The 144,179-nt window shown below is 34.9% G+C and overlaps 8 protein-coding genes, 2 long non-coding RNA genes and 1 pseudogene across 12 annotated transcripts; 5 read left to right on the forward strand and 6 right to left on the reverse strand.

Moving 5' to 3' along the window:
• Positions 1–1,272: 1,272 nt before the first annotated feature.
• LOC108995605 (auxin-responsive protein IAA29-like) lies at positions 1,273–3,154 on the reverse strand. Its single transcript, XM_018971194.2, has 4 exons — positions 2,691–3,154; positions 2,335–2,591; positions 2,132–2,228; positions 1,273–1,576 (listed from the first exon to the last, which is right to left on the reverse strand). The coding sequence occupies exons 1-4, from the start codon at positions 2,984–2,986 to the stop codon at positions 1,525–1,527; spliced, it is 702 nt and encodes a 233-aa protein (XP_018826739.1). The 5' UTR covers positions 2,987–3,154; the 3' UTR covers positions 1,273–1,524.
• Positions 3,155–16,086: 12,932 nt separating this feature from the next.
• On the forward strand, positions 16,087–17,696 carry LOC108995584 (transcription factor TT2-like). The gene is made up of 3 exons (XM_018971174.2): positions 16,087–16,411; positions 16,514–16,643; positions 16,939–17,696. The coding sequence occupies exons 1-3, from the start codon at positions 16,285–16,287 to the stop codon at positions 17,435–17,437; spliced, it is 756 nt and encodes a 251-aa protein (XP_018826719.1). The 5' UTR covers positions 16,087–16,284; the 3' UTR covers positions 17,438–17,696.
• A 971-nt stretch (positions 17,697–18,667) lies between these two features.
• LOC108995647 (TBC1 domain family member 17-like) lies at positions 18,668–46,906 on the reverse strand. Of its 2 annotated transcripts, XM_018971236.2 has the most exons (16): positions 46,728–46,902; positions 46,342–46,515; positions 46,195–46,246; positions 45,998–46,105; positions 43,622–43,706; positions 42,798–42,852; positions 41,998–42,399; positions 32,453–32,533; positions 30,857–30,916; positions 30,520–30,618; positions 30,323–30,433; positions 29,795–29,866; positions 29,582–29,698; positions 22,196–22,345; positions 19,878–19,978; positions 18,668–19,173 (listed from the first exon to the last, which is right to left on the reverse strand). In XM_018971236.2, the coding sequence occupies exons 1-16, from the start codon at positions 46,788–46,790 to the stop codon at positions 18,849–18,851; spliced, it is 2,055 nt and encodes a 684-aa protein (XP_018826781.1). In that variant the 5' UTR covers positions 46,791–46,902; the 3' UTR covers positions 18,668–18,848. The 2 variants fall into 2 exon arrangements, with proteins under 2 accessions (XP_018826781.1, XP_018826782.1); XM_018971237.2 differs by lacking the exon at positions 32,453–32,533 and having other exon boundaries at positions 46,728–46,906.
• Positions 46,907–48,408: 1,502 nt separating this feature from the next.
• On the reverse strand, positions 48,409–49,885 carry LOC108995611. The gene is made up of 2 exons (XR_001996889.1): positions 49,606–49,885; positions 48,409–48,754 (listed from the first exon to the last, which is right to left on the reverse strand). It is a non-coding gene; the product is annotated as an uncharacterized LOC108995611 (long non-coding RNA).
• A 7,745-nt stretch (positions 49,886–57,630) lies between these two features.
• LOC108995592 lies at positions 57,631–61,143 on the forward strand (annotated as a pseudogene).
• A 10,321-nt stretch (positions 61,144–71,464) lies between these two features.
• LOC108995593 (protein FAR1-RELATED SEQUENCE 5-like) lies at positions 71,465–74,274 on the reverse strand. Its single transcript, XM_035691371.1, has 4 exons — positions 74,125–74,274; positions 71,996–73,272; positions 71,578–71,863; positions 71,465–71,491 (listed from the first exon to the last, which is right to left on the reverse strand). The coding sequence occupies exons 1-4, from the start codon at positions 74,272–74,274 to the stop codon at positions 71,465–71,467; spliced, it is 1,740 nt and encodes a 579-aa protein (XP_035547264.1).
• Positions 74,275–80,760: 6,486 nt separating this feature from the next.
• On the forward strand, positions 80,761–83,265 carry LOC108995617 (U11/U12 small nuclear ribonucleoprotein 25 kDa protein-like). Its single transcript, XM_035683801.1, has 4 exons — positions 80,761–81,224; positions 81,463–81,565; positions 81,721–81,820; positions 82,369–83,265. Exons 1-4 carry the CDS (start codon positions 81,083–81,085, stop codon positions 82,420–82,422), a joined length of 399 nt encoding a protein of 132 aa, XP_035539694.1. The 5' UTR covers positions 80,761–81,082; the 3' UTR covers positions 82,423–83,265.
• Positions 83,266–85,759: 2,494 nt separating this feature from the next.
• LOC108995654 (receptor-like serine/threonine-protein kinase At3g01300) lies at positions 85,760–89,796 on the reverse strand. Of its 2 annotated transcripts, none has more exons than XM_018971247.2 (6): positions 89,383–89,796; positions 88,237–88,556; positions 87,998–88,133; positions 87,413–87,546; positions 87,208–87,331; positions 85,760–86,548 (listed from the first exon to the last, which is right to left on the reverse strand). In XM_018971247.2, exons 1-6 carry the CDS (start codon positions 89,513–89,515, stop codon positions 86,103–86,105), a joined length of 1,293 nt encoding a protein of 430 aa, XP_018826792.1. In that variant the 5' UTR covers positions 89,516–89,796; the 3' UTR covers positions 85,760–86,102. The 2 variants fall into 2 exon arrangements, with proteins under 2 accessions (XP_018826792.1, XP_018826793.1); XM_018971248.2 differs by having other exon boundaries at positions 89,395–89,794.
• A 6,776-nt stretch (positions 89,797–96,572) lies between these two features.
• LOC108995657 lies at positions 96,573–100,295 on the forward strand. Its single transcript, XM_018971254.2, has 5 exons — positions 96,573–97,164; positions 97,608–97,758; positions 98,961–99,187; positions 99,433–99,606; positions 99,875–100,295. Exons 1-5 carry the CDS (start codon positions 96,940–96,942, stop codon positions 99,959–99,961), a joined length of 864 nt encoding a protein of 287 aa, XP_018826799.1. The 5' UTR covers positions 96,573–96,939; the 3' UTR covers positions 99,962–100,295.
• A 1,029-nt stretch (positions 100,296–101,324) lies between these two features.
• Positions 101,325–102,880, reverse strand: LOC108995663 (calmodulin-like protein 3). The gene has a single exon (XM_035691709.1). It carries the CDS (start codon positions 102,692–102,694, stop codon positions 102,005–102,007), a length of 690 nt encoding a protein of 229 aa, XP_035547602.1. The 5' UTR covers positions 102,695–102,880; the 3' UTR covers positions 101,325–102,004.
• Positions 102,881–129,995: 27,115 nt separating this feature from the next.
• On the forward strand, positions 129,996–130,890 carry LOC108995579. The gene is made up of 2 exons (XR_001996888.2): positions 129,996–130,206; positions 130,317–130,890. It is a non-coding gene; the product is annotated as an uncharacterized LOC108995579 (long non-coding RNA).
• The last annotated feature ends 13,289 nt before the right edge of the window (positions 130,891–144,179 follow it).

Below are 144,179 nucleotides of genomic sequence, written 5' to 3' on the forward strand. Positions count from 1 at the left end.
CCTCTCTGGAGGAGGAGGTGTCTTTCTCTTTCTCTTGGTCATGGTCATTTTTTACTATACCTGTCACAACTTCTACCATTTCGATTAGGGAATGGTAGTGAACTACCACAATTCCTTAGTCTTCTTAGGTTCCTTTTGCCCCTTGATTCATCTAGAAGGTTTATAGCAAGTTGACAAGTGGCAATTCCTCTAGGGTAGGCGTGCAAGCCACTCTTGGTGCTTTTCTACACCTCTCTCTCCCCCTTGACTTACTATCAAGACTAGATTCAAAGTGTAACATTATCATGACACATGATACTAGTGACTTAAGATTTGGGTCATGGGCCTGAGTTTCTAAATAGGGCAGGAAATTACAAAGTAATCTGAGGTCACTCTCCTCTTGGGCTCAAGTTACTAAATCAAAGACTCTAAGATCTTTTAAAGTAACTAAGGCTCCTAAAATGCCATGGCAACCTAGAACGAATTCTAAGTGCCAAGTCTAGACAAACTCAGGTCATCACACAAGCCCTGAGAACTCATAAGGTCTGGGTGATGAGATGATTTCAAATGATCCGTGAGTTGATATGTAAATATGAATAATAAGTTAAGATGTTTTGAGTAAATTTTTTGAATCTGTTGAAATGTGTTTGAATATATAAAATAGATTGAAATATGTTTTAAAAAATTAAAAAAATAGTAAATTTCATTAATGATTGACTTGAGATAGTCTGAGATGATCAACACACCCAAACATACCCTAAATATCCACTGCCAAAATATTTGATGCACGATGTCGGGTCACCAATACATGATACATATTTAGAGGAATTATATAGAGTGGTGCACTCACACGGAAAAATGGGTACTGAATAAAGTAATTTTTTTTTTCTTTTTTCTTTAAATATTTTTTAAATCATTTAATTTTTTTAAAAATATTAAAATTTACAAACTTATTAAAAAAATACTTCATTAAAGTAAAAATTAAAATTAAAAAATAAAATAAAATTTGGTAGATAAATTCGACAAGCGTAGTGTTTCTCATTATATAAACCAAGATCGATGTCAATAATCAAGTAAGAAGAATAAATTAGTTCAAATAAGTAAATTTAAATGAAACTATTATATTCTTAAGTCAGTGTGGAGTGCACAATCCACATAATTTAAATAGTAATATTTGATTTGTAAAATTTAAATTAATTTTAAAATTTATCTTTTAAATCAAATTATATTACGTAAATAGTGTGTAGTACTGTAGATACCTTAGAATAGCATACACTGCTGATCAAGTAGTTATAAAATTATGTATATATATTTCATTTAGGGGCAAACGGTTAATGGGTTATCCATATATATAGGATATACAACGAGTTAGGTTGTTCATGATCTACTGCATGCATAAACCATATATTAATTACATACTCATACTAAATTCATGCAAATGAAACTGCATTGATCAGTCTACTAATTAAGGTAATTAATTAATTTATATAGAGCTAAACTCGGAGGAATGCAAAGCGTGCTACAGCTAGCTAGCTAGCTCAATGATCAACGGCTACTCTTCAGTAATTTGATACGTTGCACCGAACGACTGAAAGTTCTGCAAAACCATACATATATTCCATCATGAGTTACGACAACAAAAAGTTGCATACCTCGAACAATTTAATACGATTCTTAATTTTTTTCTTTTATTTTTTTAAAAAATTATTTAACATATTTAAATTGGAGAAAAGAATGAACAAAATGATTGAGGGCTATATTCGTATTTTACATTTGTATCGACCTAGTTTGTTTTTGCAATGAGATGAGATAAGTTGAAATTAAAATTAAAAATTAAATAAAATATTATTAGAATATATATTTTTAATATTATTTTTATGTTGAGATTTGAAAAAGTTAAATTATTTATTCTCATCATTTACGTGAGAATTTAAAAAAATTATTGTGATTAGATGAGACGAGTTGTAAGGATTAGGCCTTAGGGAATTAGATTGCCTATGAAATCAAAGGCTACCAAATTACTTGAACTAAATTGGTCATCTTGGCTACCTGTTTATGCAATCAAATCAACACTTAAATCCAAACATTTTTAGGACGTTTTTCCTTTTTATGAGCTCAAATAGCAGTTGATAATTAAATTCATACACATTACCTCCAAGATACGTCATCAGTAAATAGCCAGTCTCCTTCCCTGTCCTGGTAAGCAAGCTTATACTGGTTTGAATCCTTCTGACCCGTTTCCAACCACCCTTGAAACAAAACAAAAAAAGGAAAACATGTCAATCCCCTGCTTCGCTAGCTGTTCCTCGTTGAACAATATATTCCAATACAAAAACTTTCATAAATTGTACTTACATTGCCCGAACATGTCCATTAAGGTCTCTGTGAGCGTTTGGAAAGAATGATGGAGGCTTAAGTCGATCTTTCTTGCTATTGGAACTCCTTCCATCTTCACCTTCACGTACGTTGAGCTTGATCCTCTGATTCCACAAGCAAATCCATTCTCCAGCCCTACTGCCCGATTGTTCTCGTGGCAAAGCCTCTTATTCCTAGTCCACCGTGACCTAATGGGTGGCCACCCCACCAGACCATCTCCATTATCGCCATCTTTTCTATATTTCAATTCAATCAAACAACTTCAATCATTCTGTTACTTATCCAAAAAAAAGCCCCAAAATTTACAGAATATAAAAGGGAGAGAGAGAACTTACTTGTTGTTAAAGGTGACTAAAGAATGATTCTCGAGGTCTTTGGGGTCGTCTTCCTCGTTTGGATGGAGGTTCCAAAGCAGCAAAGGAAGCGTTCGAGGCACGGTGCTATCCGTAGCATTCTCAAAGGTTTGGTCGAAACTACGTTTTTTGTTGTTGTCGTTAATATCTGTGCAGCTAGACGCAACATTGAACGATCTGTTCGAGATGGCTATCTCCTTAGGCTCAGAAGCAAAGTAATTCAAATCGAACCCTTTGGAAGGATTGCTTGGAAGAGCGAGACCCAGTTGAAGTTCCATGTGTAATCAATCCAACAACAACAAAACAAAAAGAAAACCCAAATAAAATAAGAACCAAGAACGGATTTTGTGAATGTGAAAGCAAAGGACAAGTGAACGACTTCGTGTGGCGTCTAGGAAATCTGGGATTCTTCCACCTAGTAGGGGTTTTAATGGCGCGCGCGCGGGGGAGAGAGAGAGAGCGAGAGACAGCAGTAAATGGGGGATAGCCCGGTGTGGGCGGGAGTGGGGACCGGGTGTTGGGAAACAAAGAGGAAAGGGGTCCATGTCAGTGCTCCACTTTAGGGCGACCCAGTTGCAGTGCTGTTCCTTTGCTCATTGTTTTCTGAACTTTAGTCCCCACCCCCCAACAACACTACCCTCTTTTTAAAGCTACTCACGCGCATCCCATTACTTATCCGTACTTGGGGGTGGGGGGCACACACACTTGACACTGCTCATGTGCTGGCTCCTCTTCCTTGGAATTTGTTCTTTCTCATCATGTACGTGTAATTACACAATGACATCTATGGATTCTTTTGGTCTCCATCCCACGACCAAATAAATCACGATTAAAATCCAAGATTCGTTGAAATCGAGGGCTCATCTATTTACTGCATATATATATATAGTATTTTTTAATAAATAATATTATTTATGATATGATATTAAGTAATTAAAATTATATTTTATTTTTAAACTCATCACCTAATTTCACATTAAAAGATGATGAAAAAATAGATAATAAATATGTTTATTCTTTTTTAATTATTTATTCAATAAATTAGTAAAAGATTCTCTTGTATTTTTCCACAAATTTTAGGTGGATCAGAAAAAAGCTAGTAAATTTAAACTATTTAAGTGAATGTAAGCCTTAAGGTGTTGTTATTGCGGACGTTGTGTCCACGATCCCAATATGGTGGCCCTCCATGAGCTGAACTGAAGGATCTTTCGTGACCAAGACTGTAGATTCGATTTAATTCCCTTTCTTTTTTTTTTTTTTTCCTAATGGTTCTGAATTAATTTCCTAATTAAGTACTGAGCTAGTGTCAGGAGAGTCAAACCGTGGGACGAGGGTGGTGGGCCCTGCACACTTTAACATTCTTCTACTCGAAGTGTTGGACATGTTCCTTTCCTGTGTGGTTGGGTTCGGTACTACACATTTCTTTGTTTTTCTGCTTGATGAGTACTCCTGACTTTTCGAACTACGCGGCCTTATTATTAACTTTTCTTCTTGATTAATTATCGACCGTATTAATAGTTGCATTCCAAGTCATCATGGTAGTGCGAATTTTTATTTATCTTTTCTTTTCTGAATTTATTATGATTTATATGAAAATTAAACACGAACATTAGACTCTATATATATAGTGTATAGTAAGACTCATAAATATATGATTGATGGCTTAATTAAGTTTGAGAATGAAGAGGATAAAACTTTTCCATTCAAACTTAAGTGGACAAACACACCGCCCTGTTTAATGCATAAGTAAGCATGCATCGAGCCAAACTTAATTAAACACAGTGATCGAGATAGAGATTTATGATAATGAATAATGTTAAATATAGTTATAGATTATGTTAGCGCAATTCGTTTATTTTGAAAAAGATTGAGATCTATTATTTAAAAATTAATTTTTTTTATGTGCATATCATATAATTTATTCATTTTTTTAAAAAATATATAATATTTACACATTTTATAACTGTAAATATCCTATTTGATAATATACTGATAAATAAAAAATAAAATATTTCATTATGAGATTTTGACTAAGGCCTTTATAATTATCATTACGGCGAAGTTAGTGACACGTGGATTGTGGACTACTATCTATAGACAAAGACTTGCAAAAACAATAAATAATTAAGAGATCAGTAGTACTGATCATGTGTTGGCCGGTTTATAGTTGTTTAGAAAGTGTCATCGATCGTGTTTGTGCGAGACAGATGTATATAATATATATAAGATATTGATGTTACAAAACTAGCTAGCCGCATGCAAACACACGTGGTACGTACGTGCTTAATTGTTTTTGTTATGTTTGATGCTCGGCTGTTACTAATACAATCCAACACAATATTATAGTACTTGTTGTGTGTATATATGGTCCCTCGTTCACCAACGTACGAACAAGAAAACATAGTTCCCAGAGTTTTAACTTTTGCCCCCCTCCAACCAAATTGCATCATATACACATGATATACAAATATATATATATATATATATATATATATATAAAATATGGGTTCCTGTCAAGTGTAGCTCGATCGAGGAGGACTTGTAATGAATACAGATTGAAAGACAATTAACCACACGGCCGGGGATGATTTCACGTGATCATGATCATCACCGGCAAGCCCACGAGATCCCTGCGCGCATCATCGCGACGTTGAAGAACCCGCACGAAGCATGCAGTGCTATGTGGTGGCATGCATGCATGCACCAATGACTCATATTAATAAAACAAGTCCCATATTTTATATGTTTAACCTAAATGAAATCATGGTGAGATCATATATATATATATATATAAATCCAGCTAGCACTGGTCCAATTTCATATATAGGAAAGGACCACACCCACATGATGGTTCATAACATTTCCAATTATATTCCTCTGTCGGTCAGTTTACATGAGTTGAATATATGACCTGATGCTTTCCCCATTTCAATGGGTGAAGGATGAGTTCTTGACCCTGTAAGTCTCTTGTTATATGTAGTCCACTTGCTTTGTTGAAAAAAAAAAGGGTGGCTCTTGTGTGTACGTTGAGCTAGCTAGCTGGTTTCAACACATTAAAGCTAGAATTACTAATACGAAATGATCACGTACGTAAGAATTACTAATTCTTTCATGTGTAGAAAAATAAATATTTATGACTGATTATTTGTAATAAAAATAATTATTATTTTAAAAAATAACTGACAATAAATAAGTAATATTGTAATAAGAAAAATGAAACTAGTTCACGTATCAAATCGCACATTAATATTAATATGTAAGACATCCGTTTAATAAACTGACGATATAAATTAAAGATAATAATGATTTTTATAAAATAGATTACCTTATTCTTCTCTCAAAATTTTCTTTTTCATTTTTTTTAATAAAAAAATTAAGTAAATATTAATACACGATTTAGCATGCCAATTAAGGCTCTTGTAATAAATGGAGGGACCGGCTCCCGGTCATGCACGCCTGCTGGTAGGTATAACATTTCAAACAGCTCATCTTTGATAAGTTAGGTCCCCCGGCACCATTTGGGTCCACCAAATTAGATTTATTTTCTATATGCTCATGCTTTAGCCGGAAATTAACTACTCTTGTCCATGTGTGATGAAAAGCATTTATTCCAAAGCTAGCTATCATGCATGAGTACTACTAACTAGAGAGCTAATTAATTAAAAATATTAAAATTGGAGCTATATATAGCTCACTTTATAAATATTATTATATATAAAGGATAAAAACTTCTCCAAAGAAATTAAAAACTAATTTGATTTTGACTTGATTAATGTATTTTTTAAAGTAGTCGTGTACGTACGTGTTAATTAAATTCAGAAATTGACCTTTCATTAGTACTATAAATGGCGTGAAGGTCGGAAAATGCATGTTTTCCTGAACTAGATATTGTTGGTTGGTGATGTTTTGACTTAGTGGCCTGATTGTCGGTTTAGGGATCTCTTTTTTTCCACATTTGCCTTGAAGATAAGCAAGTGATAGATACCTCATCCATGCTGTTTGGTTTTGAATTAAAGGACGGATGGGATCAGCTAGACAGAATGGAATCGTGCCATTTGTGTTCATCATGGGGGACCATTTGACGCCTAATCATGCATGTTCCAAATTCCATCTTCTCATCATCATTCACTGATCCCTCCCTTAATGATTTTGCTAAAAAAGAGAATCTACTTTTGCCATACATACCGGCCTGTTCCGCCTACGTATATATAATTAATTTTTGATCTCTTGGTAACACAATTTCTAGCTTTAGTGCTTTTAGTGGTAAGAGTTGTTTAGAGTTGCATTAGGATCAGTATTTAAATTGTCTTAAAAGTTTTTTAATAGAAAAATTAGATTGTTGGGGTGTTACATATTAAATTACTTTTTAATCTCAAATAAGTTAAAAAATACGTGTAAAGAAAATCATCATTTTGATAATATTTTTAAAATACCATACATACAACTTTAAGAAAATTATAATTTTTAAACTTTTAAAAATATAACCATGATCATTAAAAAATCAAATCAACGTCATTTTTACTTCAGAAATCACTTTTTAAATTTATTTCTAAACATATGTAACATGTTTGAAAGTGTTTTAAACATATAGTTATAACCAAATGGTATATAACTTTTAATTGTAGAACTTTTTACTAAAGCTATAAACCTTAAAACTATAAACTATATTTTCTACCGCAATCCCAAATATGCATTAAGTAATGCTTTACTATTAAAAAGTTATTTATTTTTTATTAATTATATGTGTAAAACACTTTCAAACATATTATATTTATTTGAAAATAATTTTAAAAAATACTTTTTGAGATAGAAATGACATAAAATGCCATTTGAGATAGTGTCGTACCAGTGATAAGATCAGATGAAAAATTTATAATTATTTAAAAAATACTTAAAAAATACTGTTCCTTAAATATGCATTTTAACTTTTTTGAGAATAAAAAATACTTTAATATATGACAACCAATCATCTTAATTTTATCATTAAAAATCATTTGAGATTATTTAAATACTTTTTACTACCTCTAATACAAAGACCAAACAAGCCCATAGAACTTGGACCCATACGGCCAGCCTGTTCCTAATTAAATATCACATCTATAAACCTGTGTCAAATATTTACTTAAAGAGGACATTAACATCCACTACATTTTATCATTTATTTTCAATATATTGACAATAATTTAATTCTTATCATGAATTAAAATAGAAAATAATATATAAATTTAAATAAATGATGTGACAATCTTAATTATGTTGATGCACATGCATTGGAATTTTTTATAAGATTAAAAAGTAGATATACCTTGTCATCATTCTCATGTTGGATCGAAACCAGAAGTAATAATCTTTTTACATATATAGATCAGCAATTCCCAGTGTCGGCCACTCATTAATTTCCTCTTTAATTCTGTGTATTAGGGGTCTTTGCCTTGTTTTTGCTTTCTTCCATTCGACAAGTAGACGCGGGAGCTGGACTATACATTAATTAGAAAAGAGTAATGTTAAATACAGTTATATATTGTATAAATATCGCGTATTTCTATTAAAAAATAATAGAATTCAATATTAAAAAATTATTTTTTTCACGTAAATCCTATATTTATTCATTTTTTTAAAAATGAGTAAACATCACTTACTCATTCTATGAATGCAAATATCATTTATTATCAGAGAAAGCCACTTGCTTTGGATAGTCTGTCCATAAAAAGTAATATAATTTTACTCATCATCCCTACATGACCACACACCACACATAATTTTTTACCATTTTATTTTTTTTTAACAAGTATGTGGTATAAGGATGATGAGTATAATAACTTAATTAGTTTAGTAGGAATATGACAAAAAAAAAAAAAAAAAAAAAAATTAAAAAACCTGTGGTGTGTGGGATGATGAGTAGCAAAACTTTTTCTCAATATATTATAGGGTATGCTCCTCAAGCCCCAACTTGCCCCCTCAAGTGTACTGTTAGTATATTTTTTTTCTTAATAAGTATGCAGTATAAGAATGATGAGTAAAATAACTTAATTAGTTTAGTAAGAATAAAATAAAAAAGAAAATTAAAAAAATATATGGTGTGTGAGATGATGAGTAGCAAAACTCTTTCTTAATATATAATAGGGTGATGCTCCTCAATCCCTCAACTTGCCCCCTCAAGTGTACCGTTAGTATATATTTTTTTAAATGTTAAAAAATACATAAATGACTAGTAGTAACTTTTTAAACATTAAAAAAATATAAATACATTAGCAGTACACTTGAAGGGACAAGTTGAGAGAACAACCTAACATTTTCCTAGATATAATAACCTTATAACGCACAAAGGATTGAACCATGCATAAACGTATGTTGTGGATGTTGGTGCAAAGGGGCTGCAAAACAAAAAATAGTGAGAAACAAGTTTGTTTCAAGGCGCGTTACAATGTCGCTTTCTTTAAGACAATATTTGATCCCATCAATAATGTTATGCACTCGGGTTACAAACGAATTTGCTTCCAAGATACAATAAAGTCTAAAATAAATTTGTTTGTCTAACTGCATTATGCACACACAAAATTAAACCTCGAATACCCTCATATTTTGCTATTCAACTAAGAGATTAGAAATATGTTCTCTACAAGATTAACAGATCCTAATAATAAGTTTTGAATAAATAAAAACTTTTGGGAGAGAGAGAATTTCCAAATTGGCCCATAGAACTAGGACCAGAGTCCTGTAATTTCTTTTTAAGAAAACAACATTATCTTTTGTAATGACCTTGTTTGCAACAATGGAAGCAACTTACTCCTAGATTATTTTGATTTTCATTTTGAAAGTGACTTTATTTTCTTTCAAAATTATTCTTTCTCTTCTGATTTTCATATGATTCATTGGGTTGTATGGTTTGGTGGGTCTTTCCTCTCTCTACCACATGCATGTTGGAATTAATCAAAGAGTTACGCTTTTTATTACTGTCTCTAACCCTAATCTCTTCTTTTATACGAAGGTGTTGGCCTAATTCTTCTAGAGATATTTCATCTCTTCTATGTTTCAAACTTCTTTTTATAATTTTTTCATGATTGAGGAAGTTTATCAATAATATATGAAACTGATATGGATTCATCAATTTTCATCTCATATTAAGAGAATTGATTAAGAATATGCATAATCTCATTGAATTGTTTAACAACAGGCCTAAATCTACCATGGTATAATTAAAAAATTTTGTAGCCATAAATTTCTTACTTGTAGCATCTTCAAAAAGATACTTAACTTCAAGTGCATCCCAAAGATCTTTGGCAATTGCTTTGTTTTAGTAAGCGTCAAACAATGTGTCAGACATAGTATTACAAATATGTCCCTTCTAAATATAGTCATCTTGTTCCCATTTGATCATTGCCCGACTTTGAGCGATTGTCTCGTCTTCATTTGCAGACGGCCTATGAGTGGTTAAAACATACACCACTTTGAGACTGGTAAGGAGGAAGTTCATCTTCTTTTTCCAGTGTCGAAAATTGGCTCCATCAAAGCATTTGAGTTTTACAAAATCTGAAGCAAACTCTCTCAAACTATGCACCATTAATAATCAAATATTGTCTTAAGATTGTTGGTGCAAAATGGCTGCAAAACAAAAAATAGTAAGAGAAAAGTTTACTTTAAAACGCGTTACAATATCGCTTTTCTTAAGACAATATTTACCCCCACCAATAACGGTATGCACACGGGTTATAAACGAAATTGTCTCTAAGATACAATGAAATCCAGAACAAGTTTGTTTGTCTAACTGCGTTATGCACACACGAAATTAGATTTCGAATACCCTTAAATTTTTTATTCAACCAAAAGACTAGAAATCTGTTCTCTGTAAAATAAACATATCCTAATAACAAGTTTTGAAGAAATGAAAACTTTTGGGAGAGAGGGAATTTCGAAATTTCATTCTTCATTTTGTGATTCTACAATTCGTAGGCCAATGAGTCGTTTTATAGATAACCAAACGATGTGAATGAAAAGTTGCAACTTTTCATTTTTCTGAAATATAATACGAACATATATATTTATTGTGCCTGTTACAAATTAACACAATTGAGTCCAACGGTCACTTTGCTTTCTTCAACGGGCTTGCCCAAGTTCAAGTCTCAACGGGCGCGATTTGGGACTTTTATTTTTCCCATGCATTGCAGTGCCTCGCGCTTGTGCCCTTTGATGCGTTGCAGCGCTTTGCGCATGAGCGCCTTGGTGCTGGGAAGCACGCCATGGTCAGTGTGGAGAAGGCTCTACATAAATCAATGAAAACCCCTCTTATCATGGGGTGATTGGAACCCTAGCCATCTGGGTAAACCAATACATATATGAACCCAAAATAGTATAATAAACTTTCCATAACTTCTCTTTTTTCAAAATAGTTCATAACTTTCAAAAATAAATTTTTAAAATATTATTAATAATAAATATAATATATATTATTTTGAAAATATTTTCAACAGTGGATGGGCCCATAAATAATTTATTTGTAGGACCTGGGATTACTACTATTCCCCTCCTGATCAGAAAACGCCCAAGTTCATAGTTTTACCACTTTATCGCTAGTCATGACCGTTTGATTTTTTTAGAGCACAAAAACGAAACATAATTTAGTTTAGTTTATTACATTTATTTTTATATTAGTTTGGAATTTCAAGAGTTCGTTTCTTATTTATCTGTATATATATGTATAGATTATTATCATGTTATTATGCATGAATTAATTATCCTCACTATTTTTTTTTTTGCAGGAAATTACTTGGAAAGAAAATAACAAAAGCTTTCCATTTAGTGAAAATTTGAAAAAAAAGGCCAACTAGGAGTAAACCAGTTCTAGACTTTAAGCCCACATACTTGGCGAAGTCTAATGCCCAAGCTAGGGTCCAGCCCAAACTAGTTAGCTAGATGGGCCATGGCTAATCCTATATATAAAAGACAAAAAAAAAAAAAAAAGACAAAAAAAAAAAAAAAATCTTGGCTTCTTCGAATTGCCAAATTACTTGTACCAAATTAAGCCATATATATATATATATATATATGAAAAGTATATTCTAAGATCTGTGTTAAAGTCTTGTATTCATCGAGTCTACGTACTATTTTCTTTAACTCTCTTGATTATTATATTTTTAATTTACTTAAGATATTATTTTCAATATAACCATAAGATGATCTGATCAATATATATGAACATATATATATATATATATAATGGTCTTTCAATCCGAATATAAAATATAAAAATTGAATCCAAAATTTCAAAACAATTAAGGTACTCATGTAAAATTGCATTGACTCCTCCGTGAGTACTGGAAAAAAGGATTAATGTACGTAGTTCATCATGATCGAGGAATTAGAAAAAGGCCGCCACTAATTCGCGTACTCTTTTCTAACTCCACGTTCATAATTTTCTTTTTAACCCGATCAGAATTGGTAGATAGATAAAGACATGCATCATTTCAAGAAGACACAGCTACATCTACATGAACTTACTGAAAAAAAAAATGTAAATAAAAAACTTCTGATATCCATGTGATCAAGCCTTGTTAGCTAGTGAAGTAATTAAACACATAGACGTACGTATATATATCATCATCATCATGATCATCATTTTTTTAGATTATTTTTTGGGAACAACATATATCTATCAATTGAAATGCATTTTTTCTTTCTTCGGGATCGGAAGCTGCAAGGAAGAGATGATCAGAACTATATATGCATGCGTGGGGCATGCAGTAACTGAGAGTAGGTTGCAGGCCAAAACAAGACAATTTTAATTTGCTTGAAACAGGAGGGAGGGAGGGATGGATCGGAGGAGGCTCGGCGAGAATGATTGAGGGTGCATGGTAGGGTACTTTTGCTTTCACTTTGGTGAAGGAAGATTCATGTGATTTGCAGATGAAAAAGAAAAAGTTTGAATATCATTTTGGAAAGGATGGGAAAGTGAAAGGAATCGTAATCTAAAGCCCACGACATGCAAGCCAGCTTAAAAGTGATCCCCAAAACGTACGTGACTCACTTCGTAGTGTGTGCGTGATTGTGAAACATCATGAATAGTACGTACTTTCCTAATTACGTGTACTTAAAAAATCATGCATATATAAATATAATTAATTAATTTCCTAATTAAGTACTCTACATTGAATGGATTGATCTTTTGAGACCAGGTACAACATCGATGCATATATATATATATATATATAATAATCTTATGCCATGCATTTTAAATTAGTCGATCGGGTCGACATGATCATTAGATTGACCTATCCAAATTCAATTCATTTGGAGCTGATCTCTAGCTAGAATTATATATTAAAGGATCAAATTCAATTTCTAATGCAAATTCGATTTCAATGAGCAAGTTGATCTTCATCCTCTGATCTCCAAAACTACCATACGTACATCATCTTTGAAACCTAGATCTCTATATAAGTACTACTTCCAAAACGGAATTAACATTAAGGTTAATTCCGGAAATGGTAAAATTTATTAAAGCCATAAATTTCGCCACTAAACTGAAAAATATATATATATATATGGAAATTATCTCCATGAATGTTCTGGAATTAACCCAACAGTAGGATGAAATAATGTAGTCGGCACAAACTTGTCATTTTCTTCTGCTGATCATTCCAAGCATCGCTCTCTTAATTTACTGTAAAATGACATATATATATATATATATATATATTATATGGCGCAGTAGGAGTTAGGATGTATCTAGATAGTGGAGAACTTTACAAAGGCGATAGTGGCTGAAAAAGAAAAAAAGTTGGTAGAGAATAATTCAGCAGTAGTACTACTAGTTCTGCCAAATCTCAAGGACCGAATTCCAACGTTCAAACACGATTTAGTTGAATTATTCTTATTATGAACCGCTTTTTCTGCTGCATGCATGCCAGTATGTATATATATAAGCCAATTTTAACCAGTCCTATCATGTCTAGATCGATCTTACTCTCTTTTTTCCCTGTCTGGCCCCAGCTTCTTTTTAATTTCTTCAGTTGTTTCATTTCTTGCTTGCCATAAAACATCATGCTGTGTGACATATATATATATATATATATATAATAATCTTAGAGTTAGAGATAGATAGCTAGGTTCAGCTAGAATTGCTCCTAATTATAGACAAGCAATATCTGATCATGAACAGCAACCAGCTTTACTGTATATATTTGCATCTTGATGATCACACGATCCAGATAGATCAAATTGCTTAAATATTATGCGATCCCCCGGCCATTTCAAATCCTCGTGCATAATGTATTATTATTCTCTGCTCGATCTGGGCTTCTGGGTATGGGAGGGCCGGGGTTGGGGTTTAGTGACATGCTTTTGAGTACTGTTGATCTGGTGCACCACTAAGTTACTAACGTCTAGATTTTTGGAAAAACGTCTGAGCCCCATTACTAAGTGCTTTCCCACACTGATAAAGAAGATTTATTCTCTCTTTTGTTTGAACAGCTGTATTCGGAGACAAATTTGCTGAATGCAAGGTACTGAAAAGGGAGAAATTATAGCCTCATCAAAAACTAAAAAGCTTATCATTTTCCTATCCAAAATATCGAAATGACAGCTAGCTAGCAGGAAGCTGGAGAGAGAGTGAGATTCTTGCTTGTATTTTTCTGTGTCGTGGCTTGTCTTGTTTCAAATATCATTTGAACAGACATCATGTCTTTCCCTCTCAACTATGACCCAATGATTTATTCCAATCAGCAATTGGTACATGCAAAAGCGATCAAGAAAATATGCCACCAGCTCCACAAATGCATGCCCGGCCATGTACTACTCATGGTGGGACAGCTTACACAAAAAGCTGCATTTTCTTTCCGCTTGATCAAATGGCATGGCCGCGCCATTCATCACTTCGTACGCGCATATATAAATAAATATAACAAGCATATATAGGCCATCTCGATCGATCGGTCTGGCCTGCTAAATACTAAAAGTTAAGCTCACTACTTTATATATATTTCTATTATCATTCTCTCTTATTCTGGTTTGTTAAAAGCTGGATCAATCTCTTGGAACCAAAAATTTCTTAATATTTCATGAATTATATGTGGTAAACAATTTTATAATACGATTGTACAAAAATTATTATCCACTCCATTTGGCACGGGATGAGGCATGCATACACATTATGAGACTATAATTAATGATATGATCATAATTTCTCAAAATGAATTAAAAGGTCTGTAACTTATAACTTTGATCGGAAATTAGAGAAATATTTAGTAAGTTCATAAAAGTAAATTCATAAACTGACGTAATGTTTGATATGGTACATCAACTTATAAAATTACTTTTATTCTAACTTAAATCTTATGTATCACGTAAAATTATGTTAATTTATAAATTTATTATTTTAAAATCTCTTTATAAATATGTGCCGTATGGAAAGGTGAGGCTAGGAGTTTTGGAGGATTTAGAGCATCCAAAAATGTCTATTATAAAAAGTAAGGAATTATGGAGGGGTTGGGTAGTAGCATTAAAGGTGAGCTAGCTAGCAAGGATTAAAGATGGCAATAATTAAGGCCTAATTAAAATCTAACTTGAGAAGAAAGAAATAGTTAAAGGACCTATTTTTATGGTCTGATACTTTTTGTGATGTGCAGCCACCAAAAGGGATACACTGTAACACTAGTCGATGACTCGATATCTTGCAAATTAGCGATAAAAATACCAATTAAATTGCTTTATTATGATGATCATTTGCAACGCTTGCTAGCTAGCTGTATCGATCATTTCCAAATTATCATTCTTGCCCTCTTGTTTTTTTGAGCAATCCTTGCATAAATGATGATCAAGTGCAGAAAAGACAAGATCAGAAACACACTCATCCCAAAAACCAAGAAAACCAATCCGTCTACATGAGCTTGCACTCGTGCGTCTCAAAAAAAGGAACGGCTAGCCTGAAAATTGTATGTCAAGTCTAATATCCTTTCTGAGTGAATAGTGGCGGGCATTAACTAGGAGTTATGTGCCCTTATATTAATTCTACTTTTTAATGCTATGACGTGTTTCATGATATATAAGTACTCCATTTAAGATGATCAACTCCCGAATTAAGTTATAACAAGAAATCCTTTTAAATTCATAACAATTTTACACTTAAAAAACTTACAACTAATTCTAATAGGCCACTTATTTTTACATGTCAAGGTGAGGGAAGATCTCTGTCTCTCTCTGTGTATACATAAATATGTCATATCTGAGATGAAAACAAATGATCTATATATTGTACATTATATATATATATATATATAGGTGTACTGTGTGTATATAAACATACAGTGTGAGTGAGAGAGAGAATTGTGTTCAAAGTGGAAGGCAGATTTGCTTTTATATACAAGGAGATAATTCCAAGGAAAGCAAAAGGGGAAGCAAAACGGGTCCCTCAGTGAAATCTTCTAGCACCATAATGTGGTGTAATCTGCTTCATGCACGTACGAGCTAGTGACTGGAATAAGCTACCATCTCCACCACTACTCTTCTATATATAACCCAGTCGCATTGACTGACCCATTTACAACGCATTAATCAAATCTCTGTGAAAAAGAGGCCAGGGGTCATGGAAGTTAAAAGAGTGAAGCCACAGCTTAAGAAAAACTTGTGGAAGCCAGAGGAGGACTTGATTTTGAAAAATTATGTGGAAACTCATGGTGAAGGCAACTGGGCTACTGTGTCTAAGAGATCAGGTAAAAGTTTTCTGAATCATCACTTCCCTTTGTAATCTACAGGAATTTCTCTCATCTCTCTCTCTCTCTCTCTCTCTCTCTCACACACACACACACACACAGGTCTGATGAGGGGAGGAAAGAGTTGCAGGCTAAGATGGAAGAACTACCTGAGACCTAACATTAAACGTGGTGAGATGTCCAAAGAGGAAGAAGACCTTATCGTTCGAATGCATAAGCTTCTAGGCAACAGGTAAGTGTACTTGCTTATATATATTACTAACTTACCTAAAAAACCTACTCCAAATTGTTTGGAAATCTTAGATATTACCAATATGCATGATTCATACTCCTTTTCTTTACGTACGTAGCTGAAATAAAGAAATGTTCCACTGTCACAAAGCTTTGACGACCTATATATTTTCGAGTACTGGAATTTATTCCAGCAAAAGTTGTATTGAAAGAAGCTTCACAAAACTTAAATTTTATTATCTCACTCTTATTCATCTTTCTTTCCTTTTTCTTTTTCTTCTATTTTTGTGACGCAGGTGGTCACTGATTGCCGGTCGGCTTCCTGGTCGGACAGACAATGAAGTGAAGAACTACTGGAATACCCATTTGAACAAGAAAAGCCTAATTATAGGCAAAAGAAAAACAACCGAACCAGACCACAAACAACGGGAAGACAAAGACGAGAACATGAACAGGGAGAAGAAAATTCGTCCATGGTGTACTGATCATTCCGAGCCCAGTGGAAGTGCAATATGTTTGACAAGAACCAGATCACAATCTGATCTAGGTCTGGATGAAAGGAACATGATTAATAAAGAAGAGAAAGATCAGGCCGAAAGCACGTTCACAAATCCCTGGATTAATATCGATGATCCAAACAGCTTCAACTGTGAAATAGAGTACCCAATGTTGATCACTGGAAATAGCAATAATAATGCAAGACTCGTCTTTGACGATGAGCCTCTCATTGCTTACTTGGATTCTTTCATCTTATTCGAAGCATTTGGATGCGATGGTGAAAGGGTAGGTAAGTGAACCCCTCACCCCCGGCCAGCAGTAAACGATCCCACCTGACAAAAAGAGCATTTAATGGTGGGTGGTGGATACTTGGGGGTTTGGGTAGGAGATCAGTGGGTGCCAGCAACTTCATGATCAAGAGTTGCAGTGCCATGTGCCATCCCCTGCACTGTACTGTTGTACTTGGGAGGCCAGTGGGTGCAGTTCATTACAGAATGGTGTATTATTGTATGCATATAATTGCCCACATCTACTTCGTACATTTGTACTTTTCAAAGCGCTCTCTCTCTCTCGATCGAAGAGTTAAAAATAAGTGGGAAAAGTAACAAAACATACTAAAACTAAACTAATGAAAAGTGGAAAAGGTAAATTAAGGAGCTTGCCCATGTGGCACTGGCAGTATCACAATATATACGAATGCAGTACTAGCAGTCGAGACCTCCTCGCGCGTCCTGGTTTGGTATCTGAAGACATGGTAACCAATCATCTCAATGGAGCCATAAAAGAGAGAGAAAGAACCGTCGACAAGCAAAGCTGAGAAAGCCCAGCTCCATTACAACCACTTCAACAATCAATGCATATTGCAAACTTGCAATTAGGTTTGCTTGCTGTGAAATGATAATATTATAAAATGAAGATATTTTTGTAAAATGATATTATTTTTATAAGATATTTTATAAAAATATTTTTCATTTAAAATATCATTATGTAAAATATTGTGTCTAAATCATTTTCTTGCTCAAACTCCGAACACAACCAAAATATCAGTCAATAGCGTACCGATGAATGATAATCAATGACCTTCAGCGTCAGTAATTACGTTGATAAAAGTAAAACTGAGCGTGCCCTAATAAATTTCATCAAAGAAGCCAACTCTACCCAGTTACTGAAATCCCCACCACCTATATACGCTTAAGAAGTTGGAAAAAAAAAGAAGACAAATGTTAGCTTACATTGGTGTTCCTATGTTCTCCCCTACGAGGGCAACCAGCCTCTCTACTTAATTGTTTGCAAAAGACGAAAATATTGGAGAGAACTTCGGCAACAAGAAAAGATTAAAGAGCAGGAGACGTGAAGCAAAATCAAGTCCTTCCCACTTCAACCGACTCTCTTTATTTTTCCTTCCCCTCTCCCAAAAGAAGAAAAGAAGAAGAACAAAAAAGGAATTGAAAATACACGATCGATCTCGATTCTTAACTGGGGATGTCACGCGCGCACCCCAGGTTACAACAATCCTTTCTCATCAAATCAGAGCAAAACATAAGAAGAATCATTTCATAATGGACTTTGGTGCTATTTGATAGTAAACTGATTTGCTGAAAAAATAAAAAAATCAGAAAATAACTCAATTACATGAGGGAAATAAAGCAGTGAATGTGTTTCTACAGATTTGACAGTACAAGGCTGATGAATAGAATAGGGGCCATGATTACAATACGTCATCTTGTTGAGTGTATAATAAGCCATCGTCAACAGGCAACGAGGGTGGGGTTCCGGGAGGAATGCAAGCCGCACCATTCTCACCAGCACATATGCACAAAGCCTCTGCATCTCTGAGGACCGAATCCAGGTCAATGTGACCACTCAGCTCGTTGATGAATTTCAAGAGCGTGTCAAAGTCCATCTGCTCCCCCATTATCCTATTACGATATCGCTTCAAGATTGCAACACATACGTACAGGTGGAAGTGCTCAGACAAATAATGCGTCCACAATACCTCCCATAAACGCATTGTTTTCTCGTATTCAAACTCCCTAGAAAAAGTGACAATATCATCATACCTCCCGATAAATGCATTTCAGGTGATTGTTATATATAAGGCTACATGTCCAAATTTTGTCATAAAGTGGAATAAGAGTACAGTTCAAAGGTACGTTGTGCGGTAACTTTAGGCATCAAAAGTTCGAAACATGTTACTCCAAACTTGTAAAAAGAACAAGAAAAAGAAAAAAGAAGAAGAAGCGGGATTTAAGAATAAAAAAACAAAAACAAAATAAGTTGGTCAATGAGTTATTTAGTCCCAACACAATAACTCTGTTTAGTTGTGAAGATATCATGGAGAAAAGAGAACCGCATTATCATTAAAAAACAAAACACCAACACAAAACTGCTCCACAAAATTTTCTTTGTTGCTCCCGTGTTTTTCCAACCATCCAACTAGATACGTCAAAGAGGTTCCTCTGCGTGCGTGTGGGGTGTGTGTGTGTGTGTGTCTGCATCGTGTGTCTGTGTAGTTGCCAACATATGATCCAAATTTCCTTGAGCTTTTTAGTACAAATCGCAATTGGAGGACAACATTGATTGTTCAAAGCAAATTCTCTTTCACAGGAGAAGAGGAAGGATGCAACCCACACCATACATTCAATTTCACTAAGCACATCAATGCCAATATAAAGGATTAGCAAAAACAAAAGAGCTGAAATCTTTAAAGAGCTAACAAATAAATTAAAGAGCTGACCTTTTTAATTGTATTAGAATCCAGCGAAAACAAAAGAAATAATTAAGGCAGTCGTTCTGCTCAAAATAGTTGTGCAATGGGCTGTCTAACAACTCCACTAACTGCAACAAAAATAGTGAGAATTCATTAGAACTGGCCTGGTTTGTTTTCATTTAATCATTGTAACTTTCCCAAACTTCCAAACAAAATGCAAAAAACAATTCAACTTTTTCAAATCTCAAAACAAAAATAACATTAAAAAATAATATTCTAACAATATTTTAATCAATTTTCATCTCATTTGATCTGTGTAACCAAACGAGGATTGATCAACTTTCATCTCATCTCATCTCCAAACCAACTGTTTTGCTACTTTTTTTTTTTTTAGGTAAACCAACTGTTCTCATCCAAAATCTGATCAACATCTTCAAACATGGTATTGAAATTTGATTCCAAATGTACATGTATATATTCACAGATTGTTTTTCCTTTTTACAGGCATGCACATTCACAGATTGTTATGTTGCCTCGTTTTCAATGACCACATGTATAACGATTCAAAATAACTAGAATGATGCTTTACAGAATATATGAGCACGCATTTACTGATTAACAAAAAAGAGTTTCATCTTATGCCTGTTTTAGGTAATTATTGTCAAATTAAACAAAGATTCCATTTATTAAGTTGATAATATTGAAGGAAGAGACTCACTACAGTAGGAGATCCTCAATGCCGTATTGGAGGTCTAAATTCCACCACAGGACCACATCCAACCATACCAATATTCATGAAGAAGAAACTGAAATATGTACATAAGCGAAAAACAAAATGCACGGAAGGAAAAGGGTTTTTTTTTTTTTTTTGGGGGGGGGGGGGTGGTGACTAATCAATATTATAATAATTAAATATTTTTTATTATATTTCAAATACAAAACATCTTATCAACATATTTTTCAATTAAAGACGTGAGTGTGCATGTATAAGGGCTGGTTTGGATAGTGAGATGAGATGAGAGATGAGTTGAATAAAATATTATTAGAATTTTATTTTTTAATATTATTATTGTTTTGGGATTTGAAAAAGTTGAATTGTTTATTATATTTTGTGTAAGAATTTGAGAAATTTGTAATGATGTGATGAGATGAAACCATCTCTATATCCAAACAGGGCCCAAGTGAAATGTCATAAATTCCAAATAGTGATTTTCCATCTTCAATCTAAAAAACATTGTTCACCTTAAAAGGTGCTGTTGCGGAAAAGAGAGAGAGCATATAAAATCAAGGAAATGAATTTGGAAATGATGGGTTGAATGGAGAAAACTAACATGTCATCATTTAAAAGAAATTACATCTTTTTGGAATCAAATCTTGAGTTAAAAATATCATATATTAGAAAAAAGAGAAAGATTTGAGCTAAATTTTGAGTTTTAGCAAACATTCATATAGTTTTTAGATTTTTTGGGGGAGACTATGGTTTTTCCTATTTTAAGGTTGATGGGCAGTTTTTTTTTTTTTTGATAAGTAAAGGTTGATGGGCAGTTTTCAATTTGTTTTAGGGCCAAAAAATTTTTAGACCTTTTTTGTGGTTTTGCTAGATTTTGGGGGGGGTTATTCAAAATTCTCGGAGGGAGGATAAAGAATTCTTTTTGAATTTTTTTAGGGGATAGGGCCATGGGTATGGGTTTTTATTAGATATTTGGAGGTAAATGATTATTTTTAGGGGGAAAGGGGTTTTAAGGTTTTTTTTGGGAGGCAGGGGGATGTCCCAGCCTAGCAACCCTACCTCTCCCCAGTGAGTCATAAAAGGCAATTAAAAACCACGTGTTACGAATGACAGCCAGCTCAGCCCAATTCAGTCTGCTAGATGCTGTACTAGAATCCTTTATTCTCAATAACACTGGAAGATGAAGACCCATTGACTTTCTTGCTTTGTTTTTTTTTATCAGTTTTTTTTAATAATGAGATCACTAAACAAAATCCTCAAAATCACTTGGCATAACAAAAAAACCACTGCAACTAGAGTGAAATTTTATCCTATTAAGTTTCATGCAAGCATCAGCTGTTCCACCGTCATGAGTTGCAATGAACAAACTCCAAATGGGAGAGAAAATAAAAAATAAACATTTAATGGAACAGATAAATAAATAATGCCAACTCCAAATAAGTCCAACTGTTCAAAAGCAAAACATCAGCTTAAAACAATCTTATACTCATTTGGCCAGGGAAGCAAAAACAAGTTGAAACATAAATAAAAGAATATGTTTATATTTGACATTGCTACTTGCACAGCAATCTGAATCAACTGATTTTGTTTTTCACCCCACAGAGAGAGAGAGTACCTTGGACAATGCAAAAAGTTGAGAGTGCATGCCGTTTTGGTCACGATTGAAATTGGGTCCAAGGCGTTCCATCAGGGCAACAAAACACCAAAATGATTCTGACTCATCCTCCATTACGAACAATATTGGGGACAGGAGATCACTCATACCCTGTAAGACAGCACAAAAATCTATGATGTGCAACAATAATATCCATCTAGGAGATTGGGCCCAAGCGTGTTCTATTTCTGAAGGCGGTTTGGGAATTAGAAGATTGATTACATTCAATATAGCCTTTTCGGGGGAAATGGCTTGGTGCTATGCCAATGAAAGAGATAGTATATAGAGAGTAGAGATAGATATGAAGTATGGTAGTTTGTGGGTAGCTAGAGCTCTAATGAGGTGAATGAGAGTTATGCATTCAGGATATGGAAGAACTGTAACATACGGGTCCTAAATTAGGGCTTAGAATTATTATTTCTAGAAATATTCTTCTCATCAGCCACTATTCACCACCTCACACCCCACACCCCACACCCTATGAAAAAGCTATAGGTGTGGGGTGTGGGAGTGAATAGTGGCTAATGCATAGCATTCCTCTTATTTTTAAGCCCAAGTGTTGAAGGCCTTGGTCTTGAGATATCACTCCCTTCAAGATTCAACACCTCATGGGTGCAAACAATCATTTGAGACTACACTCCCTAGTGAAAAGCCAACGATTTAACCAGTTTCGTGTAGGGAAACTTCCGAGAGTGTGGTGTACGGGACCGGAGTTTACACTGTAGAGATGGGTCCGAAGGGCCCTGCCTTGGAGAGGTTCCCCGACATAAAAAAAAAAAAAAAAAAAAAGAATTATTATTTTTATAATTATTATTATTATTTTAGTAAATATTTTATCAGATCAGTTTTAAAATAGTGATTTTAGTTGATTGAGTTTCTTCCACAATCTTCACTCCGTACATCCCTCCGTTTGATTTCCTAGTTTGAATAGTTTCCTAATTGGAAACCAACTATCACCTAAAAAACCCTCCCATAAATCCCCTCTTTTTCCTAATGCTTTTTCCTCCATCAAACCAGCAGCTCCCTTGCAGCCAAAACCTTCCCATTAGCCACTACCCATACTCACGGCCAAACTCATTCTCACAGCAAGCCCCACATCGAAAGCAGAAGCCACCGTAGCACTTTCTCTTCATACCAGACCGCCACCTCACCGAGAACTACGACAAAAGACGCCGCTGCCACGGTCAACCACAGAGGATGTCGGAGCACCACCCACGCTGCCCAGAAACTGCCAGACAGCCAAACTCCGTCGACTCCCCACTATTCCAGTAAGCCCACTACTGTCCGCCACCCTCCTCCTCTCTCTCTCTATTGCTTTCGGTTGACAGTTTCTCTCTCTCTCTCTCTCTACTCTCTCTCTCTATGCCGCACCATCTTGTTCAGAGGGACCCTCCAGTTGCACCACTGTGACCCTCGGCCAGCCACCCAGACCCACTGTCACAGTGGTTCTTCTCTCTCTCTCGGTGAGCATCTCACAACCCTCCTCTCCCATAAGCACGTGTTTCTCTTTTTATTTCTTTTGTTTCAGCCTTTCCCAGAAAGCCCATGCATTAATATTGTAATTACATTTATGCCCTTTTAACCCTTGTTGTGTAACCTCCCGTAAACACTTTGAAAAATCTTTGGTTAAATTACATCTCTGCCCTTAAGTGTCTATGTCAGATTTGTGTCTTAACTTGTTCTGTACGTGGGCTGACTTCTCACATGGGCCTTGGGCCTTCCTATTTTCTAAGGGTGTTGATTTCATAAACTAGTGTATTGTTTTAAATGGGCTGACTTCATGTGGAGCTTAATGTTTAAATTGGCTTGTTGTATTTACAGAATATATTCAAGGGATTTAAAGTATATTTTAAAGTATACTATTGAGCCAATTATTTTAGTTAATATTCCCATTGTCTATTTAGTTGGATTTTAATAAAACTATTATGTTATACTTTAAATAGAAAATCAAGGAATATGTTATGAGTTTTAAATAACATTACTATCTATTAATCTTAGTATAGCTGAATATTTATTGAATTATCTCTATGGTATGATTTTAAGTAATTAGAATGCTAAGACACGTTTTTCTAGAAAAGTTAGCGACAATTAGTGCCTCGTATAGGTCACGAGCTAAGACGAGAGATTGTGGAAGCAGCGCTAAGGGGTAAGTAGCATGATCATAATTATATGTGTGCTGTAATTATTTTGATTGTGAATGAAAAATGTGATGTTTACTTACGGTACGCTATGAGCCAATACAAGGTTAGCCCTTTTCACGAACCTTGATGAATTATGATGATATGTTTGCAAATGAGACTATGTATGCTATGTTGATATGATTGTTGTTAGATGGATGAGATGTTACGAAAATCAAATGTACGCCACATAATGTTTAGATCACGTTATGCCATGCCTATGTTATGCTATGTGGTGTAAGACTCATATTAATATGCCATGTATAATGTTGTGCCATGCACAAGAGTATGCCATGTCATGTAAATTCATGAAGTCAAACATGTTCTCATGCATTGTGAAAGTTAATAAGAAAACACATGAATGACAAGTAAGCTTTAAGACTGGCCTTAATTTTTAGGTAGATGTGCAAGCCACAGACTCAAGTGTGGTCCACCACATGCAAGCTAATATGTTTTGAGGTGACACGGATCCAAGCGTATTTCACCAAAGGTTATGATATAAGGTGCCACGAACTCAAGCGTGGTTTACCATATGCTATGAGGTGACACAGACCCAAACGTGTTTCACCACAGGTTATGATATGTTATGTGGTGCCACGGACTCAAGCATGGTTCACCATATGATATGTAATAACACGGACTCAAGCTTGTTTTACTACATGTTATGATATGTTAGACGGTGCCACAGACTCAAACGTGATTTAACACATGCTATGTGATAACACAAACCCAAGCATGTTTCACTACATATTGTGATATGTTAGACGATGCCACGGACCCAAGCGTGGTTTACCCTATGTTATGATATGTTATATACGGTCAATGACAATTGGACCAATGCACACATGTTATGATGGCTACTAAGTAAGCAAAAGACAAGATGAATAGGTTATGTACGAATGATAGGAATTGCATGGAGTTAGTCATTCATGGATCTACGTTACATGTATTGCCATGATTATGTTTGATTCTGCTTATGTTACTAATGAATGATCTATATGCTATGTATATGTGAGACGATGTATGTAAGTTTTCAAAATTAAGTCTAATGTTAAACTAAGTTGCGTTTACAATATGATGTGCTATTACTGAGTCTTGGACTCATTTGTTTGTTTCTTTGTTTTTATGTTTTGCTGTCCTAGATGATGATTTCATTAATACAAAGCAGGAATGCCAGGGGTAGAATAAATGTCCAGAGACTTAGTGTATGATTTAGACATTTAAGCAATGTTGGTATCACCTAGAACTAGCTTATGTCATATCTTTATTTTTCAGCTTTTATGTTATGAAAGACTGTCATGCTAGTCAAGTTTTATGATCCAATAGATGAGGTATTTTATGAGAGTGAATCTCTTTACCGGACATCATGTTATGAATGTACGTAACATTCTTGACCTACGGGAAGGGGTGTTCCAAGAACATCCTATAACATACGGGTCCAAATTTAGGGCTTAAAATTAGTATTCTTCTTATTAATTTAGTTTAGTTTATTTTATTATTTTAGGAAATATGCTATCAGATAAATTAAAACAGTGATTATTTCCCTGTCAAAATCTTCGTATAATCATCCATTACGTTCCCATATTGAAATAGGTTTCTAGTTTGAAACTAAACCCCAACTCAAGCTCTTCAAAAATCCTCTTAGTGTTCGTATTCTCGTAGGAATAATTTCCTAAGTGTAGCCAACTTCAAACACTAGCATATCTCCTAAGGACTCACGCCATTTCCCTCCCCATCATCTATAAAATCCCACGAAACCCTGATTTAAACACACAAAAAATACCTGGAGGAAGAACCCACTTTCGCATAAGCTTCCACCCTAGGACATCAGAGCACCACCCACGGTGCTAGAAACTGCCGGCCAACCTAGTCCCGTTGCACCCACTCCCTCAGGTAAGCCCCTGCCGTCGCACTCACCCTTCCTCCCTCTCGGTTATTTGAGTTTTCAATTCCATCTCTCTAAAACTCTCTTTCTCCCTCTCTCGGTGTCCCACCACCATAGGGACCTCCCAGTTGCACCGCCATTGCGTCCAGCCACCAAGGGCTTCTGTCGCACTCAGCCCCTCTCTCGGTAAGTTATCGCGCGACTCCCTCCCACATTCACGAGCTCTTTGTGTTAGCTTTGTGCTTTCCAGAGAGAAGCTTTCTTTTTAATCTGGAATGGGCCCGTGGGCCTTAAGTCCATTCGGCCAAATACCCCTTTAATTTCTAAGTGGACTGATCCTACACATGGGATGGGTTTTATTGTAGTTAGCAACTACTATAATTAGAGTGGGCTGAATCAATGTGGGCCTGATATTATTTTGGACTCGTTGTAGTTCACAGAAAAATCCTCATGTCTGCTCTACGATGGTCTTGGGCTTATTCCAGCAATAGTTAGCCAAAAACCTTAACAGGATATATTTAAAGGCTTTAGTATATATTAGAAGTATTCATTAATTTTGCATGGAAACAAGATAACTACTATGTTAAATTCCAATTGTGTATTTAATCACATAAAGAACCACGACACGTTTATCTAGAAAATTAGTAACGTCCAATACCTCGTATAGGTAACGCGCTACAAGTTGGAAACCAAGAAGCAGCGCTAAGAGGCAAATAGTATGATCATATAAATGCTTGCGTACTGTGAATATTATTGTTATGTATGAAAATATGATGTGCTTATGATGGTTATCTACGCTACACTAAGAGACAAGTCAAAGTTAGATTCCTTTCACGATCTTTGATGAAATATGAGATTATGCTTGAATGAATGAATTTTTTGTTTGATGGATTGAATGTTACTAAAATCATATGTAAACCATGAGATGTGCATGTAGTAATTCAAGCCAAGTATGCCATGTAATATTATATAAGCCCTGCTCATGTAATACTTCGATCATGTATGTCATGTTCATGTAGTACTTAGATCATGTATGCCATGGAATGTCATAAAATATTCGTTTTCATGTCATGTCATGTTATGCTATGCCATTTACAAGACAATGTCATGTTATGCGATGCCACGTACAAGAATATGTCATGTAATTATATGTCATGAACAAAAATATGCCATGTTAGAAAAGTTCATGAAGCCTAATAAATTCTCATGCATTAAGAAAGATAAGAAGTTTTAAGATAGTGCCACGGATCCAAGCATGGTTAACCACAAATTATAACAAGTTATGCAAGTTAGGTGAAACACGGACTCAAGTGTATTTCACTTCATGTTAAGACAAGATAAACAAGTTATTATGCATTCATGTTACATGGTTGCCATGATTATGTATGTTTCCGCTCATGTTAATGATGAATCGATATGCTATGTGAATCTATGACAATATATGTATGTATGAAAAGTTTTTCAGAAAGTTATGTTACGTGTATGATTGTGAATCCATGATGCTGTATGTATGTTGTGAAGAGTCTTCAGAAAGTAAGTCTATGCTAGGCTAAATTATATTTTACGGTATGATGTGCTATACTGAGTATTCGACTCAATTTTGTTTGTCTTCCTGTTTTCTTCTGTCTAATTCTCACAGATGGTGATTATGATTACGCAGAGTTGGATGACCAAGAGTAGATCTAGTACAAAGACTTAGGAAGGAATAAGTGATATTCACACAAGAACTAGATTTCTTTTATGTCATTCATAGGATTAGTTTACGTTATTTTACTTTACGTTCAGTTTTCGAAACAATTATGTTCAATTCAGTTTTAACATTTTGAAGCTTTTCAATAAATGAGGTATTACGAATATCTTTACCGAGCATTATGTGATGTATGTTTTGTAATATTCCTAACTTACGGGAAGGGGTGTTACACATCCGTACTCCCAGGTACATCCGAGATGAGGCAAGTGATGGACCCAAGTTAAAGTTCTAGTATGATATATGGTGCAAAGGTCAGCACCTTAAAAGAGCTTTCCCGAACCTATTAAATATATCCACGGCCAAGGAAGCATCGGTGGTAAACAATTATTTGTGTTAAATGGCTATTCCTGTTGAGAAAGGGAATTTATTTGTGATAGACTGGGAGGTGGACCATTTTACCTCTTTAATGCTTGGCTGTATTCTTTTAGATTAAGACAAGGTGATGAAGACAAGATGCGTTTAAAGTAAATCATTATACAAGGCACTAATCCCCCACATCAACGTCACTTTTCCATGAAAGACTATTTGGAGTGGTGCTTGCTCGAGAGCGGATTTCTTTGTATGGATGACCACACTAGGGAAGATAATAACCTTGGATAACCTACGGAAGAAACATGTAATCTTGATCGAGTGATGTTGTACGTGCAAGTAGAATGAGGAATCAGTAGATCTTTTAGTCCACTGTGAGGTAGTTAGCTTGTTATGGCAAGCTTTTCTTACTCTTTTTGGGTTAAGTTGGGTGATTCCTAGACAGGTAGTTGATTTGTCAGCATGCTGGAAAGGCTAGTTTGATAATCATCACAGTGAACTTATGGAAAATGATCCTGATTTTTCTGATGTGCATTTGGAGGGGAAAAAGAGACCAAAGTTTAAAGATAGCACACGATTGTGGAAAAAACCTCAGGGCTTTCTTTTTCAGTTCTCTTTAGCATTGGATAGAAGCCCACTGATATCTTTCTAGCTTTAGCTTCCATGATTAGCTTCCATGATGATGTTTCTCTCTTTTCTTTCCCTCATTAAGTGTATGGTGTGTACTTCTTTTTTTTATAGGTAAGATAAAGTTTTATTGAATCAAGTAAATAGGCATAGCCTAAGTAGACAGGAAGTAAAAGGGGAGATAAGTGTATGATGTATACTGTATACCTCGATAATGCCTTTGTATCATTTTCTTGACGATCTTACTTATCAAAAATAGATTAAAGACTTTTATTTGGGATGTTTCCATACAACTTAACCAACCAAAACAATCATTGAAGGATCTATGCAAAATTAATATCAAAGAAAAAAAGTTTCTTCTTCCATACTTTATTTCTTTGGGCATCCTCTTGTGTACTTAATGGAGCTTGCTTCAATAATTTTCTCGTTTCTCTTTCTAGCTCCTTTTTAGGTAACGATGTGTATGCTGTTTGTATACCTCCTGTATACTTGGGCCATGCCTATTTACTACTGTTGATAAATTGTTGTCTTACTTATAAAAAAAAATACCAAACAAAAAAAAGTTCTGGCAAAATTCACTTTTCACAATAAAACATTACCTGACAGTAACCAAGATCGAAGTTATAGAACGAGTATGTTAGTAGAATATCACGTAACAGATTCACATTTGCATTATCTTCCCCGTCATAGAAGGAGAGCGATCTGTCAGTCCTTACCTTTAAAACAGATAAAAAACAGTAACTTAAAAATTTGTCCTTATATGTTTGAACTCGATTTGTAAGTTCAGAAAAACCGTGCTAGTTTAGGCCTACCACATCTTTTTCAATAAGGCCTTTTCTCTCCCTAAATTTTGTAAATCTTTTTGCCTGTTCTGAGGAGATACTCTGCACAGGAAGATATGGATACATATAAGGCCATATATAAATCATAATCAGGAGAAATAAGAGAACTTTCCAAAAAAATCACAGGAGCTTGATTTAAAAAGAGGCAAAAGAATTTTCCATCCATATCTTTTTATGGATATAAAAAAAAAAGAATTTACATTTTTTTAATATAAATGTATTTAAAATATAGGTTTTACTAACTTTCTTCCACACCCTTAAAAAATAATTTTCCTGTTTACAGTCTTAGCTTTGTTGCTTACCTATGATGCACTTTATAGGCAATCTTGCAAAGGAATGGTGAAAAAGGACTAGAAACAAAACTCAATGGGATAGGAATTGAAAATAGGAAATATAATTACATGTGTGCTTGAGAGAGCGTGCACATGGAAATATGCACATACATGAAAATAAATCCAAGACAGCAAGAAGAACAGGAGACTAGTATTCATTACACACCTGCCACTGCCTCTTTATGGTCTCATACTCTGACTTTTTAATCAACCTAAGATATTGCCTCTCGGCATATGTTGAATCAAAGAGATGGTATCCCAACACGAACGCCCATGCCTATATTCATTTTGAGATTTCAAAGAACACGCTGCATATTCAGTTAAGAAAAATCACTTGCCTTAAAAATACTATTATGTACATACCTCTTTCCGCAATCCATGTTCGAGTCCCCCATAGAATATTCTCTTCCTTAAAGCTTTTGAATCCATGACTCTCCCTTCAGAATCCAAGAAGGTGAACCACTGCAACAAGAAGTAGAACTTCAATAAAGCAAATATGATTGCACTCCATATGTCTAGAATTACTTTTTTTCAAAAGAACAGAAATGAGATAGAAGCTACTCTTCGGTTTAGCGATGGAGCAATTGTAAAATGTTTGAATAAAGAAGAATTCAAATTTTATGAAATGACAGACATCTACTTGGTAGAAATACGTTGCAATTTTCAATAGAACTTATCCTCAACAAAGCCCAGCTCTTACCTCTTCAGGCCCCAAAGGTGGCTGCCGTGGTTTTCCCCAAACTAGTGTCAATTTATCAACCTGCCAGAAAAAAATTTGACTTGAGATGCCGAGAAGGAAAGAATCTTGTGTCATCAGGTTAAAAATTGCATCTTAAAATTTTGTTTAAACTCCTAAATCTTAACAAGAAAAGTGTATCAAAATTAGCAATCATAGGTCCTCTCGCAACCCCACCATTATGCTCTTTATAACTAGGCGTGGCATGAAGTGAGACATGTCAAGGATCCAAGCAGAGGCACTCATGGTACAAATAAAAATGGTAGTTGTTTTCTGTAGGTAAACTGATAGTGAATTATTATTATTATTATTATTATTATTTTGATCGGTATTTTATTATTTTTTTTATAAGTAAAATGATAGTGGATTATAACCCTTGCTAAATTTATTCCCAATCTCTGGTATCATTTGGCTTACTTTTACTTTATGCACTCAGAAGTATTGGAAGGCAAGAACAAAAACTACATTCAAACAAGTTTTTTTTTTTTTATAAGTGATATGTTAAAAAACTACATTCAAACAAGTTGGCAAGGTCCTGCATCAGAAACGGCATAGAGACACAACACACCCTATAGTTCAACTCAACCTCTAGCATTTAATAAGGGAGTCCATACGCCTAAATAGGTGTTAACATTTCAATGTCCTTGATCTTCATGATTTTCTTGTTTCCATTTCTTCTTCCTAAATAGGTGTTACCTCTTGTATACCCTCTTGTATACTTGGGCTATGCCTATTCTTATTAATACAATCATTTACTTGTAAAAAAAAGGGAGTCCATATATGCTATTCCACTAAGGTGAGAAGGAAATTCAGAAACTCATTCAGAATACCACATTTTCATACAAGGAAAGAAAACCAAGGAAAGTATAAGTAGTTAATAAATCAACAATGGAAACAACTTTTTGTCAATTGAACTCCAAATAGATTTTAAACAGCTCCTAACCACCATCCTTCATCAGGGCAGCAGAGATAATTACCAGCCTATATATGATTATCTATTTTACAAAACACAAACAGACACCAGTAGCAACAAGTGTATCTTTTAGCGAAAGCTAGGGAGCAGGAAGTTTTCAACTTACCAATATTCAGCACTGGGTTTGGAATTTGTGAGCATATTGAAGTTACAAGAACGCACAAACGTGTTTACACATTGTAACCCATTAGAAATACATCCAAGTATGGTAATGAATGCAACTGTTGCAAGCATAACTAATGCTTGTCACTTCAACCAGTAAAACTCCCATCCTCATTGGATATTCCAACTTGATGGATAAAGAATCAAGGTTGATAATCACTCTAATAACTAATTTTCATATGTGATACAGTACTCTTAAGTAGAGAAGAGAGCGAGCCCAGGAAAACAATTGTGCAAATAAATAACCAGGTCATACCATGTGTCATCCAACAAAATTTAGACTGCAAACAACCACAACATAACAAAAAACTTACAGAGCATATGTTTGCCACGAAACAATCTACAAGTCCTTGTGGACTAATTACCATAACCGAAATAAAAGAACCCCAGATATTAAAATTTAACAGAAGGGTTCCTTTCAATACCTCCTTACAATTGACTAGCTCAAAAGTTCCCAAATTGGTGGCAGCTTCTTCAACAAGATTGTGTTTCATATAAGAAATTTTCTGTTTAACAGGTATAGATGTCTGTATTAGACACTCCTGGAATAGAGTTTCAAATTCCTCCAACTAAAATAATATGAGCTTTAAGTGAAACCAAGAGAATAAAGCTCTGATCTGAACCATATATTCATTCACGAAAAATTTGCAAAGCTTGGGAGATTCAGGAAAGATTTGTTTTTTTTGTAAGTTATGTAATCTCATTAAAAAACGCATACAAGTTATCTGGTAACCTGACAAGAGAAAACATATTCAATAGGAAAAAATTAACAGCAGTTCAATAATTCTTCTCAAAAATTTGAAAATTTAATTACCGAGATTCATTATTAAAAAAAAAAAGTTTCACAAGCTATCTTGTATCCTCACAAACACATCTCAAGCACTATTCTCCCTTTCGCCTTCCTTGTCCGCTAGCTGGTTCCATGCATGTTATACCTCATCAAAAGCACATAAACGAAAAGCACTCTAATATGTCCAAAAGGACTGATAAATAACTAATATTAAACACAGACTAGAAGACCTAACTTATTAGTCTGTACAGTTTCCACTTCCAGACAGTGTCTAGATAATGACTAGTGGTTGTTTGACCACAGAAAACTAAATCCCAGCAGTTAAAGAGACTACCGATTTCTTTTAATCATCCAAACATGGAGGGTGAAAAAATAAAGTAGAAAGATGAGGATAGTGAAAACACACACACACACACTCACTCGCAATAAACAAGAGGATGAGAAATAGAAAAAGGATGCCACAATTCACTTTTAAAGTTATAACTACAATAGAAAAAAAATTATAAATTTGGTAGGATAAAACAATAATGCACCTAAATTGGGAGATTAATTATAACACCCCAATCCCACATAGGGCGAAGGAATAACTCACATAGGGTGACTAAGTTATAGAGGTAGTCATGAGTGCTAGGTCCCATATTGGTTACTTACTAGGTAAAATTGGGCTTTACAAATGATTCTAGGAAAGCTTTTTGACTAGTATATTCTTTGGGGTTATAGCGCAAGATGTGCTAACACTTGCCCAGATTTTTATAGTAAGACTAGATTATCTAGAAAGGTTTCCACTTCAAATATGAATACTAAGCATAGCACTAAAAAAGAATACAAATCTCTACACACAATTTCTCTCAGTACAATTTCTCTTGACAATGGAAAAAAACACTTGTTCTCTCCGCTGAGTTTGGGTGGTCCGTGATGGCGTTATACGACTGAGCTCTAGGGTGTTGGTGTGCTTAGGATGGGTTTTTCAAAGGACATTGCGATAGAATCAAAAAAAATTTCACTTGTGAAGGAGGGGGGTCTCTTGGTTATTACAAAGAGAAGCTGGAGGGTGGTGACAAAGCTGGTACTGGGACATTCAACGGTGCAATGGTTGGCAAAGGCCTTGGAGAATTGCATGAAGGAAGAAAAGAAAGATTGCTTCACCACAGTCAGGGAAGGCAGTCCCAGTTTTATTTTTTATTTTTGATAAGTAAGAAAACTTTATTGAATCAAATGAAACTAGGCAATGCCCATATACACAAGAAGTATACAAGATGAGACACCTAATTTAGGTGGATTGGCTAATACGGTGCGTTGAACTTAAAACTGATAGGGGGTGGGCTTGGAAAGAGGTGGACCTTGTGTGGGCTTGGGCAAGGGAGATAGGCAGCGTAACAAGGATTTAGGCCAGTTAGTTGATGGCCCTAGTCAGTTAAGAGGCGCTGTAAGGGGGGGCCAGACAAAACAAGATGGGCCAAATGGGGGGAAAAGGGGGGGCACATGACTGGGCCTCAGCCCGTGGGGAAAAAAGGGGGGAGAGCCTCAACCCGTCCAGACCCTTCCTGTGTGGAGAATTCGAAAGGGGGGTGACCGTTGGCCCACCATTGACAGAAACCTTGCAACCCTGCCAGGAAAAGCATTGGGTGCACTTGACCAGCTGTGGGACCATCAACAGAGGTCCAAAAGGCACTGACGATGGTGGTGGAACTGACGGCAATGATGCGAAATGGGGAAAAAGAGGATCCTGCCACCAAGTGTCGCAAACATGGCTTATTGTGGCCAGAAAAAGCCGACAAACGCTTTGAAAGCATCACCTACCCAGGCAGAGGCTCCGCAACAACCTGAGGAGCACCTCGAGATGTTGTCAGAAAGAGATGGTGAGGAGAGGCTGGAATTCGCTAGGGATGTTGTCAAGGATGTTGCAGAGAGGCTATCTCAGATGCTCAATCCTATCGATGGTAGTGACGAGGGGATGGTTCTTGAAACACAAATGATAACTCCACTCTCTGGAAATGATATGGGTACTGTGGTCGAATGGGAGGGCAGAAATTTGTTTGGGAAGGAGGAGAGGGGGACGTCATCGAATTTGCGTGGGTTTCTAGAGAAGGGGAGTTCATCCCTCTGAATTGTATGTTACCAAACGAGTCCAAATTGAGTGCTCCGCAAGGTAAAAGAAATTCAACATTGTGTGGAAATGGAGTGTGTGGGTTTTGAGAAATAGTTTATGGCTCTTCTCACTGTCATAAAGGTGGGTCACTTTCACCTTAAGAAATCTGGAACCAAGAAACAGCGAGAGCTTAAGAGACTCAAATAGTCATTATGAGGGCAGCTCAAGCCGTGATAGATCCAAAAGAAAAGGGATTGTATCTCCTTTATGAAGCCGAAAATTGTCTTGAAATGTCCGCGGTTGAATGAGGCAAATAAGCATCTTCGTATAAAAAATTTGCTTCGGGAATGGAGGGCGGACTTAGTATGTTTACAAGAAACCAAGCTGAAATTTGTTTCCAGGAAAATAGTGCGAAGTGTTTGGAGTTATCCTTATGCAGATTGGGTCTATCTTGCATCGAATGAGCCTTCGGGTGGAATTTTAGTGATGTGGAGAAAATGAAGGATTTTGTAGGGGAGTATATTGTGACCAGCTCCTTTAAAAGTGTGGTAGATAATTTTTTGTGATCTTTTGCAGGTATATATATGGCCGAATGTAGACAATATCAGAAGACTATTATGGGAAGAACTTGCTGAAATACATAGCTGGTGAGACCTTCCATGGTTCATAGGTGGAGATTTTAATGTCATAAGGTTCCCCAGTGAATGATACAGAGATAGCAGGATGCGCCCAACAATGATAGAATTTTCAGAATGTATTTTTGACTTAAATCTGGTGGATATTTCTCTCATGGAGGGCTCCTTTACTTGGTACAATAATCAGATGTGATCTCGGCTAGACAGATTCCTAATCTCATCGGATTGGGAAATGCATTACTCAAAGGTGTGTCCAAAGAGGTTGTCTTGTCTTTGCTCGGATTATTTTCCCATCTTGTTGGATTGTGGTGGTATCCAATGTAGGTGCCAATATTTTAAATTTGAAAACACGTGGCTTAAAAGTGAAGGCTTTGTGGATAGGGTAAGGCAATGGTGGTCATCTTATCAATTTCATAGTACCCCCTCCTACATAATTGCAGGCAAACTAAAGGCTTTGAAGAATGATCTAAAACTTTGGAACTCTCAATCCCTCGGAGACATAGGGGAGTGAAAGAAAACCATGGTGGAGGAGCTACAGGAGTTAGAGAAGATACTTGAGGATAGTCATTTTCCCAGAAGAATTATCGCAGAAGGCAGAGATAGCTTCAGAGTTGGAGAGATTAATTTCTCTAGAGGAGATCTCTTGCCGTCAGAAGTCAAGAAACATTGTGATTGAAAAAAGGGGACCGAAGCACACAGTTCTTCCACAAAGTAGTTAATTCTCATAGGAGAAATAATACCATTAAAATGTTGAATATCAATGGTATAGACTACATGGAGGCTCCTGTGATTTGGAATCATGTGGTGGATTTCTTTGAACAGCTGCTTACATAACGAGAGGGGTGGAGGCCAAAGCTTGATAGACTCGATTTTGACTCTATTGAGCCACATACAGTGTCTTGGTTGGAGAGACCTTTTGAGGATGCGGAGGTCTATGATGTAGTTAGAATAATGATTAAAGACAAAGCACCGGGTCCAGACGGCTTTTCGATGGATTTTTTCCAAACATATTGGGAGATAGTGAAAGAGGACATAATGAATGTATTTCAAGAATTGTTCGTGGCTGGGAAGTTCGAGAAAAGCCTAAATGCTACTTTTATTGCGTTGATCCCGAAGAAGATCGGAGCATCAGAGGTGAAGGATTATAGGCCCATTAGTCTCGTTAATGGGGTGTAAAAAATTATCTCTAAGGTGCTTGCAAACATATTAGGGGAGGCCTTGGCTAAGATAATTAGGAAGCCACAATGCATTTGTAAGGGGTCGACAAATCCTGGATTCAGTCCTTATAGCCAATGAATGCCTAGATAGCAGATTAAAGTCTGGTATCGTAGGGATTATATGTAAGCTAGATATGGAGAAGGCATACGATCTGAAAACTTGGAGTTCCTTCTATATTTGTTGGGGAGATGTGGTTTTGGGGAGAGATGGTGTACGTGGATCAGATGGTTCATCTCAATGGCAAGGCTCTCAGTTTTGATTAATGGCAGCCCAGTTGGTTTCTTCAGCAGTTCTCTTGGCCTAAGACAAGGAGATTCATTGTTCCCACTTCTTTTTGTTATCATCATGGAGGCCCTTAGTAGGATGCTATCGGCCGTGGTTATGAACAGTTTTGTGGCTGGATTTTCGGTTGGTAATTATAATCAGGGCCTTATTACTATGCTTTGCACTAAATGTTGGCTCACCCGATTAAGCTCTTGGCTAAAAAAGATTTGAAGACACTCCTCAGGCTACTACTGAATTGCACTTTCCATAGCATTTGTGTGAGCTATCGCTTACTCAACCTGCACAAAGCTACTTCAGTAGCTTTACCTTTGCTATAATTTCCTGCGAAACTTGATCAGATAGAGATAGGTAAAGCCTTAAGACCAAAAACCCTACGACTTTTTTTTTAGTATCTGCCATAGCTAGTTGGAGGAGTGAGACCCATGACACCCATCCTACAATATCCGATTTATCTCATTTATTATTTGCAGATGACACTAATATTTTGCGAACAGATTAGGGGTGGTCATTGGTAAGATAATCTCAAAGCCACAAAATGCTTTTGTAAGGGGTTGCCAAATCCTGGATTCTGTCCTAATAGCCAATGAATGTCTTAATAGTAGATTAAAGTCTGGTATTGCAGGGATTATCTATAAGCTAGACATGGCAAAGGCATACGATCATGTAAACTGGGACTTCCACCTTTATTTATTGAAGATATGTGGCTTTGGGGAGAAATGGTGTATGTGGATCAGATGGTGCATTTCAATGGCAAGATTTTCAACTAATATTCTGCGAACAGATTAGGGGTGGTCATTGGTAAGATAATCTCAAAGTCACAAAATGCTTTTGTAAGGGGTCGCCAAATTCTAGATTCTGTCCTAATAGCCAATGAATGTCTTGATAGTGGATTAAAGTCTGGTATTGCAGGGATTATCTGTAAGCTAGACATGACAAAGGCATACGATCATGGAAACTGGGACTCCCTCCTTTATTTATTGAAGAGATGTGGCTTTGGGGAGAAATGGTGTATGTGGATCAAATGGTGCATTTCAACGGCAAGATTTTCAGTTCTGATCAATGGCAACCCAGAGGGTTTCTTTAACAGCTCTCGAGGCCTAAGATAGGGAGATCCTTTGTCCCCTCTCCTCTTTGTTGTCATCATGGAGGCACTGAGTAGGATGTTATCCCCTGTGGTTAGTAACAGTTTTATGACTGGTTTTTCAGTGGCTGATCCAAATAGGGGCAGTATCTCAGTTTCACATTTACTATTTGCAGATGACACACTCATTTTCTGCGAGGTAGAACAAGACCAACTTAGGGCACTGAAGGCGCTTCTTCTTTGCTTCGAAGCAGCATTAGGTTTGAGAGTAAACTTCAATAAATCAGAATTAGTGCCAGTTGGGAACGTCAGTACTGCTCGGCAATTGGCTAGTACACTTGGGTGTAAGGTCGCTTCTCTTCCTATAACATATTTGGGATTACCATTGAGGGCTACATCACGGGTCTTATCTAGTTGGGATACAGTTATTGAGAAAATAGAACGAAAATTGGCAGGGTGGAAGAAATTATATTTGTCGAAAGGAAGCCGGGTGACTCTTATCAAAAGTACCCTCTCTAACTTATCAACTTCTTGTCTGTTTTTCCAATTCCAGCTTGCGTGTCGGCACAGATTGAAAAACTACATCGTGATTTCTTATGGAGTGAGATGGGGGATGAATTCAAGTTTCACTTAGTAAGCTGGGACAATATGTGCAGACCAATTCTGTCAGGTGGGTTGGGGATAAAGAACTTAAGAACGTTTAATCGGGCACTTCTTAGGAAATGGCTTTGGAAATACAATAGGGAACCATAAACTCTCTGGAAATTAGTGGTAGATTGCAAACATGGCAATTTATGGGGGGGTTGGTGTACTAGAGAGGGGAATGGGTCCTATGGTGTAGGGGTTTGGAAGCAAATAAGACGAGGGTGGAGGGTTTTCACTCACCTTACTAAGTTTATGGTGGGGAGGGTACTCATATACGATTTTGAATGGACATTTGGTGTGGCGAGGAAGCTCTAAAGGATTCATTCCCATCCGTTTTCCGTGTGGCATGTGACCAAGAAGCTTCGGTGACAGACCTCTTGGTTCGTTCAGGGGACCAATGGAATGTCACATTTAGTAGAGCAGCCCAAGATTGGAAAATAAACAGTTTTGAGGCCTTCTAGTGTATTCTATGAAGCTAAACGGATTGGGGGACGATAAAATATGGTGGACTCCTGTAGGTGAGGGTACTTTCTCGGTTCCCTCCTTTTATAAGTCTCTTACACTTATACCAACTACTCAGTTCCCATGGAAAAAATTGTGGAGGAATAAGGCGCCTCCTAAACCACTCTTCTTCTCTTGGACTGCGGCCCTAGATAAGATTTTGACTACTGATAATCAGCAGAAGCGTCGATAGTTATCTCAGATTGGTGTTATATGTGTAAGAAAACTGGAGAGACAGTGGATCATCTCTTGCTACATTGTGAGACAGCGATAGCCGTGTGGAGCAAAGTGTTCAGTCGAATAGGGTTGAGTTGGGTGATGCTTGCCACGGTGGTTGAGTTATCGGCCAGTTGGGTGATGCCGAGTGGTGCTCCACAAATCAAAACTGTGTGGAAGATGGTCCCTACCTGCATTATGTGGTGCATATGGCGAGAGCGTAACGAGCAGACATTTGAAGACAAGGAGCGGACACTAGAGGAGTTTCAAGCTTTATTTTTTCGCAACTTATTTCTTTGGGCTATAGCTGTAGATTTTAATAGCCTAAATGTACATGATTTTCTTTCTTCTATAACGACCTAGATAGGTCTTATCTCTTGTATATATTCTTGTGTACTTGGGCTATACCTATCCTTATTAATACTACCGTTTACTTATCAAAAAAAATATTCTGCAAGGCAGACCAAAACCAGCTAAGAGCACTGAAGGAACTTTTACTATGCTTCGAAGCAGCATCAAGCTTGAAAGTGAACTTCGATAAATCAGAGTTAGTGCCAGTTGGAAAAGTCAGCAACACTCTGCAATTGGCCAGCACACTTGGAGTGTAAGGTCACCTCTCTTCTCATGAAATATTTGGGACTGCCGTTGGGGGCTGCCTCAAGGGCTTTATCAATTAGGGATGCAGTTATCGAGAAGATAGAACGAAGATTAGAAGAGTGAAAAAGATTGTACTTGTCTAAAGGTGGCCCGGATGACTCCAATTAAGGGTGAGTTTGGATCCCAAACTCATCTCAACTCATCATTACAACTTTTTCAAATCCCAACACAAAATATAATAAACAATTCAACTTTTTAAAATCCCAAAATAATAATAATATTAAAAAATAATATTCTAACAATATTTTATCATCTCAACTCAACTCAACTCAACTCACTTCAACATCCAAACACACCCTAAGAGAACTCTCTCTAACTTACCAACATGTTTTCTGTCATTATTTCCAATTCCAGGCTTCCAGCTAGTGTGGCGGCACAGATTGAAAAACTCCACCGTGATTTCTTATGGAGCGAGGTGGGGGATGAATTCAAATTCCATCTAATTAGTTAGGACAAGATGTGCAGGCCAATCTCTTCAGGTGGGTTGGGTATAAAAAATACGAGAACATTCAATCGGACCCTACTTGAAAAATGGCTATGGAGATATAATATGGAACGAAAAGCCCTATGGAAATTGGTGGTTGATTGCAAATATAGAAGCTTGTGGGGTGGTTAGTGTACTAGAGAGGTGAATGGGGCCTATGGAGTGGGGGTTTGGAAGCATATTAAACGAAAGTGGGGGGTGTTTACTCACCATACTAAATTAGTGCTGGGTGTGGGTTCTCAAATAAAATTTTGGAGGGACATATGGTGCGGGGATGAGGCTCTAAAGGATTCTTTTCCATCCATTTTTCAGGTGGCATGTGATCAAGAAGCTTCAGTGGCGGATCTCAAGGTTCGATCGGGGGACCAAGTCTAGTGGAACATCACTTTCAGTAGAGCGGCCCAAGATTGGGAAGTAGACAACTTTGAGGCTTTCTTCAGCCTATTGTATTCCGTGAAGCCGAATGGACAATGAGCCAATATGTTGTGGTGGACACCTGCAGATAAGGATGCATTCTCGGTTCAATCCTTCTATAAGTCCCTCACACAACTACCAAATATTCAATTCCCATGGAGAAGAATTTGGAGGAATAAGGCGCCCCCCAAAGCGATCTTCTTCACTTAGACAGCTGCCTTGGGCAAGATTTTGACAACCGATAATCTGAGGAAGCGTCGAGTCGTTATTCTAGATTGGTGTTGTATATGTAAGAAATCCGACAAGATAGTGGATCATCTCTTGTTACATTGCAAGACAGCTAGAGCCTTGTGGATTGAAGTGTTTGGCCGAGTAGAGTTAACTTGGGTAATGTCTGCCACAGTGGTTGAGTTATTGGCCAGCTGGAGACTTCCGGGAGGTGTTCCACAAATCAAAGTCGTGCGGAAGATGGTCCCTATCTACATTATGTGGTGCATATGACAAAGCATAATGATCGGACATTCAATGATAAGGAGCGGACACTAGAGGAACTTTGATGTTTAATTTTCCGTACTTTATTCCTATGGGTCATAGTTGTAGACTTTAATGACCTAAATTTTCATGATTTTCTTGTTTCCACTACTGTGACCTAGATAGGTCTTATCTCTTGAATACCATATTGTGTACTTGGGCTATGCCTATCTTTTTTAATAATATCTTTTACTTCTAAAAAAAATTATTTAAGATATGGTATGATAATGTCTTCACATTTTGCACTAAACTTTATCAACATTTAACGAGTATATGCCATGACAGATAATCCAATTGTATTCATCCAAAAGCTCAACTTTTATAGCACCAATTTTCCTGAAATTTCTATTCCTATTTACTTAAAAAATATCCTGAAATCACCATTTTGTTTTAATTAGAAGATGCAAAGGGAAGAAAAAGATACCTCCAAAGGATCTGATGCAACGGGGATGGTATCAGGAACTTTTTCAGCAATATTGGATGCCTTCTGAGCAGAATCAAGGGCAGAATGATTATGGCTTCTCCTCTCAATCGCACCAAACCCATTACCATGACTTTCACGGAAGATTTGTGAAGTTGTTTCACGGGCAAATTTGGTCACAAGAGAGAATTTTTCCAAGACTTGAATTGAGAGATCTCGAGCAGGATCATGACCCTTTTGCCTTTGCTTTACATTGTATTGAGAAACACTTGAAGTTTCACTGTGAACCCCAGCATCAGTTCTCTCCTGGTTATCATTTAAAGGGGACTCACCAATAGAAACGGACATAGATGGCTCGCTAACAACAGAAACAGCCCTAGGCAGCTCCAAAGAAGACAAAGTTTTCTGTGTAAAAGCAATAAACATGATAAAATGTATCCGGTTGCCATTGGACAGTCTATAATTACATATTCAACACATCAAGAAAAAGCCACAAAGATTTAAAAAATATAGGTCGATTAAGGGAATAAGAGCATAAGGCCAACTTTCAAACTTCATATATTTTGCATTGTTGAAAACATATGTCCATGGAAAATGAGAGAGCAAAGCAAGGGAATGCATGTTTGTTAATCCTCCACTTGATCTAAAGCAAGAAACATATAGCAAGAAACAGAAAGACTTATTTTCTTATGGTAAAACTAAGACAGAATCTATTATCCTCATGTGCCAGTATCATTGGCAGAGAAGAACATTATGAATTTATTAATCAACCAACGAAAAAAGTAAATCAGTAAAATGCGCACCTGGAGAGGATTTTGAAAATCATTCACTAGAAATACATTTGCATCCTCTGCAGACCTAGGTATTGACAAAAAAGAAACTTAGAACAATGGTAGAATGTAAAAATATTTTTTTTTTTTACAAGGGCAGGTTTGGGGCACAAGACAAAACATCTCATATCATCTCATCATTACACCTTTTTCAAAACCCCATACAAAATATAATAAACAATTCAACTTTTTCAAATCCCAATACACATTTTTCAAATCCCAAAACAATAATAATATTAAAACATAATATTTTAAACTTTAAAACAAAACACAAAATTCTCATCTTACCCTCCAAACCTAGCCTAAGTATAACTTGATAAGTATGTTTTTCACAGAGCTTAGCTTGTAATTAGGTTCATCTCCTGTATACTTCATGTGTACTTGGGCATTGCCTAATTATGTGGATTAATAAATTCTTCTTACTTATAAAAAAAAAAAAATATTTATATGTATGTACTAAAGCACCACAAGCACAAAATGGACATAATAATCAATGAAATTATGATCATAAATTCTGTTTACCTCCGATTAATGATTTTCTGTTCTTAGTAAATAGCTTGGTCACTGCAGTAACCTTCTTCTGTTTTGGTAATTCCGTAGCATATTGATAAAAAATCCCTCGTCAATGTAAATATCTTTTTCATCCTCATTTTTATTCTTAAAGGCAATGAAGACATAAAACTAGAAACTTCTTCATATATTGCATTACTGACCAGCATTTTGGACCAGATTGGTTCCACAGTTTTATTCTTGACAAAAAAAGAAAAAAAGAAGCAACATATGTAACAATAACCAACCTCACAATAAAAACATGTTGCTTTATACTACCGAGAAACTCTTTGACTCCTCCATTGTAGAAATAAAGAGGAGGATAAGCAAGTCCTGCAGAAAACTTCCATTCACAAATTATAGACATACATGGCAATGAATCGATTTGGTCATGCAGCATAGAAGATCACAGAAGCTTCAAATTACAAAAGGATAAAATGATACAGGAACTCATGATAGAAAAAAGTAGAACTGCTAAAAAAGTATTATACTTATATGAAAATTCACTCGTAAACAAATTCTAGATTCACTTAATTGCAAATTAAGTTTTGGATGGATGACTCAAATCTAGAGAACCTGGGTTACTTTGCAAATTAGACATGGAAAAAGCCTATGAACACGTCAACTGGAAATTCTTACTTTATTTACTTGCATGATGTGGCTTTGGAGAGAAATGGTGTAATTGGACAGAGTTTTGCATCTCTACAGTTCACTTCTTTATCTTGCACTCATGGGTTTCTTTAATTCCTCTTGTGGTTTGAGATAGGGGGACCTGCCCTCTCTCCTACAATTTAAACTCGTCATGGAAGTTCTCAGCATGATAATTGTGGGCCTTGTGGAATGTGATTTTTCTCTATGGTTTCCCGGTGTGGAATGGTGATTATGGCTCTATTGATATTTCTCACCTTTTTTTTACGGACAATACTCTCATCTTTTTTGGGGCAAATCTTAGGCATATACAATCTTTGAGGACTCTATTTCTTTGTTTCGAAGCCGTCTCGAGGTTGAGAGTCAATCTCTCAAAGTTTGAATTGGTGCCAGTGGGGGCTGTCCCAGAAGTGGTGAATCTAGCCTCTTTCTTGGAATGTAAGGTTTATCTTCCCTACCCTTGAATTATATTGGCTTACCACTAGGTGCATCCTTTAAATCAAAGAGGATTTGGAATGATGTTGCTGAAAAGGTGGAGCGCAGATAGGCTCACTCTGATTAAAAATACTCTTTCTAACCTACCCACCTATTCCTAATTCCTATCTTTGAACCCGCTCCCCACAAAGGTTGCCAACCGTATTGAAAAGTTATAATGTGACTGCTTGTGGAGTGGGATGGGGAAAGAGTTCAAATTTCATCTGGTAAATTGCTCAATTGTTTGTATTCCAATTTCTAAGGGTGGATTGGGGATTCGTAATTTGATGAAGTTCAACCAAGCTCTACTAGGTAAATGGTTGTGGTGGTACCAACACGAAAGGGGGGCCCTATGAAAGTCTGTTATAGATTTAAAGTTTGGGAAGGCTTGTGGAGGATGGTGCTCAAATGAGGTATGTGGTCCATATGGGGTGGGTTTGTGGAAATATATTAGAAAAGGCTGGCAAATCTTCTAAAGACATGCACATATTTTGGTGGGCGACGGTTCTCATGTCAGATTTTGGTACGACAAATGGTGTGGTGAACAAAGTCTCCAAGACACCTTCCCTACTATTTTTGAGCTCGCACGAGTGAAGGATGCAGTGATAGCTAACCTCTTGGTCTTCTCTAGTGGCTCCCCTTAATAGAATTGAGATTTCATTAGGACAGCCTAAGATTGTAAGTTGGAGGCTATCACAAAGTTCTATGCAGCATTGTATTCCATAAGCAAGACTGAGGGTACCATAGATAAGATGAACTGAAGCCCCTCCAAGAAAGGAAGATTCATTTTCAAATTGTTTCCCCAAGTTTTAACGAGTCTTGGAATGACCACATTTCCATAGAAGAGTCTATGGCAGACGAATGCTCATTCAAAAGTAGTTTTTTTATTTTTATTTGGAAAACATCATTGGATAAGATTCTTACCATAGATAATTTGAGCAAACATTGGGTAATGGTGTTGGACTGGTGTTCCATGTGTAAGAAGAATGGGGAATCAGTTGATCATCTGCTTTTCCATGAGGTGGTCAGGATTATGTGTGATGATTTTTTTGTGGGAATTGGATTATCATGAGTCATGTCTCTTAGGCCGGTGGATTTCCTAGCACGCTGGAAAGGCCTCCAAGGTAATCCACAAGTGGCAGCAATCTGGAGAACAGTTCCTATATGCATGTGTTGGTGCATTTAGCGGCAGATAAATGATAGAAGCTTCGAGGACCGCGAGAGAACGATGGATGAGCTTAAAGTTTTCTTTTTTAAAAAATTGTTCTTATGGGCAGGGACCATTGTTTTTAATGGGCTAAATGTACATGATTTTCTACTTTCGGTTATAAACTCTAGTTAGGTACTTCTCATGTATACATAAGAGAAGGTCCATCTAAGAAGTCTAGCATGATCATAACCAATAATGCTTGTATGTTTAACATAAATGACGGAACTTCAAAAACATTGTAGCCAGCATCGTAAATATTTTACCCCTACAAAATAATGCCCGACTGTTTTACCTGAAGACAAAACAACGATAATGTACTGCCACCCAAGTGCTGGTGTGTGCCTCCGAATGGACCGCACCTCTGTAAAAGGCACTGCTCTTATGGTATAAAGATTCCTATCTACATAACAACCCACACAGCAATAAATTCAGAAATTATATCACTCTCACAGACAGTAATTTTTAAATTAGATATCTAAAGCCAACAACCTTTCTCGGACAGCTTCGCATTCGAGCTTTGGCCTTTGTATGGAATCCACGTCTATCAATTACATACACACACACACAAAAGATGAAAAAAAAAATGAATAAACCCAGGCATATAACAAAAACAAACAGAAAACTAGTAGAAATTACCATAAAGAGAGTATGGCCTTGCTTAATCAGCTTTAATCGCCCACTGATCCTCTCGGAAGCGAACTGCGTCGGATGAATTGTCACATTATCCTTCAAATAGACAATCTCTGCACCGTCGGGCTCGCTGGACGAGCTCTGTGTACGACTATCGCCTCCCATCATGCTTGCCGACCCCTAAAACCGAATTTCACAAACAAAAACCTCAATCAAACTCACAGATTACGCATTAATTGTCATTCGATCAATATGCTAGCGTTCAGGAACCAGTTCTTGCAAAAACTGAAATAGGAATTCCGAATTAAATTTGATTTCGATTTAAACGAAATCTTGCAAAAAATAATCGATGTGTTTGGGTTGCAGATCGGATACGGATGGAAAACGCTTACTTGGAGCTGTGACGCAGCGTAGTCGGCGTCGTCAGACAAATCGTGTAGGTCGGTTTCTTGCATGACTAGGGATTGAGCGGAAGAGAGAGAGAGAGAAGTTTTTCTTCGTTAGGAAGGCAGGGGGGCAACCGGTTTGGGAGGGAGAAAGATGAAGAGAGAGAGTGGGGGGTGCAATGGTGGGACCGAGTAGGAAAGATGTGTTGGGACAGTTTTTATTTAAAAAAATCTTCACAACTTTTTAATATTTCACATTCTACTTTTTTTTTTAATTTTTTTATTAAATATTTTTGTATAAATAATGAATAAAAAATTAAAAATAATTTTTAAAAAAATATTAAAAAATTAAAAAAAAAATGAAATGTAGAGTTTTAAAAAGTTGTGTAGTAAAATTCGTTTTTATTACAGCCCGTTGGGTCTTGCTAGGTACGGTCCATTTTGTGCACGAAATTGTGTACAAAGCTGATGTGGCAGATGTAAATCTATTTACAAAAGAAAAAAGTTATTTTATCTTTTTTATTTGACTGTTCAAGTTTACCGTTAGTCAAAAAATTTTTTTTTTACTTAATAATTAAGAAAATAATTTTAAATATATTAGTATATATTTTTTATTTTTTATAAATATTTAAATGTATTAAAAAAATATAAAAAAAATACTAGACTATACATCTAAGAGTATTGGCATTGGATTAGCCAAATGCCTTTTTATCTTCAAATTTAGCAAACATCATCCATATTTGCTCCACATTGAATTAGCTAAATTGTTTTCATCCAAACTATAAGCAACAGTAAATCTATTTTTCTTTTCAAATATGAAAAGAACTATAGCAAGTCTAAAAGTATTTTTTAAGATTATTATATTATAGATATGAGATTTTTATTCATATGAGATTTTACTATCTATATACATATGAGATTATTATATTATAGATTGTTAGATTGTGAAAATAAAAATAAATATGATTTGTTGGAGGTTATTAAAGATTATGAAAATAAAATAAAAATTAATAAAAAAATATAAATAATAAAAAATAATAATATTTTATTATTATAAAGAGTGTGATGACTAATCCAATATAGACTTCAAGTTTTGAATGATTAGCTAAAGGTGAAAAAGTTACATATTAGTCAAAATTTAAAGAATAGGATAACCAATCCAATGCTAATGCTCTAACTATAAGAATGAAGCGGCATAATAGTTCCACTCTTTACAAAAAAGAGAGAAAAAAAAAATAAGACGACATCACCTGCAAGGCTGCAAATCTTTTCTCACAAGGAATTCTGACTCCTAGCATTAGTTTTTTTTATATGTATCTTTAAAATTACATTTTTTAAAAATTAATTTTACATATAAAAAAAAATCTTTACATTAGATTATGTATTTTTGAATTAAATAATAATAAAATATTATTATTTTTAATTTTTTTCTTAAAATTATTATTATTTTATATATTTTACAATTAGCACCATGTGCTAAAAAATATAAATTTTATATATTTAAATATTATCAATTTCATATATTAAAATGACCAATTTTATCAATAAATATTAATATGTACTAAAAAACATTTTGTATAATTAATTTAATATTTCATATATCAAAATCATCTTTATACAAATTTTACAAAATTTATTTTAATGGGTAAAAGAGTGAAAAAACATTAAAAATAATGTTTGGAGAGTGAATGAAGCACTATTCATAATTATATAAAAATTTAGAGATGCATAAGTTAATGTAGATGAATTTAGAAACATTATACAAATGTGAAGATGAAGATAAAGATAAACATGAATAAGTCATTTAAACATTTGCATCCCTGAAGCTCATATCCGCATCCAACCGTATCTTCAAGAGTGCCAAAGTTTCCTGTCATGGCCACCGGTTTCCACAGTAATTACTTCGGTCATCCTTATCTTCTTCACTGGAGTTTGATCTAACGTCGTTAGCCTCGGCGCCTGCTTGAGTTGTCACGGCCGCTGCCATGGTCGCAACCACATCGTCAGAGCTCTCCAACACCCAGCATAGGACTCTACAAGTTTTTTTATTTTTATTTTTCCGAAGCAATCTCTACAAGCTATTTCAATATAGCTAAAAGAAACATTCCAAATATTTTCCACGACTCTACAAGCTATTACAGGAAAACTTTACAAGCTTCTTGTGAAACACTAGAATTTCCAAATAGAATTTCCAAATATTCCAAGATAGATAGGTGTATGGTGAATATGCTAATTTATTATGGTGGGGATCTGCTTGTCAATCTCAATAACTTTTGTTGGTTTCGTTGTCAATCTCAAGAACTTTCGTTGGTTTCCTTTCTAATTGATGGTTTTGTTCATTGTTTCCTTGACTCAATATCAGGATTTTGCTTAGTTTCGAAGTTTTGCAATCAGATAAGATATTGAGAAATTGATTGCACTTTCTACCATTTTTTTTTTGCAAATGAACAGAGGTAGGACATAGCTTCAAAAAGAAAAACACCCAAAAGAAACGAAATAATATTCAAACGATATTTTCTCTTTCATTTTGTTTCATCTCCCGCATGTCTCCAATACCCACGCTGCACGCCAAAACGTCCCATTTCATTTTTGGAAAACTCTAAAGCCATGAACAGAGCTAATGGAATCACAGGCTAAAAACCAGCAATTGCAGATTCAACAATAGCCTATGAGGTATGAAGATCAGCAACACTAAGCATCAAATCCTATAATAGAGATGCCCTTAACAAAATCAGTAATGGATTCCGTAATAGCAGGAATAGGGGAGAAAGGAAGGGGTGGGGGAGGGAAACCCATTTACCATTTCAATAACTACAAATTCATTTCAAGTGAGCACTTCAATATCACATTTCTCAAAAAACACTAGAGAGAGCGAGAGAGATACCCAGTGGTGTGGTGGAGGGGTTCTGGCGCTCCAAGTGCAGAAGGTCTCTACTTGTCTGCCTGATTTCTTTTTTACAGTTGGAGCCGAGGAGAACGATAGAGAAGGGAATGGCAGAAGACGTCGTCTTTGGCTAGAGGACGGGTTCTGATGCAAGAGAATATAAGAGAAGAGAAGAGAAGGGAATGGCAGAGGAGGATCTCGTTTTGGTTAAGTCTGAGACGATACGCACCACTTCATAAGTTAAGATTTTTCTCCCTCGACGTGTCGTTTCATTTATTACCGTGGCTTGTCAGATCATTTCAATGCGCAAGGGTTCGCGAAAACGCCTGGCTATAGAGTTTTCCATTGCTATTTCTCAACTTTACGAGATACTCTTCTTTTATGGTGTGGATCGTCGTAGATTCGAAGTTACATATGATAAAGATGAATTCAAACATTTATAAATATTAATGAAATAATTTATGAATAGTAATAAATAATTTAAATTAAATCTTTTATTGAATTTTAAAAAATAAAAATAAAAAGTTGAATAAAAAAATTATATAGCTAAAGAGGGTTAGAATATAATTTTGTACTATTATTTTTGTTTTGAGATTTGAAAAAGTTGAATTACTTTTTATATTTTATTTGGAGATTTGAAAATATTGTAATGATTAGATGAAAATGTTAAAAATTTAAATTTAAAAAATATTTATGCCTAAATTATTTATTTATTTATTTATTTTGAAAAATGTCTAAATGATATTTGAATGTTGAGATGGGATGGCTTGCCTAATCCTCCCACCTGACGTCATTAGAATGCATAAAGAAAATAAAAAACCTCAATTAAGGGGTTGTTTGGAATATATTTCATATCATACTATCTCATCTTATTTACAAACATCACTTAAATACAAATATTTTTTAATTTAAAAGATTTAACTTTTTCATCAAATCATTATCTATTTATTACAACTTTCTCAACCTTACAAATAAAATACAAAAAATAATTCAACATTTCAAAGCACAAAACAAGTATACTATTAAAAAATTATATTATAGCAATATTTGATCTTTATAATATTTTATTCAAATATTTCTTTTTCATTCTCTAAAGCCTTATAAACATCATAATTCAAATTATTTCAATATTATTCCCAAACTATTTCACTATTATTAAAGTATTTTTATCTCATTATATTTTCAAAGTTAGGGGTGACAAATCGTGCTTACGTGTCGTGTAAAGTTATGAACATTTGACTATATAAGTAAACCTGAACACAACCCCGTTAAGTTAAACGTGTCGAACTCCCAAACCTTAACTCAACTCATTTAGATAACAGGTTGTGTTGTGTCACCCGTTTTGACCTGTTTAATAATTAATTAGAAATATGTTAATACAGCACGACTTATTTAAACCGTTTGTTTCATGTAAATAGGTTGAACTAAAACGCATAATTCATTTGACCTGATTAACATAATTTCACATAAAGGTTCAAATCTATATTATTAATAAGCACAATATCTTAATATATATATATATATCAATATTTTTTAAATTTTAACATATAATAAAACTAATATTACAAATTATACAATAACAAATATGAGTATAGATCTAAAATTATAATCTCAACAATAAAAACAATAAATATATAGGCATACTAAGAAATATTAAGAGTACAACTTAACAATAGGGGTGACAATATGTGACACGACCTGTTAACCCAACACAAACACGACACGATAATAATAGGTTTGAGTTTAGTCTTAACAGGTTTGGGTCAAAACGGGTTGACCCGTTAAGATGCGATTGTTTAACAGGTTGATAACAGGTCAACCCGTTTTGACCCGTTAAGAAAGTTAAAATTACAATTATACCCTTATATCTAAAAGTAAAATTATTGAAATTTTAATTTTGATATTTTTCTTATTTGGATTGTTATTTTGGACTTATAGTTAATTATATATATATTTTTATAGATATTGTGATTTTAATATTTATATAAAATTATGTTAAACTTAATAAGGTCAAACGGGTTAATTTCGAGTTTGTTCAAACCATTTACATAAATGGGTCGGGTCGTGTTAACATATTTTGTAATATTCACTAATGGGTCAAAATGGGTAGACACGATATGACCCGTTATGTTAATAGATCATGTCAGGGTTTGAGATTTTGATATGATAAATTTAACAGGTCGTGTTCAGATTGACCCATATAGTATAATATACATGTATTGACACCACACGAACATGACTCGTTAATACGATTTGACACTCATACTTAAACAATAATAAAATTTTAATTTTGAAATAAATTATAAACGGATCAAAACGGGTTGATTTCGTGTTAAGCAGATTGACCCGTTAATAAGTCATGTCTTAACAATTCGTTTTGACCCGAATATGTTAGCATCAAACCTAAACTCATTAATTATGTGTGTTGAATTCACGAGTCGTGTATATTGACACCCCTACAGTCAAAGCATCCCTTAAGAAGTAGAAAATCATTTAGAAAAATTCTTTTCATCAACCAATATTAACCACTCTACACCCCTACATCCTATGAAAAATATCCACATATTTTATGAAAAACACATCACATTTTATGAAAAACTATAGGTGTGGAGTTTGAGAATAAATAGTAACTGATGCACAGTAAATCCCAATCTTTTTGGAGATTTGCCTGGGACTTTGGCTATGGTTTTGGAGAAGAATCAGAAACTGTCGGGTGACCAGAAAAGAAGCCTCCGCTGCCATCTCCTACATGGCTTCAACAGGTTCATTTTTCCCTTCCCATCTTTTTCCTTTCTGATGGTTTGTTTGTGTACTACTTTTTATTGGATATGCTCTACTTGGTTGCTAAGAAAATGCAATAGACGTTAGTTATGATGACTTCAAAATTTGTTTGGAGGTGTGTATTTGGTTAATCAAAATTGTTTGACGAATCAAGGCTGTGCTTGCATGTGTCTTTTGCTCATCAATAAAACTTATCTTACTTATAAGAAGCTGGAAGATTAAATTTAGAAACAATGAGTTAAAACGACGACAATGAAATGGATATGTGGAGATTAAAAGAGGGAAGAAGAAGAAAAATGGAGGCATTTGTTGAAACAAATGGTGCATTGATATGGAAAAAATAATGGGAACATTGATTAGATGGTTCACCATAAACCAAAACAATAAATGAATTCCACCCTGTGGAGGATAACTTGTTTTCTGTTTGGGTGTTTTCAAAGCAAAAGGAAGGCTAAATACTTTGGTTGAATAATGAGGGCACTGAGTTAAATTTAGATTTGGGATTCAATCTTTGGTTGGCCTTTGTCCTGATGTCATAGTGCTGGCGACGGAAAGGGAAAACCTAGATCTAAAATGTAAAGATGAACTGAAGTGGACTTACGGAAGTTAAGTGTTGAAGTAAGAATCGAAGTGTTGAAGAGTTTTTGGTTTGTAGTGGGTTGTTGTTGAAGAGACGGCGTCGTGTGAGTTAAATGGATATGTTGCCGTTTGAAATTGAGAGGAATAAAAAATGCTGGTGTTTATTTTAGTTGAAGCTGTGCGTTTTTGGTTTGGTCTGTCATTTGAATATTGTTACTTTCATTGTCATTTTATCTTTATTTCTACTTTTTGTTATGAGAGATGCTGTCAGTACAAAAGGAGAGCAGAGAGAATGTTGAGGAATAATCTGGAACTTTTGGCTAAATAGAATCTGTAGTGTTTTCTTGTAAGGAGGTTGATTCTCCCTCGAAGCAGAATCGTTATCAATACAAATGGTGTGGCTAAGGCTTTCATCAAACAGGTTAAGTGCACTTGAATTCATCTTATATCTGCATGCGTCTTCATAATTTCTTCTTGCACAACCTGCGTACAACAACCAGCAAAGGAGATTATTAGTAGCATTCTTAACATTGGTATCAAGAGACTATTGGTCCTACCATCCAAACCCAACTCTAGCCAAACAGATCCATCCCATTACCCATAAACAGTCCCAAACAAAACCATACAGAACCATCACTACCATGGCTGAGAATACTAGATCCAAACACCAACACCTAGAAACCTTACAAACTCAATTAGAACAACACCACCAGGAATTTATTACAGTAAAAGCTTATATCAGGGAGCTCAAAACTGATGTACAGAAAATGAAAGATATGTTACGTACCCTGGTTAAAGCCAACAAAGGGGTCAAGCTTGACTTCCCTCATTTCCAAGGAGTTAATCCAGCTGCATGGCTTTTTAAAGCCAATCACTACTTCGAGTTCTACCAAAAACCACTGCCTCAACGATTATTGATGGCTTCTTACCATATGGAAGGAGATGCCCTAGTATGGTTCCAAAATGTTGTAGATGGAGGGTTATGCCGTGACTGAGAAGCTTTTTCCAGATCATTACTGCTACGTTTTGGACCCACGGCCTATGACGATCCAATGGAGGCGTTGACGAGGCTGAAACAAACCAGTACCGTGACATCTTACATGAACCAATTTGAGGCGTTGGCCAATTGCCTACGAGGTCTTTCTGATGCTCACAAACTGAGCTGCTTCCTTAGCGGCTTAAAAGATGAGATCCACATCCCAGTTCGTATGTTATACCCTGTGAATTTAAATGTAGCATATGAGTTAGCAAAGATGCAAGAGGAATACCTTCCAAGTATAAGAAAAGTTGCTAAATCGATGGGGGAAAGGACCACTTCCATGGGAGGGAGAAATTATTCTATTGTTTCCTATTCTAGTGACTACTCCAAAAAATGGAAGAAACCTATGGGGTGCTAAACCAATTTCTTCCGAGCAAATGAATGAAAAGCGACACAAAGGCTAATGTTTTAATTGCGATGAGAAGTGGAACCCTCTACACACTTGTAAAACTCCTCGTATTTATCTATTGGATGTGAATCAGGAGTTGTGTGATGAAGAAGAAGAGCTGCCAGTTGTAGAAAAAGAGGAAAAACCAGCGCTGGAAACACCAACTAGTAGTAAAGACAAGCTGGAAATTTCATTGGCTGCTATAGCGGGCACCTCCTCGGTGAGAACGATGCGCTTACTGGGAATTCTTGGTGGTGAGCAGGTGGTGATTTTAGTGGACTCAGGAAGCTCCCACAACTTCATAGACTCAACCTTGGCAGCAAAATTGCAGCTGCCTGTTGATTATTCAGTGAACTTAAAAGTTAGAGTGGCAAATGGCCAAAACCTTAGCAGTTAGGGAATCTGCAGGACAGCCCAGTAAAAGGTGCAAGGTAACTTGTTAAACCCTCCTCTTCATTTATTGGATTTGGCTGGCTATGACATTGTGCTTGGAGTCTAATGGCTAGAGACCTTGGGCCCCATAACTTGGGATTTTAGAAATTCCTAATGATCTTTGTGTGCGAAGGTAAAACCATTGAGTTCAAGGGATTGAAGTTGAATTCCTTAGTTGTCGAGGATGGCCAAAAGTTATTGAATGCAACTTTGGCTAAAGGGAAGGGCATTCTTTTACAGATTGTATGTGAAAGAGAAGTTAATGGAAATTATGAATTGGTGGAAGGGCAATTTTCTGAACTGTTAGAGGAGTTTAAGACATTATTTGATGAACCCCAAGGGTTGCCACCACCTCATACTTATGACCATCAAATTGTCCTTAGAGAGGGAAATCAACCCATAACAAATAGACCCTATCGATACCCTTATTACCAGAAAACTGAAATTGAGAAGATTGTGGCTGAGTTATTGAGATCAGGAGTGATTAGACCCAGTTCTAGCCCTTTTTCCTCCCCTGTTTTGCTGGTTCATAAAGTCGATGGAAGTTGGAGACTTTGCATGGACTATAGGGCACTTAATAAGGAAACGATAAATGCAAAGTTTTTTATTCCCATTATCGATGAGTTACTAGATGAACTCTTTGACTCGGTGATTTTTTCCAAACTCGATTTAAGATCAGGCTACCATCAAGTAAGAGTAGTGCCTAGTGATATTCCTAAAATAGCTTTCCATACCCGTGATGGACATTACGAGTTCTTGGTGATGCTTTTTTGTCTCACCAACGCTCCATCCACATTTCAAGGGTTAATGAATAATGTTTTCAAACATTTTTTGAGAAAATTTGTGTTTGTATTCTTTGACGACATTTTGGTATACAGTAAATCTTGGAAGGAGCATGTGGGTCACCTAAAAGAAGTGTTAAACATGCTGAAACAACATTGCTTGTATGCAAAAAAATCTAAGTGTCGGTTTGCAGTTGATGAAGTTGACTATTTGGGCCATATTATTAATGATAAAGTGGTAATGGCTGATCCTTCTAATATTGTTTCTATGGTAGAGTGGCCCGAGCCCAAGAATGTGAAGGCCTTACCAGGATTCCTAGGGCTCACGGGATACTACCGGAAATTCATCCAGAATTATGGTCTTATCGCATCTCCACTCACCTCATTACTCAAGAAAAATTCTTTTTCTTGGAACATGGAGGCCAGCAAGGCTTTTACAGCCTTAAAGCAAGCTATTTCCCACCCACCGGTCCTAAAACTTTCTGATTTCAGCAAGCCATTTGTGATTGAGTGTGATGCAAGTGGGAAGGGGATAGAGGCAGTGTTAATGCATTCCGAGTAGCCTATTTACTTTTTAAGCTAGGCTCTTAAGGGCAAGATCTTGCTATTATCAATGTATGAAATGAAATTATTAGCTCTTATGATGGCTGTACAAAAGTGGAGGCCGTACCTTCTTGGGCAGCCTTTTATCATTAAAACTGACCAACAAGCACTGAAGTTCTTGTTAGAACAACGGGTGGGAACCGATGCCGAACAAAAGTGGATCACCAAGCTAATGGGGTATGATTTTGTTATTGAGTATAAAAAGGGCAAATAAAATAAAGTGGCTGATGCCCTTTCAAGGAGGGAAGGGGAATTACAAGAGGCTGGTTGCTCGGCTATAATCTCATTTCCTACACTCCTTTGGATTGAAGAATTAAAACAAAGTTACCAAGAGTCTCTCGAGATGGTTGAGTTGCTAAAGGGTGTATCTTAGACTTCAATCCTACCAACAGAAAACTCTAGCATTAAGGCACAACATGAAATTAGTCCCAAGATTTTATGGGCCTTTTCTAATAGAAGAGAAAATTGGTAAGGTGGCTTACCGTTTGAAGCTATCGGAGTTCTCTCTGATTCATCCAACTATTCATGTGTCGTGCCTGAAGAAACATTTGGGAGTACATGTACAAGTTTTGCCTACGCTTTTTCCGACAGATTCCATGGGAGAAGTGCAACTCGAACCAAAGGAAATTATTGAAAGGCGCCTGAAGAAACAAGGGGATAGAGCTGTGACTGAGGTCTTAGTGAAATGGATGGGTTTACCAAAGGAAGAAAGTAGTTGGGAACTTCTGTGGAGGCTTCAAGCTCTTTACCCATACCTTGTGGGCAAGGCGTTTTTAAGGAATGGGGGTTGTCATGGTGCCGGCGATGAAAAGGGAAAACCTAGATCTAAAATGTGAAGATGAACTGAAGTGGACTTACGGAAGTGAAGTGTTGAAGTAAGAATCGACGTGTTGAAATGTTTTTGGTTCGTAGTGGGCTGCTGTTGAAGAGACGATGGCATGTGAGTTAAAGGGATATGTTGCCGTTTGAAGCTGAGAGGAATAAAAAATGCTGGTGTTTATTTTAGTTGAAGTTGTGCATTTTTGGTTTGGTCTGTCATTTGAATATTGTTGCTTTCATTGTTATTTTATCTTTATTTCTACTTTCTGTTATGAGAGATGCTGTCAGTACAAAAGGAGAGTGGAGAGAATGTTGAGGAACAATCTGGAACTTTTGGCTAAATAGAATCTGTAGTGCTTTCTTGTAAGGAGGTTGATTTTCCCTCGAAGCAAAATCGTTATCAATACAAATGGTGTGGCTAAGGCCTTTCATCAAACAGGTTAGCTGCACTTGATTTCATCTTGTATATGCATGCGTCTTCATAATTCCTTCTTGCACAACCTGTGTACAACAACCAGCAAAGGAGATTATTAGTAGCATCCTTAACACCTGAGTTGTACGAGCCAGACTCTCATTTGATTTCTAGGCCCACATCAGCAGTTATGGCTCTCCTCATGGTGAGCCATTGCCCAAATGTGGATTTGGCACTGGATAAGAAAGTAGGAAGCTGCTGAAATTTTATTTAGTCATATGTTCTTTTACATGATATTCACTGAAAAGGATATATGCCATTGTCGATAATATTATTACTACGGATTTCTGGCTTTGTTCTGGTTATTTTGTTAGCAGTTTTTAGTTATATTGAGGGTTAAATCTATTTCTATGGCTCATGTTTCAATCCTTTTTAGTTTTTTTCCATGAGTGTGATCATCATTATTGGGCCTTTTCTTTAGGAACTTCGTTTTTTTAAAAATTTTTTATTCTGTATTTGATGATTGTTTTCATTGAATGTGCTTTTATATCTTGCAATCTTGGAACAAATCAAGAAAGTATGTATAATTTTCTACACTTGCTTAACCAAGCAAAGTTTTTTCTGCAAAAATGCAGTTGATGCAATTTATCTTGCGTACACCCTTCTCAATTTAATAAATCCAAGTATTTAATCAGTGTGGGGATAATTATACTTGGTTTATTTGTTGCGGGAGCTTAGGACTTGTCATTTGATGTCTATGCCTATGTTGTTGTTTTCATGGCAAACATCTGTATAGCAATATATCTTGCTTCTATTGTTCGAATCGGTAATATTTTCAATCTTATGCTTCTTATGTCTCATTTATGGGATGGTTAGGAATTTCATTTTATTAGTTTTCTATATCCTCCATTCTTGCAGGTAAATCCAGTGGCCTAAATACCTTTGGTCTTATGTGGTGTAATGGTAAGATGTTTTAACAAACTTGCATGATCTTTAGTTAATTTTATGTGAAAGAAGCAAATTGAAGTCACATGTACTCAGTGTGAGAATCCAATTACTTATGATGGTACGAATAACATGTGGACCAATATTGCTATTCTTGACATCAATCAGAGGGGACCTACAAGTGACTAAACTTTCCTCATATAATTCTCCTCTGGCTTTCAGGTGTTGTTCATATACGAATTGTTGTGCATAGAAGTTTTCAGGTGCATGCCTGAAAAAAATGCCAAGGCTGAAGTTCCCTCATGTTCTTTCGTATTTCTGCTGGTGGATATGATTTGCTTTTCTTTAATTATGTTATTCAATCGGCAAGCGCTTCTTTTCTTAATTTTCTCAAGTCTTCTGTCCTACCTAATAATGCTCCCTGTTAAGTTCTTCAGCAACAAAAGTATTATTATAACAACTACCACTCAAACAACTACCGACCTGAGAGTTTAATGTAACCAATTGGTTACCAATGACAATAGCACTGTTAGAGTCCTATATGCTTCACCACATAGTATTGTACACCACTCCCCCTCCCCCTCCCCCAAGTTCCCAACCCCCTAGTACTTATGTATACTTTTGATATCCTCATCTTGAAATGAATAGATATTCTTAGTACATAAATTAGTAACATATTGACAATCGTGAACCAGATTTTGGGGATGCATACTTCAATTTGAAGTTTGTCAAATAATAGTGTTCTAATATTAACAACGTTTCATACTTATAAAAAAAATAACAGCATTCCTTGGAATTTCTCTCTTGGTAAGAACACATCACTATCTTGTTAGATAGCATTTCTAAGTTCCTCCAAATGACTCTGTCAAGTCTATGAGTCCAAATCATAAATTCATATTGGTTTTGTGAAGACCTAATTTCTTATCTTTTATATTATGTTTTAGTTCCTTTCACACTTAAATTAGATACCTGAAGGCTTTATAACCCCATAGTACTCCAAATGAGTGTCACAGTATTGGTGAACGATATGACTGGACTAATTTTAAAATGGGTGATGCTACAGCCCCCGCTGGGGCTCCCGCTGGGGGTGTAGTGTTATTTTACATGTGTTTTGTTTAAATAATTTTTTATATAGATATTTTATTATTTTAAAATATTTTAAAAAAATAAAATAAATTTAAAACATCATTCAGAAAATATTTTCTTAATCAGAAAGTAAAAAAATATATATTAAAAAATACTTTCTTAATCATGAAGTAAAATAAAAAATATTTTTAAAAAAATAAAATAAATTTAGAACATCATTAAAAATACTTCCTTAATTAGAAAGTAAAAAAAAATTCATTAAAATATACTTTCTTAATCACGAAGTAAAATAAAAAAATATTTTTTTATAATTTTTTATTTTACTTCGTAATTAAGAAAGTATTTTTTAATAATATTTTGAATTTTTTTATTTTTTAAAAATATTTAAAATTATTAAAAAATCTATATAAAAAATAATTAAAAAAAAACACATAAAAAATACACTAATCTCCAGCGGGAGCTCCAAGCGGGAGCTCCCAGCGGGAGATATAGCATTTCCCTTTTAAAATTGCTGCATTGGAATCTTTTGCAGGCAATGATGGTTCTTTCCTGTATTATGGCTTTCTCAATAAACTATTGCATGTTTTTTTAATAAAACTCTCAATTTAGCTCTCACTCAGACAATTTGTGGTGATTTGATGGTACACAGTATATGTTTCCAACTTCATGATACCCTACAAAAAAAAAAAAAAAAGAGACATGAAGCTGTTTAAATCTTGATGTGAATATGTGAATATTACCATTATTTTCTTGAAAATTGGTGGCCTTCATGCAATTGTTTCACCTTAAACTAGATTATTTAGCTACTTTTTAGTCAATGTAAATTTCTAGACTGTAATTACTATGATGAATATCTAGATAGTTTTTCCAGTCCATATCCTCTTGGCTAGTAAAGGGATTCGAGGTCATGGGTCCCGACTCTCAATTGCCATAGACTACTAATCTGTTAGTTGGACCATCTGAACCAATTACTTCTTAAACAAGCTTAATATATTCGGCTAACATTAGATTAGATGTGTCTTTAAAGTCATATTTTGGTTACCAGAACTTCCAATCGCTACATCAAAGTTCATGCATTTTTTACCATATTGCAGTGAAAAATACTATATCTCTACCATAATTTACATAAACATTCTATAGTCTTAGCAAGACGGGAAATCAAAAGGCCTCTGCCTTGCCCTCCCTTGGATGGACAAATCGCCAGCAGGTTGGTTGATATTCTCTTGATGCTGTTGGTTCAGTTTGTTTCTAAAAAAGGCAGACTGACTTGGTGAAATTGATATAATTGTTATGTTTATTTAGTTTAATGAGACATTAGGATTGGCTACAAACTAAATTTCTGGTTTTGTGCACTAATGGTAATTTGTGAGCATAGTCCTTGGGCATGCAAACCCCTGGTTTGTACCATATATATACTCAATTTTCTGCCCTCCAACAGCTCTTCTCAATAGTTTTATTCTTGACCCCCAATTCTGTTGTAGGGTCTTCTTACAATTGGGCTTGGTTGGCTACTGTTTGGTGGGCTTCCTTTTCATTTGGTGAGCATGAAATGCTACTGATCTTATTTTTCTGCAAAGCTCTTGACATTGCCATTTGATCTTATTTTCTTGGCCAATACCTTGGTTTTATTGGATTCTGTTTATATCCATATTATAAACTCCAAGGAAAATAAGCACGTTAAGTTGTTGCATGAAAGCTTTCCTTTTCACTGGAGGTAACACAACCAAGTTTTGATCTAGTGATTAACTTGTGTTTGGTTGTTGAACCGAACTAACTCTTCCCAACTCATCTCAAACCAATCACTGATGAGACCTATTACTTTTTCAACTTTCCATAAAAAAGTTAAACTCATCTCAACCTATTTTATACATTTTAACCTAAAAAGTTAAACTTATTTCAATCTAAAAATGTTAAACCCATCTCAATGGGACCCACAAAATACTATTATTCACAACTCAACTCATTTCAATATGTTTTTGTGAAGCATATTGAAACATATAGAAATTTCCTTTGCAGTATAGGGTGTTCTTGCTTGAAATTAAAAGAGGAGGAGGCCTTTTATAGTATTCTCCCATAGCAGGGGATTTTCAAATTAGAATGACATGATATCAATTTCTCTTTCCCTGATGTGATTAATTGAGTCTCATGGTAAAAGTTAAAAAAGTAAGTGACAACTTTCAGGTTTTAGTCAAATTGGAGATCAAATTATAGATGGAAAATCTTGATATCACTGAAATTTATAATTCTATTTTCCATTCAGCGATCTTGCCGTCTTTTGTGATCAACCTGTTCACCTCAATGTATTGACTTTGTGTATTTTGGTCTACCGGATTTTACCCCTGATCTCACGCCTCCACTTTGAAATTACACTGCCTTCCAGACATATATGTACAACTGCAACACTATGCCACAACGTCTTTAATGAGTTTGCTTTTGGTTAGATCTGGACCTCTGTTGGCACTCTTGCTTCATATTTCACATGTTGGATTCCTCGCTCTCCATTAGGGTAATATGAAGCGATTGCATCATAAGATAAAATGCTAATTATACTTTCACCCCTTGATTATCACCCGTCATTTACTTTATACTTAAATTATCAAGACTTTGAGAATCCAATTTGTACTCTAAATAACAAAACATAAAAATAATTTAATTTTTTTCAAATTTCAAAACAAAATAATATTAAAAAGAAAAATGCTACTTGTACCCGGGAGGGGTTGGTAGGACCACATGTTTTGTGGCCCATGACCAAGCCACTAGCCATGTCGAGAGAAGGCTGGATAGCCCCACAGCAACCCCACGGGCATGCCATGGGCCCAGCCTTGACATGCCCAGTAAGGCTGGTGACTAGACCAGCACACTTAGCCTGGCCAGCGCGCCCATGCCCAGAGCTCACGCAGCACGCCCAGCCTGGACCGCACGCACGCAGCGTGCAGTAGACCAGCCCTCAAGTCCCGCGCGCAGCCCAGCGCCCCACGCGCACGCGCAATCCAGCACGCCTAGCGCCCAGGCACCCTGCCTGGGCCATGTCAGCCACATGCCAGCAACCTTGCTAACAATGTTAGCCATGCCCATGGCCCATACTATGGGCCAACCTAGCCCACCCATGGGCTCATGTATGCCATGGGTCAACTTGGCCCATGCCAACTATGTTATTGCTTATTGTTTATTTTAATTTAATTATTTATTTTTCAAGGGACCTATTGGAATCTTTCAAGTTATAATTCTTATAAATAGATCTCTTAGTCTTTGCATTTACATCTTTTGGAGATTCTTTAGAGGATGATTATTTTGTTTAGGAGATCAACAATCGGTGCTAGACATTTCATGAATCCAAGTTGTTGTTATCTCAAAGAGAGGATCGCACATTGCAATTTGTGAATAGGTGTGATTCATTTATTTTGTTCTTGCAACTTGATGCAATTCGTGAATCCAAGTTGTTGTTATCTTTGTTTTTATCAAGTTATCAATTCATGAGGTTTATTTCAACTATTGTGCAATCTGTGAATCATTAGTTGATTTGTTATCTTTTGTTCATTCAAGTTCTTAAGTATTTTACTTTGTTTTTTAGTGTTCATCATTTTGTTCTTGGTGTTTATTCTTCGATTGCTCATTTGATCCTTCCATACTCTCATTCTCGACCACTAAAGTGTTTGCCACTTTCCATAAATTCTTCCCATCATCCAACTTGGCCTAGCCTAAGTCCACTTCTCATACTTGTCTTCCATCTATATTCGACCACCATAATATTTCCTCATTCCATTTTGCCTTAGTTGTGAGTCTCACTTACCATAAATGGTTTGCCCATAAATCTTTCCATATCCACAATACCCTAGCCATATACAACACTTATCATATTTGGCCACATCATAAGACTTCCCTCCACAAAACCCTAGCCGCCCACCTCAAGTCCCTATAAGGTAATTCATTCCTTTTAGGAATCTTGACTTCCTCAAATTCAAATTCAAATTCCATTTCAAATCTCTTAATTTAAGGAATTGTAACTTTTCTTCAATTCCTTAAATCACTCTTCCTAAAATCTCTCTAGTCAACCATTGACTTGCCATCCTAGCCAAACCTTAATCACTCATCCCTTAAATCTCTCAACTCCTTCCATAGACCTAGTCAACCAAAGATTCCATCTCTTGCCATATCCAAATCTTATCTTGACATATTCAAATCCAATCCTCCACCTCCAAATCCCTAAAGTCAAGGAGGAACCCTAGACTCATTCAAACACCTTCCAAACTCTAGTCTTACTCTTCCACCTCATTCCCAAACCCTAGCATCATCCTAAACTTTAACTCTAAGCCAATTCTTCCCAATCTCGAAATCAACCATAGCCACCTCACAAAACCCTAGCTACACTTCATTATATCAACCCTAATTACCATCCAAGTGGCTCAAACATCAAGGGCACCCTTCAAGCAGTCCACATTGCATCAAAAACTTATAATCATCACTTAGATCATCCAAAACCCTAACCTCACCTCACTCATCCAACCCTAGCCCATCATCTTGGCGCCACACTCAAGGAAAAGTCCCTAGGACTCCATGTGACAAGGCTGGATAGCCTCACAACAGCCCCACGGGCATGCCATGGGCCATACTTTGACATGCCCAGTGAGGCTGGTGACCAGGCTAGCACGCTCAACCTGGCCAGCACGCATGCCCAGCTCTCGTGCAGCGTGCAGCAGCCCAGCGCGCAGCAATTCCGAGAGCACACCCAGTGCCCATGTAGCCCAACGCCCCACGTGCACGCCTAGCGCAGGCGCAGCCCAGCACGCCCAACGCCCCCAGGGCCCAGGCACCATGCCTGGGTCATGCTAGCACTGGCCAGTGCCTAGGCCATGTCTAGGCCATGTCAGCCACATGCCAGTAGCCTTGCTAGCAATGTCAGCCATACCCATTGCTCATGCCATGGGCTAGCCTAACCCATCCATAGGCTCATGCATGTCATAGGTCAACTTGGCTCATACCAACTATGTTATTGTTTATTTTAATTTAATTATTTATTTTCCAAGAGACCTATTGGGGGTTTTCAAGTTGTAATCCTTATAAATATGACCCTTAGTCTTTGCATTTTCATCTTTTGGAAAATTCCTTAGAAGATGATTATTTTATTTAGGAGATCAACAATCGGTGCTAGGCACTTGGGCTTTTTGGGTGCAATTCGTGAATCTGAAAGAGATGATCACACCTTGCAATTTGTGAATATGTGTGATTTATTTTTCTTGTTCTTACAACTTGGTGCAATTTGTGAATCCAAGTTATTGTTATCCTTGTTTTTATCAAGTTATCAATTCATGAGGTTTATTTCAACTATTGTGCAATTTGTGAATCATTAGTTGATTTGTTACATTTTGTTCATTCACGTTCTTAAGTATTTTACTTTGTTCTTGAGTGTTCATCATTTTGTTCTTGGTGTTCATTCTTTCATTGCTCATTTGATCATTCCATACTCTCATTCTCGACCACTAAAGTGTTTGCCGCTTTCCATAAATTCTTCCCATCATCCAACTTGCCCTAGTCAAAGTCCACTTCCCATACTTGGCTTCCATCTATATTCGGCCACCATAATATTTCCTCATTCCATTTTGCCTTAGTTGTGAGTCTCACTTACCATAAATGGCTTGTCCATAAATATTTCCATATCCACAAAAGCATAGCCATATACAACACTTACCATATTCGGCCACATCATAAGCCTTCCCTCCACAAAACCCTAGCCACCCACCTCAAGCCCCTATAAGGTAACTCATTTTTTTAAGGAGTCTTGACTTCCTCAAATTCAAATTCAAATCTCATTTCAAATCCCTTAATTTAAGAAATTACAACTAGTCAACCATTGACTTGCCATCCTAGCCAAACTCCAATGACTCATCCCTTAAATCTCTCAACTCCTTCCATAGACCTAGTCAACAAAAAACTCCATCTCTTGCCATATCCAAATCCTATCTTGACATATTCAAATCCAATCCTCCACCTCCAAATCCCTAAAGTCAAGGAGCAACCTTAGATTAATTCAAATACCTTCCAAACCCTAGCCTTACTCTTCCACCTCATTCACAAACCCTAGCATCATCCTAAACTTCAACCCTAAGTCAACTCTTCCCAATCTCGAAATCAACCCTAGCCACCTCACAAGACCCTAGCTATACTTCACTATATCAACCCTAATTATCATCCAAGTGGCTCAAACATCAAGGGCACCCTTCAAGCCGTCCACATTGCATCAAACACTCATAATCATCACTTAGATCATCCAAAACCCTAACCTCATCTCACTCATCCAACCCTAGCCCATTGTCTTGGTGCCACACTCAAGGACAAGTCCCTAGCCCCCCATATTGATTTGCCATCCCTAAACACTTAACCTACCCAAGTTCATCATCATCTTCATCATTCTATCACCTAAACACCAACCCTCTGTGGAAGGCCAAGCAAGTTGGAAAGGTCACTCGGTCATCATCCTCATCAAGGCAAGCTCGTGGTCCTTAGTATTAGGGACAAGACCGGGGGTCCCTAACAGGGTACCCCCCGCGTACTCGTTGTTATTCCACATGAGATTATTAAAACGGTGCGCTTTCGGCATTTTGAAACTCGAATACCCTTTCATCTTTTGGCCTCCCTAAAACTCGAATACCCATTTCATTTTCTTTTGATTCTGCAGTTCTTAAACTTCAACTGCACCACTCGTTTTCACCTCACACTCGAATACCCATTTCATTTCCTTTTGATTCTGCAATTCTTAAACTCAAACTGCACCACTTGTTTTCATCTCACCTCAGTTTCCTCTCACCAGTATAACATCTGCATCCTTTTACTTAGCTCTCTGCAGATTATTATAACCATAAACTCTCTGCAGATCACTCCAATCTCCCACAATATTATATGCATCTTTTTACTTAGCTCAAAAGCACTAGCTTGTATGTGCAAAACATCACAAATAAAGTGGCTCTCACTTTTACTTTACTAACTAAAAAAATTGTTTGTCCCCTTTCACTTTAATATTTAGTAGAAAGATTTTTGTTTGCAAGTTATATTCCTTTTAAAACCCACGGCCAAAAGGGGGAAAAAGGAAATTATGTAAAGAAATGTAGTGGTGAAAACAACAAAAAATAGAAAATACAATAAAAATTCACTCTACCCATTGTTCAAATAATCAAAGATATAGAAAAATATAAGCAAAAACAGCATCAAACAGAGGCAAATAGAAGAGAAACTGCATCAAACAAAGGCACATTATTGCAAAAACTGCATAAAACAAAGGCATAAACCCAGGTCTACCCACAACGGCACGATGACACTTTCTCTAACACAGAAATTGACCACCGGCGTAGATGAGGGTTCGACGGCACGATGGGGTTCGACGGTGTAGCGACGAAGCTTCTTCTAGGATGGGTTGGACACAACGATGGGGGATGGGTTCGACTGGATGAATGGAAAATACGAATTTGGCGCTGAGAGCATTTTGATTTGTTTGTCCGAAATCGAGTTTTTTGTTTGTGTGTGTGTTTTTTTTTTAATAATATCGGCTTAATGTCACGTCAGCCGCCAATTATGCAAATGGTACCTAGGCCGTGTATCTGTAGCAGTATTGTATTAAAAAATAATATTATAATAATATTTTAACTTTATAATATTTTTATTTAACTTTTATTTTTCATTTTTCATTTTCCAAAACCCAATAAAACATATTAACTTAAACCATTTTGCTACTATTCACAAATTTTTTTACTACTATTAACATAATTCTCATTTCATCTCCCAAGCATTCCCATAGTTGAGCTAAATGGTTAGATCTTGACAGAGGGTGCAAATTAAAAAAATACAGGTAATTTTGGGTACAAATTGAAACTTTTACAGTTTGGAGTGTAAAGTTTAAGGAAAACTCTGGAGGCAAGCATTTATGCGCACCGAAGCGCTGACATGTCACCTAGTTTTAATGAACAGCTCGAAACGACCGTTTGGGAAGGGAGACAAGTTTCATGGCTGACTTCGTTTGAGCGGGACTACGAATTAAATCAGAATAATTGTTCAAAACGCACAGTTTTGAACCAAGTGAAGGAAACGAGACTAGGTTCTTCTCTGGTTTGAAGTGAAGGAGACGAGCCCCTCTTTTGCCCCGAAGCACACTTCTCTTCAAGCCGTCGAAAGCTCCCATTTCTCTTGCCTAATCTCTTCTCTTCAAGCCGTCGAGCGCCTCTTCCCTGCGAACACAGCTGCGGCCACCGGTTCTCTCTCTCTCTCTCTCTCTCTCTGTGTAATAGATAAATGCATTTGATTAATTTTGTGTTGTGTATATTTGTTGATTTTGTGGTTTTTTAAAGTTAGGTTTCGAATTTAGGTTTTGAAATTTAGGTTTGAAACATGGCCATTCGCATCCTATTTGTCAATGTGGTTTAGATGAGATTAAATTAAGAGAAATTTGTCATGGTAAGAAGCTTGTGGGCATATGAAGAACTACAGAATCATCATGTTTTTTGGCTCTATTACCCACTTTACATGCGAGCCTTCAGTATTTGCATCGGACATGAACTGCTAACTTTTGAATGGGCTGTGAAATAAACATTTAATGAGCTTGGCCTTAATCTTCCAAATTGTGTTGAACTAATCTTCCAATTTAGTGCGGAATTTTGAATGTGATGCAAAATACACAATAAAAGTCATGGCAGAGGTAATCAAGAATTTTATTCAAAAGAAAATGAAGCATAGCCCAAGTATACAGGAAGTATACATGAGAAGTACCCAACTAGGGTTTAGAACTAAAAGTAGAAAATCATGGACATTTAGTCCATTAAACCAATGACCCCTGCACATAAGAACGCAATAGAAGTCATAAGATTTATTTATGCTTGTTTTTGTCTTAGAGTGTCTAATACAGTGTTTTGTTGATAGTCAATGAATTTGAACTAATTATATGTTGGATTGGTGGCGAAATTAGAGAAATCATGACATATTTATCATAAAAATGGTGACTTGGAGACAAGCGGATGAGTTTAAAACCTATATATTGGAGACAATCATGACATTTTTGGAAATTGTTTCTTATGAGAAGTGATACTATTATTGGAATTGTTTTTTTCCCCACAATTTTCTTCTGATGAGGTTGAATATATTGAAAATCAGCATTCTGGGTTGCTTTGGCAAGTAATTCAAGTCAAGAAGAGAGGCCACATGATCTGCATACTGTCACACATATATTTCTTGCAGTAGTAGAACTTCCAGGAAGCTGGTGGCCTGTAGAAGTTGAAGTTTAGTTGGAGTAATTTATAACATGCTGAGTGCTGCTGAGCTTTTGACATATCTCCATATGCATGCCATTTCCATTAACTATTGTGTGTAGAAATCAAAGATTCTAAAGTACTACTTATTGGGTCATACACCCACGTGAGAAGATAACATATATATTTTGACCATGCATGAATTCCGAGGAAGAACATCATATCATGCATGTGGAATAATTTCATGAAATTTGTTGAATGTTTCTATATACCCAAGAAGAATAGATCATGACTAAACTTTCAAAGTGAATTTAATATTAATGCAAATATCTTTAAGATTGAGCTAACTTAAGTTTTCTCAATTCAATTTCTATAAACAACTTCAAACATCTTGTTCAATTAGAACTAAAGAAACAATAAACACTCAAAAGCTAAAATAAAGAAATAAAAATAAACTAATAGCTGAAAGGGTCAGCTATTGCAGTGTTTGGAGACCTAAACAATTTCATTGTTTCAGTTGAAAGGGTCAGCTGGTTCACAACCATCCACATCGCACATTAAGAGGCTTTTTGGAGACCTCATCATTGGATGTATATAGAACTAAGCTATTTTTGCTTTGTTGCAAAGTTTTGATAATTTGCAAAGTGATTGTAATATAGAACTGAGCTAATATTTAAAGTTTTGTAAATTTTTTGTAATTTGCAAAGTTTTGGTAATATGCGAAGTAATATTCAAAGTTTGTTGGGAACATGTTTGTGGAAGCCCGCTTTTTCATTAGGATGTCATCGTCAGCTTCTTCATGGATTTCGGCGAACAACCCAATGTGCACCTGTGGGAAGCTCACAAAACTTAGAACATCGAATACGCTAAGAAATCCGAGCCGATCATTTTTTGGTTGTCCAAATTACAATACAGAGGTAAATCGCAAGTTTAATATTTTACATTTGTTTCTTTATAATCAGGGATTACCACACTGCAACTATTTCAAATGGGTAAATCGCAATGAGGAAAGAGAAAAAGATCTTATGAAGATAGAAATTGAGTTGTTAAGGAATGAAGAAGAGCTTCGAAGAAGAGATGAAGAGATTTGAAGTATAAGTTGGGAATCCACAACGACCAACTTGATATTCAAAGGCAACAAGCAGAGATCCGACGTGAACGCACACTACTTAAAATCTCATGGATTATTTTTATATTAATTTCATTGTATTGCATCTGTAAACAATGAAACCATATTACTCGAGGGAAATTTGTATATACTTTTGTGGCTTTTGTTGTGTATAACCTTAAGTAACTAGTTGAGAAATTGAGTTGTAAATGATGCATGTGCATCAATAGTCTTGTATATAATTTCAATGTATGAAGCTTGAAATGTGATTTTTATGAGACAATTTATTATTTATACCTTGGTCATGAGTGTCATAAATTGATTATTCTGACATGAAAAATAATGAAACAGGCATTATTTGTCCTCATGAAAGTACTTTAAACAGTTAAACAGATCATGGCAAATTGTTGGCAAAAAGAAACCATCCACAAATTACATGGAAAATTCTACAAAACAGTAACATAACTTCAAGTCTCTGATTTCACTTTAACAAAATATAACTTCATTAGTGTCCCTGATTTCACTCAACAAAATATAATTTCATTATATACAAGATTCTATTGCATATACCAATAGCATACTCCCTACTTCACAAGTATGACTTAACACTTACAACTCAAAATCCTAACCTCCCATCATTACACCAATCGAGTCATAACATAAACAAGTCATAACACAAAATTAGAAAGAGATGAAAGTATTTTAACATCTTCATCCTTGCACATGTCCATGATCTTCAGTCCCATCTAGAGCTTCATATGTGTCATCCCCAAGTTGGGTTTCACCAAAGTCCAACACTTTAGTAGTGTTTTGAAAATGCTAAAAATAGATACAAAAGTGTATGGGTTAGAATCATATTGTGAACTTCAAAACAATAAAAAAAAGTTAGAATAAAAAAGTAAGACAATAGAATCATGAACTACCTCAAAGACAACACTCTCTTGTGTCCCAACATTTGTTTGCCCAAATAAATTTATGCACGTGTCAACCCTGTCGATATCTCTTCCATGTGGCTACAGATCAATAAAAAACCAAATGAAGTCTAACAAACAAATATTGAAGAGATAAAAATATCAAATATTCATAATGAAACACTGAGTTGACCTGTTTACGTTTTTCCTTTTGAGTAGCCTTCTTGGTTGTGGGTTTGACTCTCTCAATCATTGATTTTTTCCTGAGGCATGGCTGTCTCCCTTTGCCTCTAACTACAAGGGGACTCAGGACTTTCTTTGAATTCCCAGCTGTAGGTGCATCGACAGTTGTATCTGCAACATGTTCCAAGGGTCGTTGGGGCGACTTCTTCGTGCGATAGACGATGTTCATTGCATGTAACTTATCTATCATATCATTAGCATGCTCATCACATGACGCTGCATTTGTGGCAACGTCATAGCATACCTTTAATATTTTTTTTATAAGTTCAGAAGAAAAAAAGAATGTCAAAATCCCACCACGTAACAAACCACGACCAACAAAATCAACGTGAATGTCACAAAGTGAAAAGAAGAAAATGACATACCTTCAATATACGTGAATACCTGCTCACTTCTGGCCTTGCATCAACTGAGTCATAAGTACTTCGTATAAAAGTGTATGTCCTTTTAATGTCCTTCCTCCATCGATCTAATATATACTTTTCTGGCACCTTTTTCACTTTGTTAACTCTCATAATGGCTAATGCATGTCTACACAATATCCCTCTCATTTTGAACAGTGCACATGAACACTTCACATCAACTTCAGCCTCATTAAAATACACCGTTTGGGTTACCTCCTTGATGAAATCATCAACACAAACTTCATCTTCTACATGGTACGTTGCAATTACACCATCCTTCCGGTGTAGAGTTGGAAGAACACCAATCATTCCTATTACTTCTTTTGGAACTTCTCTAAATTTAGAGTTGATGTATGTGGCTTGAAATATCTTCTCAAGTGGAGAAATAGAGACTGCAGGAATTGTGACGTTGAATGAGTGAAAATCAGTCGCATTTTCATTTTCAATCTTCTTCCTCAATGCATTATCGAATTGATCAACAAATTCTTTTAAGTTTGTCCTTGCATGAACATACCCGTCAAAGAATGCATTCATGCTCTCACTTCGTTGGATTGTACTCATTCCAGCCCAAAAAACTTCTTTCAAAAATATCGGTGCCCAATAGGTACGCTCAGCATATAAACTCTGCAACCAAGCATTCTCCTGCAAGTTGTATGTTGTAATCATCACTTCCCAACATTTCTCAAACTCCTCTATTGTTTGAGAGTCATACACACACTTAAGCAACTGACTTTTCAACCCATCTTTGTATGCACCATGTGAACCGAGTTTTTTAGGTACTTTCTTCAGTATGTGCCATAAACAAAATCGATGTCGGGTATTCGGAAAGACAAGTGCAATTGCATTTTTCATGGCTCTATCTTGATCTGTGATAATAGCATTTGAAGCTTCACCATCCATACAGTTCAACCAACTCTGAAACAACCATGTGAACGTTTCTGTATCCTCATTAGAAATCAATCCTGCCCCCAAAAGGATTGACTGTCCATGGTGGTTTACACCAACAAATGGTGCAAACGGCATCCCATACCTATTTGTCAAATAGGTGGTGTCAAACGTGACAATTTCACCAAAATATTTGTATGATGCCCTACTCCGTGCATCTGCCCAGAATATATTTTTCAACCTCCCATTATCATCTATATCCAGTAGTGAAAAGAATCCATTATTCTTGTATTGCATCCTAGCAAAATATTCATGGAGGGCTCCAGCACCACCTTTCCCAAGTCGAATGTGGCATGCCTTGTCAATGTAGTTACGACAATTTTTTTCATTGAATGACAAGTTCTCAAACCCACCTGCTTCTTGCACAAGAGCGGCGAAGCTCTTGTTCATTCTGATACCAGCTTGATCCTTTGTATCTAACATTCTCTTAACAGACAAACTCACTTCTCTATTGCAGCGGAAGAACCTCGATTTTTGTGGACTTAGTCCGTGATTGTGGGTATTGTGAACAGTCAAAAACTTCAACACACCTTCAAAAAACGTAGCATTTATCCTTGCATTACAGCCTATCTTTGATGTCGGATGTGGTCGAGCGACATTTGTGGTCCGATTCTGTGCCTTCCCACCACGAGCACAACCCAATGTGATATATCTGAGCCTCCCATTCTCAAACCTATGACTCCTTTGTGTCATTATCTCAAAATCGCATTGTTTCCCATAGCTTTTATAGTAAGAAATTAACTCTTCTTCAGAGTTAAACACCATTCCCAATTTCGGCTCCTCAATGATATCGGCCCCCCCTTCAGTATGCACTGCAATTTCTGTCTCGGTCTCATTGTCATCTTTGGATTCAGAGGGCGTAGACAAAGTTTCAACCTCCCTCGAGTCAGGTGTTGGCTCTTGAATTTCTTCCACATGGCTTGAGCTTGCAGTGTTTAAACCAATCGGAGAGGAGGTTGATGACTGAAATCCCAAAAAAAAATTACATTCAGCTGACAACAATATTTTGGATTATTTAAGCATTTTGAAAAATACGTACGCTACTTAAAAATTTAACTCATCACCTGACAAGTCTATGGAATTGGGTTGGCACTAGGACGAGGTAAGAATGGTGGGAACTAAGCATGTGGCATTGGTTTATGGCCCTCATGCATATAGCTTGAGAAATCTGGATAAAAAGACATTGGTATCACCTAACATGTAGATCAATAATGACAATTAACCAAAAATGTAGTAATAAATATAGACATTAATATAAAACAAGTTATGTATACATTAATTCAATCACCTAATGCGCGCGATCGACCGATCGATCCTTACAAAACATGATATATATATAGGTAATAATTAATTATAATCAAATAAAATTAAAAATCTATTTCATTAGCTAAGATTCTCTTAATGATTGTTCATATATATTATAAGCAGTACAAGCAGTACCTACCACTACTACTTTCATATATATATATATATATATATATACACACGTACTAGTTCAACCAATTATATAAATATATATATATATATATATATAATATAAGGCATCTAATTATATACACGTACTAGTTCAACCAATTACAAGCAGTACCTACCACTACTACTTTCATATATATACACACGTACTAGTTCAACCAATTACAAGCAGTACCTACCACTACTACTTTCTTGTCTCAAAAAGAAAGCATCTAATGTTATTTTTCCAATTAATTCATATCTATATATATAACAATTCAAACTAAAATGGTCTAAAGATAGATCAAAATCAAAATTAAATCTATTGGCTGGCCTGCTCAAAATTTTTTAAATTCATAATACCTCAGTTGCAGGATTGATAGATGTATCTATGCAAGGAGGTGTTGAAAAATATGTATAAAATGGTCTTGGTATCATCTGATTTGATGAATTTGTTGATGGATTTGTGGTAGGAGGTGTGATAGGAGATGCGTGCTCTTTCCCTTTCTCCATTAGAATACTTTGTTGGAAGAGGAGCCACTATAGACTTATTAATTTTGTTGATCAGTGCTTGAATGTCCTGCACAAGAATAAGAGTGTAAACTGGAAATTAATCCAATACAATCACTAAATAGACAGGACAAAGCTTTTAACATACTTGGGATTCCAAATCCAAGCAATGGAAAAAAGAACTTCAAATATTTGAAACTTCTTAAAAATCTCAAACTAAGTTCATAACAAGTTGATATTCTAAATTCTAGAAATGCTAAACATAGATAGAACTTTAAACAACTAATTTTTCATTGACAGCTCTACTTCCCCTTTCCCACCAGTCATGTGATGTTTTTATGTTCTTCAATCGTTTTAACCCTTCAATCAAGATATATTGTGGAAAACGTTGCCATAATATGATTTCCAACTCAATTATGAGATCCATAATGAAATGAAAGTTCATTAGTAAGGAGGTATTGAGGAATCAAGACTCTTATAGAAGTGATTTTCCCAATAGCCTATAGCACAATTAAAAGGCATATCAAAGTGAGATTTTGAGGAATCAGGACTCTTCTAGAAGTGATTTTCCCAATAGCCTATAGCACAATTAAAAGGCATATCAAAGTGAGATTATGGGCAATAATAAGCATTATTCTCTCATTCAAGGAAATCCTTTACCTAATTTAAGCTTGATGTAATCTTCTCTCTAGAAGAAACATTGGCAGTGAGTAGCCCATAGCTGGGAAACAAAACAGGATATTCAAAGAAGCATGAGGCATGGCAGAGAAAATATGAAACATTATTCAAAGAAGCAAAAGGCATGACATCCATAAGCATGCGGGCATAACAAGTGCGCATCACATAGAAAAATATGAATTCACCAGCCCATCTAACACATACTAGTTCATTCCACGGTGGGCAACTCTTTTAGAGGAAAAGCTCCTCTCTTTTTCACTCATCATGGCTTATATTTAACCCATTTTTACGAGGGTTTTAACACTGAATCATGCTATTTTTTTTGTACATTCAGATAGTTCACATTTTTCCCTCTAAAAAATTTTTGTTGCAAAAATATAATAAATAAATGTGTTTTTGTACACTTACTTCAAATCAATCTCACCATCGCGTGCAGATGAAGAGATTTGGGGAAGGCTTCGTTGAGAAAGAGATTTGGAGAGACAGAGGGGAGCGACTATATGAAGTGGGAAGGGAGGGAAGTGAGCTGGGAAGGGAGATGCGGGCTGGGAGGGAAACAGAGGGAGACGAGACTGGGTTTTCCTTTTCTTTTTATTTTCTAAATTTACTTAAATGCCCCTGCTTCTGCCATGTCATCTCTCGGTGCACAAGTGGTACGCAGAATGGCTTGTACCTAGCAGAATTGAAAGTTTAAATGGAAAAATAGGTAAATTGTGGGTAAAAAATATAATTTTTCTAAAATAAATTTAGGAAGTCTATCTTACTCGAGAATATTTTGGGGGTCTTATTCGAGGGCTCTAGCTACGCTCTAGCAAAAGAAAAAGAGCCATTTGGAGGGCTGGGGGGATGGGTGATGGTGAGTTGAACAAAAGCTTTGCCAGCTCCTCTACATTGGTGAATAGGATTTGAAAAACCTGCATCTTGTTTGTTCCTTTTAGTTGTTATTATTGAATATTGAGTAGACATTTTATACATACTTTACACAGAAATAGAAAAGAAAAGAAAAATCCTCAGATGCATGAAATTAATGAATAAATATGCATGATTAGGCTGTTCTTTTGCATTACAGCTTTGGCCAAGAAAATATTCGGCTTAATTGTGTTGTCATTTAACTTCCATCCAAATGCGATGGTAATCAAAGTGTTTAGACTCTCTCTCTCTCTCTCTCTCTCTCTCTCTCTCTCTCTCTCTCTCTCTCTCTCATTTTTTCAGTTCTTTTTAAGAGTCATTTTGCCTGGACCTCCAGGCATCATGATATTTGTCTGCGCGGACAAGTTTACAGGAAATTAGTCTTTTGGTTAGTTAGTGTTATGTCAAGTCAGATGGGTTGGTTCCGGTGAATTTATGTCCCAAAAATGGGTGAACCATTTATGACCTTGTGGATTATTTCGGCCTTTATTATTTCAACCTTTTAGAAAGTGAAAAAAGCATTTTCCATTCACTTGTTGCTGAGAAAATTTATTTGGGAGGTTCGAGGAGGTAAGCATTAAGCATCCTGCATCAGCATATGTGAACAGAGGAGCATCATATTTACAGTGACAGTAGGGCATAATGGTACTATGAGAGAGAGAGAGAGAGAGGGCACAACAACTGGAGCTTGTGAAGAAAGACGTGTTCTTGTCTCCACAAGCTGACAAGTGACTTTGGCCAAATTGCCATGCAGGATTGAAACATTACCCATCACCCCCAGTCTTCCCCCACATTGCAATAAATTTATATATCTTTGCATTTCCTCAACCCTGATTTCATGGCAAAATGTCTGTGAGAGATATTACATCTCCAACGACCAATTTCTCCGAGAGATCCGCCAAGAGAACGGTCAAGAAAGTTCAAATGACCACTTCAAACATGCAGAAGAAAAAAGAAATAGTTGCAAGAAACAAAAAAACTCTAGCTCTAGACTGCATGACAACAACATATTCGAACAAATTAAACAAAATAAGACCAATAAATAAAAAGAGCAAATTCGTAAAGTGAATCAAATACAGTAGTGATACATACGAAAGTGCATGTTCTCTATTAAAAGGGGGCTAGGCCAATATGGCCCGCTGAGCTTTAAGAAAATCTCACTTATGATCGGTAGAACGTGGGTGTCTTTTTGTCCCTCTTTAATGAAGAGTTTCAAAGATAACCACAATGCATAATTCTGCTGCAAACGACACACATGGGACTGAAAATACAATATTTATTAAAGTTCATTTAGAAAGCTATAGAAGAAGAGCCAGCTTTTGACCTCAGTCTACAGTCCTAAGAAGGAGAGACCAAGACTTGAGTGAAAGGGAGTCCTAGGATCTGGTGAAGAAAGAAGAAGGAAAAATGCAATGGCTTAAGGCGTGGGGGAATCTGTTTGGGTGGTGGCACGCGAACTTATCGCCTCAAATCATGAGTGTGTAAGAAAGAGAGGGAATAGAGTGTTTTTTTTATTAAAAAAAAAAAGCCCTTTTAATAAAAGAGTCTTTTGCACTTCCCAAAAATCTTTGAAGGAGAATAAGAAAGTGGACCTTTTTGAATAAAAGAAAGAGTGGGGGTGGTGAAGAGAAAAGGGCAAGCAAAACCCAAGGGCAATGTCTCCTAATGCAGGCCCAAGGCAGGGCTTTTTTAGCGCCGGTGTCCCCGCTTTGGGTTGTTGCCTATTTCGCCCCTTTGCTTTGTGCTAAAATGTGTCTGTGAAAGCTAGCAACTTTGTGCGTAAACCCTTCCATTCCCGAACTTCTTTCCAGACAAATCCCCTTCGCTGACATTCTGCACTCCTGTTCCCAAGATTCACTCTCTCTCTCTCTCTCTCTCCAAACGAAAAGGCAAAGACAAACACGTACTTTGACCATCTTTTGCTTCTACATATAGTGATATAGATTGTTAATAGCTATTTCGGAACCTAATACTACGTTGTACGTACATCCTACCTCGGATGGTATAATCTCGGTGCTTTAGTTTAGACGAGGGATACTATTTATAAAAAGCTAATAACCCTGGCCTTTTTTATACCTGAATAGCTTCACTTCTAGTTAAATTTGAATGTCTGATCACTTACAAACTGGGCATGGTACGATAAATTATTTTCCATTTTCACATACAAATTCATTTTTGTATTCGAGTGGATGGGGTTTGTTGGAAAAACTGTTTTTAGAGGTTACAAATAAAGCCAACCATCTTATTCTCTGCAGTATATAAATAATTCAGATACAAGCATGATACAAAAAGGTGAGGGTTAGAATAACAATGGAAAAAGATAGCAGTACAATGAAAAGGAGTTGTTTGGGTTTTCAGGTGGAGAATATTTCAGGTGCATGCGCAAGAAGGTGGAGTTTGATTTCATTGAGTACAAATTAAGCATGGCAAACCCTAAAGTAAGTTGTGCTCCCCCATGACATCATTCCACTCACCTTCTTCACCTTCCCATCCCGAGGCAGAACCTACCAGTATACATTCTCTACCTTTCCACCCTTTGCTCTTCAGTACTCCATTCCTCTCTCTCTCTCTCATGGCGATGGTCATTCTTAGTTATACTTTCCCTCCCTCTCATATTGATCTCCTCAATGTAGATCAGTTAATGTTTCTGTGGCTTAAAATGTGTGGACCATGGTCATTATATCTCTTTGGATCATAGTACTTAATTCTAAGCAAATGCCTGTTCTAGCTTCATATTTAAGCATTTCTTTTTTGAAACCCGCTTTCATACTTTGGTTGTTTTCTGTTATTACTGTTTCATACATACATATATGTATATATTGATGACATGCACACATTCATACATATATACATACATACATATGTTGGAAGTGTCTTGCATGTGTCACTATTTTAGGAGCTACATATATATATGTGTGTGTGTGTGTGTGTGTGTAACCCGTATCATGTCATGCATCAGAGCCTTGATCTATAGAAATACAATAATGATTCGAAGACCCACTACTGGGGTTAATATATATTGAACAGTATTAGAACTTTATATGCACTTTTCCTTCTTGTTTTCTTTCTGATCATCAGCATCGATCCTTCTTATAGCTAGCGAAAGGACATAATCACAACAAATGCATGCATTGAAAATGACACGATTTGCTTGCACAATATAAATCATGATTTGGAGATCCCACTTCACCATTAATTACACATTATCCTTCAACCACTTCTGACTTCCTCCACCAGGCAGCGACTTCCCTACCATGGGTATAAACAAAATTATCTCTTTAGGCTGAAAATGGGACCATATATATCTGGTACGTACTATTCTTTAGTGAAGTGCTTTTTTTCCTTTCTGGTTGCTAACCTGCTACCAGGCTGGCCAGCGAGCATGAAAAGCCCACAAGACCTCTGCAAACTCTTTAGTCCACATGGCTTGATCAGAAGATCGGCATGCATTCATGGAGGAAGCTAGAACTTTTGCTTTGTGCTGTGCTCTCTTTTCTATAAGAGAGAGGACGTTGGTGTGGATGCTTGGGGAGCAAAGAAAGCGATGTTGGTGAGGTTCAATCCGATGACTACTTTACGAGTGCAAGTCGTAAGAGACATTTCAGATTGAGCCGCGCCAATATCACTTTCAATAATATGATCAGTTCCTCGATCAATTGCTTTCCCTCTCGATCCCAGCCTGATCGGTTTCTCTTCAGACCTTGCATGGTTTAGCTGCTCTCATATTCGATCAATTTTACATTTTTGCATACTATGGCAATTTTTATTTTTTTTTGTCTTAATGATCATGAGACCAGAATTAGTTTTCCATATTCTTTGGAAGTAATTAAATATTATATGTGTATTTTTTTAAAATGTGTGTATGCTATTGTATGTTAATTGCATTATTAGCAGTTATTTCAGTTGTAGAAACCCATATTCCGTCGAAATGATATCTTGATCAACAAGTGATGATCTTCAAGATATTTCACTTTGGAAGTGTTACACCATGTGAAAGATATCTTATAAAAGTAAATCCACAAATTGACATGACTTCATATGATATATATGTTAGATCTAGTACGTATTTTATAATAAAAGTAATTTTATATATATTACATCAAATCTCGTCAGTTTATAAATTTACTTATATGAAATCTCTTTGTATCTAAAACATTTGATCTATTTCACTTTTTAATAATTTCTGTTATAAAGAAATGTACATAGTCGTGTTATAACTCTGAACGTATACTGCATGCAGTTTCTAAAGTAGAAATCTCTCTCTCTCTCTCTCTCTCTGCTCTAATTTATCTATAAAACAATGGCTTTTTAATTTGTTGAATGGTAATTAATTAGGATCATTGAATTTTAGTGTGCATAAGTATTGAACTAATTAAGAGGAATTTTATTCATATTTTTTAACCATGTACCATGATCATTTCGTCGTTTCTTGATCATCACCTGTTATCAAAGGATTAAAAAAGAAAATAAATAATATTTTCTTGAGCTAAAGTCTCATTCCTTTTCAACTAAAAATTAAGCAAAATTAAAAAATAGAAGTAGTTTCACGGATCTGGGGGGCCGGCCAAAGATTTTTTCCTAGCCTATCGAATCTATTCATGCATGCATGCCCCATGTATATATCTTATGTCTAATTTATTCTTAACGTCTAGCTTCGATCTGTCCATAATTAATTAAGTTAATTTAAAATTAATTTTGTAACACGATAACATGTTCTGATTGGTCATCGTGGTCATAGTACTATTTTTTGTCAAATACATGAATATATAGCTATAATATTATAGTCTAAACACTTTCGTAAAGAAAGAGAAGAGGAAAAAAAAAGAAGTTAAACAAAGAAAATGTACGTCTAGAACTTTAATATTGTCCCCCTATTGGACATATAACCGTACGTCTCCGTCTTCAAAGCCTGGCCAACCAACAAAGAAAGAAAATACAAAGTCTCTCTGACTCTTTGACCTCTTCTGAATTCCTCACAGTCATAGAATGTGTAAAGCGGCCAAGATCACGACCCAAACCCTAACCCTTGCCAGCTAAAGAAAAAAATGGTTTTGTCCATCAATTAATTAATTCGGGCTCTGATCAGGAAAAAGATAAAATATATTATATATGGCTCTAAAATGAAAAATCAGAAAATCTTCTTTGGAATGGTATATCAAAGCTAGCTGCAGGTAGGAATCGGATTTTTTGGCGTAATATATACTTACGTACTGATCAGGGCATCATGAGGCCGGAAGGACTCTCCGGAGGCACAGGAAGGTGGCGTTTCATCTCTTCACTGAGTGTTTGGAAGATTTTCTCATACCAAAGCCTGCCTCAACAGCCGCTCAAACTCTCTGTTCTCAAATTGGATGGCTCCTGTTTTGGTAAAGATTTTTTTTTCCCCTCATGATTGTATATATATTCATGAAATATTATCATGTATACAATGATCATGCCATCATGCATGCATGCATGTAGCTGGGACGGACCTGTGTATGCAGTTTAATGCATGCGTGTATGTTTGAGTACAGAATATGCATGTATTTATATATCATGTACGTATAAGATTGTTAATTTTGAATGTAATTACAATTTAGAAAAATTTTAATGCATGTCAAGCAGAATTGCTAGTTGAAAGGACGGCGACAGTAGCAGAACTGAAAGAGGCAGTGGAGGAGGTTTTCAGTCGTTCACCAGATGATCATGGAGAAATTCAGATTTCATGGTATATATATATATATATATGGTTGTCATTGATCTTGTTTGTGTGTGTGTGTGTTATCCATGTAATTAATACTCTGGAACAACGTCATGGTAAATTAATACTCTCAACTTTAAATTTTTAAAACTTCTAAAAACAGCATTAATATTTGTGTACAGGACTCATGTATGGACTCATTTTTGCTTATGCTACCAAGGTCAGAAGCTAGTAGATGATAAAGCATATATCCGACTGTATGGAATCAAGGATGAGGATCAGGTGCAGGCTTATATATTTTTCACCTAGCTAGCTTCCTGCTGGTACTGGGAGTTTAAGAATATATATTAGCTAGCCACTTAATTATATAAGGATATTTTATGGTTTCTTGAAACGTACTCTCTGATGCTAATTCCTTTCTAAGCTGCAAATAGAAAAATATTTCTATACATATTGTTTAGAATGTTGATTACTTATATATATATATATATATATATTAATTTTGAGTAAAACTAGATAAAATTTTAAGGTGTACAAGTCTCAATACAGTTCATGACGTACTCTCTTGAAAAAAATGGGACCCAATATTATAAATTAAAAAATAAATTTTTTTTATGCGAATCTTAGATTTGTCCAATTTTTTTGAATGGAGTGCACGGATTGATCGAGCTTGTATCACAATAATTTACTCATGTGAATGCATATGGGATCATATTAGATCAATTGCTGATTAGATATTTTCCTACCCTTTTTGGCCTATGATATGCTTGCTTTTTATAATTGGCTAATATTTTTATCTTTATTTTTATTTTTTTTTCTGGAACAAACAGATTTATTTTGTCCGGCATCTTTCAATTAACTATGGCCAGGAAAAAGGCTCGTAGGGGTAGGATGAATCTGGCAGAATGATCACTTCATATATATATGCACAGCTTTTTTGAAGTCTTCTCTACAAGATCCACATCATGAATTAGTCGGCCTCTACTAGTTCATATCATGTGTGTACTGTGGAAATTAAAGCATGCAGCTTCTAGGCCATTCTCTATCATCATGAGTTGGCACGAGTACGTACGGAAATGGAAAAATGGATGAAAGATGATCGATCATGATTCTCTAGAGGTTGAGTTTAGGGTCCAGATGAAGAGAGAAATAAGTTCAAAGGTGAATCGTAAGGAGAATACTGTTCATGAAGATCATCACAAATGCTACTTCAAATCGCCAATTTTTATGAAATCTATGGCAGGGGCTAATTCAGATCAGGATCTGGAATTCAAGTGATTGAAAATTGGCAAACTTCTTCAAGGCTGCATGTTCTTCATGCTCCAAATTGCGCGCGGTGCGAGGAAGAAGTGATCAGATCACGAAGATGCTGCATGCAACTAGCTAGCCTAGCTAGCTGGATTCACTACAACGGAAATATGCTTTTATGGACATAGATTTTTGGTACGTAGTAAAAAAACCAATACATTGTCGTAGTGACTGGTCCTTTCGGAGGGCTTTGTACACGACCACGAGGGTCGATCGATCGGGTCGCCATTAATGATGATCATATCCTCAGCTGAGTATATGAGCTGCGCGCACGGGAGATCGAAGTACTGCTGGGGCGAAACTACGTACACGTACGTACGTTTTAAGAGCAATAAACATGTTTGGAAGACCCTTTATCGCTAGGCTTACAAAATGGTTCTGGCATCCACCAAATACTTCATTGACTACAATTTTCTACTACTTTTTTTAGGCTTACTACTGCTAAGTGCTTGGTACGTTCGAGCACTAGCTAGCTAGTCAAAGATTATATATATTTAATTTGATTCGGAAATAGAAGCAAGTCGATTAAATTACTATTCGCGAAGGCATTTATAGTATTTCAAACACTTGATCTTTAATTACTTCTTTTGGTCATCGACTCATGAACAGCATAATTTGCTTAAAATTTTCATTGATCATAAAGCAATAATCATCATAGATCATCACATCTTTAAGACTACTTATTCATCAAGATGATCGAGAAGTACTTCTGCTGCATAAAATTATGAGAATCATTCTCAACATAGTATATAATAACAATACTCCTTATAATCTCCCTGATCTCAAAGTGCTTCATTGTTGTTCTCCTAGTTTGGATCTGCGCGCTCTCGTGCGTGAGGAGGCCCTCATGCCCATAAATTGCCCAAGTCGATATTTTTATGCAAAAATAAATAAATGAATGCATTGAAACCATCAATTCAAGGGGGCCGGCTTTGTTGTTTTCAAGAGATCAGAGCATCGCATCGGCCTTAATTTATCTTAGCATCCGTTAGGACCATTGCCATCTAATTTCTTGCTAATCAAAACAACCCCCTGCCAGATGAAGTCTTCATGAGCTAGGTAGGACTCTAAGAATAATCTACATAGAAATATATATATTATGGGCTGGTGGAGCGGTGAGCAATTTCTAAAAGGAATCAGGATAAGGTTCTCTGATCAAGATGGAGTTACTTTGCTCGGTACATCCGTACCATAGAAGTTGCTGGATTAGGAGATATATGAATATATATATTTATATATTCTCCAATTGAAACTAATAATTAGCTTGTTGGACTCTCACTGGATTACGCCTTAATTCTCCAACTTATTTCGTAGACTCACAGCTTGAAGAAAATTGCTTGAAATTTCCATGATCAACAAGCTGGAGGCCAGGTAGGGCACCGATCGAGCTGTATTAATGTTGCCTGCTTCCGATGTTTTAATTTTGAATATGGTCATGATTACACCTGCATCGAGCTGGATGTTTATTAATATCATGAAATTAATGACGTCAGGGTAGCAATTGAAATGATGGCTAATGGTCACGTAATAGCACGATATTAGGTGACTTATATCATATATATATATATAGTTCTTACTGATCTTCTTGCAATAGCAGATCGATCATTATGATGATCTGTACGTACCCTATGAGAGAAAAAAAAAAGGGAAAAAAAGTAGATCATGCAAGGGTCGACATGTCTAACCATTTTCACCAAAAGAAAACACACAAAATCCGACAATCATGCAAAAGGGAGGCAATTAAACATACTTTAATTAGTTTTGAAAGATCGATACAATTCGGACTGTTCAACCAGACTATACTCGATCGACATTTCTTCATTTGAAAGGCACATCTTTGACCTACGTACCAGGACTTGCACAATAAAGGCATGCAGCATGCTAGCAGCTTGTCTCAATTTATAATTTCCCAGCTGGGGGAATATTCACCAAAGTGCATGCTAATTTCTTTCTTTCAACTTATTCTTTTTCCTTTTTTATTTTTTTGTAACGAGGTAATTAAGGAGATCGAGACCCTTTATTGTTTCCTTGCGTGAAAACATTACAAAGAAGACGTCGACACTCTCAAGTACTGGGGAATTGCTTGGCAAGGGTATAATTGATGTTGTTCACCAGCTGATAGCAATAAAGGAAGCTAAGCTAAAGAGTGATACGTCCCACAAAAAGTAATCCTGGTTAAGCCTTGAAGTAACATATTGAAGAAGAATTCCAGTTGGTATAATTAAACTGAATTTAATATCTAAATATCCAACTCTCAAATCACTAAACTCATTTAAACTTAAAACTTCTTTATACATGGAACCCACAACCTTTTTCAATTCAACACCTCTTTACATGCGAGACCTATAACATTTTTCAACTTCTCATAAATACATCTAAACTTATCTTAACATTCAAACACATATAAACTTATCTTAAGTTGGCTCCACAAAATCCACTTCACCATTTCAACTCATTACTATTCATAAGAACTCAATTTATCTCAACTCAATTCAACATCCAAACGGGATAAGAAGACTAAAATTAACTAAAAGAGATCCCAGTGCTCTTATATATAGCACAGCTAAAAGATACAAAGGCTGGACGTTTTCCTCGTTGCTGGAGAAAAGAATTTAAGGCTAATTTGACATTTTAAAAAAAACATGCTAAGGAAAAATAAATGCCACATGCCACATATATTTATGCTGTGCTTTCTTTTATGAATGAGATATTTATGCTATATTTGGTAAATTTCTGGAACGGTATGAAATTATAATGCGAGTTCTGACTTGAATGACACTTCTTATGCCATGAGATCAATTGAATCAGGGCAAGGTTCTCTGATCAAGATCCACTAGAAACAAGAGTTGCCTACCAATAAGAAAACGAAGGCGTATATAATACCTTAACTAACATCTTATAGAAGAATGCAAGTCCCAGAAATCAAAGCAATTGGAAAAATCAGGTGGTTGCAAAGAACAACTTGGAAATGATAAGTTTTATCTAATTACAGTATATAGCTCAATTACAACACAGGCAAATCGCGACGAATGTTCTAAATTGATGGTTAGCACTCTAATGTAAGGGCCTAGGAAAAGGAAAACTGATGTACCTTTCCTCTCCCGTTGTCCCTGCTGCTCTGGCAAGTTTCAAACACCCAAAAATTATACAAGCTTGAAATATGTTCGTGACAATTACCCAGTTGAAAGAGATGGCACGCGGCGAGCCTTTGTTTTATCAAATAGTACTTGAGCCAATCAGGAGAATTGGCTGCCCATCATCTACAATGCTGCTTGCCAATGTTCAGTGGAGAGTCTCTGATGTTCTTGGATTGGTTGTAGGTGAGCTGTGGGGTTCCATCTTTTTTCTTGCGTCTCCCTTGTTGGGATAGACGAGAATGGTTGATAGCAAGATCGTTAAGATCTTGCAATGGAGTCAGAACTTTAACAACTTCATCCATTGTAGGGCGGGATTTTGAGTCCTTACTGAGGCAGTTGAAAGCCAACTGAGAGACTTTTTGCACCCCTTTAAGAGAGTAACTCATTTCCAAGCGAGGATCCACTATTTGATGAAGCTTTCGCTTGTCAGCTAGATGTGGCCGAGCCCATACAACGAGATTTTGTTCTCCACTAGGGCGTTTCTTGTCCATTGATCTTCTGCCCGTTAAAATCTCGAGTAGCACGACACCAAAACTGTAAACGTCACTCTTAGATGTCAAGTGTCCTGGAAAAAAAAGACATAAAATTGGATAATTTGTTAGATCTCAAACTTCTTATGGTACAAGAAAAACACACACACACACACAAGGGATGACTTGCTTGTGAGCTAAGGACCTGAAACATCAGTTTCCACCATTTGAACTGCATCAAACTAATATTTCTAAAAGATTTCTGGTGTTGCAGGATTAACCAATTAAATTCATGGTAGATAACAATATCATGATCAGATTGATATGAAACATCTCATTTTATGAATTTAGCAAAATACCTTCACATGGCTGTTGAAGGATGACATGGTATTCATGAGCTACTTATGATCATACAAGGTCAGATAAGAAAACAAAATGGCTTAGAGGTCTAAATACTCCAGCTTTGTAGTATTTCTGAACTATGTGCTGTGTGCCCATGCACTGATGCAAGCACATTCAAAAGGAATATATGCTTTTCAAATTCTTAAGTTCTTAAGTTAGAAATCAGGCCAAGTGGAAGCCATTCATCCTCGTTAATGAATATCTTGTTGACTATAGAGATGACAGAGGCTTATCACCAACTTCAGTGCATGAAGTCGTCACATTTGTTGTTATACCAGTCGCTCACTATATCCTGTTATTAAGCTCTGGCCATTAATAATTAACTTCATCAAAACCAGTGCATACATATTACCTGTCATTACATACTCCGGAGCAGCATATCCATAAGTTCCAACAACCCTGGTGGAAACATGTGTTTTGTCTCCTTGAGGCCCAGCTTTGGCTAGACCAAAATCTGAAAGCTTTGCATTATACTCCTATGGAAAACAATCCATATTAACAGCTCAATCCAACAAAAATCTGAACTTCATCATTTGCAAATACCATTACTGACATACCGAATCAAGCAATATATTGGATGTCTTGAAGTCTCTATATATGACTGGTTCAGGGCCATTATGGAGGAACGCCAGTCCCCTTGCTGCGCCAAGTGCAATCTTAATCCTACTGGACCATGGAAGAGGTATGGTCCCTTCAAAGTTTTTGAAAAAATCAGCATTTCTTTAACAGTATTCAGTTCGGCATTTTAAATATGAATTCACTGAAAGCAGTTATATTTGCTCAATAAACTGAAGGCATTATGCTTAATTTAATAATCCATCAATCTTTTATCCAGTAGAATTGCAGTAAGAACTCAGAAAATAACAATAGAGGTCCATACTCTTAAAAGGGAAAAAAAAAAAAAACAATTTTAAACATGAGAACCTTTCAGATGACATGCTCAGCTATAAGAATTAGGAAGAGAAACTAGATACAGAAGGGTGGAAGACAAATATTTGAAAAAGATCACTTACATACCGAATCAGACCCCTCTAATTAAATTTTAGAAAACCGGGATGCCAGAAAAATTCTCATGGCCGTTTTTTTTTTAATAAACACCACAACGTAAAAGTTTTAGCAAGATGAGTTGCAACTAGACTCACTTCTAAAAAGATGGTTTTCAAGACTTCCACGGGTCATAAATTCATAAACAAGCAGCCGTTGATCATCTTCACTGCAGTACCCAATAAGTTTAACAAGATTAGGATGGTGGAGCTGTCCAAGGAAGTCGACCTCAGCCTGCATTAAGCAAGTGTCACGGTTATACTCCCAATTTCCATCTTCTCATTAAAAATCTCTTTTTGACATCAATCTACTAACCCAAAGCAGATATTCTACTAACCAGCCATTCTCTATGGCCCTGAAGACCGTCTGGCTTCAAGCTTTTGACTGCAACTGTAATTCCCGACCCAGGCTTCGCTGGTGCTGTCCCATTTTCCTCAATCCATCCTTTAAACACGTATCCAAATCCACCCTCCCCAAGAATACTATCAGGTCTGAAATTCCCAGTTGCAGCTTTTAGTTCCTGAAAAGAAAACTGAAGCAGCTGGCAAGGAGTTTTGCTTTCTGATGATGGCGGAACAGGATTCTCTGAAGATAGCTGAGCTTCACCTGGAGGACAGAGTTCTCTGTTGCTGGCATTTAGATAACGCGTTTCAGTAGCTGCATTGACAGAATGAGTGTCAAAAATTCTGATTCATATACAAGCCCTTCATACATAAAATACATGACACCTCAAATTTGCTTGTTTTGAACTTTGAAGTCAAACATCAAGATGTAAAGTCTGCAGAATGAGGGTGAACTTTGCGCCCAACATCTCTACTGGACTGGACGCAGAAGTACTGAAATTTTACACGTATTGGGAACACGGTGCGATGCCAAGTGGAACGAAACCCTCGTGACCTAGAGATTGTAAACTTTTCAGAGAGATTAATTAAGCACTGCGGCTTTGGATGATTCAAAGAACATAATTATGCAGCAACCGGAAGAAAAATTACTAGAATTTCAATTGTCAAAACTCGGACAGAACAAAAATCACGTTTCCTGGTAGCTAATACTCAAAGACAATATATCAATAGAATCATTATCAGAAACCCAGCTTGAGATCTGTTGTTCTCTTCACATATGCATCATGATTTCACCGTACAAATGAGTTTTATCATGCTATTTTGAATGCAAATTTCTGATGGGTTAGAGACAACAGGAGAAGCGAGTGTTAAATTGACTTTCAAATCCAGGCACCAGAGGATCTATGTTGAATCATTTGAGAAATTGAGGATTTCGAGAGAGAGGGAGAGAGAGCCTCTCCCAGAAAATAAAAACAGAGGTAGAAAGTGTCTCACAGAAAAATAAAACCATTGAAGACCCGGTATGAAGGCACATACGAAGCATTTCTGGAATAACTTCTATGCATCTTGAAAATCCAAAAATTAGTAGAAAGCACGAAACTTGAATTCCAAAACAGATTAGAAGAACCTTGTTATGATACCTATACATATACCTGCATCATAAACTAGACTAGTACGAGGGATCGTATTGACAGAGTCTTTAGAAGCAGTGGGCTTGCAGGCACCTCTAACGCCGCGTCTCAGCACAGCCCAGCACCCGCACTTTTTCTCCATAGCTCTCTTGCAGGTTCTCTACCATTCATGGGCAATTGCATGAGATGCGAGAGAGTCGTGAGGAATCAGCCATGAGGAAGCGAAGAGAGGAGAAGGGAAAGAGGTAAGTATAGAAAAGAGTAGAAAGTGAAGGAGAGGAAGTGTTATTGTTGTTGTTGCTGCTGCTGTTGGAGATTGCAGGCATCATCATCGCCATCATGGCAGTGTGTACAAAAAGAACTTTTTTTCCCACCACTTTTTGTGTGGGGGATGGGAATGGGTCTCTCTTTCTCTCTCTCTCTGTTCTAAAGTGACAAAATTACCAAAAACATTATGCTGTCTCTTGTATGATTGTTTTAACATGACAAAATTCCCCAAAACATTGTCTGAGAATGTTTTTGGTGCTTGAGGGCAACCTATCAATTAGCTTTCAAGAATATTTTTGTTTCTTTTGTTTTCTTCTATATATTAACTAAATGAAAAAAGAGATTTTTCTCCTGACATCTTAACTGATACTTGAATACCATTTCGAGGAAAACAGTCAATCCTTACTTCAAAAAACCTATTTAATGCATTATTCATTTTGGCACTCTACATATCTTCTTTTTTTTTTTTAACCTAAATAGTCCCCAACATATCTTCTTTTTTTTTTTTAAACTATTCCTTAGTAATATGTAATGTAAAATTACTATTTATCTTAAAAATTTAAACTCATGAGACTATATATATTTTATTATTTATTTTACATATTAATATTTTCTTCACATGTAGAATTATGATTTAAACTCATCATCTCTGCTATGATACTATATAAAATTATAATTTATTCCAAAAGCTTAACTGTTATTCATGTTAGTTAGCTCCATGAATCAAATCCTTTATAAAGAGAGGGTGTAGACAAGAGTGACTAGAACCTCTCTTCTTCTTCTTTTTTCGCTATGGTAAAACCACCAAAACAGAAAGAAAACTTGCTTAGTGACTTTTTAAATTGTTATTTAGTTGAGTCCTAAGGTACCATGCACACAGATCATATGAGATTCAATCTCTACATATTGATAATGTTAGAGATGTGTTTTTCACATTGACTCAGTCCAGATAGAAAAAGTAATGCTTTGTATGTGACGCGAAGTTATGCAATGTTGGTTGCAGTCATGGTGAAAAGTCTGGCAAAATGACCAGAATGGCCAGAATAGTACTTAATCAACGGTTGAATAATTGTTGTTTTACCTCTCTCTTTGAAGTAAATTACATCAACCTCCATTAAAGTTCAGAGAAATGCGAGGCACTTTGTGTCTCCTTCTCTCTCTCTCTCTCTCTCTGTTTTCTTCTTTTCTAACGAAATGATATGCCCTTCCTCGTACATTTTATGACAGATAAAACATGCTTTCTTGAGAAAAGATTTTATCTCTAAAGCATCTTCAGGTGTATATGGCTTCCCTTTTGGTTACATAACAAGGAAACTCAAGGAAAAAAAAAAAAAAAAAGGTTTGGGGACGTGATAACAATTTTATGATTGATAACCACTCTGGCTAGTAATGTCATGAAAAATTGCATGGAGAAGATAACATCTCTCTCTCTCTCTCTCTCTCTCTCTCTCTAAAATTCAAAGAATTCCGATGGATGCAAGATTTTCGTTAGTACAACAATAAAAAGCAATTATAGTTCCAAAGACTAGAGAGGGTACGGATGTATTGTCCCCCACCGAATAAAGGGGCAAAATAAAAACTACAACCAAGATCTTGAGAACAGATGTTTTACGCTTTAGATCTAAAAAGAATAATAAATAAGAGATAAAAAATTAAAATAATATTCCTGCTTGAAATCAGTATCTAATGGCATTCAAATTATATCAAGAATATGAACCAAATAAAGTGTTAATGGTGGATTTGCTCCAGTTTCCTTAGCTACGTTTCCACACTTGGCCAATCAGTAATCTGCCTTGATATCAAGCAACTACGTTTAATGTTCAAAGTACGAAACGGGAGCAAGCATTTTGATTTTCAAAAAGGCAACAGAAGACATATTGCAGCTGGTTGCATGACGCACCACGTACTGTGTTTTTTTCCTCCTCATTGCTTGATGTTCTAAGAAACTAACCCCAGACCAGAATCGTGTATGTATATATATATATATATATACATACATATAATTGGCACTTTCTTTCTTTTAATTGGCTCCTATGAGCTTATGGGTCTGAGTTCACTTTCTGGCCTCAGATCTTTCTTTGCTTATGTGTTCGTGTCTGTGCTATAGCACTGGATTTGGTTTTCTGCAGATTGTGTTTAGTGATTTCCATACAAGGGAGTTTGAAATTTTATCTTCAAAAGCTTTCCATAATAAGGGTCAAATGAGTTAAACAATTCTTGGTCATATTATGGGCTGGTCAAAACTAATAGAAAGACAGTCAAGAGCATATTTGAGTGCAATCCCATCAATCTCTCTCTAAAGACAACGAATGTAGATGCATTACTATAGGGTTTGGAATTAGCAGGTTTATCATAGTTGGGTTATTTTCAAAAGGCTATGTTAATAAAGGGAGGAGGAAGAGAGTGGGGAATGGAGGATTGGGGGGGTGCTTGGCGAGAGGTCATTTCATCAATCAACCATAAACAAAATTGTATTCTATGATGCTTTGGGCGAAGAAAAGCAATGCTTGCTGAGAGATCCTATTCTTTTTTCTTAGCACAACTTGACAAGGTCTTGTGGGAAAGGAGTGATACCCATTGCCCCCACTTAGTGGTGGGTCCTACTGCTAGGCCTCCACCACAGAGAGAGAGAGAGAGAGAGAGAGAGAGAGAGAGAGTTTGGAACACTGACCAGTGAAGCCCACTCAAGGTCATCATATGGGCAAACAAGATATCCTATTTCTGGGGGTATAAAGTTGCCCAGACATATAATTGGTGCAGGAAAAAGGGTCTAGAGGCATTTGATTTTTTTTTGGAGAGGTAATGCTGTGCAAAGCAAATATACCATACACTCATTGAACTGAAGCAACTGCAAACTTGGCAAATCTAGGACCCAAACCAGATCAGCCTATCATGAACCATTCATATGCACTAGTTTAATTTTAACTTAGGTCTCGTTTGAATTTAGATATGAGTTGAGATGATTTTAGATGAATTAAATAAATTGTTATTAAAATATTATTTTTTATATTATTATTATTTTGAAAATTAAAAATTTTAAATTGTTTATTATATTTTGTATGAAAATTTAAAAAAAAATATTATAATAAGATGAGTTGAAGTGAGTTTCAAATCCAAAGGAATACTTAAATTTTCCTTCCGGTTTTGAAACTTTACTGTTGGTAAAACCCAAAACAGTGAACCACTTGTGCATCCCAGACATCATCATCTTCATCATCATCATGCTTGAAACTATTCATGTCATGAGATGCCATTGGTGGCTTTGGTAGATAGAATGGTATCCTAAAGAATATATGATTGATGTGAAGATGCTTCTGGTCTAGTTTCAGTTTCCACCATGGTCTGAAATCCAACAACTGGGTGATTGCAGTTAACCCAATTATCAATACCAACTCGGTGGACAGTGGGTAGCATCTTTTGGATAGTCTATGCAATGTTATTAATTGCTTGTACTTTTTTTGGTGTTTCAACTAAAATAAAACAAAACAAAACAAAAACAAATTTTGCATTAGAGCCACAACCTAAAAACCATTCACATCGAGATTCATCTTTAGGTTAAATAGGTTAAGCTAAACGAATATATACCAAACATTTTTTTACGTTGATCACATCAAGATTCATCTTTTGGTTTAACGGAACAAAATGAAAGCAAAGGGGTAGATGAGTCTACAATAGAAGTTCTCCATCTATTTTAAAATGAGTGTGTAAGTAAATCTTCCCACCTGTTAGCCCGACTAACAAGCCCATGAGGGAGGGGCCTTGGAAAAGGGGAGGAAGAGTCCAACCCGACCCAACGACGCTCATCTAAGAGAAGTCACTGAGCTTTTGTGGAGTATTCGGCCCGTAAACAAAATTAACCTATGAAGCAACCCTCATGTGGGAAAGATGAACGATAAGGACAGATGAAACTCGTTGCCCTGACACATCTCAATAACACCTAGCCCTCAAGAATCTGTACAGCAAGAGGAAGAGAGAAATGGAGGACCTTCGATCTCCTGGCAGAAGGTATGAAGAGATTCGGCAATTATCACTCTCAGACTAAAATCTAGTCAAGGAGCCATGCCGCATTAATGGTGCCTCTCTCCGGACACCATGCCGCATTAATGGCGCCACTCCATAAGCCACGCCGCATTAAAGGATTCTGACCAAACAATAGTCGAAGTGACATGAGCCCTTTGAGGCAAGGTACAATGTGTCTCCACTCAAAAACTTCGTATAAAAGTTTACTCTCAGATACGAAGAACTCACTCTGATCTCTCGAACTCAAGCACGAACTATTATGGAGATATACTGACTTAGGTATCATCAGAGACTACCCGACCTCCACCAAGGCCCCCATCTATTTGTTTACTTGAGTGTGCAGGTATAAAGACCCAAAATTCAAATTACTAGAATCCAGTATAAAGGCATACGAAACACGCATTAACAAAGTGCTTTTAACACACCTAAAGTAAGAAAAATTCTACTTACATGCAAATAAACGACACACCTACCATAATTCTAACATGTCGAATTGAAAAAAAAAATTAAAATTAAAATTTAAAATTTTCAACTTTTCTTACAAACAGGCTTATGTATTGGTTGTGTAAAAGGTGTATCTTCCCATCAACTTCCAACTCAAATAACTGATCATAAAATAATATAAAAACAATTATTCATCCTAATACATAACTGGATGAATTGCGATATGCTAAAACACAATATCTCATGACTCCAGGTTCTAAATTTGAAAACTTTTTTCCTGCAATTTTGTAGAATGATCTGGAATAAAACTATCCCTATATTCTTTTTCCTGATGTGCCGTATCAAAATCTCCGATCTTAATTAGAAAAAAAAAAATCACGAGGTTTGTCTCGTAACATGACATGACACTACTTTCATATGCACTAGTCCTTTGAACATTTTGTGTAGCATGTTTAATATTCGAGATAAGCATGATAATATAAATGCACCTAATTACTGCAAAGAGATAAGTCATAAAGCTGATGGGACATGAGAATGATATGAGATACAAAACAAGATCTAAAGCCAACAAGGGATGGGAAAAAATGACAACGAGTAACAGAGACTGAAGGGAGAGATAGTACTATATATAAAGGCAAGAAGATACTTCACTACTTTAGGTAGATCTTCACATCCTCCTCCCATGGCAAATGTTCCAAAATGCTTGAGTGAACAGCGGGTATTAAACTTTATTTATGTTGAATTACACACTACTCAAAATCTGTGGACGTCGGCATCAATACCGAATCACGTAAATCTTTATTATTTTATTTTTACGTTTTATTTATATTCGAAAGCCACAAATGTGGATGTGCGCCATCCAACTATAGTGCTATAAGGGTACGTTTGGTTACCAAACTTACTTCAACTCATCTCAATTTATTATTACAATTTTTTCAAATTGTAACACATAATATAATAAACAATTTAACTTTTTCAAATCTTAAAATAATAATAATATTAAAAAATAATATTTTAACAATATTTTATCATGTCAACTCAACTCAACTCAATTCAGTTTAACATCTAAATGCATCCTAATACCCCAACATTTTAGATGTTTTTTTCTAATCAAACTTCATATAATATATATGTATATATTTAAACAAACACAAAATACAAGAGTTTAAAGGGTGAGAGGTTCCAACAATCATCTTCAAACTAACTAATATAGCACGAGAAAAGGAAAAAAAAAAGATCTAAAGTCAATGGCTCTTACTAATTTCTCACAAAAGGAAGTCGTTTGAAGTAATTTTTTTGTAATCCGATAAACAAACTGTGACACTACTACTACTAAAAATTGTAGTAGATTGTATTGTGTTGTACTTTGCTAGTCCAGTTTGATTGAAAGAAACGTCCACTTTTTTTTTATCACGATAATTTATTAGGATAAGTGGTAATATAAAAAAATAGTATCTGATAGATGATCTAATAAGCCGACGAATAGTCGTTAGTGGCTGTGAAGGTGTGCAGGAATTTATAGGGTACATACAGTCTCCCATGTTACACGCGTTGAGTAATTTATCAGACTACTCCATATCGATGTAAGGTGAATTGTTTGCTTTATTTTGTAAATAAGATTTCAACCCCAATCTATCTAACATGCAAGGTGGTTGTTCCACCTGCCACTTCAACTCTATTTTCCTTTCTTTTGGCACACAATGAAAGCTTCTAGGCCATTGATCAGGACTGACTACTGGAGTTGGAACATATACTTTGGACCTTTATGTTAATTGGGCCATTTAGACAACACAAATCACACCTAATTAAAGTGCATTGGACTTTCCTTCCTAAGTTGGTGAAGTTTGGTTTTCCCTTAGCCTTGGATACGTTGAGTTGTTATTTTTTTTATATAATTATTATCTAGTTTTGAAATATCCATATATGATTCACAAATCCCACACAATTTAAAATAAAAAGTATTAATTTTATAAAGAAAAATAAACAAATATAATTTGATTTGATACGCCAGTTTATAACTTTATTTTATTATAAATAGATATTATATCATATTTAAACGTATAACTTGTTTTCGAAAAGTCAAATATTTTTATATAAATTATTTCATTTTATCTAATTATTATAATTTTTTTAAATTTTTACATAAAACATAAAAAAATAATTCAATTTTTTTAAATTTTAAAATAAAAATAAAAATAAAAAATTATATTTTAATAATATTTTAGTATCTTATCCGAAAGCAAACAAGTGACCTCCTCCTAATAATTAGTGTTTTTCCTTTTATTTTATTTACTATAATTGAAGAGCTCCAATGGTCTCATGAGGCTTTTGCCTCCACTTCTTTCAATGACCAATACAATACAAACACGACGTCGCTCAAAACGCCACATCCCCCGTTGAGTTGACCAAACCCAAATTTTATCCATCCACGTCTCCTAAAACCTCCCCCGCGATATGTGTCACAAACTCCCGCTTGCATGTCTCCTTCTCATTGGTCCTTCGCCCGGCGTCACCGTCACCCAATCACCGCTCCTCCAACTGTGCTGTATGCTGGTGTAGCCATGCCCATGATCATGAATGGAGTCATCAAATCCTACCCATCCCCCCCTCTCCTCGGAAGCCGAAGAACCCTAATTTATTCCATCGAAATATCCCTCTCTTCCTGAAACTGTGTATTGATTTCATATATGATTGTTTTTTTTCCTCGAAAGCCATCAAAACAGTGAATGAGAGAGAAGGTGTGTGAGGAAGAGAAGAGAGAGTAGAGGAGGTGGAGGTGGAGGAGGAGGTGGGCGGTTGTGGCGAGAGAAACATAGAGCGGACGAGCGCCGAAACATGTCTGCCATAGTGTGCGGGAAGAGATCCTCCATTTTCGAAGATAGTTTGAGTCTGACAGCTAACCCACCCGTCTCCAAGAGAATCCGCTGCTCCTCTTCCTCGCCCGTTCGCTTCTCCCCGCCCAGGCAAAACAACTCTTCCTTTCCTTCCCCCTCCTCCAATCACTCCCCGCCGCACTTGATCGAACATCTCAAGGCCATTTTTCCTTACATGGACCATAAGGTTTGCTTTTTTATTCTTAAATGTTTAAGAGTTTTGTTTCTTATCTAATTTTGATTACTAAGATCTTAGATCGATATATGATTTGTGATCCTTAATTTTGATTCTTGATTTGGGTAGATTGAAATTTCTTGTGTTTTCCTTCTTTTCTTTCCTTTTTTTTTTTCTTTTTTGGTTGGCAAGAATCTTACCTAGAGACGATGATATAATAGGAAATGAAAAGCAAAGCCTGCTCAATTTTTTGAGTATGTCAATAAATCAGAAGCTCCATGCTGAGATAGTCCTACTTGTTTCGTCTTTTATATATATATATATATATATATATGAAATTGGAGGACGCAGAATTTTCTTTTCGATAAAAAAGATTTGAAATTGAGGATGTAGATCACATCTGCTTCATGTAGCAAATAGTTACTAACCATTTGGGAGGCCTATCATTATTGTAGGTGCTCGAGAAAGCACTTGGAGAATGCGGTGATAATTTGGATTCAGCCATCAGAAGTTTGAATGAGCTTCATATAGGATCTACTGATAATAACCTAGACTCTGCTTCAGCCAAATTTGATGTTACACCGGAAGCCAATGTTCAATCACGAGGTATGTCTATGAAAATGTTTCGAGTCCATTTTTGGAAACTCAATGATTCTGGCTGTCTCTAAATCACATTGGTTCTACTGGTGGGATTCTTTGGTCTTTGTGAAGACCTTGTCTCCCTCGGTAGATTGATGAGAATCTTGCTTCAATTATTTTTACCTATGGTCCAGCTGGATTTTAGGCATTGGACGGGTTAACTTCTCTTTACAGTTAATAACATAGTTGTGATGCACCCACCAGTGGGTAGCCCAAGCGGTAAGGGCGAACTTGTGTGCATGAGCTCCATGACACAGGTTTGATTCTCCTTGGGATCAAACTGCGATTTGATTCTCCTTAGGGTCCATGGGTGAGTCCTAAGGGCTCTGCAGTGGGGCGGCTCCCCCGTCATCAAAAAAAAAAAAAAAAACATAGTTGTGATGTACCATAGCCTTGGACCTCGAAACATTGGTTGAATGATTTTCAGACGAAAAGATATGGGTTCTTTATTGATTGAGAGATTGCGGTGAAAATGATTGTGCTGAGAAAGAATGTGGGGGCATGCATTGGTAATGGTGGGACTTATTAGGCTGCACTGATAATAGGGACTATCTTTTCATCTCAATAAGCTGTGAAGCTATTTTATTAAACTCTCTAATTTGTTCCATTAACATGTAGAAAACAATCATTTTAGGTATTTATTGCCAATAAAGATCCAAATTGGTTCCAAGAACGGGGTAAAGGGTGGTCTCTTACATGTTAATGAATTGAGCAATACTCACTTGTTGCTTACAAGCAGATTCTGGCCCCAAGTTGACCTTCATACCCAAGGGATTCGACGTCCAGCAGTTATGACAAAAAGAATAAACCCACCAACATTGATTGCTTAAAGAGGATGACCTCACATATCATTCTTGGCAGTTGACATCTGTTTCATGCTTTGAACAAAAGTCAGCAGAAATAAAGCTCTGCAAAAATGGGTGATGTTTACTTGAAGTGCCAGAATTTATAGGCAAGGAGATCAGAAAAAGTTTAAAATTGCGTGCGCAGAAGATTATAAAGTTAAAAGTGAATTACTCGAGGATACTTACCATCTAAGAAAAAAAGTTCGACTTAAGCAAATTTGGTCATCCTTCATTTGCAAATTACCCTTGTTTTTCTAAGTTTATATAACTAGTCCAGTATGCAGTGCCAATTCTTAGTGGGCTGAGTGCCATATTTTGTTTCAGGTGCAGAGATTGCCAATGGGGAAGTTGGGGCTAGTGAGGAGCTATCAGCTCCACAGGACCCTCCCATGGATGGTGCTGATTGGGTGGAGCTGGTCGTAAGAGAAATGATGATTTCTTCCAATGTAGATGATGCTAGAGCTCGTACTTCAAGAGTGCTTGAGGTTTTGGAGAGATCCATCCGTGCACGTTCAAGTGCAAGTGCAGAGGCAGCCCAAACCTTTCGCCAGGTTGTTTATCATGCCATTGTTTGTGCTACTGTTATTATGGTTGTGGAGACTACTACAATGATGCAGAATGTATCGTAATTCCCGTTACTGTTATTTCCATGTTTTTCCTCTTTGATGGATGAGAGAAAGAGGGAGAGAAGACTTACCAGGGTAGTTTGGGGCGGGAATAGGGTTGAGAACTTAAATCTAATCATGGCTGGTTTCTTTCGAAGGATTGGTTGTACTTATGGGTTGCCCTTTTGTAGGAAAATATGATGCTGAAGGAACAAGTGGAATCACTTATTCAGGAAAATACAATTCTCAAGCGAGCAGTGTCTATTCAACATGATCGTCAGAAAGAGAATGAAGAAAGGAGCCAGGAGTTGCTACATCTGAAGCAACTGGTGTCACAATACCAGGAGCAATTGAGAACACTAGAGGTTTAGCACACAAATCCATCAAAATCTAAAGTCTATATTTGATCCAATGAATAAACTAAATTTCAGCATGTTTTTGGTGTCAGCAGTGGACTAAGCTGTTTGGAATGGAAATTTCTATCAAAGTCTGGCATTGTAGTCTTTCTGCATAAGTCATTTTGATTGATCCTTTCTTCTTTACAATCATTGCATGATTAATTTATTTGCTGTTTATGATCTCAAAATGTCTTGATTCTGATGGTTTTTGTGTGGTTTTATGTTGTGCTGCCAGGTGAACAACTATGCATTGACAATGCACCTGAAGCAGTCTCAGCAAAGCAACTCCATCCCAGGACGTTTCCACCCCGATGTCTTTTAGTGAACCTTGGATACATTAATTTGGCCTTGGGGATGGTTAGTGAGTGTGCTTTCAAGCACTGCTAAGAAAGTATTACGACATATCTCTAGGCACTTGAAATGGTGGTCTGCTGTGCTAATTGGGGCTTTTGGCGTGCTGGGGCTTCCTATTTTATATCCAAACGGAAGGCAGTGATGAAAGACAGCATTTAGTTTCATTCGAATACGTTGTTAAGGCTTACTTATCTTTTCCATTTGTGCCCCTCAATTTTATGAGAATTTAATACACGTAGGTGGTTGTATGTGTATGTCAAGAGACGTTTTAATTTCATTAATAAAGAGATTTATGGCGCTCAGATCCCTATCTCATTTTCGCATTTTCTTTGGCGGAGTACTGATCATTGCTTCACACCTATCTGATGCACTCTCCCCAACCTACAGAATTTTGAATGTCAATTTCTATTAGCATCTTCACGTTTCCTTTGTTCCCTGTAATGGGAATATGAGATGGATTGGAAGCTGGTGGAGGTGAGGTGTGGGGGACCTTACTTTTTATTTTTTCGAATGGGGAAAAGGAATGTTGCCTCACTGTAATAAAAAAGAGGACAACGGCTTTTCTATGCTTTACACAGATGTGGGAAACAATAGCCCTGCCTTAAATACAGTTTTGCAATTTTAAGTTTAACCATTCTGGTTAAAGCCTGTTTTTGTTTTGAGTAAATCTATTCATCATCTATTTTCTCATCAGTCTATGATGTGATATTAGATGATAAGTTCACAAATGAAATATAATAAATAGTATTTAATCATCTAATGCCACATCATAGAATGATGAGAGGGTAATGAGAATTGAGATGATGAGTAGCATTGCTTGTTTGTTTTTCATCTTTTTTTATTTCGCCCATGCAAGGTTCTCAATCCCACCTTTTTCTCTGAAGTACTTCCTCAAGGAGGGATCGATGATTAAAGGATGGATACAGTAAATTGGGTTATGCTCAGATGTGAAGGAGGGATGATTTGACAAAGTTTTCGAATAGGAGCCCCACAGGACATAAAGAAAAAGGTTGTTCTTTTCGTGTTGAATATTGTTACTAGTTTTGCTATTTTGTTTCATATCCTTTTGAGGTGTATATATGGCCAGTTTTTTCTTAATTATGACTGATGTTTTTGTTAACTTACACATTTGGAAGTGCAATCACGTTTCTTGTTGGTCAACTGAAGAAAGAGTCAAGAAAGACCAAACCTTGCTAGCCTGTTTTGTTTCTATTTCGTAGTTTGACTGCATAGTTTATCATCAAGTGTCCAATATAATATGTATATATTGCAAAAAAAAAAAAAAAGTGGTAAATGTGGACTAGTCCAAGTCCTCAAACTGCTCGAAGAAATAAGAAACAAAAGAAAGAGAGAAACAAAAAGATTCATACGGTTGAAATTTACATACATTTTTCTTTTCTCAGGGTAGAACAGAACTGTACATAAATTGACTAAGCCAGCTACCAGAATGCTCGGATCAGGGTTTGCGCCGGGAACTCAGAATATTACTGTCTCTCACCTTAGCTTCATCTAGTCAAGGGAAGTCTGTACGTATTGAGAGGGCTAACCTCTTTTCATATATAGATTGTCACATCTTTCAGATCAAGAAAAAGAAAAAAAAAAGAAATACTCCATACCCTTTTCCTGTCAGGTAGAAATTACGTACATATATACTTGAAGATCTACATATATATATATATAGATCATGACGTTCTTCTCCATCTACTTGAGGTCGAAATGAACATCTTCTAGGAAAAATGGTTGGAGGATGAAACCCCTTGTTTGCATGCACCACCAAAGTGAATGAGAGGATCGAGGGCTTTATATATAATATGGAAGCATAGAATATGATCATGGCGAGGAATACTGTTTTATTGTTGTTTTATACACATTTTCTGCGTTTTCTGATGTGTGTGGGTGCCTGCCTGTGTCAATATCCATGAGAGAAAAGGAGAGAAGGATAGAGCGAGAAACCTTAATATATAGATCCAGTTTTGGAAAAAGCCTAGTGAGAATTAGTAGCTAGGCTAGGCTAGGCTAAGAGAAGCCTCCGGCCTCCACCTTTCATCATCTTCTTAAACTCGTCAAAATTAACCATGCCATCCCCATCCATATCAACCTTCCTAATCATCTCCTTGCAATCTTCCACCTTCTTCCCTTCCTTTAACCCCAAAGAAGAAAGCACCAAACTCAACTCCTCTACTGTAATTAAGCCATCTCTATCTTTATCAAACACACCAAAAGCCTCCTTTAAATCCTCTTCTCCACCTTCACTTTCTAAACCTGTTGCTGCCTCATCTCCCTGATCCTGACCAGCCATGGACTCGCACAGCACGCAGAACTCATCAAAGTCGATCAAACCATCTCCATTAGCATCCACCTTCAAGACCATCTCTTCAACCTCTTTGTCGGTCATGAAGATTCTGATATTCTTGAGTGATTCCCGCAGCTCTTGCTTTGCTATGAATCCATCACCATTCTTGTCGAAGGTGGCAAAGATCTTTTTGAGCTCAGGCTTATTGTGAGCAGTAGTCCTCTCTAATTTGTGGGAGGCAACTGGATCAGGTGGGGAGGCGGTAGAGGTAATGGGTGAAGAAGATAATTTGTTGGCTGAAATATATTGCAACCATGCATAGAACTTCTTGGTGGGAAAATAAAAGAATATATTAACGAGGCCAGCAACAAATAAAACTGCTAATAACAGTAGGGTAATTATCACCATTTCTGCTGTCTAATACAACCAAAGAAGGAGGAGAGAAGCTAGGAGGAGGGCAGAGAACAAAGAGGTTGGAGAACTTTTGTCTGTTTATGAGACTTTGGTGGTGTAGAAACTATAAAAACTTCAAGAATTGGAAGTCATGGGGAACGCGGTGTTTGGTGGTTCTCTTGATCCCACAAACCGCGTGAACTAAAATAACTGTATTGTCAAATTATGAAAATTAATTAATGTTTTTTTGACATATAGTGGCGTTGGAATATTACACTTTTGCATCAAACAAAGGCACTTGTCGATTCCGCAATAGGTCCCCTATCTGCTCTATTAATTGCCAATTGTGGTGGAAAGTTTAAAACAAAATTAATAAATAATGGTCAAGGCTGGCTAGCTGACTGAACCATATATAAAAGTAGTACTACTTTGTTTAAACTTCTAGAAATAAAATAAAATAAAATGAGTTTACATTAAGATTAATACTTCAATCACAAAGAGATTGTATAAAAATAAATTTATAAATTGACGTAAATTTATATGATCAATCAGATCTATTTTACAATCAAAATAATGTTACAATCTAATAAACTATATTAAATCACATTAATTTATAAAATTATTTTTATGTAATCACTTTATGACTAGTTAGAATATTTCTCAAAACATATATTTTCACTATATTTAGAATAAATAAACAACTGAACCAATAATTCATTTTTTCATAAAAAATGTTATTTATATTTATAATTTTACGCATATAATCTTGATGTGTCAGGTATTAAAATAGTGAATATTTTGAAATCTGAATTAAAAAAAATGATAAAATTGATCGTGAATACTTAATATTAGTCTATATATATAATATTGTGCATAAAGTTATACGTACATATAATACTACTTATTTGTTATTGTAATATTTATATTTTATATTGATCAACTTGAATGGGTGGCTTACATCATAGTGTTGATACCAGCTTGTGTCGTGTCGTGTCGTCATGGAAGGAACAAAATGATGTTCATATTAATTAACCAAACAGGAGTACTGCTACAGCTAGCACTTGCAAAAAAAGAAAAAAAAAAAAAAGAGGAACTTGGAGGAACTTTACGAGAACCCCACATTATATATACTTCATGATTTATCATTAACGTCTACTGTTATTCGAACTGAAAAAGATTGAACAATTGGGTTTCTTTCATTAGAAAATTCTATTTAAAATAAATTTAAAAAAAAAAGACTTGTGGATTGTGGATGGAGTCTTGGATCGAGAGAAAACGATGAGTGATCTAGTGGTTGATGATGACTTTGCGTGGACTTGAAAGTAGGTGAGAATCAAGGGGACTGTGGCCTCCAGGTAGGTTTGGGAGGTGAGATGAGAATTTTATGTTTTGTTTTGAAGTTTAAAATATTAAGTTTTAATATTATTATTATTTTGGAATTTGAAAAATGTGTATTGGGATTTGAAAAAGTTGAATTGTTTATTATATTTTGTATGGAGATTTGAAAAAGATGTAATGATGAGATAAGATGAGATGAGAATTTTATGTTTTATTTTTGGTCCCAAACCTGATCCAACTCATTATTATAAATTTTTGAAATTCTAACATAAAATATAATAAATAATTTAACTTTTTCAAATTCTAAAATAATAATAATAATAAATAATAATATTCTAATAATATTTTATCATCTCAACTCAACTCAACTCACTTCAACATCCAAACCCACCCTAAGTACCTCGCAAATCATATCCACAGAAATTCTCCTCAAATTGATTTTAAAAATTCAAAACAAAACAAAACAAAAATAAAAAGGCAAATGTGGGGCGCAATAGTTCAAAAAACAACTTATAATATTTTAAAAAATAGCTAATGTTACAAATTTTAAAGATAGAACTTCTTCTTTTCAAACTCTTTGTTGTTGTTGTTTATATTTTTTCTAGTTTGCTTATACGGCGTTTAGTGTTGGAATTGAAAATTTATATTTTCAAGTCGTCGATGTGCAGAGTGCTACGCTTGATAAAATATTTACATGATATAATATGATTTGAAAGATAAATATTTAAATTTAAATCATACAAATCAAATCTTATCATTTAAACGATACAGACGGTGTGCACTACACGACAACTTAAAAATTGAATAACTGATTGAAATACGTTTAATTTCCTATGGTTTGGTTAAGAAAGATTGTCAATTTGTTGGTAAGTCAAATTCCACACAAGAGAATCGTAAAAAACAATGATCAATTTGCAAAAAATTATTTTATGTAACATCGTAAAAAAAAAAAAAAAAAAAAACTAGCTTATGATAAACTCATGTTGGCTTTTGACATGATATTCTGTGCCTAATAAATTAATTAGGTGCCGTGGTTATTAACGAATAGATGCCTTTGAGCATCGGATACCTATCCTTGGGAGCAGCATAAATTAATGGCCACACCTAAGCTACCTTCCTTCAAGGAAATGTCCCTAATTGAGAATCTGCTTCTTTCTGTCTCCCCACTACTGTTTTCTTTACACCTTCCTGTGAGAAACGGGAATACTTAACAGCAATTATGTGTTTGTCACTCGAATCTTCAGATTTGTTATCTCACATCATTATGTTCTATTTTTTATCTAGCAATATTACATATAGTTTTTAAATAGAGACTGTATTATAAGTTTAGTTAATTTTATTTTTAAATTTTTTTAAAAATTACAATAATATCTTTATCAAAATAGTATTTTTTTTTTCATTTAATGAAGGGCTTACACATGTAATCTTCATTTGGAGACTGTAAATAAAATTTCTCTTTTTTATGAAATATTTTTTCAATGACTTTGATTTTGTTAGAAGTGCAGACATAAAGAGATCTTACAAAATAAATCTACAAATTGATATGATTTCATATGATATATTATATAAAATAATTTTACAATCTAACGCGTACCATATTAATTTACGTCAATTTATAGATTTATTTTTGTTAAATCTCTTTACAGCGTTACTTTATTACTCATCTATACTTAGAGCCGATTCGAATTGAGAGATCATCTTTACTCATCTCACTATCATTCATTATTATTCATAAATTTTAACTTATAAATCTTATTACTTTTTAAAAATTATCTAACTCGTCTCATATTGATAACGTTCATGAGATCTTCGATGTTGGATTTCTTGTACGCAATGGCCAAATGATTGTTCACTATTGATTCAGAGGTTTAACTAATCACTAATTTATTTTTACTTTATTTGTCTCCCTTTTTAAACTAAGATAGCGGACTAGTTTGGTCAACCCTAGCTGTGCCTTTTTTTTTTTTTTACTTTTATAAATTATACCATACAATAATTAATTTCCACGTAAGCATGTAGAATTACTCATCTTAAAAAGCAAAAAAGAAAGGAAAATCAAACTTCTTGTTGAAGTTTACATGGCTTTGAGAACTGTGCTTCGGACAGGGCCTGAAGACCAAAGGGCAATCATGGGCCATAATTTTAGGGGCAAGCAGCCTAGTGGGCCGTTCAAATTAGTACACATTATAGAAGTCGTGAAAGAGCTCTCAAATTGATTAATCTCGTGCGTGTATATGGTCTTCCTTTAGAATTTGTGTCGCAATTTAAGTTACTTTATATTTAAGTAATTAATTAATGCCCTTCTACTTCCAATAGTCTTGGAAAGGGCCCAAAGTAACATCCAACCAGAGGGGCATGAGTCTTTAGTGTGTTAATTCTAAAAGCGAAGGATAAGATTATTTGGGCCCGGCCTGATCTTCCCAATCAAACTGAAAAAGGTTTTAAAAAACGTCCAAGTAGTACTATTCATGGGCTAAATCGACCTTCTATTTGTACCCTTTGCCTAGGAGTGATTAATTTTCCGGAGCATCATTAAATTTACTTTTTTTTTTTTTAATCTAATCCTTCTATTAAAATTTGTTCTCGTTTAAATATTGAGTTGAATTGAATTTTTTATAAATAGCAGTGAGTTAAGATGGTAGAATGAATTTTGTAGAGTCCACCTAAGACGAGTTTAGAGATATTTATGATAAGTTAAAAAAGATTATGAATCCCATGTATAAAGAGGTGTTGAGTTGAGATGAATTTAATGATTTAAGAGTTAGATATTTAGATATTAGACTCAGTTTAAAATTAGACTGAACTGAATTAATCTCAATTTAATCTAAATTCCAAACGGGACCTAGATCTTGTTTGGGGAAAAAATCTCATAAATAATATTTGTTTACTTTAACTTTACTTTTCTCAAATATGTTTCCTGTAAAAAAAAAAAAGGAAAAAAACTCATTCAAATTGATTCCTTTTATTTTTGAAAAAATAAAAAACCCGACAAAAGGTAATAATGATAATAATAATAAAAATAATAAATTCAAAGTCTAAATAAATAGATGGATCCAATAAAAATAATTTTCTATAAAATAGAAGAGGACGAAAAGAAAAAGAGAGGAAGAAACAAATAATGTTCAACGACTCGATTAAAGTCCATTATTGTACTACTAAGTATCCAATGGGCTTTTTTGCAGATACCGTTTCCTTGTTCGAAGCTGAGTGCAACTTTTTCTGGAGGTACCCACAAGCATTTGAACAAGTTGCTGTTGCACCCCTAATTTAAAAATAAATAAATAAATTTCGGATAAAAAGAATTCACCAGTAAACCAACCAAAACAAACACATCTCACCAATAAATAATATAAAAATTTTATATACAGTGACTTTTACAGATTCTTTGCATATTTTGTTGATGTAATTGACTACATTATTTTTTAAAAAAAATATAATTAAAATAATGTAGACAATCACATCATCAGAATGCGTAAAAAATATGTAAAAGTGACTGTATGGAGCATAATTATAAATAATATTATCCTTTTATCCACATAATCTTTTTAATAGTTTTTTTTTTTTTTTACCAGTTGGGAGATTTAATAAAACAAGAGTTGTTTGCATGTGATGAATCATTATTGAGGTTTGGGCCCATGTGAAAATAAGACTGTTTACGTGGGCCCAAATGTGCTGTTCATTTGGGCCCATCTGTGTACCTCCCCATCCCCACCAATTTGTGTTTTGTGTATATACAATATGGATATTTAAGACCTAAGTAATTGTTTTTTTGTGGATATATTCAAATTTATTGCGAAAATCAACATTATATGGGTGAGAGGGTTTGAGTGGTGTGAACAGGCTGTTAAATGACCCCATGAAAGTGACCCCCAATGAGAAGACGACAACGTTACCGTAGCAATCCTTGTCAGCCCCGTCCCGTTGTGCCTAACACCTTTATTCCCCTTTGGAGCTGAGCACATGCCCCCATTTTCTCCCATTGCCATAGGTTGGTCCTGTCACAACCTCATAAGTGACAATTTTAAATGGGATAAAACTGCAGTGAATCCACTTATTAAACTTGGGTTCTACCCATATGGGATGTTTTTGGCCATTTTTATGCATACATGAATGTGTATATATATATGTATATATATATATTAGCAGGATTGCTTTTTTACTTTTTAATGTTGAGTTAAAGTTGTGTATGAGTAATAATTTTATTGGAGTACTACTATTTTAAAGTCTCACTGCTTACGTGACATAATTGATTTGAAAGATAAATTTTAAAATTTGAATCTTACAAATCAAATTTTACCATTTAAATGATGTAGATATTGTACTCCATATACTGGACGTTTGAAAATATAATAACTAATTATATTGTGATAAAGTTATGTATAACTAATAACTCTCCGGTTTCTCCAAAAAGGTCATTGCGGGTGTATGAAATTTACATATATATGTGCGTGTGTGCGTGCACTATAACACACCTTAAAACTAATAAATGATTATATTTTGCAAATGAATTAGAGTGCTTGATATAAAGTTACAATTAATTTAATTATTCACCATAGTACAAAAGCGTTGTTAGATTAACTATAATGTTAATATTAAGCAACATGTTAATAGGTGTAATTTATACAAAGTTATCTTATCTTCACCCCTTTTCTCCTTATATATCTACATTTATTATTAAAAGAAATCTATTTAACACATATTTTTTTAACACGCCCAACACACCGTTGATGTCGAAGCCTTCTACGTTACCTATATTAAAAATGATTAGTCTTTTTTAATTTTTTAAAATTATAATGAATCTCACTATAAGTGATGTATTGCATATCAAATTTCTTTGTAGTAAAACTCTCTATGAGTAGGCACATTCATCGACTTTTCTTTTATATTAGATTCATTTGCAATTCAAATGGGTGATTATATATTAAACATGGGGTAAAATCTTGCTAGATAATAACTGATAAGCATATGATTAAAGTCAAGGAAATCCAAACCCATGAACTATATGTTTGTCCAATATCAATATTAAAAAAAAAAAAATCAAAACAAAACAAAGAAAGAAAAAGAAAATATAAGGACTAACAGAATGATACGGTATTTTATGGGATCCGTACGAGTGCAGATCATCGGATTCTGGGGTAACTCTTGCACGGGACTAGTCAAACATGCATATGACAAAATGACAGAAGAAATTAAGAAATTCACTGTTGATGATTTTATTGTGTTTTATGTGCAAATGTCGTACATTTTGTTTTTTAAAAAATAATTAAATAAGAAATATATATATAATTAATTTTTTGATAATAAATTAGACTATTTTTCATACACGATAATTATATAACTCATTACTCTATTTAATTAGTATTATTTTTTTTTATATTGTGTACCCTGGGCTACAATAATAAATAAAAAAGAACTATCGTATCATTCCCTCTGCATGCATGCCTTCGTATGTTGTCTTCTAGTTCGGCTCCCACACGGTTTTTTTTTGTTTTTCTTACAATATTACTAATATATTGTACCATAAATATTATTATCACTTACATTTTTTTAATTCTACAGTTAGATCGTGACCTTTCATTTTTTTTTTTTATCTGAATAAAGAGTCCATCCATCTGTACTTGTTAATAATTTCAATGATATGTCATATCAGCCCCAATAAAATTACAACACATGTCCTTAATAATGCTGATTCAGCTCCACGAGAAAAAAACTGAAAGTGGAAAATGAAAAAAATGGGGTAACAGGTATGAAAAACACTTTACACCGGCCATTATTTGGCATCAGCCAAACCACATCTTATGTAACCACTCACCCCAAATTCGGAGAAATTCTGCAGGGCTACGAGAGAGAGCTAATGAGAGAGAAAGAGATTGAGGATAAAAAGAGACCTGATGAGAAAGAGATCTAGGAGTGAGCGAGTTGATGAGAGAGAGAGAGAGTTGATGAGAGAGGGAGAGAACTTATGAGAGAGAGACTCGAGCTAATGAGAGAGAGAGTTGATGAGAGAGAGAGAGAGAGCTTGATGAGAGAGAGACCTGATGAGAGAGAGAGCGGCCCGAGCTGATGAGAGAGAGAACATTTAAAAGAAATAAAAAAAAGTACATTTAGATAAAGAAAAATATATATGTGTGTGTGCTACAAATCAGCCGTGAACAATGGCTAATCCGTGGCACAGCTCAACAGGTATATATCCACCCTGGTTAAAAAGACTCGTCAAGGGACCTACACTCTGGTTTTGTCTCTAAAAATTAAATTTGTTATTGTGATCAACTTGTTAACTTTTTATTTTTATTTTTCTTTAATTTAATTTTTTTTTTATGTTTTTGTTTAAGATATTATTATTATATTTTACATCATGATATTGTATATTACTAAATTTATGGATCATGATATTGTATGGTAAGAACGTTGAAAAACATGCCTTTTAGATAAAAATCTCTTCAAATTCTTATACGTTTATTAAGGGTTTTGTGAGAGAGAAATAGATATATAAATTGGATTTTATAATATTTATTAAACATTTAATATTATCTAAAATATTCATATAAACAATAATAAATATTATACGACTCACTTTATATATTTATCTTTCTCTCTTGAATCACTCAAATTCGGACAAAAATCTCGAAAATATCTTAGAAGTAAAGGGTTTTGCAAGTTTTCCCTTACCCTAATTTATGGAGTCGACACACCTAGCTAGCTATATATATGTTAGTTAAAGGCCGGGATCACAAGGCCGGTTTAAAAGGAGGACTTCTTTACCAATTTCCTATCCAAGTTTGCAGAACACAACCAATTAAGCTGCTGCCACAATGGCTTGAGTTAGATGTTAAAAAAAAACAAAGAAAAGCAAAACACGTAATATATATATATATATATATATATATATATCTGTGTGTTATATATAACAGATAAAGCTGAATGCCGAATGGCACAATTCAATGACAAGGGCCAGTACTACTCTGTTAAACAGTATAACACCAAAAGGGAACAAGCACGCACTCGTATTCTAACTTCTGCAGAAACGACTCTGCTCACTAACACATCATGCATGGGGAAACTAATAATATTCACTACATGCAAGTAAATGAATTGCTTCTAAACTGAAAGTTTAACTTTTCCCAGTAGTACTAGTACTACTTATTATAACCGTGCTTGTGCATCATGCATGCATCCTTGTAATCTTCTGCAGATATGACTACGACATGCCATATCCAAGAGCCCCCACTGCTCAGGCTTGCCGTGTGTTATAAGTAGATATTGTTTGAATTCGATCTATTATGTGATAGAAGTATTAAATTCAAACTCATAAAATTTAAGGTCACATATAATATACGTGACTTCTTGTAGTATGTAAGATTAATTGTATTTGCAAGACCGATCTAACATAATACCACAACAAGCTACATGAGTTTATAAATTTAAACTTTTGAGTTCTCTAATTTGTGAAGTACTAAACGTTTCTTATTTGAGAAATGTTTTAGCAACAAAGATATCCCACAAAACTAAATCTACAAACTAATGTGAATTGATGTGATATCACTTTTGTTAGATTGCTAAGCTATTTTTATTGTAAAGTAGATCTAACGTATCATATAATAAAACCACGTCAGTTTATGAATTTAGTTTTGTGAAATCTATTTGTGTCTGTAGTTCTCTTTCTTATTTTATAATATTGGCTTGACTACTCCCCTCTCCAAAACAACCATTAAAAATCCCAGTGAAATAAGTGCACGCACCAAGTACTGCTATGCTGGTGTTTTACCGGCCTAACTAAAAAATGATATTTTATCTTTGAGTACTGCTACATCTATAAAAGAATTACACAAAAGAATTTCATAAATTAACATTATTTCATCTGATCTGTTAGATTTATTTTATAATAAAAATAACTTTACAATATAACGAACTACATAAAACAACATCAGTTTGTGAGATTGTTTTGTATAATCTGTTTGTGGCTAAAGTATTTTCCTTTATCTTTACTAATGTAGACATGTGAGTATCTGCAGTAAATTAACCTCACATCATCATATCGTGCATATATATCTAATTAATTAACGGCCTTCTTAGTTAGTCAAAATTACGTACGATGGTTCTTTTTGAAAAGGTGAATATTAATTAATGTTTATATATGTTGCTATTCATGTTTGTTTCCCTAATTTACACATTTTGGATAACTATATAACGTGCATGAGTACTTAAGGTTCAATTAATTTATCTAGAATCCTGCAAAGTATACCGAGAAATGAAACGAGGTCGGACCAATTATATGATCCATTGAGGTAATTTTGGTTAAAAACAAAAAATTAAAATCAAAAACAAATTCTTTCCTAAACTCATGCATGCAAGTAATCGAACGGCCAACTTCACGCATCTTTTACCTTAAGGAAGTCTTCACAATTACTTGTTAGATTTATATTAACGGCCTACATCATGCTCACTCATCATGCAGATTCCCTTCTTACTTCTGCTATCGAGTTCTCCATGATATCTAGGAGGTGTAGGTGTGTGTATATATATATATATATATATATATAGTCGATATAGGGTTAAATTAAAACTGATGGGTGGGGGCTGGAGATAGAAAATTGAAGTACAATTAAACCAAGTAGATAGAGATATATAAAAGTAACCTAAATAATTAATTTGCAAGGTTTACAGCTTGTTTCGGGTCCAGTACTTGGTGCTGATGAATCAGTAACTGGCCGGGAAAGTACTGCGTGCGTGCATGCATGCATGCATGTAGATATGTACAAAATAAAGATTGTACGTATACTGATGCAACATATTCACGGAAATATATAAGTTTAAGCTCCAGTTGTTTCTTTCAACAGGAAATATATGCAGCTTTCTCAACTCTACCAAAGCTGTAGACATTCCTAGCTACATGCATCATGTGAACAATGGTAGCTAGCTAGCTAGCTGCTGACATCATGTACACATTTTCCATTTTTTTTAGGGTCTTTTCTTTCTTTCTTGGGACGAAAATACTTGCTATAAAATAACAAAACCAATAATTAATTAGTTATGTTTTCTTTTCAAAACTCTCTCAAGCAGAGGCTGCAAATTATAAAGAAAAAAAAAAATCTATTTATAAGCTTTATTTTTTATATGAAAAATGCTACTAGTCTCACAGACAGTTGGGTCCTGATTGAGTGTCAATATTTTCTTTTACTTATGATTAATTAAGAAGTTCTTTTAATGATGTCGTAATGTTTTTTAAAATGTGTAAGGATATAAAAAATGAATAAAAACAATTTTTGCCCTTATCGGGACCCTTCTCGTGCTAGCACTACTCTTTTTACCTATCCAACACATCGCTGATATGAAAAATTATGCTAAAAGATTATTGGTGTTTTGACCACTATAAATGGTATGCTAACACACCAATTTATGTGTAGCAAAATCCAATTATAAAATAAGATACATGTATATGTCATGTACTAGCTATCTTGGATAAAATAAATGATATAAGCAATAAAATCATGTTACGCAACGGTACTTAATTAAGATAGAGGTGGAAATTTTTGAGGATATATATAGCATAAATAATAAAATCTACAATATCTTCTCATCGATTTAAGTTTTTATGATAAGTATTAATGATTTCACAGAAAGTTTGTAGTAAAAATGTTTAGCAAAAATTAAATTTATGCTCTAAGTGTAGGTACACGGATGATATTCAATTCGTCATGGTGTGATCACAAGCTAGCCTATATTACTTTGACTAATTTGAACGTTGGATTGACATGATGATTAATGCCTTTTCCAAAACCTTGATTTTCCAAAACCATCATCATCCAAATTATTCGGGAAATATTGATTGGTAATTCTTAGAAATGTCGAATTACTACATGATATAAGTACTTATAGTACTCTCAATCTACTGCATGCGCTAGATTGATCATTTTATATCATTAAAATCCCGGTAATTATATATATAAGAATTTTGATAATATGACATTATGTAATGATAAGACAAGAACATTGCATCAATATTTCGTGATTACAAGATGTTCTTTAGCATAATCGTAGAGGATCAACAACTATATCACGAGATATATATATATATATATATATTTATATATGAGCTTAGAAGCTTTTTTCACATCATTAACTGATGAATATTTTGAGACCAAAACATATTAAAAAGGCCGTAAGAGTAGTGCTACGACTATAAAAAAATATTTCATAAAATTAAATTTATAAACTAACGTAACTTAATTCATGCGATATATTAGATCAATTTTATAATAAAATAATAAAGACATATAATATTAAGTAATGAAAATAGGTAATAGGTTAATGGATTTAATTATAATTAAACAATAAGTTAATTAGATGTGAAGCTTATTATAAAATTTAAAGTCAGAAAGTATCAATATTCTTCTATATATTTTAAAGTTTTAAATTATGGATTTACAAGCTGGACATGATGCATACTCTTCTTTCCTCCAACTCAGGTACGCCTACAGTTGTGGTATACGCATTTTTCATAGGAATATGCAAATAAAGGATGCTTCTCGACAAGATTGGATTTAATTTCAGACATAAAGATATAGCTGAGAGGAAAAAGGAAGTAGACGACAAGTTTTTTGTGGGAGAAATTAAAAGTACAATTTTTATTATTAAATGTTGGCCCATTTTTTTGAATTTGGTAGGGACTTGGGCTACACATACGCCACTCGATGGATGATGGCCAATGGACACTCCGGTCTACTCCTGTATGTGATTCTGTAAAAGATGTCAACTCCACCGAAAAACAAAACAAATGAAAAATACGCGTGCATGCAAGCACGAAATGACGGATGTGACTCGTAAATTTGTCCAGTTTTGATGCTTTTTTTTATTTATTTTTAGGTGAAATGTCGACTTCACTTCTCCCATGGCGCTGCCGGTTTCGTGTCCTAAATCATTAATAATGTTGTGTTCTACCCACGGAAATAATTCACAAGGATATGAAAATATCATACACTAAAAATTAAGAATTAAAAATTAAGGGAAATAATATTTACAAATTATGAGTACGTAAGCGTCGTATAATACAGAATTTATATGGAAAAAAAATTAATTTTATAATAATAAATTGACTATATGACACTTATATATTTTACAATTATATGTAATATTATTAAAAAATAATAACAAATTAATTAAAGATACGGAGGAAAATCCAACTGGATGGATGGATGGATACTTCCGATCATGCCTGCGAGATACATGTGAGAATGGTTCTCTTACAAGCTGGAGATTCTCTTGTCGAGAATAGTTCACTTATCTCTTCTTCTTCTTCTTCTTTTTTTCATTCTCAGTGAAAATATTATAACACTAGAATAAACAGTACATACATAGTTTATGGGGATTTATCTCACTTTACAATAGAATCAAGTACTTAAATACATTATCTTATTATATAAACATTGACTGACTTGATCATTCTTTGAGTTGCTAGCTCATGAGCTATTGAGTTTGCTTCTCTATGAAATTCACTTGAAGTGTCAACTTGTATTTTTTTCAAGATCTCTTATATTAATCAGGAGTGGTTTAGACTTAGAGATGATTTAGATTCAGAAATGAGTTGAAATAAGTTGAGATGGTTTGTGAATAGTAGAATAAAAGTTGAATTATTTATTATATTTTATATAGGAATTTAAAAAAATTGTTTTAGAACTTGAAAAAATTGAATTGTTTATTATAATATTTTATGTGAGAATTTAAAAAAATTGTAATGATGAGATGAAATGAATTTTGAATTCAAACGGGTCCAAATATAAAAGTTGTTTTAAAGATGTAAAAGCATCTAGTTTCATCCCCTTAAAAAATAATGATGAAGCTGAGACTCAAGTCGTTAGCCAATTTACATTAGGCTACCACAGTATTCCAAAATGGTTCCCCTCCCCCTCTCCCTCTCTATGGGATTAAGCAACCTATATATGTTGTGCACGCCAAAAATGAGAGAGAAAAAATAAGTATTAATCATTCCATTAATCATAATATTTTTTTTTAATATTAGAATTTTTTTAAGAGTTATTATGTTTTCAAATGATATCCACATCATTTATAAGATTTGATTGGTAAAATTTAAAATTATCTTTTAAATTAAATTATATCGTATAAGCATAATATAATGGTACATGACTTGTTTAAATAAAAAAAAACTCACACTATAATTCTCAATTATCTTTCATTTTATTAAAAAATTCTACTCATTACCTTGATCACAACACACACAACACATATATATATATATATATATATATATATTTATCAAATATATAGTGTATGAATGATAGGTAGAAAAATTTAATTAGTTTAAAATAAATAAAATAAAATAAAAATAATATATAATATATAAAAATGATGAGTAACAAAAATTTTTTTTAAAATCATCTAAAATTTTTTTACCGTTAGAATTAAATTGATATTTATTTTTATAATTTATTGGATGTGACAAAAGGAGCGCATTAATTTGAGCGGTGAAAATTTAATTTTCAGAAAAAGGGGGAAAAAAGGGGAAAAAAAAAAAAAAAGTGTTTGCTGCACAATGAATCAGACGGCAGATATCAATGCCAGATCAAATGAAGCCGAAACAACACCGTACAAACCCAGAGAAAACAAACTGTTGCAACAGGTGGTGATGAGATAGACCTGACCATAACGGGTCATATATAAATTTCTGGACATTTATAATTAATATTACTTTTGTGGGCCCCTTTATGTGCAGAATGAGCCCCACAGACCAACGCTATTTACACAACCACCCCCACCACCTCATTTAAGGCCCACAACACTCACAAAATTATTAATAATTCTCTCTCTCTCTCTCTCTCTCCTTTTTAAAAAATAAATAAATTACTTTCTACTTTTTCTTGTCACAGCAGAAAAATATTTTGCTTTATTTTCTTTTTGGGTCACGATCCTTAACGTTATCCTACTTTCATATTACAGGATAGAGTGTCAAAGAGCGGGTTTAGTTATATAAAATTAAATTAAATTATTTTATATAATTATTATATTTGTTAAAATTTTTTATATAAAATATAATAAATAATTTAATTTTTTTAAATATTAAAATAAAAATTATATTATAATAATATTTTATTCAATTTTTAACAAAATATCTCACCTTATTTTATCTAAATTGTGTAATCAAACGAGAACTTAGAAATATTATTGTTCATCTAAAATTTTATTATTTTTAATGGCACGGAATTACAACATGAGCTTGTATATTATTATCACAGATGAGCTGAGCAATATTGTAATGAATAGTAGAATTAGTTAGTTACAGTTAATTACTTAGTTACGTATGTTAAGATTGATATCAAGAAAATACCAAAAATATGCAGAGCATAGAAGAAGTTCTGTATTACTTCATTAACTTGTCTTTACATCAAAACATAGAATGCTTTTATACACTCAATATCATAGGCGGGAAAAGAAAGAAAGGAAATATTTCAAATACCTAAGTAACAGAACTAATATAACTCTGTTACTAAAAATGTAACTTACTAAAAACAGAAATAACAAAAACCTAACAGAAACTAATGAAGAATACTATTTCTAATACCCCCTCTTCAAGCTGGAGCATGTATGTTGATAAGGCCCAGCTTGGATACAAGATCAGAAAACAAAGGAAATCCTAATGGTTTAGTAAAACAATCTGCCAGTTGATGATGAGAGGAAACATGAAAGAGCTTCACAATTTCTGCTTGGACTTTGTCACGAACAAAGTGACAATCTATTTCTATGTGCTTTGTTCTTTCATGAAACATAGGATTAGTGGCAATATGAATGGCAGCCTTGTTGTCACAATAGAGAGCAACAGCTTGAGAGTGAGTAACTTGTAAATCATGGAGCAAAGAGAGTAACCACACAAGCTCACAAACTGTGTTAGCTATGGCCCGATATTCAGATTCAGCAGAGGATCTGGAAACTGTGCATTGCTTCTTGGATTTCCATGAAATGAGAGAAGTGCCAAGAAAAATACAAAAACCTGTTATAGATCTTCGAGTGTCCTGACAGCCAGCCCAATCTGAGTCAGCAAAAGCAGTCAATTGAAGATTGGAGCTAGTAGAAAAAAATAATCCTTTGCTAGGAGAATTTTTAATGTATTGTAAAATTCTCTGAGCAGCATGAAGGTGAGGGAGTCGAGGAGAGTCCATGAATTGACTAAAGGTGTGGACTGCAAAAGTGATGTCTGGCCGTGTGATAGTAAGGTAAAGAAGTCTGCCCACTAATCTCCTATAAGCCTTAGGATCTTCCAAAAGAGCACTATCAACCCGAGAGAGCTTGAGGTGTTGTTCCATGGGAGTTTTAACAGGTTTAGAACCCATGAATCCAGTATCTGATAAAATCTCTAAGGCATATTTCCTTTGAGATAAAGATATACCAGAATTATTCCTTGCAACTTCCAAACCCAAAAAATACTTCAAGGATCCAAGATCCTTAAGCTTGAATTTCTGATCAAGGAATGTTTTGAAGTTATTTACAGCTTCTATATCATTGCTAGTAATGAGGATGTCATCCACATATACTAGTACAGCAATGAAACTAGTGCCTTGCAATCGTGTAAAAAGAGAGTAATCTGTTTTGGATTGTTTAAAACCAAGATCAAGAATGGTAGAAGAAAACTTAGCAAACCATTGTCTTGAAGCTTGCTTTAAACCATACAAGGACTTGTTCAACCTACAAACTCTTGTATCATTTTTATCACCAAAACCAGGAGGCAAGGACATGTAGACTTCTTCCAACAAATCTCCATGTAGAAAGGCATTGTTGACATCCAATTGGATTAAATGCCAACCTTTTGCAGCTGCTATGGATAGAAGACACTTGACAGTAACCATTTTGGCAACTGGACAGAAAGTGTCAAAGTAATCCACTCCTTCTTGTTGTGTGAAACCCTTAGCAACCAATCTTGCTTTATACCTCTCGAGTGTTCCATCAGATTTTAGTTTTACTCGATAAACCCATTTGCATCCAATTGGGCTCTTTCCATGGGGAAGATTAGTTAATGTCCAAGTGTTATTGTTTTCTAAGGCTTGAATTTCTTCAGCCATAGCAATTCTCCAATGAGGAATTTTAACAGCTTGATGATAAAACTTGGGTTCAACATATGTTGAAAGAGCTAATGTGAAGACTTTGTGTTTAGATGACAAATGAGAATAACCAATGAAATGAGAAAGTGGATATTGCTTACTTGATGAAGAACCAGAATCCCCAGTTGAAGATGAGGAAGAGCAAGCCTGTGAGGATGCCAAATGGTAATGAAAATCTTACAAATAACCAGGTGGTTTATGTACTCGAGAAGATCTTCTAGGAAGAGAGTGATTTTGTAAAGGTGTGGATTGATTAGGAACAGGTTCTGTATGAGTTGGTTCTGAATGGATAGGTTCTGAAATGATGGATTCTTAATGGGTAGTTTCTGTAGAATCAGGTAGAGATGAACTTACTGGAATGGATGGAAAAGAAATATGTTGATCAAGAATAGGTGTTGGAAGGACATGAGAAGGTTGTGGTAAGGCACTCAGATTTTGATTTAATGACTTAAAGGGAAAGATGTGTTCATGAAAAACAACATCTCGGGATACAAAAACAGTGTGACTATCAAGGTCATAGAGTTTATATCCTTTAATTGCAAGAGGATAGCCAATGAAAATACATCTTCTAGCTCGAGGAGCAAACTTGGATCGATTATGAGCTAGTGTAGATGCATAACAAAGGGAGCCAAACACTTTAAGGTGAAGGTATGAGGGTGGCCTTTTGAAAAGTAATTCATATGATGTTTTGTTTGCTAACAAGGGAGAAGGAATCCTGTTAATGAGATACACTGCTGTAAGAATGCAGTCAGACCAGAAAACTAAGGGAAGACTTGACTGAAAAAGGAGGGCACGAGCAACATTGAGAATGTGTTGGTGTTTCCTCTCAACTACTGAATTTTGTTGAGGGGTAGCCACACATGATAACTGGTGAATTATGCCTTTAGAAGAAAAAAAATGAGGTATAGCAAATTCAATGCCATTGTCTGTCCTTATAGTTTTAATGGAAGAATCAAATTGATTGGCAACCATATGAATAAAATTCTGCAATAGCATTCGAGTGTCAGATTTTGACTTCATCAAATAAACCCAAGTACTTCTAGAAAAGTCATCTACAATGGTTAAGAAGTACTTAAAACCATCCAATGACTGAAACTGAAAGGGGCCCCATATATCACAGTGAACAAGTTGAAAAGGGGATGAAGAAATGTGTGCACTGTGAGAAGGAAATGGCAATCTCTTGTGTTTAGCAAGTGGACAAATTGAACATGGAATGTCATTATTTATGGAAGCAGTAGGTACAATAGAAGACAACAACTTCATTCGAGAAAAGGATGGATGACCCAACCTTTTATGCCAAATATCAAACTCAGAATGATTAGAGTGTGAAACAAAAGCAGAATTGAAATTTGAATTACAATGAAGAGTAACATGATCATCTGATTTTTGCAGTATGTATAATCCTCCTTTGGCTTTACCCTTCCCAATCATTCTCCAATGGGTGAAGTCCTGTATATAGCAAGCATTACCAGAAAATATAAAGCAACAAGATGTTGATTTGGTTAGTTGGCTAACAGAAAGAAGATTGAATTGAAAGGAAGGTACGCATAGAACATTGTGTAAAATGAGTTGTGGAGATAGGTGAATGGATCCAATATGTGTGACTAGTGCAGAAATGCCATTGGGCATTTTGACAAATGAGTTATGTGTGGAATGAAAAGAAGTGAAAAAAGAAGTGGAATGGACCATATGATCCGTGGCACCAGTGTCTATGATCCAATCATCTGAAGTAATGTGTATAGGCAATGCTGTTTTAATGGAAAAAACAGAAGAAAATTTACCCGAAAGATGGTCAACTGAAGAAATCACATTGGCTATCTGAGACACATGTGATTCAGAATTTAAAAGAGCTATAAGCTGTTGGCATTGCTGTGATGTGAGTGGAAATGAAGAGGTAGAATCACAAGCAACTTGATGAGCTGAAGATGATGTAGTGGAATATTTTCCTTTGGAGCGATATCCAGGAGGATATCCATGTAACTTGAAGCATTTTTCAATTGTATGCCCAGGAACAGAGCAATGGGAGCAAATAGGTCTATCTTTGCGAGTGGAAGGTTTGATCTAATGAGGCTGTTTTGCTGTTGATGAGAGTGCAGCAGAGGGAATGTGAGGAACAAGAGGTGATCCAATGTCTCTCTGACGCTCTTCTTGAAGAACAAGAGAGAAAACCTTGTTCATAGGAGGAAGTGGATCAATCAAAAGGATTTGACCACGCACTTGAGAGAATGAGTCATTGAGCCCCATCAAGAAATGCATAACATAGTCTTGCTGATGCATGGCCATTAGTGTACGCAGACCTCCACATGAACATACATGTAAGGGTCTATAGTTCATCAATTCATCCCATAAACCTTTCATTTGAGTGAAATATGCACTGACAGAGAGATCATTCTGCATAAGAGAAGCGATAGACTTCTGTAATTGAAAGATCCGAGGACCATTACCTTGAGAAAAACGTTCTTGAAGATCAGACCAAACGTCATTTGCAGATTCAACATATATGACATTGGCAGCAATTTCTTTAGAAAGAGAATTAAGAAGCCAAGATAAGATCATGTTATTGCATCTGGTCCAGCTATGAAAAAAAGGAGAAGTAACTGCTGGTTTGGTGATAGAGCCATTAACGAAACCAATTTTGTTCTTGGCAGTGAGGGCCATTAACAGGGATCTACGCCAAGTATGGTAGTTGTCACCAATGAGAACTTGAGTAACAAGAATAGATCCTGGACTATCTCCATGGTGAAGATAGTAAGGACTGGAGGAATCAGAAGAAGGATCAGGTGAAGGAGGTGCTACTGCAAAAGAATCAGTCATTGCGCGCGGAAATATATTTTTCAAACTGATACCATGTTAAGATTGATATCAAGAAAATACCAAAAATATGCAGAGCATAGAAGAAGTTCTGTATTACTTCATTAACTTGTCTTTACATCAAAGCATAGAATGCTTTTATACACTCAATATCATAGGCGGGAAAAGAAAGAAAGGAAATATTTCAAATACCTAAGTAACAGAACTAATATAACTCTGTTACTAAAAATGTAACTTACTAAAAACAGAAATAACAGAAACCTAACAGAAACTAATGAAGAATACTATTTCTAATAACGTACTCATCATCTTAGTTACTCTAGTTACTTACTTTACCTTTTGTATAAATACTAAACAGTATATTCGTGTAAAGAGACTTTTCATATATAGAATCAGAAACTTTTCTTCAATCTTTCCAAGATTTGCTGCTTCATGGTATCAGAGACGATACTCTAAGGTTCCTTTGATCTGCTGCAAAATGGCTTGAATGGCTTTTGTGTCATTGAATGTTGATGATTCTCATCCTTACCATTTATGAAATGGAGATTCGCCTGAATCCATGCTGGTATCTAGGGTTCTTATGGGACACAATTATCATAGTTGGTGTAGATCAATGGAGATGGCTTTGAAGGCCAAGAATAAGATCGGGCTCATAAATGGAGCAGTTGTTCAGCCTATCAACACAGATCCATTATATGTTGTACATATGGGAATGCTGTAATAGCATGGTGCTCTCATGGATTTTGAATTTTGTATCTAAAGAAATGGGAGAGACAATCATTTCTGCAAAAACAACAAAATAAATGTGGGAGGATTTACGAGATCAATTCTGCCAAGGTAATGGGACAAGAATCTTCCAACTATAGAAATAACTTTCTTCTTTGACTCAAAATCAGAACTCAGTGAGTATATACTATCAAAAATTCAAAGATTTGTGGGATGAATTGTTGAATTATAATCAAATACCTAGCTGCACATATGGACCATATAGAAACTGTACTTGTAATGCTACATGCTTATTTGTGGAATACCAACATCGCCAAAATATTATCATGTTTCTTATGGGTTTAAATGAGAAATTTTCTCATATCAGATGACAAATTTTGTTGTTGGAACCATTGCCACCAATTACTACGGTTTTTTCTTTAGTAATTCAAGAGGAGAAACAAAGGGAAGTTGGGTCTATGATTAGCTCTGGAGTGGAAACATCAGTTTTCATAAATAAGAAAGTTGATAATGCAAAATCAAATCTTGGAAAGCAACAATATAAAAAAGTTCTATGTACTCACTATGGTATGACAAATCACACGGTGGATAAGTAGAAGAGCAGTTGGATTATATGTTATGCAGCAACCATTAATATCTGATATTGTTTTACCCGATTCCATTCTAGATTATGATTCCTTTTCCAAGCCTCATAATCCAATTTCCATATCTCCAAATCCTTCATCAACTTCCTCATCTATTCAAGAAAATCCAAATGTTCCTTCACTTCAAGATAATACTCATTTTCCTTCATTTTGAAAGTCCACTAGACAGCACAAAACTCCTGGTTACTTGCAACAATATCATTGCAATCTAACAACATCTACTTTTGTCTCATCTTCTAAAGGCTCAATTCTTACACAATGAGGTAATCCATATAACATTTCTGATTTTTCATCTTATAAGCATTTATCTCCTTCTCATTGTACCTTTAGAGTTTCTATCTGATCCACTTCAGAACCTGAATTTTATCGTCAAACTGTTAAGCATTCTCATTGGAGAGATGTTATGTCCACTGAATTACTTGCTTTAGAATCAAATAACACATGGGTTCTAGTTGATCTTCCATCCAATAAAATTTCAATTGGTTGTAAATTGTATATAAAACCAAGTTTAATGCTGATGGTTTTATTGAGAGACACAAAACTAGATTAGTTGCCAAGGGGTATACACAAAGGGAAGGTCTGGACTATCTAGAAACTTTTTTTCCTATTGCAAAAATGGTAACAATATGTTTTTTTTTTAATCTCTAGCAGCCATTCATGATTGGCATTTGATACATTTAGATGTAAACAATGTCTTTTTATATGGAGATTTGGAAGAAACAGTTTACATGAAACCACCTCCTGGATATTTGAAGAAGGGGGACACAAGTGTTTGTAAATTGTAAAAGTCCTTTTATGGACTAAAGCAGGCTTCTAGGCAGTGGAACTCAAAGTTCACTGCAGCCTTGTTGAATTTGGGTTTTATTCAATCCAAGTCAGATTACTCTTTGTTTACAAGGAAGCAAAATGATTCATTTGTTGCCCTATTAATTAGTATATGTTGATGACATATTGCTAGCAAGCAGTAATTTGGAGGTTGTACAGGCCATTAAATCTTCATTGAGTGAACGCTTCAAATTAAAAGATTTAGGCCCTGTTAAGTATTTTTTGGACATGGAGATAGCTCGATCCAAGAAAGGTATTTTTTTGTGTCAGCGCAAGTATGCTTTAGAATTGATCTCAAATGCTAGTTTGTTGGGATGTAAACCTGTCAATTTTCCAATGGATACTCATTACAAGTTATCAAAGAATGATGGTGAATTACTTGAGAATGTTTCTTCCTACAGAAAACTTATTGGTAGATTATTATATATCACCAATTCGATCAAGACCAGATATTACATATCCAATACATCATTTAAGTCAATTTCTTGATTCTCCTAGAGTTCCACATATGCAAGCAGCCATCAGAATATTGAAGTACATTAAAATGGCACTAGGGCAGGGTATCTTCTTCTCGGCTTCTTCCTCAATTCATCTCAAGGCCTTTGCTGAGTTAGATTGGGCCAGCCGTCCCAATACAAAGAGTTCTACATCTGGATATTGTATATTCCTTGGTGACTCACTCATCTCCTGGAAATTCAAAAAGTAAAAGACAGTATCAAAGTCTTCTGCAGAAGCTAAATATAGGTCAATGGCCTATATTGTTTGTGAATTGACATGGCTCCAATCTTTACTTTCAGATTTGCATCAATAACATTCTCATGCTTCTTTACTTTTCTGTGACAATCAAGCTGCCATCCATATTGTAGCCAACCATGTATTTCACTAGAGAACTAAACACATTGAATTGGATTGTCACTTGATCAGAGAAAAAATCCAAGCTGGAGCTCTTCAAACACTACATGTTTCCTCAAGCCACCAACTTGCTGATTTACTTACTAAACCTCTTGGGTTTGTTATTTTTCACTCTTTGTTATCCAAGATTAATGTTAATAACATATACCATTCATCTTGAGGGGGACTATCATAGATGAGCTAGGCAATATTGTAAGTAGTAGTAGAATTAGTTAGTTACTTAGTTACTCACCTTGGTTACTCTAGTTACTTACTTTACCTTTTGTATAAATATTAAATAGCGTATTCGTGTAAAGAGACTTTTCATATATAGAATCAGAAACTTTTCTTCAATCTTTCCAAGATTTGCTTCACATATTATATTTTGAATGAATTTTCATCCAAATGGTTAAGGATCTATGCAGCTAGCTATTTAAAATGTGTCACATCAATTAATTTAATTAAATTTTATAATAAAGTTATGGATGAAGAGCAGCATTATTATAAGTAGCTTTTTATCTGATTGATATGTAAAGCTATATATTTACACATTTGTGAAATTTTGTGATTTTTATTTTGCTTAATTGAAACTGATATTGAGAAGACCAGTATATACAAGATTATAATATTGCAATAATTTCTCAGTTTATGATCATGAGTATTATATGCTTATATACCTTTCCATGTCAATGTATTACTTGTATTTTATATGAGAGAATTTTATGCACATTTACATGATAAGTAAACCAAATTATATAAAAACTTTATATGAAAAAGCTATATCACTTTTGTTAATGTATCATTTTTAATAGATGATGTAGTTAATTCATTTAATTTTTGTTGGGTAATTAGCAATGCAGTACCATGTATTATCAATAATAATTAATAAAATTAATTATTAAATAGTCTCAGAGCAAGTAATTAATTAAATGGTAACGTCAATAATAATAATAATAATAATAATAATAACAGTAATAATAATAATAATAATAATAAAAGTAACTATTATAGGATACCATTCCATTAAAAATAAATGATTATAATATAGGCAAGCCATTATAATATATAGCATAATATGATCTTGTGATAAAATAGGCCGAGTGTCACGCTAGTCGTATTTTTAATAATTTTTTATTTAAGAGCACTCCCAATGGCTTTTGTATTATACAAAAAATGTAAATAATTTGAAGAATTGTTCCAAAAAGAAGCTCCATCCGATTATGTAAAATGAAGTATAAAATACATTTAGCTACAGTACCCCGCTACATGTAGCGGGTACTGTTCATCCTGTAAAAATTTTTATTGTTGATATTTTATTTACTCCCTCATTTTTATTTACTTTGATTTGTATCGTATAAGCAAATTATTTTTATTGTTCATCATTTAAAACATATATATTTCATTTTCTTCTAAAAAATATCTTGGAATTATTTTTAAACCAATTTTTTCATATTTGATTTTATTTTTAATTTTTATTTGGCTTATATATTTTTGTTTTACGTGTATAAGACTAAATTATTTTACATTGTATATAAAAATAAATTGCAAATATAAAAAAATATATGGATATTGTAAATTTATTGGTAGAAATGAAATATTTAAAAAGAATAAAAAAAGAATATTTAAATGATATAAAGAAAAAATAGATAAGATGATGGATGACATATTGTAAAAGTCAGTATGTAAAATAGAAAAAGTGAGTTTTGGTGATGTATTTTAAAGGATAAGATAAAGAATCCATTGTGAGTGCTCTAAGAAGTAATACATTGAAAAAGGATAATTGTGAATCTAATCCTAATATTTATATATTTATTACTCATTCTTAAATTTTCGCTCACATTTTGATATATAGACGTTTTTTTGGAAATTGCTTTCTATCACGTTACTTAATTTGTGCATGGATGAAATCATTCCTTATAATAAAGAAAGTAAATCCATATGTCAAAATGGGATATATAATTCCTGCATGCCTTTTCATCTTTATTAAATAATTATTTTATAGGTAATTCGCTGACGTGGCAATATAATATTTGTTGAGCGACCTAATTATTTTTATGGAACCATCTTATGCAAACATCTTAATTAATTAATTATCTATATATATATATATAGCCATTGAGCCAAACCTTTGCTTAATTAATTATTATAATATGCATGTACCCATAGACTTAGTTTTTATGTATATTTTTGCATGGGGCCGTCGACAGGAAGAAGCTCATGTCTAACTCTAAACTTTTGCTTTATAGAATAATTATTTCGAACAAATCAAGGTTTCTACCAAAAATTTGACTTTAAGGATTAATTCCCATATTGCAGGTGTGTGTATATATATATATATATATATATATATATATATATAAATTTGAGCACGCGAGAGATATAACATGCAGCATGTTTTTATGAGCCGACGTTGGTAGACTAACACGTAATTCTTATTGGAAAACATGTGTTTTTAAGAAGTCAAAAGATACATATATGACAATTTATAGATTAACATCCCTTTATATATATATATATATATATATATATATATATATATATATATCCTCGCGCGATCTTTTATATATATATATATATATGGGACAAGCTGCATGTAGCATGGTGATCATGCGAAAGAAAGAAAATAGACTATCAAAATAATATATATATAGAGGACGGACTATCAAATAAAGCTTATTGACATGAATGAAATGGCATGCATCATCGATCGATCTTTGTATGGAATGTGAAAAAATATGCATTGCCTAGCTACGAATTAATTGAAGGCCGTACCAATACAATAATATTCTAGCTAGCCTATCATAATTAATACATGATATATATATATAGATCAGCATGCACAAAAGGTAGACGATTAATTAAATTTTATGTGCAACTCTTGCTCGCATCTTTATTACTACATAAAGTATATAAATTTGTAGTGGTACGTACTAATTATACCTACGTGCATGCTAGCTAGCTTGGTGTTAATATAGCTTGTGATTGATCTTGAAATAAAAGAAAATGATTTTGTGTTGATTTGATATGAAAAGTGACACCAGTAGCAGTACTGATATATGCAGGCTCCGAAAAGCATATATATATATATATATAGCTAGGAAAGCAGAAAGTATAGTACTGCAGCCAGCATGATAATCTCAGAAAATATTATATATACAGTTATATGCTCCGAAAAGATCATATTGTAATCTCATTATATATGTACGTTGGAAACTTTGGATCGGAGTGTTCTTTTGTTTGCAAGTAGTGAAACCAACAACGTCTGAGAAAAGTAAGACTAATTATTTCAGGATATTGCTTTTGCAATTAATTTGCGTGTTCGATCATGCATGCACCTAGCTAGCAGCTTATTAAATCACAGAAACCATGTTCTCCATTAACTGGCCAGGAAAAAGTCAATAGGTATATATAGTTTCGTGTCTTCATATATATATATATATATGATCCACTTCATGTTTTCGTAGATGATCAAACTGCAGAAATATATATATTAATTATACATGAGTCTCTAATTCCCATCTGGTATATGTAAAGTTACTGTTGAAGAACGACCTAGCTAGACTATATACTACTACTGCGCGCATAAAATATCTGCAAGGCGCTAGCTCATCATGAACAATATTTGCGCCATCTATATATATATCGATCATCGATGATCACATATATATTAATTAATGGGGTTTCGATGTTTAAAAGAAACATAACGATTGGGGGACCATAAAGTTATAAACAACCCATACCTTTAAATCCCAATAAAATATGAGGAGATTCTGAACACATGCATAGTTGCATGTGATATTGGTGGGAATGGGGATGATTTTGAATATATATATATATACACATTATTTTCTTGCTTTCTTTCTTTCTTTTTCTTTTTTGACGCTTATATTAATAATATCTTATTTTTTTCCATATATATTTCCAAAATTTCATCTCTTTTTTTGGGGTATATTTAAATCATGATCATCATGTGTTTGTGTAATTTCCTTTGCCCTCCATGTGACGCAATATTGTTTGTACCCCACTGCGCACTTACTAGGAAAGTAAGGCATTTTGTGGGTAAATTGCACTATATGAGTGAAGTGAACCCTACAAAGACTCCTCACCCCCCCTCTCTCTATAAAGCTGGTAGACAAATTATATGGTAGAGTGGTCCACGAGGGACTCTGTATGGGCATTGGTCATTTCTGGCCTCCTCCTTTACCTCTCTCTCTCTCTCTCTCTCTCTCAAAGACACACAAACAGAAGCTATTATATCTTCTATACAAGAAACACATGAGGGATGCCAAAGAAAATAGAAATGAGATCTGAGGAAAAAGTGAGTGAAATTTTGTGGAAGTGATCCTGGTCATGCTTTTCCACAGCTTTCTTGAACTTCTTTTTCTGCTAATTAATCTCTAGGATTAACAGTAGTACCCCTGGAAGCTCAAGAAAGCTGTGGGAGAACATGGCTATTCAGGATTTTGCTGGTGTTTCCTTCACATGATGATATTTCTGTTCAAGATCTAGTACTACTTGGCTTTATCCTGAAATTCAAGGCGTCCTTGGCCATCCTTTCGTCTGCATGGATTATGGTAATACTCGAAATTCTCTGGCAAGTCAAATACATTCCAATCACGGTATTTTTCTTTGATTAATGTTTCGTATATTTCACATGAATTCTTACATTTTCTGAAGGAAAAAAGGATTTTTACGCTGAAATACAATGTGGGTTTTTAAATTCCTTATATATTATAAGCTTCTTAACAGAATTGATTTGCAGCAATATAAGGGGGTTGCGGCCGGATATTATATCTTCCTTATACCCATGGAGAGAAGAAGAAATTCATGAATTCAAGTTTATTCTTTTATTCGTTACTATTCTTATTTTTTGTCAAATCTACTGCTACACGACTGAACCGAGCATGAAAGAGGGCAGCTTTGGTGGAAATTATTTATATTTCTCATTGAAGTTGTAATATACAAAAAAGGTGAGAATTCCTGCAATATATATATATATATATAAATATATATATTCTTTGTTCATATTCTGATTTATTCAATCAAAATGGTGGGAAAAAAAAAAATAATAAAGTTACCCTGCAGAGAAGATTCCCTAGCTTTCCCTTTTAGCTTCAATGATGATAGTTCCTCCTGTTGGCCTTTTGGTTTTGCCTCCACATCTTCTCCTAAATTTCTGTGAAAAAAGGTAATACTTTGTCATGACTAAGTGACATCATTTTTTTTAACCTCTCCCTCTGAATTCTGATTGATCCGATTTTCAATTTTTTTTACCCCTCCCACCTTTTCTCTTTCCAGAACTGTTGCTCTTATATATGGAATACAAAACAACGAAGTAGGTCATAGAATCGGGCCGTAACTTCGTCTCCAAGTGTATCATGTACAACAGAGCTAGCTAGCTAGAATTTATGTTTCCCTTGATTTCTTTTTTTTTTTTTGCTTGTTTTGTTTTTGTTTTTTGACTAGTAATCCTGAGATATTAAAGGGTTGGAATGTTTTCTAGGATGATCTCGAACAAAACACCAAACCCACTTAATTACCACCTCAGGCGCTACAGCTAGTCAAGAGTCAAGAGACTGATCTGCAGCGCTTCCGGCCTGTATCTAGTCAGCAACATCGGAATATCATTAAAGACACAGAAAGTACTGACAAGAAATTCTAAGCTAACCTTGCTGCTGCATTGTTGACTGGATTCCACATTATTATAAGTTCTCTTGAATAATACATGTCCTTCTTGACAAGAATTTCTAGCTAGCTAGCTGCTTCTCTTACTCATGTATGTAATAGATCTCAAGTAGATCCCATGTTCATGTTATTATCATGGCCATTATGAAAATATATAACAGGATTCACAATGGTAATTTCTGGATTAGGATTCTACCTCTGGTTGGAATAACTGATCTACTAGATTCCGAATTGCATGTTTATTTTCCTAATGAAGCAGTATATACCTGTCAGCAATTAGGTAAAAAATTCGATGAACTTCTAATTAAAGAAATTATTTTTTACTATTTGAAATGTATCATGAACACATACAATTCTCACTTGATTGTATAATTGCTAAATAGACGTTGTTCATGGCTAAACAAGGACTTAGAATATATATACTTTCTGATCTTCTTCAAATCTAGTTTTTTCGATCTTTCATAAAACCATTTGAACTTTTATCAGTAACTCATAATATGGGTGTGTCCCTAGCTATCAGATTTTGCTATTTGGGAGCATTTTTGTTATCCGATTAGATTTGACAACTTATATATATATATATATATATATATATATAGATACACACACACACACAAGTACACTTAACAGTGACACGATTTATGCTGCTATGATATGATATTTTATGCAACAAGTCATAAGCTGATGATCAGTTGACGACAAGAAAAGCTAGCTACAAGCAAGAACCACATGACTGGGATTAATTTTCGAAAGAGCCAAAAGAACTTCAAAGTGATCATGCATGAGCTGCCTCACAAGCATATTATATCCTTAAATATTGTTTAAATGGCCGGCCGTTCCTTCTCCTTTTTTTCCTTTCTATTTTTGGGATTTCTTCACTTCATGATCCTTGATATATCTATCTGTTGACAAAATCAAACTCATTGTAGGCAATAATATTATTTGGTCACAATCTTTGGCAAAATAAAACTGGAGTACTTAAGCATTGGATTGGACAGCAAGCTTGAGGATAGCTAGCTCTAGTAATAAAAGATGAGGCTACATACATATATATATATATATGTATATATACACTGTAAAAGTATTTTAGAGAAGTAAGAAAAAGGCACCTAATTTGGATCAAGAAATAATTGATGCTATAAAAAGTGAATCGTGATCATCAGTAGCTATATGCAGTCCACAAGAAAAAATTGGAGTTAGGTCCACCAAAAACAGATAAAAGAAAATTGGGCAGACAAAGGAGCAAGCTAGATAGCTAGCTATAGGCGTGGCAGTTCTGTGCTCCTCAAAGGCAATAAAGCTAGGTATAGTACCGAACGTAAAAGCTAATATACTAGAAACTAACATTATTTGTCTGATTTTGAGAAATTGGAGGGCCTATTTTCCATCTTCTTATTGAAATTACTCAAATGTCCATGTAAAGTAACATAAAGATAAATAATAAAGTAATAATATAAAGTAAATAATATAATTATTTAGTCATCAACCATATAATTATTTAATAATAAAGCAATAATAATAAATTGCGTAACATCAAAATTGATAACGAAGAAAATATCTTTAAAGAACTCTTTAAAGATTAAACTATACAATGCAGTCAAATCCATAAAAATCAATTATATTATTTGAAAATCAATTACAAGCAAGTTTCAATTACAAAATTTTTGTCAATTGACAAATTTACTTGACCAGACAAACGACCCGTTTGTCTCTACCGCAGTAGTAGTCAGAACCTCTGACTATCTTCAAACTATTGACTTCTTTCCTGAAACTCCAGTGGTTGAACTCAGTCAATCAAACTCCAATATGGAGTAAGCATGCACTCAATGAGAGAAAAAGAAAAAGAATTAGAAAATTCTCAAGAGAATTTTTTCACACCCAAACACTGGAAAGTGCTCTAAAAAATATTTAGAACTGAATCTCTCCAGATCCTAACCAATAGGATCCCTTAAATAAACAATTTGAAAGCAGTTTGAATTGCAGTAGGACTCTACCGAAGGAAGACTCTTCTGACGGGATGCTGACACGACCTAATACTAAATCTTCTCAGCAATAGCAATTTCTCATTCAAACTCTTCTCTGAATAATTACAAAATCCTTGGAACTCTATTTTCACACTCTTGACTTATCTAAAACACTTTCTAATAACTTATAGGTAAACTCAAAATAGTTATAGATAAAATCAAAATATTTTACATTCATATATCTAATTTGAAAGACCAAAAATATATAAGATAAAATCTATCATCTTAGTCACCTAATCTTATTCAAATTTATCAACTTAGTCACCTAGTTCACCACAACATAAAAGGGTCTTTTGGAACAGAAAATTTTTTATCCCAAAAGACCCCAATTTCTTCCCAAAAAAATTTTTGGGACGAAAAAAACTCGTCCCAATGCCGTTCTAACATCACTATGCCAAAGATATTTTGGGACGAAAATCACCATTTCGTTCCAAAAAATATCTTTTGGGATGAAATTAAAGGAAACCGTTCGAACGGAAATTTCTTTTTGTCACGGTTGAAATTCGTCCCATAATATTGTTCGAACAAAAACAATTTTAAGTTCGAACAGTAGTAACGTGTTTGAACGATTGCGAAATATGTTCGAACAAACATGAATTCATTTGAATGGTATGAATTTATCTTTGTGTTCGAATGTTAAATGGTCAAGTTGAACGGTATATAGGTTCGAACGGTATAGGTTATGTTCGAACATGACTGAAATAAATGATGTTCAAACGTTGTGTGATCGTTCGAACTCTACGAACATAAATTTCGTTCGAACATTATGTTAACGTTCGAACGCTATTGTCGTTTGAACATAGAGTTCGAACGTTTTATGTTCGTTCGAACAAAATCTCTTTAATTTAAATCAATAATAGAAAACTAAATATACATTCATAATATTTGAAAAAATACATTAGAAATTGTTTAACAATCACAAAAGTGTTATAATAAGCGCAAACTAAATAAATAACTGTCGAGACGGGCATTGTTCGTACATAAATAGATAATCCCAAAATCTGTATGTAAAAAGCCATCACTTGCTTGGAGGCCTGTACTGTTGCATAAGCTGCTGCATTTGGAGTTGCATCTGTCTTCTGAACTCTTCTTGTTGTTCTTCATGTTGTTTGAGGCGCATCTTCATATCTTCTTGTTTTGCCAATTGAGCCTCTAATTTATACTGCCTTGCAGTCAATTCTTCAATTTTAGAATTTGCACTCTTTAGCGCTATATAAGTAATAGATGCATTCCCAGAAGAAGAGGAAGAGGGACTAGGTTTTACACAGCGACCCAAATACCTCAAATATCCTGAACGTTGACCCAGAACTTGTGTAAAAATATCAATATCATTTGTTGAGAAATTTTGATCTGACGCAGATTCAGCACGTAGGACAACCATTTTATCCAAGACATATATAAGATAAAGAATTAATATCATCATAAATATTATAATATATTTAATTAAAACAGGTTATAATACTTACATAATTTTCACGGGTATCAGGATGAGTCCACTCTCCATTACAATCAGTGTGCGATGGAGCATATAATTTTGTCAGATCATAATTAGTATCTGAATCTTGCTACAATAAATGTGTTAAGATATAAAGTCATTATGATTCATCCAAATAATTAACTATATCCAATAAAAAAAATAGAAATATCAATTTCTTAGAAAGGCGATGGAAAGATCTTAAGCCTGCATGATGATTAATCTTCAATTTTGATCTATTTGTTTTGCTTATAGAACTTCGCTCCTACAAAAAAAATTGAAAATATTATGAAGCAAAATGACAAATATGACAAGTAAAATAATTAAATTTAATTATACCTGATATGATGGATCCTCAAACATGTCACAAAGTTTTTCCCACTCAGAAAGTCGGACATCCTGAAAGGGATGTTGGCGTGCATCTTCATTCTTTTCAAACTTATTATAATGCTCATGACACATCGTCTTATATTTGCGGAATGCATTACCTATAAACTTTTCCACAGTCTTACGCTCCTCTCTCCGACCAAAATTTAATTCGAAATCATCATTGAAAAAAATAATCACAAACACATTATCATTTATAATATTCTAAATTTAAGTAAAATATAGAAATTTATTCTACTAAATCAATGTTTTAAACATTACCAAACAACACTTCTTGATAAGCTCTTTAACATCTTGGGGGTCTTTCTTCCATGAAGTCGTTGCCAAAGGTGCATAAGTTCGTATAAAAGCACCTACATGCAAATGTAAGCCAAACTGCTAGTTGTCCTTCGCCCCCGGTATGTTCGTCAGGAATGTTAACCATGATCTTACCCACCTTCCGATATTTTTACAATGTCACCCCTCTAGTGGTGCCTCGACCTTGACGAGATTGTACTGTAGACTCTATAAAATATAATATTGTAATCAATTTCATTTATATGTCTATTATAGGACCTTAATTAATAAATTTTATGAGTATTAGATTTTTACTTTGTTCTGTAGAGTCAATCTCAAATGGTGAGTCTGAAGGAGAGCTAGGAACAAGTGAAGATAGGTTGTGAACTTCCTTCCTCTTTGACGGCATAATTTCAAACTACTGATACATTCAATAAGTAAAATATTTGTCATCAAGTGTAATGTTAACACATAATTGGTCAATCATAATCTGTATCAGTTTCATTTGACAATTCGCTCTCATCATCTGTCGATATTTCAGATGATTCAACATTTTCCTCAACTGTCGCATCAACAATTTTAGCCTCAATATCTTCTCTATTTAATAGAATCATCTCATACTGGCTCAAATCCACAAACAAATTTAAGGCAGGTTGACTCTCTTGGTATGCTTCTTGAGTAGATGAGTCATCTTCTTCTTCATCTTGTCCTTCCACCTGAGGGATAACATCATATATATTTCTTGGAGAATATTTTTGTACTACTCGCCATTGATTTCCTAACTTCGAGTCATTTAAGTAAAATACTTGAGATGCTTGAGAAGTCAAAATAAAATGATCATCTTCATACTATTTTTTTGATGTATTAACACTAAAAAAATATTCATCATCACGGACTCCAGTACGATGATTGCTTAAATCTCACCAATCACACTTAAACAAATACACCGCAAGCGCTCCCAAATATTTCATTCCAACTATATCGACAATAATCCCATAGAAATCAATATTTTCTCCATCATGACTTCCTTCGATTAGGACACCACTATTTTGGATTTTCCTATAACAATCTCAATTCATTGTGTGATACCTACTTCTCCGAGAAATACATGTAGTATATCGAGCAGCGCGTCTCGATAGGCCACTCGCCAATGCATACAGTTCATCCGATATATCATTTGGATTATTCGCATACATTTGTACAACTTACATATTGAGTAAAGCATATATTATATGAAAATTGAAATTAATATTTTTTCATTGGTTATTGAGTAATGCATATGTAATGTCATTACCCGTTCTTCAAACCATCTCGAGAATTCCTCTTCATATTTCTAGTTTATATTATTTACTCTCAATTTTTTAATAGAACTTCTACGTACAGTCGCCCTGTGCAAACGGGGCGTAAACGGTATATATAATAATGCCATGTCAGTTTTTATTTATTATTAAAAAAAAAAACGAAAAACATTGCATCTGGCTTTGGTTAGTGCTCTGGTTTTTGAGATAGCTTCCATCGACTGTACGTAGAAGTTCTGAGCTTGCGTGGTGCTCTGGGTAATCTTCCGTGTTGCCTGGGTCATCTTCCGTGTGGGTCTTCGGCTTCACCACATCAAGACGCCGAGCAAAACGGTGCGTTGACTCTCTGTAAAGGTATTGGATTTTTACACATCGTTGTGGTCTTCAAGTGGATCTGTGCTCACCTATCTGAGTGGGTCATTTTCCTTGTGTGGGTCTTCGACTTCATATCAGTGCAAAGTTCCATGAAATGTCTCAAATAAGTGTGGCTATTTGTTCCCTGAGTTTACCGTAGTCTTCAATTCATTTCGTGGTCTTCAAATCTTCAAGTGGAGCTGTGCGAGTATTTTCTTCAAGTACTCCCAGTAAAAAATTGAAGCTTGTGTACAATGGTAAAGTTATGTTTTTTATTTGCCTTTGTTTCATGATTTTTTGGGAGTTGTTGTTTGTGGAACAATGTTGACAAAATCTGTTGGTAGGAACAATATTGCACATTGGTTGAGTTTATTGCTCAGAAATGCATATGTTTTGTGTGTATTTGGAAACGGCTCCAAGGCAAGGTGTTTATGCCGTAGAAATGCAAATTCATGTGTTAATGAAATTCATGTTTCTGTGTCAAAACCTAACACAGTTTGTGGAGGAGAAACTCTCATTACAGACCATAATTATTTGTCTTTTATAAGTTAGTTAAGAAGTTGTGCGACTTCTTCCTGCCTTTTTGGTTTATCGTCGTCTTCTGCTTCAACTTCAAGTGGAATCGCAGAGGGAGGGAATGGGGAAGGAAAAGATGAAGAGGGAGGAACTTGATGTAAACGATGCGTTTCGATGAGGATCAAAATTTTGAATAACTGTTCAGAAGATTGAGACGGTACGTTTTGAAACACTGATTCCACATCAGCAGCCGCTTGCGCGGCATCTACCACGGGCGACTGTCTTCATCATTTTTCATTTTTTAAACACGTTAATATGATCACTAAAATTATTGTAATGGTTCTAACTAAACTTTTTCATCTAGTACCAATGCCTTTAATATTCCATTAATATTAGATCTGAAGTAAGCTGCTGGCCTGCAGCTAGCTAGCTAGCTAGTGCATCATGTAGACACAACATGATGTATAATGCAGTAGTACTGTCAAATTAAGCTAGTAGCTATTTGGTACATGCAATTAATACTCTTCATGTTTTGAGATTAAATAATGATTTGAATAACTGCACACAAATATTACAAATAGCAGCAATATCGAAACAGTAGTCAAATAACATATATATCTCCAAGATCAGAGAATGATTAAAATAGGGAGATCACATCAATATAATGAGTATTTAATTAGTAATTAAGATTTTTTTTGAAGGTATAAACTCAAAATTTTATATATATATATATATATATATATAATGGTGTTGAGAATATTTTCGATTCTATGCAAATTTTGGTGAAAGTTATTAACTAACAAAACTTTCATGAAATAGGGTTATTGAAGTAGGACACATACAATAATTAATTGTCTCTCCGATCTATTTGAGACTCAGGTTGTCATGAAAAAAAAAAATATATATATATATATATATATTGAAAAAATCTATTCATCATTCTAACTTCTATCATCTTCTCATCATCTCATGATGTGGCATTAGTTGATAGGTTTATAAGTGAAATATAATAAATAATATCTAATCATCTAATGACATATTATAAGATGATGAAAAGATGATAAAAATTAAAATGATAAGTAACATTACTCATTTATATATATATATATATCCCCTCTCTCTCTCTCTTCTAACGCCCGGCATTAGTACGTACGCATACATGATTGCATTCTGGTTGTTGACAATTAATTAATTGGTTAGAAATTAAGACTAGTACTACGTACTACTTCAATCTTTAATTACTAGTACTAAAAGGAACTAGTAAAAGGAACTAGTACTATAAGGCACGTTGGTGTAAATGTAAAAATTTAGTTAAGACTAGGTGACTACGGTCCCGTTAGAGCATTTTCATCCGGTTTTTAAAATTTTTTCCCAAGTTTTAGTTAAAAAGATACTCTTTAGCTATAATTTTATCTTAAATTTTATTTATTTTTAAAAAATTTTCTACTTCTGATTCCCTATCATTTATCTATTCTATTAAAATAATATTCTTCTATTCTTTCTTTATTACTTTTTTCTCTCACTTCTATTTACAAACTTAACTACTTAATATTTTTTCTTATGTTCTGAACTATTACTTTAGTGAATATTTTAAACAAAAATTTAAATTATTTTTTTACGTGTATGATAATATTTTAAACATTATTATTTTTATATTTTAGTAATTATTTAATTTTTTTAAAAAAATATTATTTAAAACTATAATAAATATGAGTATAAGAGAAAGTGTAGTTGATTGGAAGAAGAATTTGTTTTATTTATTAGAATAAAATATTAATAAAAGATAATTTAAGAGATGAACGTTCATCCCCTAAACCAAAATCCTAAAATAGGGAATGGGATGGGAGGGAGTTTTTGAACTTTTCCCTAAATTCTTCCCCATAATTTAGGGATAACAGTGATATAAGGCATGGGATGAGAATGCTCTTAGTTTTCATAATTCCTCTTAACTCATCTCATCTCATCATTGTAGTTTTCTTAAATTATCACACAAAATAAAATAAACAATTCAACTTTTTTAGATCTCAAAACAAAATAATATTTAAAAAATATATTCTAACATTATTTTATTTAACTTTTAATTTTAATTTCAAATTATCTCATTTCATCTGATCTCATATGCGAAAATAAACAAGGCCTAAGTTGATAAGTTTGGATAGAACTAGGTGACTAGGTGACTAGGTGACTAGATGGATATAGATGTGTTGTTAAGTTTGTTGGATGAATGTAAAGTGTTTTATCTTTATCTATAAACATTTGAATTATGTCAATAACTTATTAGATAATGGGTTGGATAAGTCAAGAGTGTGTATAGCTGAAGTTCGAAAAGTTAGGAATTATCCAGTTGAAGAAATCTATATGTGCTGAGAAGACTCAACACCAGGTATCGACAGACGCGTCAGTAGAGTTATTCCCAGCAAAGTCCTTCCATCAGCAGAGTCCTACTATGCCTCAAATTCCTAACATGCTCAATCCGCATCAGCAGAGTCCTATTGTAGATCAAATACTGATCAGAACATTTATAATGGAGATTTCGACTGGGCGACTAACAGGCTCAAACTCTTATTTTTTTTATCATATCTTCCAGAACTTGGAGAGATTGGAGAATGTTCTAAGTACTTGAGTGTGAAAAAATTCTCAAGAGAATTTTATAGTTCTTTTTCCTCTTTCTCTCATTGAGTGCTTACTTACTCCATGTTGGAGTTTGATAGATCAAGTTCAATCACTAGAATTCCAGAAGAGAAGTCAACAATTTAAAAATCACTAGAAGTTCAGGCTGCTACTGCTGTAGAGGTAAACGGGTCGTTTGTCGGGTCAAATAAAAGAGTCAATTAGCAAAGATTTTATAATTGAGAATTACTTGTAACTGATTTTCAAATAATAAAATTGATTTTTCTTGGTTTGGTTGCCCCCATAGGGTTTACCTTTAAAGAGTTTTTTCAAGGGTTTCCCTTCGTAACCAAATTAGGTGTAACATACATTATTTACTTTATGTATTTGATTGATTATCAAATTATTTCATTATTGGTCACTAACCAATTGGTTGATTAAATTGGTATAATGTGGTAATACAATACATGGATACTTGGGTAATTTCAATTTGCACTTGTAGTTTATGAAGCAAAAAAACGAGTAAATTAATTGCTCTGTGGAAGAATTGATTCTCATGACCATGGCCACTTCGAGCTATTGTAAATATTTACCTAATTAAGTATATAAGTTAAACTAACATACATGCATATAATATTAATTATAATTAGCTAGGTAAGTAGTTTGAGTAAGCGTGATAATATGTGACACGATCAGTTAACTAAACAGGAACACGACACGATAAAAGCATGTTTGGATTTAGTCTTAACGGGTTCGGGTCAAAACGAGTTGACTCGTTAAGAAAGTTGAATTTACATTTATATCATATTTGAGATTGTAACATTAATATTTTACAATGTGTATTTATCATATTTGGGATTGTAACTTTAATATTATTACAATGTATGTCTATCATATTTTTGAAATTGTGTGTTTATCATATTTGGTACTGTTGAAATTTTAATATCGGTATTTTTATTATTTGGATTGTAATTTTAGACTTGTAGTTAGCTTTTTCTATTTTTTATAGATATTGTTTATAAAATCAATCAGGTCAAACAGATTGAAACGGATCTGTTCAACCCATTAACGTAAATGGGTTGGAACAGGTCAGGTCGTGTTGTGTCATATCGTGTCAATCTATTTCGTATTTAATAACAAGTCAAAACGGGTCATGTCGTGTCAACCTGTTATCTTAATAGGTTGTGTTAGGGTTTGAGATTTTGATACGAAATCCTTAACGGATCGAGTTCGGATTGACCCAGTAAATATACTGTACATGTCTTGACACAACACAAATACGATCCGTTAACACGATTTGACACCCCTAGTCTGTGAGTGAAAAAAGAGTTAATTCCCCAGTATGTGCGCGCATTGAAAAATATTTTTACAAGTACTATGGTTAATTAATATATGTTAATTAATTAATATCACACATTAATCAAACCTAATGTGCTATATTTTTTGTGTGTGTGTGTTTGATCAATTCTGTTGGTCATCTTAGTCTTCTCAACCCTAAATTGGCTACTCAATATTAAAGATTTAAGAGATAATCGGTCTTGGTTGGCTGCGGCCATTTCCATGTGACACTTATCACTAAGAGATCGGTACTACATGATGATGATGTACGTACATGCCTCCCATATTATAATTACAAAAATTTTATGTGTAATCATTTTTACGTATTATTTGCACACTCCACTGATGTAATTGGCTGCGTATTAAAAAAAAAATTACGCAATCAATCACATTAATGGAGTGTACAAGAAATACGTAAAAATCACTGTATATAACAAAGCTCTTGTAATTAATATTTTCAATCTCTTGAAAACGTACACTGCTACTACTTGCGCGCAGTGGAAGTGGACGTAGAAAAACTTATTGAGAAAAAAGGGTAAAAGCAAGCTGCTTGATCGATCGGGAACTTGGGAAACCATATATATATGCAGGGAACCTGAAAGATCAGAAATTGGTATATATATATATATATATAATATATATATATATATGTATATATATATATATATGCATAGAGAAGCAATAATTTTGCCATATATGCAGTACCAATATTATCATCATGATGCGTTAGGGCCGATCGACGAAATGAATATTATATATAGTAGTACTTACGACGTCGTTGTTGCATGGTCATGTAAAACTATAGTAATTTGGCCATTAATTTGAACATTAATACTACAAAATTAAATTATTAATTTTCTATGCATGTGATGCGAAAGTAGTGCATGCGCAACAAAGCTAGCTAAATGCTAACTTTGTTGACCATGTTGTAGGACCTTAATTAATTAATATGGGTCGTTATATATATACCCACCAGAAAGGACGAATAGTGATGGTAAACAAATACATGATTATACGAGGCTGGTGCTTGGCTGGCTAGCCAGAACATTTTTGTAAATTTTTTTATTCTTAATTTAAAATTAATAGCTAGGGTCGGCGGATCGGATCGGAGGAGATGTTGTCACACTTCAAAAGAAAATAAAATACTTGTGGACTTTAAAAGATCGAAGCTTAATTTATTTGCTTTGTAAATCATGATAGCTAGCTAATGTCAGTACTACTTAAAGATCAGAACATATAAGTTTTGTAAAACATGATTAGTACTCATGAATCATGATGTGGTTGGAATAAAATCCTCTATATATATGTAAAATGGACATTATTCATTAATTAGTACAAAACATGATGAGGATGTGATCTTAATCATAAAATGATCAAATAGCTAGTTAGCTAGCTAGATCATAATTAAGTGAACATACATACATATACATATACATATACATATATATATATATATATATATATATATTCATGCACCGTGCAATTACTATGAATGCAAAGGATGGCCACTTGCTTCATGCATCAGGCCGGTTCCTACATAAATATGAGATCATTAATCTACAACAATGATGGTATCAAAGTTCAATTTTTCTTCTCCCAAATCATAGAAGAGGCAAAAAAAGGCCAGATAAATCCTACTAATACTGGCCGGATTGATAAGATTGTTAGAGGCGAGGGATCATGAGTACTATATACGGCCCGGCCAGCAAAAACATTATTACAGATACTACATCAACACAATAAATATATAGGAAGATTTGAGCCAAATAAATGGTCAAATCCCATATTTCCTTAATTTGTTGGTGATCAAGTGGCAAGAAAAGAGTAAATGAAGGCGTGTGTGTGTGTCTGTGTGATGTAAGTTATTCAGAAGAATTCATTGAAGAACTCCAAGTTCACTGCCACAGATATAGAAGCGCGCTGTCTGTCAACTCTAGTTTCAAGGGAAGCGGGAAGATCATAAAGAAATAAAGAGGATTGAATTGACCAAGACTTGGGCGGGCAACGTCCCTCAAGGCACGCACGCACGCACACACATTGCTCTTACAATGTGTGAGGCTTCATTTGTCAGCGATCGGAAATGGAACGTGGTGGCTCCCATCTTAAAGATCCAATGTTAAAGCATCTAGCAAAACAACACGTGGTTGTTTGACGAGTAGAGTTGTGGTATCGCCTAAGACTCACATTTACGTGTTTGAGAAACATATATATGAGGCTCTCATATATGCTAGTTACAATTAATACATGAGTGGCGCTACTGATTTGTGACTGGTAAACCGGTGGACCGTGTGTAGGTCCAAATTAATTAAGCACACGATCGATTTTCATCCATTCTACGTGAAACAAGATAAGAAAAAGCACAAGGAAATATTGATCCCATTCCTTTTCCTTTAATGATCTAGCTATCATTCCTAGTGAAAATCACAAGAAGCTGCAGACCGGTGCTGAAGACCCTTCAAGTAAGGGCATATATATATATATATATATATATATATATAATTAGTAGCAACAATATTTCAAGAGCATCTAAACACAAATAAATCCAAAAGGTGAAAAAAGAGTCCATGATTAATTAAGCTAGCACTTTTGATTGATTATAAAGTAATATTAAAGAATATTATCTAACAGCAAGTACTGAAAGAAATTAAACCCATTAATTAGAATATGCAATATTCGATTAGTGGGTCATGACATGAGTACTAATTAAACATCATGAATCATATATATAAATGAATTGGTTGGGTCATATCATGATGATAGGATCCGTGCATTAATATCTTCTAAAAGAAAAATATCAGTGGAAAATTAATTGGATGTATTGATCATCTAGTTCTCTCCAGCGTCCAGCTAACTCCACGAAAGACAATTACCATAGCTTTTGCAGTCAGATTACTAATATTTCCTCATTTTCTAGGGCTCATGAATATCCATATATGGCTCTTAGCTGTAGCTTGGACCCTGATCGAGATCCAACTCTTTTACATGAAAGACCTTTAACTTATCGTCTCTAGCTACCATCCAAGAATTAATTAAGCATGAAAAACCTATATCGTAAAACCATGAGCCTGAAAAACTGGGATCTGATCTAGCTATATAGGAACATTCTCGGCGTTAACAATCCGAGGAAACATGTTTCTTGAAGTGAACAATATTATTGAACCCTATTTCCAGCTTCTGCATATAATATTATTTGCCTAAG

The sequence above is a fragment of the Juglans regia genome, chromosome 1 (genome assembly GCF_001411555.2).
Source record: "Juglans regia cultivar Chandler chromosome 1, Walnut 2.0, whole genome shotgun sequence".
NCBI classification, from domain to species: domain Eukaryota; kingdom Viridiplantae; phylum Streptophyta; class Magnoliopsida; order Fagales; family Juglandaceae; genus Juglans; species Juglans regia.

Bases quoted from the DNA above. Each gene is read 5' to 3' on its own strand.
- LOC108995605 (XM_018971194.2), bottom strand. From the start codon at position 2,986: ATGGAACTTCAACTGGGTCTCGCTCTTCCAAGCAATCCTTCCAAAGGG. The intron at 2,592-2,690 runs GTAAGTTCTCTC...ATTGAAATATAG, and splicing joins TTAGTCACCTTTAACAACAA to AAAAGATGGCGATAATGGAG. The intron at 2,229-2,334 runs GTAAGTACAATT...TTTTGTTTCAAG, and splicing joins AATGGACATGTTCGGGCAAT to GGTGGTTGGAAACGGGTCAG.
- LOC108995584 (XM_018971174.2), top strand. From the start codon at position 16,285: ATGGAAGTTAAAAGAGTGAAGCCACAGCTTAAGAAAAACTTGTGGAAG. The intron at 16,412-16,513 runs GTAAAAGTTTTC...ACACACACACAG, and splicing joins TACTGTGTCTAAGAGATCAG to GTCTGATGAGGGGAGGAAAG. The intron at 16,644-16,938 runs GTAAGTGTACTT...TTTGTGACGCAG, and splicing joins CATAAGCTTCTAGGCAACAG to GTGGTCACTGATTGCCGGTC.
- LOC108995647 (XM_018971236.2), bottom strand. From the start codon at position 46,790: ATGCAAGAAACCGACCTACACGATTTGTCTGACGACGCCGACTACGCT. The intron at 46,247-46,341 runs GTAATTTCTACT...TGTAATTGATAG, and splicing joins AAGGCCATACTCTCTTTATG to ACGTGGATTCCATACAAAGG. The intron at 29,867-30,322 runs GTGTGTAATGAA...CTTCCTGTGCAG, and splicing joins CCATAAAGAGGCAGTGGCAG to AGTATCTCCTCAGAACAGGC.
- LOC108995593 (XM_035691371.1), bottom strand. From the start codon at position 74,274: ATGGAGAAAGGGAAAGAGCACGCATCTCCTATCACACCTCCTACCACA. The intron at 73,273-74,124 runs GTATTATGAATT...TTGGGATTTCAG, and splicing joins CTATCAATCCTGCAACTGAG to TCATCAACCTCCTCTCCGAT. The intron at 71,864-71,995 runs GTTGCAGAGTTT...TGTTCATGCAAG, and splicing joins AACTTGCAGGAGAATGCTTG to GACAAACTTAAAAGAATTTG.
- LOC108995617 (XM_035683801.1), top strand. From the start codon at position 81,083: ATGAGGCCGGAAGGACTCTCCGGAGGCACAGGAAGGTGGCGTTTCATC. The intron at 81,566-81,720 runs GTATATATATAT...ATTTGTGTACAG, and splicing joins GGAGAAATTCAGATTTCATG to GACTCATGTATGGACTCATT. The intron at 81,821-82,368 runs GTGCAGGCTTAT...TGGAACAAACAG, and splicing joins GAATCAAGGATGAGGATCAG to ATTTATTTTGTCCGGCATCT.
- LOC108995654 (XM_018971247.2), bottom strand. From the start codon at position 89,515: ATGGAGAAAAAGTGCGGGTGCTGGGCTGTGCTGAGACGCGGCGTTAGA. The intron at 88,557-89,382 runs GTATCATAACAA...CTGTCAATGCAG, and splicing joins TGATGCAGGTATATGTATAG to CTACTGAAACGCGTTATCTA. The intron at 88,134-88,236 runs GTTAGTAGAATA...TGCTTAATGCAG, and splicing joins AGGGCCATAGAGAATGGCTG to GCTGAGGTCGACTTCCTTGG.
- LOC108995657 (XM_018971254.2), top strand. From the start codon at position 96,940: ATGTCTGCCATAGTGTGCGGGAAGAGATCCTCCATTTTCGAAGATAGT. The intron at 97,165-97,607 runs GTTTGCTTTTTT...TCATTATTGTAG, and splicing joins TTCCTTACATGGACCATAAG to GTGCTCGAGAAAGCACTTGG. The intron at 97,759-98,960 runs GTATGTCTATGA...ATTTTGTTTCAG, and splicing joins AGCCAATGTTCAATCACGAG to GTGCAGAGATTGCCAATGGG.
- LOC108995663 (XM_035691709.1), bottom strand. From the start codon at position 102,694: ATGGTGATAATTACCCTACTGTTATTAGCAGTTTTATTTGTTGCTGGC.